Source organism: Schistocerca serialis, chromosome 2, assembly GCF_023864345.2.
Source record: "Schistocerca serialis cubense isolate TAMUIC-IGC-003099 chromosome 2, iqSchSeri2.2, whole genome shotgun sequence".
In the NCBI taxonomy this organism is placed as follows: Eukaryota; Metazoa; Arthropoda; class Insecta; order Orthoptera; family Acrididae; genus Schistocerca; species Schistocerca serialis.
In genome coordinates, this window is record NC_064639.1 from 24126450 (window position 1) to 24270628 (window position 144179).

Consider the following 144179-nt stretch of genomic DNA (forward strand, 5'->3'; position numbering starts at 1 on the left):
ACAAAAGGCACAATGCCGACTTAAGTACAAGAAAACTGACTCATCTTACTGTCTATGACTTGAACCATTCCTGTGACACTAGTTATAGATTCCAATGCTTCACTTCAGGTTTACTGTATGCCTCTGACCTTCTTATTGACGATGAAACACAGAAGTTGCATCGGAATGAAATACAAAAGGTACAATGCCGACTTAGGTACAAGAAAACTGACTCTTCTTACAGTCTATCTTTTGAACCATTCATATGACACTCGTTATAGATTCCGATGCTTTACTTCAGGTTTACTGTATCCCTCTGACATTCTTATTGATGATGAAACACAGAAATTGCATCGGAATTAAATACAAAAGGCACAATGCCGACTTAAGTTCAAGATAACTGACTCTTCATACTGTCTGTGTTTTGAACCATTCGTGTGACACAAGTTATAGATTCCGTTGCTTCACTTCAGGTTTATTGTATCCCTCTGACCGTCTTATTGACTATGAAACACAGAAACTGCATCGGAATTAAATATAAAAGGCACAACGCCGACTTAAGTACAAGAAAACTGACTCTTCTTACTGTCTATGATTTGAACAATTCCTGTGACACTAGTTATAGATTCGGATGCTTCACTTCAGGTTTACTGTATTCCTCTGACCTTCTTATTGACGATGAAACACAGAAATTGAATCGGAATTAAATACAAAAGGCACAATGCCGACTTAAGTACAAGAAAACTGACTCTTCTTAATGTATATGTATTGAACCATTCCTGTGACACTAGTTATAGATTCCGATGCTTCACTTCCAGTTTACTGTATCCCTCTGACCTTCTTATTGACGATGAAACACAGAAATTGCATCGGAATTGAATACAAAAAGCACAATGCCGACTTAAGTACAAGAAAACTGACTGTTCTTACTGTCTATGTTATGAACTATTCCTGTGACACTAGTTATAGATTCCGATGCTTCACTTCAGGTTTACTGTAACCCTCATACTTTCTTATTGATGATGTAACACAGAAATTGCATCGGAATTAAATACATAGGCACAATGCCGACTCAAGTACAAGAAGACTGGCTCTTCTTACTGTCTATGTTTTGAACCATTCCTGTGACACTAGTTATAGATTCCGATGCTTCACTTCAGGTTTACTGTATCCCTTGGATCTTCTTATTGACGATGGAACACAGAAATTGCATCGCAATTAAATAGAGAAGGCACAATGCCGACTTAAGTACAAGAAGACTGTCTCTTATTACTGTCTATGTTTTAAACCATTCCTTTGACACTAGTTATAGATACTGATGCTTCACTTCAGGTTTACTGTATCCCTCTGACCTTCTATTGACGATGAAACACAGAAATTGCATCGGAATTAAATACAAAAGGCACATTGCAGACTCAAGTACAAGAAGACTGGCTCTTCTTACTGACTATGTTTTGAACATTTCCTGTGCGACCAGTTTCAGATTCCGATGCTTCACTATATGTTTACTGTATCCCTTGGACCTTCTTATTGACGATGAAACACAGAAATTGCGTCGGAATTAAATACATAGGTACAATGCCGACTCAAGTACAAGAAGACTGGCTTTTCTTACTGTCTATGTTTTGAACCATTCCTCTGACACTAGTAATAGATTCCGATGCTTCACTTCAGGTTTACTGTATGCCTCTGGCCTTCCTATTGACGATGAAACACAGAATATGCATCGGAATTAAATACAAAAGGCACAATGCCGACTTAAGTACAAGAAAATTGACTCTTCTTACTGTCTATGTTTTGAACCATTCCTGTGACACTAGTTATAGATTCCGATGCTTCACTTCAGGTTTACTGTATCCCTCTGACCTTCTTATTGACGATGAAACACAGAAATTGCATCGGCATTAAATACAAAAGGCACAATGCTGACTTAAGTACAAGAAAACTGACTCTTCTTACTGTCTATGTTTTGAACCATTCATGTGACACAAGTTATATTTTCCGATGCTTCACTGCAGGTTTACTGTATCCCTCTGACCTTCTTATTGACGATGAAACACAGAAATTGCATCGGAATTAAATACAAAAGGTACAATGCCGACTTAAGTACAGGAAAACTGACTCTTCTTACTGTCTATGTTTTGAACCATTCCTGTGCCTCTAGTTATAGATTCCGAAGCTTCACTTCAGGTTCACTATATCCCTCTGACCTTCTTATTGACGATGAAACACTGAAATTGCATCGAAATTAAATAGAAAAATCACAATGCCGACTTAAGTACAAGACAACTGACTCTTCTTACTGTCTATGTTTTGAAACATTCCTGTGACACTAGTTATAGATTCCGATGCTTCACTTCCGGTTTACTGTATCCCTTGGATCTTCTTATTGACGATGTAACACAGAAATTGCATCTGAATTAAATACAAAAGGCACAATGCCGACTTAAGTACAAGAACACTGACTCTTCCTACTGTCTATGTTTTGAACCATTCCTGTGACACTAGTTATAGATTCCGATGCTTCACCTCGGGTTTACTGTATCCGTTGGACGTTCTTATTGACGATGAAAAATAGAAATTGCATCGGTGTGAAATATAAAAGTCACATTGCCGACTTAAGTACAAGAAGACTGATTCTTCTTGCTGTCTATGTTTTGAACCATTCCTGTGACACTAGTTACAGATTGCGATGCTTCACCTCAGGTTTAATGTATCCCTCTGACCTTCTTATTGACGATGAAACACAGAAATTGCATCGGAATTAAATACAAAAAGCACAATGCCGACTTAAGTACAAGAAAACTGACTCTTCTTTCTGTCTATGTTTTGAACTATTCCTGTGACACAAGTTATAGATTCCGATGCTTCCCTTCAGGTTTACTGTGTCCCTCTGACCTTCTTATTGTCGATGAAACACAGAAATTGCATCGGAATTAAACACAAAAGCCACAATGCCGATTTAAATACAAGAAAACCGACTCTTCTTACTTTCTATGTTTTGAACCATTCCTGTGACACTAGTAATAGATTACGATCCTTCACATCAGGTTTACCGTATCCCTCTGATTTTCTCATTGACGATGAAACACATTAATTGCATCGGATTAAATACAAAAGACACAATGCCGACTTAAGTACTAGAAAACTTACTCTACTTACTGTCTATGTTTTGAACCGTTCCTGTGACCCTAGTTATAGATTCCGATGCTTCACTTCAGGTTCGCTATTTCCCTCTGACCTTCTTATTGACGATGAAACACAGAAATTGCATCGGAATTAAATACAAAAGGTACAATGCCGACTTAAGTACAAGGAAACTGACTCTTCTTACTGTCTATGATTTGAACCATTCCTGTGCCTCTAGTTATAGATTCCGAAGCTTCACTTCAGGTTCACTATATCCCTCTGACCTTCTTATTGACGATGAAACACAGAAATTGCATCGGAATTAAATACAAAAGGCACAATGCCGACTTAAGTACAAGAAAACTGACTCATCTTACTGTCTATGACTTGAACCATTCCTGTGACACTAGTTATAGATTCCAATGCTTCTCTTCAGGTTTACTGTATGCCTCTGATCTTCTTATTGACGATGAAACACAGAAGTTGCATCGGAATGAAATACAAAAGGTACAATGCCGACTTAGGTACAAGAAAACTGACTCTTCTTACTGTCTATCTTTTGAACCATTCATATGACACTCGTTATAGATTCCGATGCTTTACTTCAGGTTTACTGTATCCCTCTGACATTCTTATTGATGATGAAACACAGAAATTGCATCGGAATTAAATACAAAAGGCACAATGCCGACTTAAGTTCAAGATAACTGACTCTTCATACTGTCTGTGTTTTGAACCATTCGTGTGACACAAGTTATAGATTCCGATGCTTCACTTCAGGTTTATTGTATCCCTCTGACCGTCTTATTGACTATGAAACACAGAAACTGCATCGGAATTATATATAAAAGGCACAACGCCGACTTAAGTACAAGAAAACTGACTCTTCTTACTGTCTATGATTTGAACAATTCCTGTGACACTAGTTATAGATTCGGATGCTTCACTTCAGGTTTACTGTATTCCTCTGACCTTCTTATTGACGATGAAACACAGAAATTGAATCGGAATTAAATACAAAAGGCACAATGCCGACTTAAGTACAAGAAAACTGACTCTTCTTAATGTCTATGTATTGAACCATTCCTGTGACACTAGTTATAGATTCCGATGCTTCACTTCCAGTTTACTGTATCCCTCTGACCTTCTTATTGACGATGAAACACAGAAATTGCATCGGAATTGAATACAAAAAGCACAATGCCGACTTAAGTACAAGAAAACTGACTGTTCTTACTGTCTATGTTATGAACTATTCCTGTGACACTAGTTATAGATTCCGATGCTTCACTTCAGGTTTACTGGAACCCTCATACTTTCTTATTGATGATGTAACACAGAAATTGCATCGGAATTAAATACACAGGCACAATGCCGACTCAAGTACAAGAAGACTGGCTCTTCTTACTGTCTATGCTTTGAACCATTCCTGTGACACTAGTTATAGATTCCGATGCTTCACTTCAGGTTTACTGTATCCCTTGGATCTTCTTATTGACGATGGAACACAGAAATTGCATCGCAATTAAATAGAGAAGGCACAATGCCGACTTAAGTACAAGAAGACTGTCTCTTATTACTGTCTATGTTTTAAACCATTCCTTTGACACTAGTTATAGATACTGATGCTTCACTTCAGGTTTACTGTATCCCTCTGACCTTCTATTGACGATGAAACACAGAAATTGCATCGGAATTAAATACAAAAGGCACATTGCAGACTCAAGTACAAGAAGACTGGCTCTTCTTACTGACTATGTTTTGAACATTTCCTGTGCGACCAGTTTCAGATTCCGATGCTTCACTATATGTTTACTGTATCCCTTGGACCTTCTTATTGACGATGAAACACAGAAATTGCGTCGGAATTAAATACATAGGTACAATGCCGACTCAAGTACAAGAAGACAGGCTCTTCTTACTGTCTATGTTTTGAACCATTCCTCTGACACTAGTTATAGATTCCGATGCTTCACTTCAGGTTTACTGTATGCCTCTGGCCTTCCTATTGACGATGAAACACAGAATATGCATCGGAATTAAATACAAAAGGCACAAGGCCGACTTAAGTACAAGAAAACTGACTCTTCTTACTGTCTATGTTTTGAACCATTCCTGTGACACTAGTTATAGATTCCGATGCTTCACTTCAGGTTTACTGTATCCCTCTGACCTTCTTATTGACGATGAAACACAGAAATTGCATCGGAATTAAATACAAAAAGCACAATGCCGACTTAAGTACAAGAAAACGGACTCCTCTCACTGTCTATGATTTGAACCATTCATGTGACACTAGTTATAGATTCCGATGCTTCAATTCAGGATTACTGTATCCCTCTGACCTTCTTATTCACGATGAAACACAGAAATTGCATCGGAATTAAATACAAGAGGCACAATGCCGACTTAAGTTTAAGAAAACTGACTCTTCTTACTTTCTATGATTTGAACCATTCCTGTGACACTAGTTATAGATTCCGATGCTTCACTTCAGGTTCACTGTATCCCTCTGATTTTCTTATTGACGATGAAACACATTAATTGCATCGGTTTAAATACAAAAGACACAATGCCGACTTAAGTACTAGAAAACTTACTCTACTTACTGTCTATGTTTTGAACGGTTCCTGTGACCCTAGTTATAGATTCCGATGCTTCACTTCAGGTTCGCTATTTCCCTCTGACCTTCTTATTGACGATGAAACACAGAAATTGCATCGGAATTAAATACAAAAGGTACAATGCCGACTTAAGTACAAGGAAACTGACTCTTCTTACTGTCTATGATTTGAACTATTCCTGTGCCACTAGTTATAGATTCCGAAGCTTCACTTCAGGTTCACTATATCCCTCTGACCTTCTTATTGACGATGAAACACTGAAATTGCATCGGAATTAAATAGAAAAATCACAATGCCAACTTAAGTACAAGAAAACTGACTCTTCTTACTGTCTATGATTTGAAACAATCCTGTGACACTAGTTTTATATTCCGATGCTTCACTTCAGGTTTACTGTATCCCTCTGACCTTCTTATTGAAGATGAAACACAGAAATTGCATCGGAATTAAATACAAAAGGCACAATGCCGACTTAAGTTCAAGATAACTGACTCTTCATACTGTCTGTGTTTTGAACCATTCGTGTGACACAAGTTATAGATTCCGATGCTTCACTTCAGGTTTATTGTATCCCTCTGACCGTCTTATTGACTATGAAACACAGAAACTGCATCGGAATTAAGTATAAAAGGCACAACGCCGACTTAAGTACAAGAGAACTGACTCTTCTTACTGTCTATGATTTGAACAATTCCTGTGACACTAGTTATAGATTCGGATGCTTCACTTCAGGTTTACTGTATTCCTCTGACCTTCTTATTGACGATGAAACACAGAAATTGAATCGGAATTAAATACAAAAGGCACAATGCCGACTTAAGTACAAGAAAACTGACTCTTCTTAATGTCTATGTATTGAACCATTCCTGTGACACTAGTTATAGATTCCGATGCTTCACTTCCAGTTTACTGTATCCCTCTGACCTTCTTATTGACGATGAAACACAGAAATTGCATCGGAATTAAATACAAAAGGTACAATGCCGACTTAAGTACAGGAAAACTGACTCTTCTTACTGTCTATGTTTTGAACCATTCCTGTGCCTCTAGTTATAGATTCCGAAGCTTCACTTCAGGTTCACTATATCCCTCTGACCTTCTTATTGACGATGAAACACTGAAATTGCATCGAAATTAAATAGAAAAATCACAATGCCGACTTAAGTACAAGACAACTGACTCTTCTTACTGTCTATGTTTTGAAACATTCCTGTGACACTAGTTATAGATTCCGATGCTTCACTTCCGGTTTACTGTATCCCTTGGATCTTCTTATTGACGATGTAACACAGAAATTGCATCTGAATTAAATACAAAAGGCACAATGCCGACTTAAGTACAAGAACACTGACTCTTCCTACTGTCTATGTTTTGAACCATTCCTGTGACACTAGTTATAGATTCCGATGCTTCACCTCGGGTTTACTGTATCCGTTGGACGTTCTTATTGACGATGAAAAATAGAAATTGCATCGGTGTGAAATATAAAAGTCACATTGCCGACTTAAGTACAAGAAGACTGATTCTTCTTGCTGTCTATGTTTTGAACCATTCCTGTGACACTAGTTACAGATTGCGATGCTTCACCTCAGGTTTAATGTATCCCTCTGACCTTCTTATTGACGATGAAACACAGAAATTGCATCGGAATTAAATACAAAAAGCACAATGCCGACTTAAGTACAAGAAAACTGACTCTTCTTTCTGTCTATGTTTTGAACTATTCCTGTGACACAAGTTATAGATTCCGATGCTTCCCTTCAGGTTTACTGTGTCCCTCTGACCTTCTTATTGTCGATGAAACACAGAAATTGCATCGGAATTAAACACAAAAGCCACAATGCCGATTTAAATACAAGAAAACCGACTCTTCTTACTTTCTATGTTTTGAACCATTCCTGTGACACTAGTAATAGATTACGATCCTTCACATCAGGTTTACCGTATCCCTCTGATTTTCTCATTGACGATGAAACACATTAATTGCATCGGATTAAATACAAAAGACACAATGCCGACTTAAGTACTAGAAAACTTACTCTACTTACTGTCTATGTTTTGAACCGTTCCTGTGACCCTAGTTATAGATTCCGATGCTTCACTTCAGGTTCGCTATTTCCCTCTGACCTTCTTATTGACGATGAAACACAGAAATTGCATCGGAATTAAATACAAAAGGTACAATGCCGACTTAAGTACAAGGAAACTGACTCTTCTTACTGTCTATGATTTGAACCATTCCTGTGCCTCTAGTTATAGATTCCGAAGCTTCACTTCAGGTTCACTATATCCCTCTGACCTTCTTATTGACGATGAAACACAGAAATTGCATCGGAATTAAATACAAAAGGCACAATGCCGACTTAAGTACAAGAAAACTGACTCATCTTACTGTCTATGACTTGAACCATTCCTGTGACACTAGTTATAGATTCCAATGCTTCTCTTCAGGTTTACTGTATGCCTCTGATCTTCTTATTGACGATGAAACACAGAAGTTGCATCGGAATGAAATACAAAAGGTACAATGCCGACTTAGGTACAAGAAAACTGACTCTTCTTACTGTCTATCTTTTGAACCATTCATATGACACTCGTTATAGATTCCGATGCTTTACTTCAGGTTTACTGTATCCCTCTGACATTCTTATTGATGATGAAACACAGAAATTGCATCGGAATTAAATACAAAAGGCACAATGCCGACTTAAGTTCAAGATAACTGACTCTTCATACTGTCTGTGTTTTGAACCATTCGTGTGACACAAGTTATAGATTCCGATGCTTCACTTCAGGTTTATTGTATCCCTCTGACCGTCTTATTGACTATGAAACACAGAAACTGCATCGGAATTAAGTATAAAAGGCACAACGCCGACTTAAGTACAAGAGAACTGACTCTTCTTACTGTCTATGATTTGAACAATTCCTGTGACACTAGTTATAGATTCGGATGCTTCACTTCAGGTTTACTGTATTCCTCTGACCTTCTTATTGACGATAAACACAGAAATTGAATCGGAATTAAATACAAAAGGCACAATGCCGACTTAAGTACAAGAAAACTGACACTTCTTAATGACTATGTATTGAACCATTCCTGTGACACTAGTTATAGATTCCGATGCTTCACTTCCAGTTTACTGTATCCCTCTGACCTTCTTATTGACGATGAAACACAGAAATTGCATCGGAATTGAATACAAAAAGCACAATGCCGACTTAAGTACAAGAAAACTGACTCTTCTTACTGTCTATGTTATGAACTATTCCTGTGACACTAGTTATAGATTCCGATGCTTCCCTTCAGGTTTACTGTGTCCCTCTGACCTTTTTATTGTCGATGAAACACAGAAATTGCATCGGAATTAAATACAAAAGGCACAATGCTGACTTAAGTACAAGAAAACGGACTCCTCTCACTGTCTATGATTTGAACCATTCATGTGACACTAGTTATAGATTCCGATGCTTCACTTCAGGTTTACTGTATCCCTCTGACCTTCTTATTCACGATGAAACACAGAAATTGCATCGGAATTAAATACAAGAGGCACAATGCCGACTTAAGTTTAAGAAAACTGACTCTTCTTACTTTCTATGATTTGAACCATTCCTGTGACACTAGTTATAGATTCCGATGCTTCACTTCAGGTTCACTGTATCCCTCTGACCTTCTTATTGACGATGAAACACAGAAATTGCATCGGTATGGTATACAAAAGGAACAATAACGACTTAAGTAGTAGAAAACTGACTCTTCTTACTGTCTATGTTTTGAACCATACCTGTGACACTAGTTATAGATTCCGATGCTTCACTTCAGGTTCGCTATTTCCCTCTGACCTTCTTATTGACGATGAAACACAGAAATTGCATCGGAATTAAATACAAAAGGTACAATGCCGACTTAAGTACAAGGAAACTGACTCTTCTTACTGTCTATGATTTGAACCATTCATGTGACACTAGTTAGAGATTCCGATGCTTCACTTCAGGTTTACTGTATCCCTCTGACCTTCTTATTGACGATGAAACACAGAAATTGCATCGGAATTAAATACAAAAGGCACAATGGCGACTTATGTACAAAAAAACTGACGCTTCTTACTGTCTATGTTTGAACCATTCCTGTGACACTAGATATAGATTCCGATGCTTCACTTCAGATTTACTGTATCCCTCTGACCTTCTTATTGACGATGAAACACAGAAATTGCATCGGAATTAAATATGAAAGGCACAATGCCGACCTAAGTACAAGAAAACTGACTCTTCTTACTGTCTATGCTTTGTACTATTCCTGTGACACTAGTTAAAGATTCCGATGCTTCGCTTCTGGTTTACTGTGTCCCTCTGACCTTCTTATTGTCCATGAAACACAGAAATTGCATCGGAATTAAATACAAAAGGCACAATGCTGACTTAAGTATAAGAAAACGGACTCCTCTCACTGTCTATGATTTGAACCATTCATGTGACACTAGTTATAGATTCCGATGCTTCACTTCAGGTTTACTGTATCCCTCTGACCTTCTTATTCACGATGAAACACAGAAATTGCATCGGAATTAAATACAAGAGGCACAATGCCGACTTAAGTTTAAGAAAACTGACTCTTCTTACTTTCTATGTTTTGAACCATTCCTGTGACACTAGTTATAGATTCCGATGCTTCACTTCAGGTTCACTGTATCCCTCTGACCTTCTTATTGACGATGAAACACAGAAATTGCATCGGTATGATATACAAAAGGCACAATGACGACTTAAGTAGTAGAAAACTGACTCTTCTTACTGTCTATGTTTTGAACCATTCCTGTGACACTAGTTATATATTCCGATGCTTCACTTCAGGTTTACTGTATCCCTCTGACCTTCTTATTGACGATGAAACACAGGAATTGCATCGGAATTAAATACAAAAGGCACAATGCCGACTTAAGTATAAGAAAACTACTCTTCTTACTGTCTATGTTTTGAACCATTCCTGTGACACTATTTATAGATTCCGATGATTCACTTAAGGTTTACTGTATCCCTCTGACCTTCTTATTGACAATGACACACAGAAATTGCATCAGAATAAAATACAAAAGGCACAATGCTGAGTTAAATACAAGAAAATTGACTCTTCTTACTGTCTATGTTTTGAACCATACCTGTGACACTAGTTATAGATTCCGATGCTTCACTTCAGGTTTACTGTATACCTCTGACCTTCTTATTGACTATGAAACTCAGATATGGTATCGGAATTAAATACAAAAGGCTCAATGCCGACATAAGTACAATAATACTGACTCTTCTTAATGTCTATGTTTTGAACCATTCATGTGACACTAGTTATAGATTCCGATGCTTCACTGCAGGTTTTCTGTATCCCTCTGACCTTCTTATTGACGATGAAACACAGAAATTGCATCGGAATTAAATACAACAGGCACAATGCCGACTTAAGTACAAGAAAACTGACTCTTCTTACTGTCTATATTTTGAACGATTCCTGTGACACTAGTTATAGATTCCGATGCTTCACTTCATGTTTACCGTATCCCTCTGACCTTCTTATTGCCGATGAAACACAGAAATTGCATCGGAATTAAATACAAAAGGCACAATGCCGAATTAAGTACAAGAAAACTGACTCTTCTTACTTTCTATGTTTTGAACCATTCCTGTGACACTAGTTATAGATTCCGATGCTTCACTTCAGGTTTACTGCATGCCTCTGACCTTCTTATTGACGATGAAACACAGAAATTGCATCGGAATTAAATGCAAAAGGCACAATGCCGACTTAAGTAAAAGAAAACTGACTCTTCTTACTGTCTATGTTTTGAACCATTCGTGTGACTCTAGTTATAGATTCCGATGCTTCACTTAAGGTTTACTGTATCCCTCTGACCTTCTTATTTACAATGAAACACAGAAGTTGCATCGGCATTAAATACAAAAGGCACAATGCTGACTTAAGTACAAGAAAACTGACTCTTCTTACTGTCTATGCTTTGAACCATTCATGTGACACTAGTTATAGATTCCGATGCTTTACTCCAGGTTTACTGTATCCCTCTGACCTTCTTATTGACGATGAAACACAGAAATTGCTTCGGAATTAAATACAAAACGCACAATGCCGACTTAAGTACAAGAAAACTGACTCTTTTTACTGTCTATGCTTTGATCCATTCCTGTGACTCTTAATATAGATTCCGATCATTCACTTCAGGTTTACTGTATCCCTCTGACCTTCTTATTGACGATGAAACACAGAAATTGTATCGGAATTGAATACAAAAAGCACAATGCCGACTTAAGTACAAGAAAACTGACTCTTCTTACTGTCTATGTTATGAACTATTCCTGTGACACTAGTTATAGATTCCGATGCTTCCCTTCAGGTTTACTGTGTCCCTCTGACCTTCTTACTGTCGATGAAACACAGAAATTGCATCGGAATTAAACACAAAAGGCACAATGCCGATTTAAGTACAAGAAAACTGACACTTCTTACTTTCTATGTTTTGAACCATTCCTGTGACACTAGTTATAGATTACGATCCTTCACATCAGGTTTACCGTATCCCTCTGATCTTCTTATTGACGATGAAACACATTAATTGCATCGGATTAAATACAAAAGGCACAATGCCGACTTAAGTACAAGAAAACTTACTCTTCTTACTGTCTATGTTTTGAACCATTCCTGTGACACTAGTTATAGATTCCGATGCTTCACTGGAGGTATACTGTATCCCTCTGACCTTCTTATTGACGATGAAACACAGAAATTGAATCGGAATTAAATACAAAAGGCACAATGCCGACTTAAGTACAAGAAAACTGACTCTTCTTAGTGTCTATGTTTTGAACCATTCCTGTGACACTAGTTATAGATTCCGATGCTTCACTTCACGTTTACTGTATCGCTCTGGCCTTCTTATTGACGATTAAATACAGAAATTGCATCGGAATTAAATACAAAAGCCACAATGCCCACTTAGGTACAAGAAAACTGACTCTCCTTACTGTCTATGTTTTAAACAATTCCTGTGACACTAGTTATAGATTCCGATGCTTCACATCAGGTTTACCGTATCCCTCTGACCTTCTTATTGAAGATGAAACACAGAAATTGCATCGGAATTAAATACAAAAGGCACAATGCCGACTTAAATACAAGAAAACTGACTCTTCTTACAGTCTATGATTTGAACCATTCATGTGACACTAGTTATAGTTTACGATGCTATACTCCAGGTTTACTGTATCCCTCTGACCTTCTTATTGACGATGAAACGTAGAAATTGCTTCGGAATTAAATACAAAACGCACAATGCCGACTTAAGTACAAGAAAACAGACTCTTCTTACTGACTATGCTTTGACCCATTCCTGTGACACCAGATATAGAATCCGATGCTTCACTTCAGATTTACTGTATCCCTCTGACCTTCTTATTGTTGATGAAACACACAAATTGCATCGGCTTTAAATACAGAAGGCACAATGCCGACTTAAGTACAAGAAAAGTGACTCTTCTTACTGTCTATGTGTTGAACAATTCCTGTGACACTAGTTATAGATTCCGATGCTTCACTTCAGGTTTACTGTATCCCTTTGACCTTCTTATTGACGATGAAACACAGAAATTGCATCGGAATTAAATAAAAAAGGCACAATGCCGACTTAAGTACATGAAAACTGACTCTTCTTCCTGTCTATGTTTTGAACCATTCATGTGACACTAGTTAGAGATTCCGATGCTTCACTTCAGGTTTACTGTATCCCTCTGACCTTCTTATTGACGATGAAACACAGAAATTGCATCGGAATTAAATACAAATGGCACAATGGCGACTTATGTACAAAAAAGCTGACGCTTCTTACTGTCTATGTTTGAACCATTCCTGTGACACTAGATATAGATTCCGATGCTTCAATTCAGATTTACTGTATCCCTCTGACCTTCTTATTGACGATGAAACACAGAAATTGCATCGGAATTAAATACAAAAGGCACAATGCCGACCTAAGTACAAGAAAACTGACTCTTCTTACTGGCTATGCTTTGAACTATTCCTGTGACACTAGTTAAAGATTCCGATGCTTCACTTCTGGTTTACTGTGTCCCTCTGACCTTCTTATTGTCGATGAAACACAGAAATTGCATCGGAATTAAATACAAAAGGCACAATGCTGACTTAAGTACAAGAAAACGGACTCCTCTCACTGTCTATGATTTGAACCTTTCATGTGTCACTAGTTATAGATTCCGATGCTTCACTTCAGGTTTACTGTATCCCTCTGACCTTCTTATTCACGATGAAACACAGAAATTGCATCGGAATTAAATACAAGAGGCACAATGCCGACTTAAGTTTAAGAAAACTGACTCTTCTTACTTTCTATGATTTGAACCATTCCTGTGACACTAGTTATAGATTCCGATGCTTCACTTCAGGTTCACTGTATCCCTCTGATTTTCTTATTGACGATGAAACACATTAATTGCATCGGATTAAATATAAAAGACACAATGCCGACTTAAGTACTAGAAAACTTACTCTACTTACTGTCTATGTTTTGAACGGTTCCTGTGACCCTAGTTATAGATTCCGATGCTTCACTTCAGGTTCGCTATTTCCCTCTGACCTTCTTATTGACGATGAAACACAGAAATTGCATCGGAATTAAATACAAAAGGTACAATGCCGACTTAAGTACAAGGAAACTGACTCTTCTTACTGTCTATGATTTGAACCATTCCTGTGCCACTAGTTATAGATTCCGAAGCTTCACTTCAGGTTCACTATATCCCTCTGACCTTCTTATTGACGATGAAACACTGAAATTGCATCGGAATTAAATAGAAAAATCACAATGCCGACTTAAGTACAAGAAAACTGACTCTTCTTACTGTCTATGATTTGAAACATTCCTGTGACACTAGTTTTATATTCCGATGCTTCACTTCAGGTTTACTGTATCCCTCTGACCTTCTTATTGAAGATGAAACACAGAAATTGCATCGGAATTAAATACAAAAGGCACAATGCCGACTTAAGTACAAGAAAACTGACCCTTCTTACTGTTTAAGATTTGAACCATTCCTGTGACACTAGTTATAGATTCCGAATCTACACTTCAGGTTTTCTGTATCCCTCTGACCTTCTTATTGACGATGAAACACAGAAATTGCATCGGAATTAAATACAAAAGGCACAATGGCGACTTAAGTACAAGAAAACTGACTCATCTTACTGTCTATGACTTGAACCATTCCTGTGACACTAGTTATAGATTCCAATGCTTCACTTCAGGTTTACTGTATGCCTCTGACCTTCTTATTGACGATGAAACACAGAAGTTGCATCGGAATGAAATACAAAAGGTACAATGCCGACTTAGGTACAAGAAAACTGACTCTTCTTACTGTCTATCTTTTGAACCATTCATATGACACTCGTTATAGATTCCGATGCTTTACTTCAGGTTTACTGTATCCCTCTGACATTCTTATTGATGATGAAACACAGAAATTGCATCGGAATTAAATACAAAAGGCACAATGCCGACTTAAGTTCAAGATAACTGACTCTTCATACTGTCTGTGTTTTGAACCATTCGTGTGACACAAGTTATAGATTCCGATGCTTCACTTCAGGTTTATTGTATCCCTCTGACCGTCTTATTGACTATGAAACACAGAAACTGCATCGGAATTAAATATAAAAGGCACAACGCCGACTTAAGTACAAGAAAACTGACTCTTCTTACTGTCTATGATTTGAACAATTCCTGTGACACTAGTTATAGATTCGGATGCTTCACTTCAGGTTTACTGTATTCCTCTGACCTTCTTATTGACGATAAACACAGAAATTGAATCGGAATTAAATACAAAAGGCACAATGCCGACTTAAGTACAAGAAAACTGACTCTTCTTAATGACTATGTATTGAACCATTCCTGTGACACTAGTTATAGATTCCGATGCTTCACTTCCAGTTTACTGTATCCCTCTGACCTTCTTATTGACGATGAAACACAGAAATTGCATCGGAATTGAATACAAAAAGCACAATGCCGACTTAAGTACAAGAAAACTGACTCTTCTTACTGTTTATGTTATGAACTATTCCTGTGACACTAGTTATAGATTCCGATGCTTCCCTTCAGGTTTACTGTGTCCCTCTGACCTTCTTATTGTCGATGAAACACAGAAATTGCATCGGAATTAAACACAAAAGGCACAATGCCGATTTAAGTACAAGAAAACTGACACTTCTTACTGTCTATGTTTTGAACCATTCCTGTGACACTAGTCATAGATTCCGATGCTTCACTTCACGTTTACTGTATCGCTCTGACCTTCTTATTGACGATTAAATACAGAAATTCCATCGGAATTAAATACAAAAGGCACAATGCCCACTTAGGTACAAGAAAACTGACTCTCCTTACTGTCTATGTTTTAAACAATTCCTGTGACACTAGTTATAGATTCCGATGCTTCACATCAGGTTTACCGTATCCCTCTGACCTTCTTATTGAAGATGAAACACAGAAATTGCATCGGAATTAAATACAAAAGGCACAATGCCGACTTAAATACAAGAAAACTGACACTTCTTACTGTCTATGATTTGAACCATTCATGTGACACTAGTTATAGTTTCCGATGCTATACTCCAGGTTTACTGTATCCCTCTGACCTTCTTATTGACGATGAAACGTAGAAATTGCTTCGGAATTAAATACAAAACGCACAATGCCGACTTAAGTACAAGAAAACAGACTCTTCTTACTGTCTATGCTTTGACCCATTCCTGTGACACCAGATATAGATTCCGATGCTTCACTTCAGATTTACTGTATCCCTCTGACCTTCTTATTGTTGATGAAACACACAAATTGCATCGGATTTAAATACAAAAGGCACAATGCCGACTTAAGTACAAGAAAAGTGACTCTTCTTACTGTCTATGTGTTGAACAATTCCTGTGACACTAGTTATAGATTCCGATGCTTCACTTCAGGTTTACATTATCCCTTTGACCTTCTTATTGACGATGAAACACAGAAATTGCATCGGAATTAAATAAAAAAGGCACAATGCCGACTTAAGTACAAGAAAACTGACTCTTCTTCCTGTCTATGTTTTGAACCATTCATGTGACACTAGTTAGAGATTCCGATGCTTCACTTCAGGTTTACTGTATCCCTCTGACCTTCTTATTGACGATGAAACACAGAAATTGCATCGGAATTAAATACAAAAGGCACAATGGCGACTTATGTACAAAAAAACTGACGCTTCTTACTGTCTATGTTTGAACCATTCCTGTGACACTAGATATAGATTCCGATGCTTCACTTCAGATTTACTGTATCCCTCTGACCTTCTTATTGACGATGAAACACAGAAATTGCATCGGAATTAAATACAAAAGGCACAATGCCGACCTAAGTACAAGAAAACTGACTCTTCTTACTGTCTATGCTTTGAACTATTCCTGTGACACTAGTTAAAGATTCCGATGCTTCGCTTCTGGTTTACTGTGTCCCTCTGACCTTCTTATTGTCCATGAAACACAGAAATTGCATCGGAATTAAATACAAAAGGCACAATGCTGACTTAAGTATAAGAAAACGGACTCCTCTCACTGTCTATGATTTGAACCATTCATGTGACACTAGTTATAGATTCCGATGCTTCACTTCAGGTTTACTGTATCCCTCTGACCTTCTTATTCACGATGAAACACAGAAATTGCATCGGAATTAAATACAAGAGGCACAATGCCGACTTAAGTTTAAGAAAACTGACTCTTCTTACTTTCTATGTTTTGAACCATTCCTGTGACACTAGTTATAGATTCCGATGCTTCACTTCAGGTTCACTGTAACCCTCTGACCTTCTTATTGACGATGAAACACAGAAATTGCATCGGTATGATATACAAAAGGCACAATGACGACTTAAGTACTAGAAAACTGACTCTTCTTACTGTCTATGTTTTGAACCATTCCTGTGACACTAGTTATATATTCCGATGCTTCACTTCAGGTTTACTGTATCCCTCTGACCTTCTTATTGACGATGAAACACAGGAATTGCATCGGAATTAATACAAAAGGCACAATGCCGACTTAAGTATAAGAAAACTACTCTTCTTACTGTCTATGTTTTGAACCATTCCTGTGACACTATTTATAGATTCCGATGATTCACTTAAGGTTTACTGTATCCCTCTGACCTTCTTATTGACGATGAAACACAGAAATTGCATCGGAATAAAATACAAAAGGCACAATGCTGAGTTAAATACAAGAAAATTGACTCTTCTTACTGTCTATGTTTTGAACCATACCTGTGACACTAGTTATAGATTCCGATGCTTCACTTCAGGTTTACTGTATACCTCTGACCTTCTTATTGACGATGAAACTCAGATATGGTATCGGAATTAAATACAAAAGGCTCAATGCCGACATAAGTACAATAATACTGACTCTTCTTAATGTCTATGTTTTGAACCATTCATGTGACACTAGTTATAGATTCCGATGCTTCACTGCAGGTTTTCTGTATCCCTCTGACCTTCTTATTGACGATGAAACACAGAAATTGCATCGGAATTAAATACAACAGGCACAATGCCGACTTAAGTACAAGAAAACTGACCCTTCTTACTGTCTATATTTTGAACGATTCCTGTGACACTAGTTATAGATTCCGATGCTTCACTTCATGTTTACCGTATCCCTCTGACCTTCTTATTGCCGATGAAACACAGAAATTGCATCGGAATTAAATACAAAAGGCACAATGCCGACTTAAGTACAAGAAAACTGACTCTTCTTACTTTCTATGTTTTGAACCATTCCTGTGACACTAGTTATAGATTCCGATGCTTCACTTCAGGTTTACTGCATGCCTCTGACCTTCTTATTGACGATGAAACACAGAAATTGCATCGGAATTAAATGCAAAAGGCACAATGCCGACTTAAGTACAAGAAGACTGACTCTTCTTACTGTCTATGTTTTGAACCATTCGTGTGACTGTAGTTATAGATTCCGATGCTTCACTTAAGGTTTACTGTATCCCTCTGACCTTCTTATTTACGATGAAACACAGAAATTGCATCGGCATTAAATACAAAAGGCACAATGCTGACTTAAGTACAAGAAAACTGACTCTTCTTACTGTCTATGCTTTGAACCATTCATGTGACACTAGTTATAGATTCCGATGCTTCACTGCAGGTTTACTGTATCCCTTTGACCTTCTTATTGACGATGAAACACAGAAATTGCATCGGAATTAAATGCAAAAATCACAATGCCGACTTAAGTACAAGAAAACTGACTCTTCTTACTGTCTATAATTTGAACAATTCCTGTGACACTAGTTATAGATTCCGATGCTTCACATCATGTTTACCGTATCCCTCTGACCTTCTTATTGACGATGAAACACACAAATTGCATCGGAATTAAATACAAAAGGCACAATGCCGACTTAAGTACAAAAAAACTGACTCTTCTTACTGTCTATGCTTTGAACCATTCATGTGACACTAGTTATAGATTCCGATGCTTTACTCCAGGTTTACTGTATCCCTCTGACCTTCTTATTGACGATGAAACACAGAAATTGCTTCGGAATTAAATACAAAACGCACAATGCCGACTTAAGTACAAGAAAACTGACTCTTTTTACTGTCTATGCTTTGATCCATTCCTGTGACACTTAATATAGATTCCGATCAATCACTTCAGGTTTACTGTATCCCTCTGACCTTCTTATTGACGATGAAACACAGAAATTATATCGGAATTGAATACAAAAAGCACAATGCCGACTTAAGTACAAGAAAACTGACTCTTCTTACTGTCTATGTTATGAACTATTCCTGTGACACTAGTTATAGATTCCGATGCTTCCCTTCAGGTTTACTGTGTCCCTCTGACCTTCTTATTGTCGATGAAACACAGAAATTGCATCGGAATTAAACACAAAAGGCACAATGCCGATTTAAGTACAAGAAAACTGACACATCTTACTTTCTATGTTTTGAACCATTCCTGTGACACTAGTTATAGATTACGATCCTTCACATCAGGTTTACCGTATCCCTCTGATCTTCTTATTGACGATGAAACATATTAATTGCATCGGATTAAATACAAAAGGCACAATGCCGACTTAAGTACAAGAAAACTTACTCTTCTTACTGTCTATGTTTTGAACCATTCCTGTGACACTAGTTATAGATTCCGATGCTTCACTGGAGGTATACTGTATCCCTCTGACCTTCTTATTGACGATGAAACACAGAAATTGCATCGGAATTAAATACAAAAGGCACAATGCCGACTTAAGTACAAGAAAACTGACTCTTCTTACTGTCTATGTTTTGAACCATTCCTGTGACACTAGTTATAGATTCCGATGCTTCACTTCACGTTTACTGTATCGCTCTGGCCGTCTTATTGACGATTAAACACAGAAATTGCATCGGAATTAAATACAAAAGCCACAATGCCCACTTAGGTACAAGAAAACTGACTCTCCTTACTGTCTATGTTTTAAACAATTCCTGTGACACTAGTTATAGATTCCGATGCTTCACATCAGGTTTACCGTATCCCTCTGACCTTCTTATTGAAGATGAAACACAGAAATTGCATCGGAATTAAATACAAAAGGCACAATGCCGACTTAAGTACAAGAAAACTGACTCCTCTTCCTGTCTATGTTTTGAACCATTCATGTGACACTAGTTAGAGATTCCGATGCTTCACTTCAGGTTTACTGTATCCCTCTGACCTTCTTATTGACGATGAAACACAGAAATTGCATAGGAATTAAATACAAATGGCACAATGGCGACTTATGTACAAAAAAGCTGACGCTTCTTACTGTCTATGTTTGAACCATTCCTGTGACACTAGTTAAAGATTCCGATGCTTCACTTCTGGTTTACTGTGTCCCTCTGACCTTCTTATTGTCGATGAAACACAGAAATTGCATCGGAATTAAATACAAAAGGCACAATGCTGACTTAAGTACAAGAAAACGGACTCCTCTCACTGTCTATGATTTGAACCATTCATGTGACACTAGTTATAGATTCCGATGCTTCACTTCAGGTTTACTGTATCCCTCTGACCTTCTTATTCACGATGAAACACAGAAATTTCATCGGAATTAAATACAAGAGGCACAATGCCGACTTAAGTTTAAGAAAACTGACTCTTCCTACTTTCTATGATTTGAACCATTCCTGTGACACTAGTTATAGATTCCGATGCTTCACTTCAGGTTCACTGTATCCCTCTGACCTTCTTATTGACGATGAAACACAGAAATTGCATCGGTGTGGTATACAAAAGGCACAATAACGACTTAAGTAGTAGAAAACTGACTCTTCTTACTGTCTATGTTTTGAACCATTCCTGTGACACTAGTTATAGATTCCGATGCTTCACTTCAGGTTTACAGTATCCCTCTGACCTTCTTATTGACGATGAAACACAGGAATTGCATCGGAATTAAATACAAAAGGCACAATGCCGACTTAAGTACAAGAAAACTACTCTTCTTACTGTCTATGTTTGAACCATTCCTGTGACACTATTTATAGATTCCGATGATTCACTTAAGGTTTACTGTATCCCTCTGACCTTCTTATTGACGATGAAACACAGAAATTGCATCGGAATAAAATACAAAAGGCACAATGCTGAGTTAAATACAAGAAAATTGACTCTTCTTACTGTCTATGTTTTGAACCATACCTGTGACACTAGTTATAGATTCCGATGCTTCACTTCAGGTTTACTGTATACCTCTGACCTTCTTATTGACGATGAAACTCAGATATTGTATCGGAATTAAATACAAAAGTCTCAATGCCGACTTAAGTACAATAATACTAACTCTTCTTAATGTCTATGTTTGAACCATTCATGTGACACTAGTTATAGATTCCGATGCTTCACTGCAGGTTTCTTGTATCCCTCTGACGTTCTTATTGACGATGAAACACAGAAATTGCATCGGAATTAAATACAACAGGCACAATGCCGACTTAGGTACAAGAAAACTGACTCTTCTTACTGTCCATATTTTGAACGATTCCTGTGACACTAGTTATAGATTCCGATGCTTCACTTCATGTTTACCGTATCCCTCTGACCTTCGTATTGCCGATGAAACTCAGAAATTGCATCGGAATCAAATACAAAAGGCACAATGCCGACTTAAGTACAAGAAAACTGACTCTTCTTACTGTCTATGTTTTGAACCATTCCTGTGACACTAGTTATAGATTACGATGCTTCACTTCAGGTTTACTGCATGCCTCTGACCTTTTTATTGACGATGAAACACAGAAATTGCATCGGAATTAAATGCAAAAGGCACAATGCCGAATTAAGTAAAAGAAAACTGACTCTTCTTACTGTCTATGTTTTGAACCATTCGTGTGACTCTAGTTATAGATTCCGATGCATCACTTAAGGTTTACTGTATCCCTCTGACCTTCTTATTTACGATGAAACACAGAAATTGCATCGGCATTAAATACAAAAGGCACAATGCTGACTTAAGTACAAGAAAACTGACTCTTCTTACTGTCTATGTTTTGAACCATTCATGTGAAACTAGTTATAGATTCCGATGCTTCACTGCAGGTTTACTGTATCCCTCTGACCTTCTTATTGACGATGAAACACAGAAATTGCATCGGAATTAAATACAAAAGGCACAATGCCGACTTAAGTACAAGAAAACTGACTCTTCTTACTTTCTATGCTTTGAACCATTCCTGTGACACTACTTATAGATTCCGATGCTTCACTTCAGGTTTACTGTATCCCTCTGACCTTCTTATTGACGATGAAACACAGAAATTGCATCGGAATTAAATACAAAAGGCACAATGCCGACTTAAGTACAAGAAAATTGACTCTTCCTACTGTCTATGTTTTGAACCATACCTGTGACACTAGTTATCGATTCCGATGCTTAACTTCAGGTTTACTGTATACCTCTGACCTTCTTATTGACGATGAAACTCAGAAATTGTATCGGAATTAAATACAAAAGGCACAATGCCGACTTAAGTACAAGAAAACTGTTTCTTCTTACTGTCTATGTTTTGAACCATTCATGTGACACTAGTTATAGATTCCGATGCTTCACTTCAGGTTTACTGTTTCCCTCTGACCGTCTTATTGACGATGAAACACAGAAATTGCATCGGAATTAAATACAAAAGGCACAATGGCGACTTATGTACAAGAAAGCTGACTCTTCTTACTGTCTATGTTTGAACCATTCCTGTGACACTAGATATAGATTCCGATGCTTCACTTCAGATTTACTGTATCCCTCTGACCTTCTTATTGACGATGAAACACAGAAATTGCATCGGAATTAAATACAAAAGGCACAATGCTGACTTAAGTACAAGAAAACGGACTCCTCTCACTATCTATGATTTGAACCATTCATGTGACACTAGTTATAGATTCCGATGCTTCACTTCAGGTTTACTGTATCCCTCTGACCTTCTTATTCACGATGAAACACAGAAATTGCATCGGAATTAAATACAAGAGGCACAATGCCGACTTATGTTTAAGAAAACTGACTCTTCCTACTTTCTATGATTTGAACCATTCCTGTGACACTAGTTATAGATTCCGATGCTTCACTTCAGGTTCACTGTATCCCTCTGACCTTCTTATTGACGATGAAACACAGAAATTGCATCGGTGTGGTATACAAAAGGCACAATAACGACTTAAGTTGTAGAAAACTGACTCTTCTTACTGTCTATGTTTTGAACCAGTCCTGTGACACTAGTTATAGATTCCGATGCTTCACTTCAGGTTTACAGTATCCCTCTGACCTTCTTATTGACGATGAAACACAGGAATTGCATCGGAATTAAATACAAAAGGCACAATGCCAACTTAAGTACAAGAAAACTACTCTTCTTACTGTCTATGTTTGAACCATTCCTGTGACACTATTTATAGATTCCGATGATTCACTTAAGGTTTACTGCATCCCTCTGACCTTCTTATTGACGATGAAACACAGAAATTGCATCGGAATAAAATACAAAAGGCACAATGCTGAGTTAAATACAAGAAAATTGACTCTTCTTACTGTCTATGTTTTGAACCATACCTGTGACACTAGTTATAGATTCCGATGCTTCACTTCAGGTTTACTGTATACCTCTGACCTTCTTATTGACGATGAAACTCAGATATTGTATCGGAATTAAATACAAAAGGCTCAATGCCGACTTAAGTACAATAATACTAACTCTTCTTAATGTCTATGTTTGAACCATTCATGTGACACTAGTTATAGATTCCGATGCTTCACTGCAGGTTTCTTGTATCCCTCTGACGTTCTTATTGACGATGAAACACAGAAATTGCATCGGAATTAAATACAACAGGCACAATGCCGACTTAGGTACAAGAAAACTGACTCTTCTTACTGTCCATATTTTGAACGATTCCTGTGACACTAGTTATAGATTCCGATGCTTCACTTCATGTTTACCGTATCCCTCTGACCTTCGTATTGCCGATGAAACACAGAAATTGCATCGGAATTAAATACAAAAGGCACAATGCCGACTTAAGTACAAGAAAACTGACTCTTCTTACTGTCTATGTTTTGAACCATTCCTGTGACACTAGTTATAGATTCCGATGCTTCACTTCAGGTTTACTGCATGCCTCTGACCTTCTTATTGACGATGAAACACAGAAATTGCATCGGAATTAAATGCAAAAGGCACAATGCCGACTTAAGTAAAAGAAAACTGACTCTTCTTACTGTCTATGTTTTGAACCATTCGTGTGACTCTAGTTATAGATTCCGATGCTTCACTTAAGGCTTACTGTATCCCTCTGACCTTCTTATTTACGATGAAACACAGAAATTGCATCGGCATTAAATACAAAAGGCACAATGCTGACTTAAGTACAAGAAAACTGACTCTTCTTACTGTCTATGTTTTGAACCATTCATGTGACACTAGTTATAGATTCCGATGCTTCACTGCAGGTTTACTGTATCCCTCTGACCTTCTTATTGACGATGAAACACAGAAATTGCATCGGAATTAAATACAAAAGGCACAATGCCGACTTAAGTACAAGAAAACTGACTCTTCTTACTTTCTATGCTTTGAACCATTCCTGTGACACTACTTATAGATTCCGATGCTTCACTTCAGGTTTACTGTATCCCTCTGACCTTCTTATTGACGATGAAACACAGAAATTGCATCGGAATAAAATACAAAAGGCACAATGCCGACTTAAGTACAAGAAAATTGACTCTTCCTACTGTCTATGTTTTGAACCATACCTGTGACACTAGTTATCGATTCCGATGCTTAACTTCAGGTTTACTGTATACCTCTGACCTTCTTATTGACGATGAAACTCAGAAATTGTATCGGAATTAAATACAAAAGGCACAATGCCGACTTTAGTACAAGAATACTGACTCTTCTTAATGTCTATGTTTTGAACCATTCATGTGACACTAGTTATAGATTCCGATGCTTCACTGCAGGTTTACTGTATCCCTCTGACCTTCTTATTGACGATGAAACACAGAAATTGCATCGGAATTAAATACAAAAATCACAATGCCGACTTAAGTACAAGAAAACTGACTCTTCTTACTGTCTATAATTTGAACAATTCCTGTGACACTAGTTATAGATTCCGATGCTTCACATCATGTTTACCGTATCCCTCTGACCTTCTTATTGACGATGAAACACAGAAATTGCATCGGAATTAAATACAAAAGGCACAATGCCGACTTAAGTACAAAAAAACTGACTCTTCTTACTGTCTATGCTTTGAACCATTCATGTGACACTAGTTATAGATTCCGATGCTTTACTCCAGGTTTACTGTATCCCTCTGACCTTCTTATTGACGATGAAACACAGAAATTGCTTCGGAATTAAATACAAAACGCACAATGCCGACTTAAGTACAAGAAAACTGACTCTTTTTACTGTCTATGCTTTGATCCATTCCTGTGACACTTAATATAGATTCCGATCAATCACTTCAGGTTTACTGTATCCCTCTGACCTTCTTATTGACGATGAAAGATAGAGATTGCATCGGAATTAAATAGAAAAGGAGCAATGCCGACTTAAGTACAAGACAACTGACTCTTCTTACTGTCTATGCTTTGAAACATTACTGTGACACTAGTTATAGATTCCGATGCTTCACATCAGGTTTACTGTATCCCTCTGACCTTCTTATTGAAGATGAAACACAGATATTGCATCGGAATTAAATACTAAAGGCACAATGCCGACTTAAGTATAAGAAAACTGACTCTTCTTACTGTCTATGTTTTGAACCATTCCTGTGACACTAGTTATAGATTCCGATGCTTCACTTAAAGTTTACTATATCCTTCTGACCTTCTCATTGACGATGAAACACAGAAATTGCATCGGAATTAAATACAAAAGGCACAATGCCGACTTAAGTACAACAAAACTGACTCTTCTTATTGTCTATGCTTTGATCTATTCCTGTGACACTAGTTATAGATTCCGATGCTTCACTTCAGGTTTACTGTATCCCTCTGACCTTCTTATTGACGATGAAACACAGAAATTGCATCGGAATTAAATACAAAAGGCACAATGCCGACTCAAGTACAAGAAAATTTACTCTTCTTACTGTCTATGTTTTGAACCATTCCTGTGACACTAGTTATAGATTCCGATGCTTCACTTCATGTTTACTGTATCCCTCTGACCTTCTTATTGACGATGAAACACAGAAATTGCATCGGAATTAAATACAAAAAGCACAATGCCGACTTAAACACAAGAAAACCGACTCTTCTTAATGTCAAAGATTTGAACCATTCCTGTGACACAAGTTATAGATTCCGATGCTTCACTTCATGTTGACTGTATCCCTCTCACCTTCTTATTGTTAATGAAATACAGAAATTGCATCGGAATTGAATACAAAAGGCACAATGCCGACTTAAGTACAAGAAAACTGACTCTTCTTACTGTCTATGCTTTGAACTATTCCTGTGACACTAGTTATAGATTCCGATGCTTCACTTCAGGTTTACTGTATCCCTCTGACCTTCTTATTGACCATGAAACAAAGAAATTGCATCGGAATTAAATACAAAATGCACAATGCCGACTTAAGTACAAGAAAACTGACTCTTCTTACTGTCTATGTTCTGAACCATTCATGTGACACTAGTTATACATTCCGATGCTTCACTTCAGGTTTACTGTATCCCTCTGACCTTCTTATTGACGATGGAACACAGGAATTGCATCGGAATTAAATTCAAAAGGCACAATGGCGACTTATGTACAAGAAAACTGACTCTTCTTACTGTCTATGTTTGAACCATTCATGTGACACTAGTTACAGATTCCGATGCTTCACTTCAGGTTTACTGTATCCCTCTGACCTTCTTATTGTTGATGAAATACAGAAATTGCATCGGAATTAAATACAAAAGGCACAATGCCGACTTAAGTACAAGAAAACTGACTCTTCTTACTGTCTATGCTGTGAACTATTCCTGTGACACTAGTTATAGATTCCGATGCTTCACTTTAGGTTTACTGTATCCCTCTGACCTTCTTATTGACGATGAAACACATAAATTGCATCGGAATTAAATACAAAAGGCACAATGCCGACTTAAGTACAAGAAAACTGTTTCTTCTTACTGTCTATGTTTTGAACCAATCATGTGACACTAGTTATAGATTCCGATGCTTCACTTCAGGTTTACTGTATCCCTCTTACCTTCTTATTGACGAAGAAACACAGAAATTGCATCGGAATTAAATACAAAAGCCACAATGCTAACTTAAGTACAAGAAAACTGACTCTTCTTACTGTCTATGTTTGAACCATTCCTGTGACTCTAGTTATAGATTCCGATGCTTCACTTCATGTTTACCGTATCCCTCTGAACTTCTTATTGCCGATGAAACACAGAAATTGCATCGGAATTAAATACAAAAGGCACAATGCCGACTTAAGTACAAGAAAACTGACTCTTCTTACTGTCTATGTTTTGAACCATTCCTGTAACACTAGTTATAGTTTCCGATGCTTCACTTCAGGTTTACTGCATGCCTCTGACCTTCTTATTGACGATGAAACACAGAAATTGCATCGGAATTAAATGCAAAAGGCACAATGCCGACTTAAGTAAAAGAAAACTGACTCTTCTTACTGTCTATGTTTTGAACCATTCGTGTGACTCTAGTTATAGATTCCGATGCTTCACTTAAGGTTTACTGTATCCCTCTGACCTTCTTATTTACGATGAAACACAGAAATTGCATCGGCATTAAATACAAAAGGCACAATGGTGACTTAAGTACAAGAAAACTGACTCTTCTTACTGTCTATGTTTTGAACCAATCATGTGACACTAGTTATAGATTCCGATTCTTCACTGCAGGTTTACTGTATCCCTCTGACCTTCTTATTGACGATGAAACACAGAAATTGCATCGGAATTAAATACAAAAATCACAATGCCGACTTAAGTACAAGAAAACTGACTCTTCTTACTGTCTATAATTTGAACAATTCCTGTGACACTAGTTATAGATTCCGATGCTTCACATCATGTTTACCGTATCCCTCTGACCTTCTTATTGACGATGAAACACAGAAATTGCATCGGAATTAAATACAAAAGCCACAATGCCGACTTAAGTACAAAAAAACTGACTCTTCTTACTGTCTATGCTTTGAACCATTCATGTGACACTAGTTATAGATTCCGATGCTTTACTCCAGGTTTACTGTATCCCTCTGACCTTCTTATTGACGATGAAACACAGAAATTGCTTCGGAATTAAATACAAAACGCACAATGCCGACTTAAGTACAAGAAAACTGACTCTTTTTACTGTCTATGCTTTGATCCATTCCTGTGACACTTAATATAGATTCCGATCAATCACTTCAGGTTTACTGTATCCCTCTGACCTTCTTATTGACGATGAAAGATAGAGATTGCATCGGAATTAAATAGAAAAGGAGCAATGCCGACTTAAGTACAAGAAAACTGACTCTTCTTACTGTCTATGTTTTGAACCATTACTGTGACACTAGTTATAGATTCCGATGCTTCACATCAGGTTTACTGTATCCCTCTGACCTTCTTATTGAAGATGAAACACAGATATTGCATCGGAATTAAATACTAAAGGCACAATGCCGACTTAAGTACAAGAAAACTGACTCTTCTTACTGTCAATGTTTAGAACCATTCCTGTGACACTAGTTATAGATTCCGATGCTTCACTTAAGGTTTACTATATCCTTCTGACCTTCTCATTGACGATGAAACACAGAAATTGCATCGGAATTAAATACAAAAGGCACAATGCCGACTTAAGTACAACAAAACTGACTCTTCTTACTGTCTATGTTTTGAACCATTCCTGTGACACTAGTAATGGATTCCGATGCTTCACTTCAGGTTTACTGTATCCTTCTTACCTTCTTATGGCGACGAAACACAGAAATTGCATCGGAATTAAATACAAAAGGCACAATGCCAACTTAAGTACAAGAAAACTGACTCATCTTACTGTCTATGTTTGAACCATTCCTATGACCCTAGTTATAGATTCCGATGCTTCACTTCAGGTTTACTGTATCACTCTGACCTTCTTATTGACGATGAAACACAGAAATTGCATCGGAATTAAATACAAAAAGCACAATGCCTACTTAAACACAAGAAAACTGACTCTTCTTACTGTCTCAGTTTTGAACCATTCCTGTGACACTAGTTATAGATTCCGATGCTTCACTTCATGTTTACTGTATCCCTCTGACCTTCTTATTGTTAATGAAATACAGAAATTGCATCGGAATTGAATACAAAAGGCACAATGCCGACTTAAGTACAAGAAAACTGACTCTTCTTATTGTCTATGCTTTGATCTATTCCTGTGACACTAGTTATAGATTCCGATGCTTCACTTCAGGTTTACTGTATCCCTCTGACCTTCTTATTGACGATGAAACACAGAAATTGCATCGGAATTAAATACAAAAGGCACAATGCCGACTCAAGTACAAGAAAATTTACTCTTCTTACTGTCTATGTTTTGAACCATTCCTGTGACACTAGTTATAGATTCCGATGCTTCACTTCATCTTTACTGTATCCCTCTGAACTTCTTATTGACGATGAAACACAGAAATTGCATCGGAATTAAATACAAAAAGCACAATGCCGACTTAAACACAAGAAAACTGACTCTTCTTAATGTCAAAGATTTGAACCATTCCTGTGACACTAGTTATAGATTCCGATGCTTCACTTCATGTTTACTGTATCCCTCTCACCTTCTTATTGTTAATGAAATACAGAAATTGCATCGGAATTGAATACAAAAGGCACAATGCCGACTTAAGTACAAGAAAACTGACTCTTCTTACTGTCTATGCTTTGAACTATTCCTGTGACACTAGTTATAGATTCCGATGCTTCACTTCAGGTTTACTGTATCCCTCTGACCTTCTTATTGACCATGAAACACAGAAATTGCATCGGAATTAAATACAAAATGCACAATGCCGACTTAAGTACAAGAAAACTGACTCTTCTTACTGTCTATGTTCTGAACCATTCATGTGACACTAGTTATAGATTCCGATGCTTCACTTCAGGTTTACTGTATCCCTCTGACCTTCTTATTGACGATGAAACACAGAAATTGCATCGGAATTAAATTCAAAAGGCACAATGGCGACGTATGTACAAGAAAACTGACTCTTCTTACTGTCTATGTTTGAACCATTCATGTGACACTAGTTACAGATTCCGATGCTTCACTTCAGGTTTACTGGATCCCTCTGACCATCTTATTGTTGATGAAATACAGAAATTGCATCGGAATTAAATACAAAAGGCACAATGCCGACTTAAGTACAAGAAAACTGACTCTTCTTACTGTCTATGCTTTGAACTATTCCTGTGACACTAGTTATAGATTCCGATGCTTCACTTCAGATTTACTGTATCCCTCTGACCTTCTTATTGACGATGAAACACATAAATTGCATCGGAATTACATACAAAAGGCACAATGCCGACTTAAGTACAAGTAAACTGTTTCTTCTTACTGTCTATGTTTTGAACCATTCATGTGACACTAGTTATAGATTTAGATGCTTCACTTCAGGTTTACTGTTTCCCTCTGACCGTCTTATTGACGATGAAACACAGAAATTGCATCGGAATTAAATACAAAAGGCACAATGGCGACTTATGTACAAGAAAACTGACTCTTCTTACTGTCTATGTTTGAACCATTCATGTGACACTAGTTATAGATTCCGATGCTTCACTTCAGGTTTACTGTATCCCTCTTACCTTCTTATTGACGACGAAACACAGTAATTGCATCGGAATTAAATACAAAAGCCACAATGCTAACTTAAGTACAAGAAAACTGACGCTTCTTACTGTCTATGTTTGAACCATTCCTGTGACTCTAGTTATAGATTCCGATGCTTCACTTCAGGTTTACTGTATCCCTCTGACCTTCGTATTGACGATTAAACACAGATATTGCATCGGAATTAAATACAACAGGCACAATGCCGACTTAGGTACAAGAAAACTGACTCTTCTTACTGTCTATGATTTGAACCATTCCTGTGACACTAGTTATAGATTCCGATGCTTCACTTCAGGTTTACTGTATCCCTCTGACCTTCTTATTGACGATGAAACACAGAAATTGCATCGGAATTAAATACAAAAGGCACAATGCCGACTTAAGTACAAGAAAACTGACTCTTCTTACTGTCTATGCTTTGAACCATTCCTGTGACACTAGTTATAGATTCTGATGCTCCACTTCAGGTATACTGTATTCCTCTGACTTTCTTATTGTTGATGAAACACAGAAATTGCATCGGTATTAAATACAAAAGGCACAATGCTGACTTCAGTACAAGAAAACTGACTCTTCTTACTGTCTATGTTTTGAACCTTTCATGTGACACTAGTTATAGATTCCGATGCTTCACTGCAGGTTTACTGTATCCCTCTGACCTTCTTCCTGACGATGAAACACAGAAATTGCATCGGAATTAAATACAAAAGGCACAATGCCGACTTAAGTACAAGAAAACTGACTCTTCTTAATGTCTATGATTTGAACCATACCTGTGACAATAGTTATAGATTCCGATGCATCACTTCAGGTTTACTGTATACCTCAGACCTTCTTATTGACGATGAAACTCAGAAATTTCATTGGAATTAAATACAAAAGGCACAATGCCGACTTAAGTACGAGAATGCTGACACTTCTTAATGTCTATGTATTGAACCATTCATGTGACACTAGTTATAGATTCCGATGCTTCACTGCAGGTTTACTGGATCCCTCTGATCTTCTTATTGACGATGAAACACAGAGATTGCATCGGAATTAAATACAAAAGGCACAATGCCGACTTAAGTACAAGAAAACTGACTCTTCTTACTGTCTATGTTTTGAACAATTCCTGTGACACTAGTTATAGATTCCGGTGCTTCACATCAGGTTTACCGTATCCCTCTGACCTTCTTATTGACGATGAAACACAGAAATTGCTTCGGAATTAAATACAAAAAGCACAATGTCGACTTAAACACAAGAAAACTGACTCTTCTTACTGTCTAAGTTTTGAACCATTCCTGTGACACTAGTTATAGATTCCGATGCTTCACTTCAGGTTTACAGTATCCCTCTGACTTTCTTATTGTTGATGAAACACAGATATTGCATCGGAATTAAATACAAAAAGCACAATGCCTACTTAAACACAAGAAAACTGACTCTCCTTACTGTCTCAGTTTTGAACCATTCCTGTGACACTAGTTATAGATTCCGATGCTTCACTTCATGTTTACTGTATCCTTCTGACCTTCTTATTGTTAATGAAATACAGATATTGCATCGGAATTGAATACAAAAGGCACAATGCCGACTTAAGTACAAGAAAACTGACTCTTCTTACTGTCTATGCTTTGAACTATTCCTGTGACACTAGTTATAGATTCCGATGCTTCACTTTAGGTTTACTGTATCCCTCTGACCTTCTTATTGACGATGAAACACATAAATTGCATCGGAATTAAATACAAAAGGCACAATGCCGACTTAAGTACAAGAAAACTGTTTCTTCTTACTGTCTATGTTTTGAACCATTCATGTGACACTAGTTATAGATTCCGATGCTTCACTTCAGGTTTACTGTATCCCTCTTACCTTCTTATTGACGACGAAACACAGAAATTGCATCGGAATTAAATACAAAAGCCACAATGCTAACTTAAGTACAAGAAAACTGACTCTTCTTACTGTCTATGTTTGAACCATTCCTGTGACTCTAGTTATAGATTCCGATGCTTCACTTCATGTTTACCGTATCCCTCTGAACTTTTTATTGCCGATGAAACACAGAAATTGCATCGGAATTAAATACAAAAGGCACAATGCCGACTTAAGTACAAGAAAACTGACTCTTCTTACTGTCTATGTTTTGAACCATTCCTGTAACACTAGTTATAGTTTCCGATGCTTCACTTCAGGTTTACTGCATGCCTCTGACCTTCTTATTGACGATGAAACACAGAAATTGCATCGGAATTAAATGGAAAAGGCACAATGCCGACTTAAGTAAAAGAAAACTGACTCTTCTTACTGTCTATGTTTTGAACCATTCGTGTGACTCTAGTTATAGATTCCGATGCTTCACTTAAGGTTTACTGTATCCCTCTGACCTTCTTATTTACGATGAAACACAGAAATTGCATCGGCATTAAATACAAAAGGCACAATGGTGACTTAAGTACAAGAAAACTGACTCTTCTTACTGTCTATGTTTTGAACCAATCATGTGACACTAGTTATAGATTCCGATGCTTCACTGCAGGTTTACTGTATCCCTCTGACCTTCTTATTGACGATGAAACACAGAAATTGCATCGGAATTAAATACAAAAATCACAATGCCGACTTAAGTACAAGAAAACTGACTCTTCTTACTGTCTATGCTTTGATCCATTCCTGTGACACTTAATATAGATTCCGATCAATCACTTCAGGTTTACTGTATCCCTCTGACCTTCTTATTGACGATGAAAGATAGAGATTGCATCGGAATTAAATAGAAAAGGAGCAATGCCGACTTAAGTACAAGAAAACTGACTCTTCTTACTGTCTATGTTTTGAACCATTACTGTGACACTAGTTATAGATTCCGATGCTTCACATCAGGTTTACTGTATCCCTCTGACCTTCTTATTGAAGATGAAACACAGATATTGCATCGGAATTAAATACTAAAGGCACAATGCCGACTTAAGTACAAGAAAACTGACTCTTCTTACTGTCAATGTTTAGAACCATTCCTGTGACACTAGTTATAGATTCCGATGCTTCACTTAAGGTTTACTATATCCTTCTGACCTTCTCATTGACGATGAAACACAGAAATTGCATCGGAATTAAATACAAAAGGCACAATGCCGACTTAAGTACAACAAAACTGACTCTTCTTACTGTCTATGTTTTGAACCATTCCTGTGACACTAGTAATGGATTCCGATGCTTCACTTCAGGTTTACTGTATCCTTCTTACCTTCTTATTGACGACGAAACACAGAAATTGCATCGGAATTAAATACAAAAGGCATAATGCCAACTTAAGTACAAGAAAACTGACTCATCTTACTGTCTATGTTTGAACCATTCCTATGACCCTAGTTATAGATTCCGATGCTTCACTTCAGGTTTACTGTATCACTCTGACCTTCTTATTGACGATGAAACACAGAAATTGCATCGGAATTAAATACAAAAAGCACAATGCCTACTTAAACACAAGAAAACTGACTCTTCTTACTGTCTCAGTTTTGAACCATTCCTGTGACACTAGTTATAGATTCCGATGCTTCACTTCATGTTTACTGTATCCCTCTGACCTTCTTATTGTTAATGAAATACAGAAATTGCATCGGAATTGAATACAAAAGGCACAATGCCGAATTAAGTACAAGAAAACTGACTCTTCTTATTGTCTATGCTTTGATCTATTCCTGTGACACTAGTTATAGATTCCGATGCTTCACTTCAGGTTTACTGTATCCCTCTGACCTTCTTATTGACGATGAAACACAGAAATTGCATCGGAATTAAATACAAAAGGCACAATGCCGACTCAAGTACAAGAAAATTTACTCTTCTTACTGTCTATGTTTTGAACCATTCCTGTGACACTAGTTATAGATTCCGATGCTTCACTTCATCTTTACTGTATCCCTCTGAACTTCTTATTGACGATGAAACACAGAAATTGCATCGGAATTAAATACAAAAAGCACAATGCCGACTTAAACACAAGAAAACTGACTCTTCTTAATGTCAAAGATTTGAACTATTCCTGTGACACTAGTTATAGATTCCGATGCTTCACTTCATGTTTACTGTATCCCTCTCACCTTCTTATTGTTAATGAAATACAGAAATTGCATCGGAATTGAATACAAAAGGCACAATGCCGACTTAAGTACAAGAAAACTGACTCTTCTTACTGTCTATGCTTTGAACTATTCCTGTGACACTAGTTATAGATTCCGATGCTTCACTTCAGGTTTACTGTATCCCTCTGACCTTCTTATTGACCATGAAACACAGAAATTGCATCGGAATTAAATACAAAATGCACAATGCCGACTTAAGTACAAGAAAACTGACCCTTCTTACTGTCTATGTTCTGAACCATTCATGTGACACTAGTTATAGATTCCGATGCTTCACTTCAGGTTTACTGTATCCCTCTGACCTTCTTATTGACGATGAAACACAGAAATTGCATCGGAATTAAATTCAAAAGGCACAATGGCGACTTATGTACAAGAAAACTGACTCTTCTTACTGTCTATGTTTGAACCATTCCTCTGACTCTAGTTATAGATTCTGATGCTCCACTTCAGGTATACTGTATTCCACTGACTTTCTTATTGTTGATGAAACACAGAAATTGCATCGGTATTAAATACAAAAGGCACAATGCTGACTTCAGTACAAGAAAACTGACTCTTCTTACTGTCTATGTTTTGAACCTTTCATGTGACACTAGTTATAGATTCCGATGCTTCACTGCAGGTTTACTGTATCCCTCTGACCTTCTTCCTGACGATGAAACACAGAAATTGCATCGGAATTAAATACAAAAGGCACAATGCCGACTTAAGTACAAGAAAACTGACTCTTCTTAATGTCTATGATTTGAACCATACCTGTGACAATAGTTATTGATTCCGATGCATCACTTCAGGTTTACTGTATACCTCAGACCTTCTTATTGACGATGAAACTCAGAAATTTCATCGGAATTAAATACAAAAGGCACAATGCCAACTTAAGTACGAGAATGCTGACTCTTCTTAATGTCTATGTATTGAACCATTCATGTGACACTAGTTATAGATTCCGATGCTTCACTGCAGGTTTACTGTATCCCTCTGACCTTCTTATTGACGATGAAACACAGAGATTGCATCGGAATTAAATACAAAAGGCACAATGCCGACTTAAGTACAAGAAAACTGACTCTTCTTACTGTCTATGTTTTGAACAATTCCTGTGACACTAGTTATAGATTCCGGTGCTTCACATCAGGTTTACCGTATCCCTCTGACCTTCTTATTGACGATGAAACACAGAAATTGCTTCGGAATTAAATACAAAAAGCACAATGTCGACTTAAACACAAGAAAACTGACTCTTCTTACTGTCTAAGTTTTGAACCATTCCTGTGACACTAGTTATAGATTCCGATGCTTCACTTCAGGTTTACAGTATCCCTCTGACTTTCTTATTGTTGATCAAACACAGATATTGCATCGGAATTAAATACAAAAAGCACAATGCCTACTTAAACAGAAGAAAACTGACTCTTCTTACTGTCTCAGTTTTGAACCATTCCTGTGACACTAGTTATAGATTCCGATGCTTCACTTCATGTTTACTGTATCCCTCTGACCTTCTTATTGTTAATGAAATACAGATATTGCATCGGAATTGAATACAAAAGGCACAATGCCGACTTAAGTACAAGAAAACTAACTCTTCTTATTGTCTATGCTTTGATCTATTCCTGTGACACTAGTTATAGATTCCGATGCTTCACTTCAGGTTTACTGTATCCCTCTGACCTTCTTATTGACGATGAAACACAGAAATTGCATCGAAATTAAATACAAAAGGCACAATGCCGACTCAAGTACAAGAAAATTTACTCTTCTTACTGTCTATGTTTTGAACCATTCCTGTGACACTAGTTATAGATTCCGATGCTTCACTTCATGTTTACTGTATCCCTCTGACCTTCTTATTGACGATGAAACACAGAAATTGCATCGGAATTAAATACAAAAAGCACAATGCCGACTTAAACACAAGAAAACTGACTCTTCTTAATGTCAAAGATTTGAACCATTCCTGTGACACTAGTTATAGATTCAGATGCTTCACTTCATGTTTACTTTATCCCTCTCACCTTCTTATTGTTAATGAAATACAGAAATTGCATCGGAATTGAATACAAAAGGCACAATGCCGACTTAAGTACAAGAAAACTGACTCTTCTTACTCTCTATGCTTTGAACTATTCCTGTGACACTAGTTATAGATTCCGATGCTTCACTTCAGGTTTACTGTATCCCTCTGACCTTCTTATTGACCATGAAACACAGAAATTGCATCGGAATTAAATACAAAATGCATAATGCCGACTTAAGTACAAGAAAACTGACTCTTCTTACTGTCTATGTTCTGAACCATTCATGTGACACTAGTTATAGATTCCGATGCTTCACTTCAGGTTTACTGTATCCCTCTGACCTTCTTATTGACGATGAAACACAGAAATTGCATCGGAATTAAATTCAAAAGGCACAATGGCGACTTATGTACAAGAAAACTGACTCTTCTTACTGTCTATGTTTGAACCATTCATGTGACACTAGTTACAGATTCCGATGCTTCACTTCAGGTTTACTGCATCCCTCTGACCTTCTTATTGTTAATGAAATACAGAAATTGCATCGGAATTAAATACAAAAGGCACAATGCCGACTTAAGTACAAGAAAACTGACTCTTCTTACTGTCTATGCTTTGAACTATTCCTGTGACACTAGTTATAGATTCCGATGCTTCACTTCAGGTTTACTGGATCCCTCTGACCTTCTTATTGACGATGAAACACATAAATTGCATCGGAATTAAATACAAAACGCACAATGCCGACTTAAGTACAAGAAAACTGACTCTTCTTACTGTCTATGTTTTGAACCATTCATGTGACACTAGTTATAGATTCCGATGCATCACTTCAGGTTTACTGTTTCCCTCTGACCGTCTTATTGACGATGAAACACAGAAATTGCATCGGAATTAAATACAAAAGGCACAATGGCGACTTATGTACAAGAAAACTGACTCTTCTTACTGTCTATGTTTGAACCATTCATGTGACACTAGTTATAGATTCCGATGCTTCACTTCAGGTTTACTGTATCCCTCTTACCTTCTTATTGACGACGAAACACAGAAATTGCATCGGAATTAAATACAAAAGCCACAATGCTAACTTAAGTACAAGAAAACTGACTCTTCTTACTGTCTATGTTTGAACCATTCCTGTGACTCTAGTTATAGATTCCGATGCTTCACTTCAGGTTTACTGTATCCCTCTGACCTTCTTATTGACGATTAAACACAGATATTGCATCGGAATTAAATACAACAGGCACAATGCCGACTTGAGTACAAGAAAACTGACTCTTCTTACTGTCTATGATTTGAACCATTCCTGTGACACTAGTTATGGATTCCGATGCTTCACTTCAGGTTTACTGTATCCCTCTGACCTTCTTATTGACGATGAAACACAGAAATTGCATCGGAATTAAATACAAAAGGCACAATGCCGACTTAAGTACAAGAAAACTGACTCTTCTTACTGTCTATGCTTTGAACCATTCCTGTGACACTAGTTATAGATTCTGATGCTCCACTTCAGGTATACTGTATTCCTCTGACTTTCTTATTGTTGATGAAACACAGAAATTGCATCGGTATTAAATACAAAAGGCACAATGCTGACTTAAGTACAAGAAAACTGACTCTTCTTACTGTCTATGTTTTGAACCTTTCATGTGACACTAGTTATAGATTCCGATGCTTCACTGCAGGTTTACTGTATCCATCTGACCTTCTTCCTGACGATGAAACACAGAAATTGCATCGGAATTAAATACAAAAGGCACAATGCCGACTTAAGTACAAGAAAACTGACTCTTCTTAATGTTTATGATTTGAACCATACCTGTGACAATAGTTATAGATTCCGATGCTTCACTTCAGGTTTACTGTATACCTCAGACCTTCTTATTGACGATGAAACTCAGAAATTTCATCGGAATTAAATACAAAAGGCACAATGCCGACTTAAGTACGAGAATGCTGACTCTTCTTAATGTCTATGTATTGAACCATTCATGTGACACTAGTTATAGATTCCGATGCTTCACTGCAGGTTTACTGTATCCCTCTGACCTTCTTATTGACGATGAAACACAGAGATTGCATCGGAATTAAATACAAAAGGCACAATGCCGACTTAAGTACAAGAAAACTGACTCTTCTTACTGTCTATGTTTTGAACAATTCCTGTGACACTAGTTATAGATTACGGTGCTTCACATCAGGTTTACCGTATCCCTCTGACCTTCTTATTGACGATGAAACACAGAAATTGCTTCGGAATTAAATACAAAAAGCACAATGCCGACTTAAACACAAGAAAACTGATTCTTCTTACTGTCTAAGTTTTGAACCATTCCTGTGACACTAGTTATAGATTCCGATGCTTCACTTCAGGTTTACAGTATCCCTCTGACTTTCTTATTGTTGATCAAACACAGAAATTGCATCGGAATTAAATACAAAAGGCACAATGCCGACTTAAGTACAAGAAAACTGACTCTTCTTACTGTCTATGTCTTGAACAATTCCTGTGACACTAGTTGTAGATTCCGATGCTTCACTTCAGGTTTACTGTATCCCTCTGACCTTCTTATTGACGATGAAACACAAAAATTGCATCGGAATTATATACAAAAGGCACAATGGCGACATATGTACAAGAAAACATACACTTCTTGCTGTCTATGTTTGGAACCATTCCTGTGACACTAGATACAGTTTCCGATGCTTCACTTCAGGTTTACTGTATCCCTCTGACCTTCTTATTGACGATGAAACACAGAAATTGCATCGGAATTAAATACAAAAGGCACAATGCCGACATAAGTACAAGAAAACTGACTCTTCTTACTGTCTATGTTTTAAACCATTCCTGTGACACTAGTTATAGATTCCGATGCTTCACTTCAGGTTTACTGTATCCCTCTGACCTTCTTATTGACGATAAAACACAGAAGTTGCATCGGAATTAAATACAAAAGGCACAATGCCGACTTAAGTACAAGAAAACTGACTCTTCTTACTGTCTATGATTTGAACCATTCCTGTGACACTAGTTATAGATTCCGATGCTTCACGTCAGGTTTACTGTATGCCTCTGACGTTCTTATTGACGATGAAACACCGAATTTGCATCGGAATTAAATGAAAAAGGCACAATGCCGACTTAAGTAAAAGAAAACTGACTCTTCTTACTGTTTATGTTTTGAACCATTCCTGTGCCACTAGATAAAGATTCCGATGCTTCACTTCAGGTTTACTGTATCCCTCTGACCTTCTTATTGACGACGAAACACAGAAATTGCATCGGCATTAAATACAAAAGGCACAATGCTGACTTAAGTACAAGAAAACTGACTCTTCTTACTGTCTATGCTTTAAACCATTCATGTGACACTAGTTATAGATTCCGATGCTTCACTGCAGGTTTACTGTATCCATCTGACCTTCTTATTGACGATGAAACACAGAGATTGCATCGGAATTAAATAGAAAAGGAACAATGCTGACTTAAGTACAAGAAAACTGACTCTTCTTACTGTCTATGTTTTGAACCATTACTGTGACACTAGTTATAGATTCCGATGCATCACATCAGGTTTACTGTATCACTCTGACCTTCTTATTGACGATGAAACACAGAAATTGCATCGGAATTAAATACAAAAAGCACAATGCCTACTTAAACACAAGAAAACTGACTCTTCTTACTGTCTCAGTTTTGAACCATTCCTGTGACACTAGTTATAGATTCCGATGCTTCACTTCATGTTTACTGTATCCCTCTGACCTTCTTATTGACGATGAAACACAGAAATTGCATCGGAATTAAATACAAAAGGCACAATGCCGACTTAAGTACAAGAAAACTGACACTTCTTACTGTCTATGTTTTGAACCATTCATGTGACACTAGTTATAGATTCCGATGCTTCACTGCAGGTTTACTGTATCCCTCTGACCTTCTTATTGACGATGAAACACAGAAATTGCATCGGAATTAAATACAAAAGGCTCAATGCCGACTTAAGTACAAAAAAACAGACTCTTCTTACTGTCTATGCTTTGAACCATTCCTGTGACACTAGTTATAGATTCCGATGCTTCACTTCAGGTTTACTGTGTCCCTCTGACCTTCTTATTGACGATGAAACACAGCAATTGCATCGGAATTAAATACAAAATGCACAATGCCGACTTAAACACAAGAAAACCGACTCTTCTTACTGTCTAAGTTTTGAACCAGTCCCGTGACACTAGTTATAGATTCCGATGCTTCACTGCAGGTTTACTGCATCCCTCTGACCTTCTTATTGTTGATGAAACACAGAAATTGCATCGGAATTAAATACAAAAGGCACAATGCCGACTTAAGTACAAGAAAACTGACTCTTCTTACTGATTATTTTTTGAACCATTCATGTGTCACTAGTTATAGATTCCGATGCTTCACTACAGGTTTACTGTATCCCTCTGTTCTTCTTATTGTTGATGAAACACAGAAATTGCATCGGAATTAATTACAAAAGGCACAATGCCGACTCAAGTACTAGAAGACTGGCTCTTCTTACTGACTATGTTCGAACCTTTCCTGTGAGACCGGTTTTACATTCCAGATTTTCACTTCAGGTTTACTGTATCCCTCTGACTTTCTTAATGACTATGAAACATAGAAATTGCATCGGGATTAAATACAAAAGGCACAATGCCGACTTAAGTACAAGAAAACTGACTCTTCTTACTGTCTATGTTTTGAACCATTCATGTGTCACTAGTTATGGATTCCGATGCTTCACTTCAGGTTTACTGTATCCCTCTGACCTTCTTATTGACGATGAAACATACAAATTGCATCGGAATTACATACAAAAGGCACAATGCCGTCTTAAGTTTAGGAAAACTGACTCTTCTTAAAGTTTATGTTTTGAACCATTCTTGTGACACTAGTTATAGATTCCGATGCTTCACTTAAGATTTACTGTAGCCCTCTGACCTTCTTATTGACGATGAAACACAGAAATTGCATCAAAATTAGATACAAAAGGCACAATGACGACTTAAGGACAAGAAAACTTACTTTTTTACTGTCTTTGTTAGAATCATTCCTGTGACACTAGTTATAGATTCCAATTCTTCACTTCAGGTTTACTGAATCTCGCTGACCTTCTTATTGACGATGAAACACAGAAATTGCACCGGAATTAAATACAAAAGGCACAATGCCGACTCAAGTACATGAAGACTGGCTCTTCTTACTGTCTATGTTTTGAACCTTTCCTGTGAGACAGGTTTTAGATTCCTTTGCTTCACTTCAGGTTTACTGTATCCCTTGGACCTTCTTATTGACGACGAAACACAGAAATTGCTTCGGAATTAAATACAAAAGGCACAATAACGACTTAAGTTCAAGAAAACTGACTCTTCTTACTGTCTATGTTTTGAACCATTCCTGCGACACTAGTTATAGATTCCGATGCTTCACTTCAGGTTTACTGTATCCCTCTTACCTTCTTATTGACGACGAAACACAGAAATTGCATCGGAATTAAACACAAAAGCCACAATGCTAAATTAAGTACAAGAAAACTGACTCTTCTTACTGTCTATGTTTGAACCATTCCTGTGACTGTAGTTATAGATTCCGATGCTTCACTTCAGGTTTACTGTATCCCTCTGACCTTCTTATTGACGATTAAACACAGATATTGCATCGGAATTAAATACAACAGGCACAATGCCGACTTAAGTACAAGAAAACTGACTCTTCTTACTGTCTATGATTTGAACCATTCCTGTGACACTAGTTATAGATTCCGATGCTTCACTTCAGGTTTACTGTATCCCTCTGACCTTCTTATTGACGATGAAACACAGAAATTGCATCGGAATTAAATACAAAAGGCACAATGCCGACTTAAGTACAAGAAAACTGACTCTTCTTACTGTCTATGCTTTGAACCATTCCAGTGACACTAGTTATAGATTCTGATGCTCCACTTCAGGTATACTGTATTCCTCTGTCTTCCTTATTGTTGATGAAACACAGAAATTGCATCGGTATAAAATACAAAAGGCACAATGCTGATATAAGTACAAGAAAACTGACTCTTCTTACTGTCTGTGTTTTGAACCTTTCATGTGACACTAGTTATAGATTCCGATGCTTCACTGCAGGTTTACTGTATCCCTCTGACGTTCTTCCTGACGATGAAACACAGAAATTGCATCGGAATTAAATACAAAAGGCACAATGCCGACTTAAGTACAAGAAAACTGACTCTTCTTAATGTCTATGAATTGAACCATACCTGTGACAATAGTTATAGATTCCGATGCTTCACTTCAGGTTCACTGTATACCTCAGACCTTCTTATTGACGATGAAACTCAGAAATTTCATCGGAATTAAATACAAAAGGCACAATGCCGACTTAAGTACGAGAATGCTGACTCTTCTTAATGTCTATGTATTGAACCATTCATGTGACACTAGTTATAGATTCCGATGCTTCACTGCAGGTTTACTGTATCCCTCTGACCTTCTTATTGACGATGAAACACAGAGATTGCATCGGAATTAAATACAAAAGGCACAATGCCGACTTAAGTACAAGAAAACGGACTATTCTTACTGTCTATGTTTCGAACAATTCCTGTGACACTAGTTATAGATTCCGGTGCTTCACATCAGGTTTACCGTATCCCTCTGACCTTCTTATTGACGATGAAACACAGAAATTGCTTCGGAATTAAATACAAAAAGCACAATGCCGACTTAAACACAAGAAAACTGACTCTTCTTACTGTCTAAGTTTTTAACCTTTCCTGTGACACTTGTTATAGATTCCGATGCTTCACTTCAGGTTTACAGTATCCCTCTGACTTTCTTATTGTTGATCAAACACAGAAATTGCATCGTAATTAAATACAAAAGACACAATGCCTACTTAAGTACAAGAAAACTGACTCTTCTTACTGTCTATGTTTTGAACAATTCCTGTGACACTAGTTGTAGATTCCGATGCTTCACTTCAGGTTTACTGTATCCCTCTGACCTTCTTATTGACGATGAAACACAAAAATTGCATCGGAATTAAATACAAAAGGCACAATGGCGACATATGTACAAGAAAACTGACTCTTCTTACTGTCTATGATTTGAACCATTCCTGTGACACTAGTTATAGATTCCGATGCTTCACTTCAGGTTTACTGTATGCCTCTGACCTTCTTATTGACGATGAAACACAGAATTTGCATCGGAATTAAATGAAAAAGGCACAATGCCGACTTAAGTACAAGAAAACTGACTCTTCTTACTGTCTATGTTTTGAACCATTCCTGTGACACTAGATATAGATTCCGATGCTTCACTTCAGGTTTACTGTATCCCTCTGCCCTTCTTATTGACGACGAAACACAGAAATTGCATCGGCATTAAATACAAAAGGCACAATGCTGACTTAAGTTCAAGAAAACTGACTCTTCTTACTGTCTATGCTTTAAACCATTCATGTGACACGAGTTATAGATTCCGATGCTTCACTGCAGGTTTACTGTATCCCTCTGACCTTCTTATTGACGATGAAACACAGAGATTGCATCGGAATTAAATAGAAAAGGAACAATGCTGACTTAAGTACAGGAAAACTGACTCTTCTTACTGTCTATGGTTTGAACCATTACTGTGACACTAGTTATAGATTCCGATGCATCACATCAGGTTTACTGTATCCCTCTGACCTTCTTAATGAAGATGAAACTCTGATATTGCATCGGAATTAAAAACTAAAGGCACAATGCCGACTTAAGTACAAGAAAACTGACTCTTCTTACTGTCTATGCTTTGAACCATTCCTGTGACACTATTTATAGATTCCGATGCTTCACTTCAGGTTTACTGTGTAACTCTGAGCTACTTATTGACGATGAAACACAGAAATTGCATCGGAATTTAATACAAAAGGCACAATGCCGACTTAAGTACAAGAAAACTGACACTTCTTACTGTCTATGTTTTGAACCATTCATGTGACACTAGTTATAGATTCCGATGCTTCACTTCAGGTTTACTGTATCCCTCTGACCTTCTTATTGACGATGAAACACAGCAATTGCATCGGAATTAAATACAAAAGGCACAATGCCGACTTTAACACAAGAAAACCGACTCTTCTTACTGTCTAAGTTTTGAACCAGTCCTGTGACACTAGTTATAGATTCCGATGCTTCACTGCAGGTTTACTGTATCCCTCTGACCTTCTTATTGTTGATGAAACACAGAAATTGCATCGGAATTAAATACAAAAGGCACAATGCCGACTTAAGTACAAGAAAACTGACTCTTCTTACTGATTATTTTTTGAACCATTCATGTGTCACTAGTTATAGATTCCGATGCTTCACTACAGGTTTACTGTATCCCTCTGACCTTCTTATTGTTGATGAAACACAGAAATTGCATCGGAATTAATTACAAAAGGCACAATGCCGACTCAAGTACAAGAAGACTGGCTCTTCTCACTGACTATGTTTGAACCTTTCCTGTGAGACCGGTTTTACATTCCAGATCTTCACTTCAGGTTTACTGTATCCCTCTGACTTTCTTAATGACTATGAAACATAGAAATTGCATCGGGATTAAATAGAAAAGGCACAATGCCGACTTAAGTACAAGAAAACTGACTCTTCTTACTGTCTATGTTTTGAACCATTCATGTGTCACTAGTTATAGATTCCGATGCTTCACTTCAGGTTTACTGTATCCCTCTGACCTTCTTATTGACGATGAAACATACAAATTGCATCGGAATTACATACAAAAGGCACAATGCCGTCTTAAGTACAGGAAAACTGACTCTTCTTAAAGTTTATGTTTTGAACAATTCTTGTGACACTAGTTATAGATTCTGATGCTTCACTTAAGATTTACTGTAGCCCTCTGACCTTCTTATTGACGATGAAAAACAGAAATTGCATCAAAATTAGATACAAAAGGCACAATGACGACTTAAGGACAAGAAAACTTACTTTTCTTACTGTCTTTGTTTGAACCATTCCTGTGACACTAGTTATAGATTCCAATTCTTCACTTCAGGTTTACTGAATCTCGCTGACCTTCTTATTGACGAAGTAACACAGAAATTGCACCGGAATTAAATACAAAAGGCACAATGCCGACTCAAGTACATGGAGACTGGCTCTTCTTACTGTCTATGTTTTGAACCATTCCTGCGACACTAGTTATAGATTCCGATGCTTCACTTCAGGTTTACTGTATCCCTCTGACCTTCTTATTGACGATGAAACACAGCAATTGCATCGGAATTAAATACAAAAGGCACAATGCCGACTTAAACACAAGAAAACTGACTCTTCTTACTGTCTAAGTTTTGAACCAGTCCTGTGACACTAGTTATAGATTCCGATGCTTCACTTTAGGTTCACTGTATCCCTCTGACCTTCTTATTGACGATGAAACACAGCAATTGCATCGGAATTAAATACAAAAGGCACAATGCCGACTTAAGTACAAGAAATCTGACTCTTCTTACTGTCTATGTTTTGAACTATTTCTGTGACACTAGTTATAGATTCCGATGCTTCACTTCAGGTTTGGTGTATCCCTCTGACCTTCTTATTGACGATGAAACACAGAAATTGCATCGGAATTAAATACAAAAGGCACAATGCCGACTTAAGTACAAGAAAACTACCTTTTCTTACTGTCTATGTTTGAACCATTCATGTGACACTAGTTATAGATTCCGATGCTTCACTTCAGGTTTACTGTATCCCTCTGACCTTCTTATTGACGATGAAACACAGAAATTGCATCGGAATTAAATACAAAAGGCACAATGCCGACTTAAGTACAAGGAAACTGACTCTTCTTACTGTCTATGTTTTGAACCATTCATGTGACACTAGTTATAGATTCCGATGCTTCACTGCAGGTTTACTGTATCCCTCTGACCTTCTTATTGACGATGAAACACAGAAATTGCTTCGGAATTAAATACAAAAGGCTCAATGCCGACCTAAGTACAAAAAAACAGACTCTTCTTACTTTCTATGCTTTGAACCATTCCTGTGACACTAGTTATAGATTCCGATGCTTCACTTCAGGTTTACTGTATCCCTCTGACCTTCTTATTGACGATAAAACACAGAAATTTCATCGGAATTAGATACAAAAGGCACAATGCCGACTTAAGGACAAGAAAACTTATTTTTCTTACTGTCTTTGCTTTGAACCATTCCTGTGACACTAGTTTTACATACCGATGCTTCCCTTCAAGCATACTGTATCCCTCTGACCTTCTTATTGACGATGAAACACAGAAATTGCATCGGAATTAAATACAAAAGGCACAATGCCGACTTAAGTACAAGAAGACTGACTTTTCTTACTGTCTATGTTTTGAACCATTCCTGTGACGCTAGTTATAGATTCCAATTCTTCACTTCAGGTTTACTGAATCTCGCTGACCTTCTTATTGACGATGAAACACAGAAATTGCATTGGAATTAAATACAAAAGGCACAATGCCGACTCAAGTACAAGAAGACTGGCTCTTCTTACTGTCTATGTTTTGAACATTTCCTGTGAGACAGGTTTTAGATTCCGATGATTCACTTCAGGTTTACTGTATCCCTTGGACCTTCTTATTGACGACGAAACACAGAAATTGCTTCGGAATTTAATACAAAAGGCACAAAAACGACTTAAGTTCAAGAAAACTGACTCTTCTTACTGTCTATGATTTGAACCATTCCTGTGACACTAGTTATAGATTCCGATGCTTCACTTCAGGTTTACTGTATCATTCTGACCTTCTTATTGACGATGAAACACAGAAATGCATCGGAATTAAATACAAAAGGCACAATGCCGACTTAAGTACAAGAAATCTGACTCTTCATACTGTCTATGTTTTTAACCATTCCTGTGACACTTGTTATAGATTCCGATGCTTCACTTCAGGCTTACTGTATCCCTCTGACCTTCTAATTGACGATGAAACACGGAAATTGCATCGGAATTATATACAAAAGGCGCAATGCCGACTCAAGTACAAGTAGACTGGCTCTTCTTACTGTCTATGTTTTGAACCTTTCCTGTGAGCCCGTTTTTAGATTCGGATGGTTCACCCCAGATTTACTGTATCCCTTGTACATTCTTATTGACGAATAAACACAGAATTTGCATCGGAATTAAATACAAAAGAAACAATGCCGACTTAAGTACAATAAAACTAACTCTTCTTACTGTCTATGTTTGAACCATTCCTGTGACACTAGTTATAGATTCCGATGCTTCACTTCAGGTTTACTGTATCCCTCTGACCTCCTTATTGACGATGAAACACAGAAATTGCATCGGAATTAAATACAAAAGGCACAATGCCGAATTAAGTACAAGAAAACTGACTCTTCTTACTGTCTATGTTTTGAACCATTCATGTGTCACTAGTTATAGATTCCGATGCTTCACTTCAGGTTTACTGTATCCCTCCGACCTTCTTATTGACGATGAAACATACAAATGGCATCGGAATTACATACAAAAGGCACAATGTCGACTCAAGTACATTAAGACTGGCTCTTCTTACTGTCTATGTTTTGAACCTTTCCTGTGAGACAGGTTTTATATTCCTTTGCTTCACTTCAGGTTTACTGTATCCCTTGGACCTTCTTATTGACGACGAAACACAGAAATTGCATTGGAATTAAATACAAAAGAAACAATGCCGACTTAAGTACAAGAAATCTGACTCTTCATACTGTCTATGTTTTTAACCATTCCTGTGACACTTGTTATAGATTCCGATGCTTCACTTCAGGTTTACTGTATCCCTCTGACCTTCTAATTGACGATGAAACACGGAAATTGCATCGGAATTATATACAAAAGGCGCAATGCCGACTCAAGTACAAGTAGACTGGCTCTTCTTACTGTCTATGTTTTGAACCTTTCCTGTGAGCCCGTTTTTAGATTCGGATGGTTCACCCCAGATTTACTGTATCCCTTGTACATTCTTATTGACGAATAAACACAGAAATTGCATCGGAATTAAATACAAAAGAAACAATGCCGACTTAAGTACAATAAAACTAACTCTTCTTACTGTCTATGTTTGAACCATTCCTGTGACACTAGTTATAGATTCCGATGCTTCACTTCAGGTTTACTGTATCCCTCTGACCTCCTTATTGACGATGAAACACAGAAATTGCATCGGAATTAAATACAAAAGGCACAATGCCGAATTAAGTACAAGAAAACTGACTCTTCTTACTGTCTATGTTTTGAACCATTCATGTGTCACTAGTTATAGATTCCGATGCTTCACTTCAGGTTTACTGTATCCCTCCGACCTTCTTATTGACGATGAAACATACAAATGGCATCGGAATTACATACAAAAGGCACAATGTCGACTCAAGTACATTAAGACTGGCTCTTCTTACTGTCTATGTTTTGAACCTTTCCTGTGAGACAGGTTTTATATTCCTTTCCTTCACTTCAGGTTTACTGTATCCCTTGGACCTTCTTATTGACGACGAAACACAGAAATTGCATTGGAATTAAATACAAAAGGCACAATGCCGACTCAAGTACAAGAAGATTGGCTCTTCTTACTGTCTATGTTTTGAACCTCTCCTGTGAGACCGGTTTTACATTCCGATGCTTCACTTCAGGTTTACTGTATCCGGTGGACCTTCTTATTGACGACGAAACGCAGAAATTGCATCGGAATGCAATACGAAAGGCACAATGCCGACTTAAGTACAAGAAATCTGACATTTCTTACTGTCTATGTTTAGAACCATTCCTGTCACACTAGTTATACATTCCGATGCTTCACTTCCGGTTTACTGTATCCCTCTGACCTTCTTATTGACGATGAAACACAGACATTGCATCGGAATTAAATACAAAAGGCTCAATGCTGGCTTTAGTACAAGAAAACTGACTCTTCTTACCGTTTATGTTTTGAACCATTTCTGTGACACTAGTCATAGATTCCGATGCTTTACTTCAGGTTTACTGTATCCCTCTGATCTTCTTATTGACGATGAAACATACAAATTGCATCGGAGTTACATACAAAAGGCACAATGCCGACTCAAGTACATGAAGACTGGCTCTTCTTACTGTCTATGTTTTGAACCTTTCCTTTGTGACAGGTTTTAGATTCCTTTGCTTCACTTCAGGTTTACTGTATCCCTTGGACCTTCTTATTGACGACAAAACACAGAAATTGCTTCGGAATTAAATACAAAAGGCACAATAACGACTTAAGTTCAAGAAAACTGACTCTTCTTACTGTCTATGTTTTGAACCATTCCTGTGACACTAGTTATAGATTCCGATGCTTCACTTCAGGTTTACTGTATCCCTCTGACCTTCTTATTGACGATGAAACACAGAAATTGCATCGGAATTAAATACAAAAGGCTCAATGCCGACTTAAGTACAAGAAAACTGACTCTTCTTACTGTCTATGTTTTGAACCATTCCTGTGACACTAGTTATAGATTCCGATGCTTCACTTCGGTTTACTGTATCCCTCTGACCTTCTTATTGACGATGAAACACAGCAATTGCATCGGAATTACATACAAAATGCACAATGCCGACTTAAACACAGGAAAACTGACTCTTCTTACTGTCTAAGTTTTGAACCAGTCTTGTGACACTAGTTATAGATTCCGATGCTTCACTGCAGGTTTACTGTGTCCCTCTGACATTCTTATTGTTGATGAAACACAGAAATTGCATCGGAATTAAATACAAAAGGCACAATGCCGACTTAAGTACAAGAAAATTGACTCTTCTTACTGTCTATGTTTTGAACTATTTCTGTGACACTAGTTATAGATTCCGATGCTTCACTTCAGGTTTACTGTATCCCTCTGACCTTCTTATTGACGATGAAACACAGAAATTGCATCGGAATTAAATACAAAAGGCACAATGCCGACTTAAGTACAAGAAAACTACCTTTTCTTACTGTCTATGTTTGTCCCATTCATGTGACACTAGTTATAGATTCCGATGCTTCACTTCAGCTTTACTGTATCCCTCTGACCTTCTTGTTGACGATGAAACACAGGAATTGCATCGGAATTAAATACAAAAGGCTCAATGCCGACTTAAGTACAAAAAAACAGACTCTTCTTACTGTCTATGCTTTGAACCATTCCTGTGACACTAGTTATAGATTCCGATGCTTCACTTCAGGTTTACTGTATCCCTCTGACCTTCTTATTGACGATGAAACACAGCAATTGCATCGGAATTAAATAAAAAATGCACAATGCCGACTTAAACACAGGATAACTGACTCTTCTTACTGTCTAAGTTTTGAACCAGTTCTGTGACACTAGTTATAGATTCCGATGCTTCACTGCAGGTTTACTGTGTCCCTCTGACATTCTTATTGTTGATGAAACACAGAAATTGCATCGGAATTAAATACAAAAGGCACAATGCCGACTTAAGTACAAGAAAACTGACTCTTCTTACTGTCTATGTCTTGAACTATTTCTGTGACACTAGTTATAGATTCCGATGCTTCACTTCAGGTTTACTGTATCCCTCTGACCTTCTTATTGACGATGAAACACAGAAATTGCATCGGAATTAAATACAAAAGGCACAATGCCGACTTAAGTACAAGAAGACTGACTTTTCTTACTGTCTATGTTTTGAACCATTCCTGTGACACTAGTTATAGATTCCAATTCTTCACTTCAGGTTTACCGTATCCCTCTGACCTTCTTATTGACGATAAAACACAGAAATTGCATCGGAATTAAATACAAAAGGCACAATGCCAACTCAAGTACAAGAAGACTGGCTCTTCTTACTGTCAATGTTTGAACCTTTCCTGTGAGACCGGTTTTACATTCCAGATCTTCACTTCAGGTTTACTGTATGCCTCTGACTTTCTTAATGACTATGAAACATAGAAATTGCATCGGGATTAAATACAAAAACTCACAATGCCGACTTAAGTACAAGAAAACTGACTCTTCTTACTGTCTATGTTTTGAACCATTCATGTGTCACTAGTTATAGATTCCGATGCTTCACTTCAGGTTTACTGTATCCCTCTGACCTTCTTATTGACGATGAAACATACAATTTGCATCGGAATTACATACAAATGGCACAATGCCGTCTTAAGTACAGGAAAACTGATTCTTCTTAAAGTTTATGTTTTGAACCATTCTTGTGACACTAGTTATAGAGTCTGATGCTTCACTTAAGATTTACTGTAGCCCTCTGACCTTCTTATTGTCGATGAAACACAGAAATTGCATCGAAATTAGATACAAAAGGCACAATGACGACTTAAGGACAAGAAAACTTACTTTTCTTACTATCTTTGTTTGAACCATTCCTGCGACACTAGTTATAGATTCCAATTCTTCACTTCAGGTTTACTGAATCTCTCTGACCTTCGTATTGACGATGAAACACAGAAATTGCATCGGAATTAAATACAAAAGGCACAATGCCGACTCAAGTACATGAAGACTGGCTCTTCTTACTGTCTATGTTTTGAACCTTTCCTGTGAGACAGGTTTTAGATTCCTTTGCTTCACTTCAGGTTTACTGTATCCCTTGGACCTTCTTATTGACGACGAAACACAGAAATTGCATCGGAATTAAATACAAAAGGCACAATGCCGACTCAAGTACAAGAAGATTGGCTCTTCTTACTGTCTATGTTTTGAACCTCTCCTGTGAGACCGGTTTTACATTCCGATGCTTCACTTCAGGTTTACTGTATCCGGTGGACCTTCTTATTGACGACGAAACGCAGAAATTGCATCGGAATGCAATACAAAAGGCACAATGCCGACTTAAGTACAAGAAATCTGACACTTCTTACTGCCTATGTTTTGAACCATTCCTGTGACACTAGTTATACATTCCGATGCTTCACTTCATGTTTACTGTATCCCTCTGACCTTCTTATTGACGATGAAACACAGACATTGCATCGGAATTAGATACAAAAGGCTCAATGCTGGCTTAAGTACAAGAAAACTGACTCTTCTTACCGTTTATGTTTTGAACCATTCCTGTGACACTAGTCATAGGTTCCGATGCTTTACTTCAGGTTTACTGTATCCCTCTGACCTTCTTATTGACGATGAAACACAGAAATTGCATCGGAATTAAATACAAAAGTCACTATGCCGACTTAAGTACAAGAAAACTGACTCATCTTACAGTCTATGTTTTGAACCATTCCTGTGACACTTGTTATAGATTCCGATGCTTCACTTCAGGTTAACTGTATGCCTCTGACCTTCTTATTGACGATGAAACACAGAAATTGCATCGGAATTATATACAAAAGGCACGATGGTGACTCAAGTACAAGAAGACTGGCTCTTCTTACTGTCTATTTTTTGAACCTTTCCTGTGAGCCCGTTTTTAGATTCCGATGCTTCACTTCATGTTTACTGTATCCCTTGGACATTCTTATTGACGAATAAACACAGAAATTGCATCGGAATTAAATACAAAAGGAACAATGCCGACTTAAGTACAATAAAACTAACTCTTCTTACTGTCTATATTTGAACCATTCCTGTGACACTAGTTATAGATTCCGATGCTTCACTTCAGGTTTACTGTATCCCTCTGACCTCCTTATTGACGATGAAACACAGAAATTGCATCGGAATGAAATACAAATGGCACAATGCCGACTCAAGTACATGAAGACTGGCTCTTCTTACTGTCTATGTTTTGAACCTTTCCTGTGAGACAGGTTTTGGAATCCTTTGCTTCACTTCAGGTTTACTGTACCCCTTGGACCTTCTTATTGACGACGTAACACAGAAATTGCATCGGAATTAAATACAAAAGCACGATGCCGACTCAAGTACAAGAAGACTGGCTCTTCTTACTGTCTATGATTTGAACCTTTCCTGTGAGCCCGTTTTTAGATTCCGATAATTCACTTCATGTTTACTGTAACCCTTGGACATTCTTATTGACGAATAAAAACAGAAATTGCATCGGAATTAAATACAAAAGGCACAATGCCGACTTAAGTACAAGAAAACTGACTCTTCTTACTGTCTATGTTTGAACCAATCCTGTGACACTAGTTATAGATTCCGATGCTTCACTTCCGGTTTACTGTATCCCTCTGACCTCCTTATAGACGATGAAACACAGAAATTGCATCGGAATTAAATACAAAAGGCACAATGCCGAATTAAGTAAAAGAAAACTGACTCTTCTTACAGTCTATGTTTTGAACCATTCCTGTTACACTAGTTATAGATTCCGATGCTTCACTTCAGGTTTACTGTATCCCTCTGACCTTCTTATTGACGATAAAACACAGAAATTGCATCGGAATTACATACAAAAGGCACAATGCCGACTCAAGTACAAGAAGACTGGCTCTTCTTACTGTCTATGTTTGAACGTTTCCTGTGAGACCAATTTTAGATTCCGATGCTTCACTTCTGGTTTACTGTATCCCTCTGACTTTCTTAATGACTATGAAACATAGAAATTGCATCGGGATTTAATACAAAAGGCACAATGCCGACTTAAGTACAAGAAAACGGACTCTTCTAACTGTCTCTGTTTTGAACCATTCCTGTGACACTAGTTATAGATTCTGATGCTTCACTTCAGGTTTACTGTATCCCTCTGACCTTCTTATAGACGATGAATCACAGAAAGTGCATCGGAATTAAACTCAAAAGGCACAATGCCGACTTAAGTACAAGAAAAAGGACTCTTCTTACTGTCTATGATTTGAACCATTTGTGTGACACTAGTTATAGGTTCCGATGCTTCACTTCAGGTTTACTGTATCCCTCTGACCTTCATATTGACGATGAAACACAGAAATTGCATCGGAATTATATACAAAAGGCACAATGCCAACTCAAGTACAAGAAGACTGGCTCTTCTTACTGTCTATGTTTTGAACCGTTCCTGTGAGCCCGTTTTTAGTTTCCGATGCTTCACTTCAGGTTTACTGTATCCCTTGTTCATTCCTATTGACGACGAAACACAGAAATTGCATCGGAATTAAAAAGAAAAGGCACAATGCCGATTTAAGTAGAAGAAAACCGACTCTTATGACTGTCTATGTTTGAACCATTCCTGTGACACTAGTTATAGATTCCGATGCTTCACTTCAGGTTTACTGTATCCCTCTGACCTTCTTATTGACGATGAAACACAGAAATTGCATCGGATTTAAATACAAAAGGCACAATGCCGACTTAAGTACAAGAAAACTGACTCTTCTTACCGTCTATGTTTTGAACCATTCATGTGACACTAGTTATAGATTCCGGTGCTTCACTTCAGGTTTACTGTATCCCTCTGGCCTTCTTATTGACGATAAAACATACAAATTGCATCGGAATTACATACAAAAAGGCACAATGCCGTCATAAGTACGGGAAAACTGACTCCTCTTTAAGTCCATGTTTTGAACCATTCTTGTGACACTAGTTATAGATTCCGATGCTTCACTTCAGGTGTACTGTATCCCTCTGACCTTCTTATTGACGATGAAGCACAGAAATTGCTTCGGAATTAGATACAAAAGACACAATACCGACTTAAGTACAAGAACACTGATTCTTCCTACTGTCTATGTTTCAACCATTCATGTGACACTAGTTATAGATTCCGATGCTTCACTTCAGGTTTACTGTATCCCTCTGACCTTCTTATTGACGATGAAACACAGAAATTGCATCGGAATTAATATCCAAAAGCACAATGGCGACATTTGTACAAGAAAACTGACACTTCTTGCTTTCTATGTTTGGAACCATTCCTGTGACACTAGATATAGTTTCCGATGCTTCACTTCAGGTTTACTGTATCAATCTGACCTTCTTATTGACGATGAAACACAGAAATTGCATCGGAATTAAATACAAAATGCACAATGCCGACATAAGTAAAAGAAAACTGACTTTTCTTACTGTCTATGTTTTGAACCATTCCTGTGACACTAGTTATAGATTCCGATGCTTCACTTCAGGTTTACTGTATCCCTCTGACCTTCTTATTGACGATAAAAAACTGAAGTTGCATCGGAATTAAATACAAAAGGCACAATGAAGACTTAAGTACAAGAAAACTGACTCTTCTTACTGTCTATGATTTGAACCATTCCTGTGACACTAGTTACAGATTCCGATGCTTCACTTCAGGTTTACTGTATGCCTCTGACCTTCTTATAGACGATGAAACACAGAATTTGCATCGCAATTAAATAAAAAAGGCACAATGCCGACTTAAGTAAAAGAAAACTGACTTTTCTTACTGTCTATGTTTTGAACCATTCCTGTGACACTAGTTATAGATTCCGATGCTTCACTTCAGGTTTACTCTATCCCTCTGACCTTTTTATTGACGACGAAACACAGAAATTGCATCGGCATTAAATACAAAAGGCACAATGCTGACTTAAGTACAAGAAAACTGACACTTCTTACTGTCTATGCTTTAAACCATTCATGTGACACTAGTTATCGATTCCGATGCTTCACTGCAGGTTTACTGTATCCCTCTGACCTTCTTATTGACGATGAAACACAGAAATTGCATCGGAATTAAATACAAAAGGAACAATGCCGACATAAGTACAAGAAAACTGACTCTTCTTACTGCCTATATTTTGAACCATTCCTGTGACACTAGTTATAGATTCCGATGCTTCACTTCAGGTTTACAGTATCCCTCTGACCTTCTTATTGACGATGAAACACAGAAATTGCATCGGAGTTAACACACAAGGCACAATGCCTACTTAAGTACAAGAAAACTGACTCTTCTTACTGTCTATGTTTTGAACCATTCCTGTGACACTTGTTATAGATTCCGATGCTTCACTTCAGGTATACTGTGTCGCTCTGACCTTCTTATTGACGATGAAATACAGAAATTGCATCGGAATTAAATACAAAAGGCACAAAGCCGACTTAAATACAAGAAAATTGACTCTTCTTACTGTCTATGTTTTGAACCATACCTGTGACACTAGTTATAGATTCCGATGCTTCACTTCAGGTTTACTGTATACCTTAGACCTTCTTATTGACGATGAAACTCAGAAATTGCATCGGAATTAAATACAAAAGGCACAATGCCGACTTAAGTACAAGAATGCTGACTCTTCTTAATGTCAATGTTTTGAACCATTCATGTGACACTAGTTATAGATTCCGATGCTTCACTGCTGGTTTACTGTATCCCTCTGACCTTCTTATTGACGATGAAACACAGAAATTGCATCGGAATTAAATACAAAAGGCACAATGCCGACTTAAGTACAAGAAAACTGAGTCCCTTATTGTCTATGTTTTGAACAATTACTGTTACACTAGTTATAGATTCCGGTGCTTCACATCAGGTTTACCGTATCCCTCTGACCTTCTTATTGACGATGAAACACAGAAATTGCATCGGAATTAAATACAAAAGGCACAATGCCGACTTAAGTACAAGAAAACTGACTCTTCTTACTGCCTATATTTTGAACCATTCATGTGTCACTAGTTATAGATTCGGATACTTTACTCCAGGTTTACTGTATCCCTCTGACCTTCTCATTGACGATGAAACACAGAAATTGCTTCGGAATTAAATACAAAACGCACAATGCCGACTTAAGTACAAGTAAACTGACTCTTCTTACTGTCTATGTTTTGATCCATTCCTGTCACACTAGTTATAGATTCCGATCCATCACTTCAGGTTTACTGTATACCTCTGACCTTCTAATTGACGATGAAACATAGAAATTGCATCGGAATGAAATAGAAAAGGAACAATGCTGACTTAATTACAAGAAAACTGACTCTTCTTACTGTCTATGTTTTCAACCATTTCTGTGATACTAGTTATAGAGTCCGATGCATCACATCAGGTTTACTGTATCCCTCTGACCTTCTTACTGAAGATGAAACACTGATATTGCATCGGAATTAAAAACTAAAGGCACAATGCCGACTTAAGTACAAGAAAACTGACTCTTCTAACTGTGTATGCTTTGAACCATTCCTGTGACACTAGTTATAGATTCCGATGCTTCACTTCAGGTTTACTGTATCCCTCTGACCTTCTTATTGACGATGAAACACAGAAATTGCATCGGAATTAAATACAAAAGGCACAATGCCGACTTAAGTACAAGAAAACTGACTCTTCTTACTGTCTATGTTTTGAACCATTCATGTGACACTAGTTATAGATTCCGATGCTTCACTGCAGGTTTACTGTATCCCTCTGACCTTCTTATTGACGATGAAACACAGAAATTGCATCGGAATTAAATACAAAAGGCTCAAATCCGACTTAAGTACAAAAAAACTGACTCTTCTTACTGTCTGTGCTTTGAACCATTCCTGTGACACTAGTTATAGATTCCGATGCTTCACTTCAGGTTTACTGTATCCCTCTGACCTTCTTATTGACGATGAAACACAGCAATTGCATCGGAAATAAATACAAAAGGCACAATGCCGACTTAAGTACAAGAAAACTGACTCTTCTTACTGTCTATGTTTTGAACTATTTCTGTGACACTAGTTATAGATTCCGATGCTTCACTTTAGGTTTACTGTATCCCTCTGACCTTCTTATCGACGATGAAACACAGAAACTGCATCGGAATTAAATACAAAAGGCACAATGCCGACTTAAGTACAAGAAAACTACCTTTTCTTACTGTCTAGGTTTGAACCATTCATGTGACACTAGTTATAGATTCCGATGCTTCACTTCAGGTTTACTGTATCCCTCTGACCTTCTTATTGACGATGAAACATACAAATTGCATCGGAATTACATACAAAAAGGCACAATGCCGTCATAAGTACGGGAAAACCGACTCTTCTTAAAGTGTATGTTTTGAACCATTCTTGTGACACTAGTTACAGATTCCGATGCTTCACTTTAGGTTTACTGTATCCCTCTGACCTTCTTATTGACAATGAAACACAGAAATTGCATCGGAATTAGATTCAAAAGGCACAATGCCGACTTAAGGACAAGAAAACTTACTTTTCTTACTGTCTTTGTTTTGAACCATTCCTGTGACACTACTTATAGATACCGATGCTTCCCTTCAAGATTACTGTATCCCTCTGACCTTCTTATTGACGATGAAACACAGAAATTGCATCGGATTTAAATACAAAAGGCACAATGCCGACTTAAGTACAAGAAAACTGACTCTTCTTACTGTCTATGTTTTGAACCATTCATGTGACACTAGTTATAGATTCCGATGCTTCACTTCAGGTTTACTGTATCCCTCTGACCTTCTTATTGACGATGAAACATACAAATTGCATCGGAATTACATACAAAAAGGCACAATGCCGTCATAAGTACGGGAAAACTGACTCCTCTTTAAGTCCATGTTTTGAACCATTCTTGTGACACCAGTTATAGATTCCGATGCTTCACTTCAGGTTTACTGTATCCCTGTGACCTTCTAATTGACGATGAAACACAGAAATTGCATCGGAATTAGATACAAAAGACACAATACCGACTTAAGGACAAGAAAACTTACTTTTCTTACTGTCTTTGTTTTGAACCATTCCTGTGACACTAGTTATAGATACCAATGCTTCCCTTCGAGCTTACTGTATCCCTCTGACCTTCTTATTGACGATGAAACACAGCAATTGCATCGGAATTAAATACAAAAGGCACAATGCCGACTTAAGTACAAGAAGACTGACTTTTCTTACTGTCTATGTTTTGAACCATTCCTGTGACACTAGTTATAGATTCCAATTCTTCACTTCAGATATACTGAATCTCGCTGAACTTCTTATTGACGATGAAACACAGAAATTGCATTGGAATTAAATACAAAAGGCACAATGCCGACTCAAGTACAAGAAGACTGGCTCTTCTTACTGTCTATGTTTTGAACCTTTCCTGTGAGACAGGTTTTAGATTCCGATGCTTCACTTCAGGTTTACTGTATCCCTTGGACCTTCTTATTGACGACGAAACACAGAAATTGCTTCGGAATTAAATACAAAAGGCACAAAAACGACTTAGGTTCAAGAAAACTGACTCTTCTTACTGTCTATGATTAGAACCATTCCCGTGACACTAGTAATAGATTGCGATGCTTCACTTCAGGTTTACTGTATCCCTCTGACCTTCTTATTGACGATGAAACACAGAAAATGCATCGGAATTAAATACAAAAGGCACAATGCCGACTTATGTACAAGAAATCTGACTCTTCTTACTGTCTATGTTTTGAACCATTCCTGTGACACTTGTTATAGATTCCGATGCTTCACTTCAGGTTTACTGTATCCCTCTGACCTTCTTATTGACGATGAAACACGGAAATTGCATCGGAATTATATACAAAAGGCACAATGCCGACTCAAGTACAAGTAGACTGGCTCTTCTTACTGTCTATGTTTTGAACCTTTCCTGTGAGCCCGTTTTTAGATTCCGATGGTTCACTTCAGATTTACTGTATCCCTTGGACATTCTTATCGACGAATAAACACAGAAATTGCATCGGAATTAAATTCAAAAGGCACAATGCCGACTTAAGTACAATAAAACTAACTCTTCTTACTGTCTATGTTTAAACCAATCCTGTGACACTAGTTATAGATTCAGATGCTTCACTTCAGGTTTACTGTATCCCTCTGACCTCCTTATTGACGATGAAACACAGAAATTGCATCGGAATTAAATACAAAAGGCACAATGCCGACTTAAGTACAAGAAAACTGATTCTTCTTACTGTCTATGTTTGAACCATTCATGTGACACTAGTTATAGATTCCGATGCTTCACTTCAGGTTTACTGTATCCCTCTGACCTTCTTATTGACGATGAAACACAGAAATTGCATCGGAATTAAATACAAAAGGCACAATGGCGACATATGTACAAGAATACTGACACTTCTTGCTGTCTATGTTTGGAACCATTCCTGTGACACTAGATATAGTTTCCGATGCTTCACTTCAGGTTTACTGTATCCCTCTGACCTTCTTATTGACGATGAAAGACAGAAATTGCATCGGAATTAAATACAAAAGGCACAATGCCGACATAAGTACAAGAAAACTGACTCTTCTTACTGTCTATGTTTTGAACCATTCCTGTGCCACTAGTTATAGATTCCGATGCTTCACTTCAGGTTTACTGTATCCCTCTGACCTTCTTATTGACGATAAAAAACAGAAGTTGCATCGGAATTAAATACAAAAGGCACAATGCCGACTTAAGTACAAGAAAACTGACTCTTCTTACTGTCTATGATTTGAACCATTCCTGTGACACTAGTTATAGATTCCGATGGTTCACTTCAGATTTACTGTATCCCTTGGACATTCTTATTGACGAATAAACACAGAAATTGCATCGGAATTAAATACAAAAGGCACAATGCCGACTTAAGTACAATAAAACTAACTCTTCTTACTGTCTATATTTTGAACCATTCCTGTGACACTAGTTATAGATTCCGAAGCTTCACTTCAGGTTTACTGTATCCCTCTGACCATCTTATTGTCGATGAAACACAGAAATTGCATCGGAATTAAATACAAAAGGCACAATGCCGACTCAAGTACAAGAAGGTTGGCTCTCCTTCCTGTCTATGTTTTGAATCTCTCCTGTGAGACCGGTTTTACATTCCGATGCTTCACTTCAGGTTTACTGTATCCGGTGGACCTTCTTATTGACGACGAAACGCAGAAATTGCATCGGAATTCAATACAAAAGGCACAATGCCGACTTTAGTACAAGAAATCTGACACTTCTTACTGCCTATGTTTTGAACCATTCCTGTGACACTAGTTATACATTCCGATGCTTCACTTCAGGTTTACTGTATCCCTCTGACCTTCTTATTGACGATGAAACACAGACATTGCATCGGAATTAAATACAAAAGGCTCAATGGTGGCTTAAGTACAAGAAAACTGACTCTTCTTACCCTTTATGTTTTGAACCATTCCTGTGACACTAGTCATAGATTCCGATGCTTTACTTCAGGTTTACTGTATCCCTCTGACGTTCTTATTGACGATGAAACACAGAAATTGCATCGGAATTAAATACAAAAGGCACAATGCCGACTTAAGTACAAGAAAACTGACTCTTCTTACTGTCTATGTTTTGACCCATTCCTGTGACACTTGTTATAGATTCCGATGCTTCACTTCAGGGTAACTGTATGCCTCTGACCTTCTTATTGACGATGAAACACAGAAATTGCATCGAAATTATATACAAAAGGCACGATGCCGACTCAAGTACAAGAAGACTGGCTCTTCTTACTGTCTATGTTGTTAACCTTTCCTGTGAGCCCGTTTTTAGATTCCGATGCTTCACTTCATGTTTACTGTATCCCTTGGACATTCTTATTGACGACTAAACACAGAAATTGCATCGGAATTAAATACAAAAGGCACAATGCCGACTTAAGTACAAGACAACTGACTATTCTTACTGTCTATGTTTGAACCATTCCTGTGACACTAGTTATAGATTCCGATGCTTCACTTCGGGTTTACTGTATCCCTCTGACCTCCTTATAGACGATGAAACACAGAAATTGCATCGGAATTAAATACAAAAGGCACAATGCCGAATTAAGTAAAAGAAAACTGACTCTTCTTACAGTCTATGTTTTGAACCATTCCTGTTCCACTAGTTATAGATTCCGATGCTTCACTTCAGGTTTACTGTATCCCTCTGACCTTCTTATTGACGATAAAACACAGATATTGCATCGGAATTAAATACAAAAGGCACAATGCCGACTCAAGTACTAGAAGACTGGCTCTTCTTACTGTCTATGTTTGAACGGTTCCTGTGAGACCAATTTAGATTCCGATGCTTCTCTTCTGGTTTACTGTATCCCTCTGACTTTCTTAATGACTATGAAACATAGAAATTGCATCGGGATTAAATACAAAAGGCACAATGCCGACTTAAGTACAAGAAAACGGAATCTTCTTACTGTCTATGATTTGAACCATTCCTGTGACACTAGTTATAGATTCCGATGCTTCACTTCAGGTTTACTGTATCCCTCTGACCTTCTTATAGACGATGAAACACAGAAAGTGCATCGGAATTAAACTCAAAAGGCACAATGCCGACTTAAGTACAAGAAAACGGACTCTTCTTACTGTCTATGTTTTGAACCATTAGTGTGACACTAGTTATAGATTCCGATGCTTCACTTCAGGTTTACTGTATCCCTCTGACCTTCTTATTGACGATGAAACACAGAAATAGCATCGGAATTATATACAAAAGGCACAATGCCAACTCAGGTACAAGGAGACTGGCTCTTCTTACTGTCTATGTTTTGAACCTTTCCTGTGAGCCCGTTTTTAGTTTCCGATGCTTCACTGCAGGTTTACTGTATCCCTTGGACATTCCTATTGACGACGAAACACCGAAATTGCATCGGAATTAAAAACAAAAGGCACAATGCTGATTTAAGTAGAAGAAAACCGACTCTTATGACTGTCTTTGTTTGAACCATTCCTGTGACACTAGTTATAGATTCCGATGCTTCACTTCAGGTTTACTGTATCTCTCTGACCTTCCTATTGACGATGAAACACAGAAATTGCATCGGAATTAAATACAAAAGGCACAATGCCGACTTAAGTACAAGAAAACAGACTCTTCTTACTGCCTCTGATTTGAACCATTCATGTGACGCTAGTTATTAATTCCGATGCTTCACTTCAGGTTTACTGTATCCCTCTGACCTTCATATTGACCATGAAACATACAAATTGCATCGTAATTACATACAAAAAGGCACAATGCCGTCATAAGTACGGGAAAACTGACTCTTCTTAAAGTCTATGTTTTGAACCATTCTTGTGACACTAGTTATAGATTCCGATGCTTCACTTCAGGTTTACTGTATCCCTCTGACCTTCTTATTGACGATGAAACACAGAAATTGCATCGGAATTAGATACAAAAGTCACAATGCCGACTTAAGGACAAGAAAACTTACTTTTCTTACTGTCTTTGTTTTGAACCATTCCTGTGACACTAGTTATAGATACCGATGCTTCCCTTCAAGCTTACTGTATCCCTCTGACCTTCTTATTGACGATGAAAGACAGAAATTGCATCGGAATTAAATACAAAAGGCACAATGCCGACATAAGTACAAGAAAACTGACTCTTCTTACTGTCTATGTTTTGAACCATTCCTGTGACACTAGTTATAGATTCCGATGCTTCACTTCAGGTTTACTGTATCCCTCTGACCTTCTTATTGACGATAAAAAACAGAAGTTGCATCGGAATTAAATACAAAAGGCACAATGCCGACTTAAGTACAAGAAAACTGACTCTTCTTACTGTCTATGATTTGAACCATTCCTGTGACACTAGTTATAGATTCTGATGGTTCACTTCAGATTTACTGTATCCCTTGGACATTCTTATTGACGAATAAACACAGAAATTGCATCGGAATTAAATACAAAAGGCACAATGCCGACTTAAGTACAATAAAACTAACTCTTCTTACTGTCTATATTTTGAACCATTCCTGTGACACTAGTTATAGATTCCGATGCTTCACTTCAGGTTTACTGTATCCCTCTGACCGTCTTATTGTCGATGAAACACAGAAATTGCATCGGAATTAAATACAAAAGGCACAATGCCGACTCAAGTACAAGAAGGTTGGCTCTCCTTCCTGTCTATGTTTTGAATCTCTCCTGTGAGACCGGTTTTACATTCCGATGCTTCACTTCAGGTTTACTGTATCCGGTGGACCTTCTTATTGACGACGAAACGCAGAAATTGCATCGGAATTCAATACAAAAGGCACAATGCCGACTTTAGTACAAGAAATCTGACACTTCTTACTGTCTATGTTTTGAACCATTCCTGTGACACTAGTTATACATTCCGATGCTTCACTTCAGGTTTACTGTATCCCTCTGACCTTCTTATTGACGATGAAACACAGACATTGCATCGGAATTAAATATAAAAGGCTCAATGGTGGCTTAAGTACAAGAAAACTGACTCTTCTTACCGTTTATGTTTTGAACCATTCCTGTGACACTAGTCATAGATTCCGATGCTTTACTTCAGGTTTACTGTATCCCTCTGACCTTCTTATTGACGATGAAACACAGAAATTGCATCGGAATTAAATACAAAAGGCACAATGCCGACTTAAGTACAAGAAAACTGACTCTTCTTACTGTCTATGTTTTGACCCATTCCTGTGACACTTGTTATAGATTCCGATGCTTCACTTCAGGGTAACTGTATGCCTCTGACCTTCTTATTGACGATGAAACACAGAAATTGCATCGAAATTATATACAAAAGGCACGATGCCGACTCAAGTACAAGAAGACTGGCTCTTCTTACTGTCTATGTTGTGAACCTTTCCTGTGAGCCCGTTTTTAGATTCCGATGCTTCACTTCATGTTTACTGTATCCCTTGGACATTCTTATTGACGACTAAACACAGAAATTGCATCGGAATTAAATACAAAAGGCACAATGCCGACTTAAGTACAAGACAACTGACTCTTCTTACTGTCTATGTTTGAACCATTCCTGTGACACTAGTTATAGATTCCGATGCTTCACTTCGGGTTTACTGTATCCCTCTGACCTCCTTATAGACGATGAAACACAGAAATTGCATCGGAATTAAATACAAAAGGCACAATGCCGAATTAAGTAAAAGAAAACTGACTCTTCTTACAGTCTATGTTTTGAACCATTCCTGTTACACTAGTTATAGATTCCGATGCTTCACTTCAGGTTTACTGTATCCCTCTGACCTTCTTATTGACGATAAAACACAGATATTGCATCGGAATTAAATACAAAAGGCACAATGCCGACTCAAGTACAAGAAGACTGGCTCTTCTTACTGTCTATGTTTGAACGTTTCCTGTGAGACCAATTTAGATTCCGATGCTTCTCTTCTGGTTTACTGTATCCCTCTGACTTTCTTAATGACTATGAAACATAGAAATTGCATCGGGATTAAATACAAAAGGCACAATGCCGACTTAAGTACAAGAAAACGGAATCTTCTTACTGTCTATGATTTGAACCATTCCTGTGACACTAGTTATAGATTCCGATGCTTCACTTCAGATTTACTGTATCCCTCTGACCTTCTTATAGACGATGAAACACAGAAGGTGCATCGGAATTAAACTCAAAAGGCACAATGCCGACTTAAGTACAAGAAAACGGACTCTTCTTACTGTCTATGTTTTGAACCATTCGTGTGACACTAGTTATAGATTCCGATGCTTCACTTCAGGTTTACTGTATCCCTCTGACCTTCTTATTGACGATGAAACACAGAAATAGCATCGGAATTATATACAAAAGGCACAATGCCAACTCAGGTACAAGGAGACTGGCTCTTCTTACTGTCTATGTTTTGAACCTTTCCTGTGAGCCCGTTTTTAGTTTCCGATGCTTCACTGCAGGTTTACTGTATCCCTTGGACATTCCTATTGACGACGAAACACCGAAATTGCATCGGAATTAAAAACAAAAGGCACAATGCTGATTTAAGTAGACGAAAACCGACTCTTATGACTGTCTTTGTTTGAACCATTCCTGTGACACTAGTTATAGATTCCGATGCTTCACTTCAGGTTTACTGTATCTCTCTGACCTTCTTATTGACGATGAAACACAGAAATTGCATCGGAATTAAATACAAAAGGCACAATGCCGACTTAAGTACAAGAAAACAGACTCTTCTTACTGCCTATGATTTGAACCATTCATGTGACGCTAGTTATTAATTCCGATGCTTCACTTCAGGTTTACTGTATCCCTCTGACCTTCATATTGACGATGAAACATACAAATTGCATCGTAATTACATACAAAAAGGCACAATGCCGTCATAAGTACGGGAAAACTGACTCTTCTTAAAGTCTATGTTTTGAACCATTCTTGTGACACTAGTTATAGATTCCGATGCTTCACTTCAGGTTTACTGTATCCCTCTGACCTTCTTATTGACGATGAAACACAGAAATTGCATCGGAATTAGATACAAAAGTCACAATGCCGACTTAAGGACAAGAAAACTTACTTTTCTTACTGTCTTTGTTTTGAACCATTCCTGTGACACTAGTTATAGATACCGATGCTTCCCTTCAAGCTTACTGTATCCCTCTGACCTTCTTATTGACGATGAAAGACAGAAATTGCATCGGAATTAAATACAAAAGGCACAATGCCGACATAAGTACAAGAAAACTGACTCTTCTTACTGTCTATGTTTTGAACCATTCCCGTGACACTAGTTATAGATTCCGATGCTTCACTTCAGGTTTACTGTATCCCTCTGACCTTCTTATTGACGATAAAAAACAGAAGTTGCATCGGAATTAAATACAAAAGGCACAATGCCGACTTAAGTACAAGAAAACTGACTCTTCTTACTGTCTATGATTTGAACCATTCCTGTGACACTAGTTATAGATTCCGATGGTTCACTTCAGATTTACTGTATCCCTTGGACATTCTTATTGACGAATAAACACAGAAATTGCATCGGAATTAAATACAAAAGGCACAATGCCGACTTAAGTACAATAAAACTAACTCTTCTTACTGTCTATATTTTGAACCATTCCTGTGACACTAGTTATAGATTCCGATGCTTCACTTCAGGTTTACTGTATCCCTCTGACCGTCTTATTGTCGATGAAACACAGAAATTGCATCGGAATTAAATACAAAAGGCACAATGCCGACTCAAGTACAAGAAGGTTGGCTCTCCTTCCTGTCTATGTTTTGAATCTCTCCTGTGAGACCGGTTTTACATTCCGATGCTTCACTTCAGGTTTACTGTATCCGGTGGACCTTCTTATTGACGACGAAACGCAGAAATTGCATCGGAATTCAATACAAAAGGCACAATGCCGACTTTAGTACAAGAAATCTGACACTTCTTACTGTCTATGTTTTGAACCATTCCTGTGACACTAGTTATACATTCCGATGCTTCACTTCAGGTTTACTGTATCCCTCTGACCTTCTTATTGACGATGAAACACAGCAATTGCATCGGAATTAAATACAAAAGGCACAATGCCGACTTAAGTACAAGAAGACTGACTTTTCTTACTGTCTATGTTTTGAACCATTCCTGTTACACTAGTTATAGATTCCAATTCTTCACTTCAGGTTTACTGAATCTCGCTGACCTTCTTATTGACGATGAAACACAGAAATTGCATTGGAATTAAATACAAAAGGCACAATGCCGACTCAAGTACAAGAAGACTGGCTCTTCTTACTGTCTATGTTTTGAACCTTTCCTGTGAGACAGGTTTTAGATTCCGATGCTTCACTTCAGATTTACTGTATCCCTTGGACATTCTTATTGACGAATAAACATAGAAATTGCATCGGAATTAAATACAAAAGGCACAATGCCGACTTAAGTACAATAAAACTAACTCTTCTTACTGTCTATGTTTGAACCATTCCTGTGACACTAGTTATAGATTCCGATGCTTCACTTCAGGTTTACTGTATCCCTCTGACCTCCTTATTGACGATGAAACACAGAAATTGCATCGGAATTAAATACAAAAGGCACAATGCCGAATTAAGTACAAGAAAACTGACTCTTCTTACAGCCTATGTTTTGAACCATTCCTGTGACACTAGTTATATATTCCGATGCTTCACTTCAGGTTTACTGTATCCCTCTGACCTTCTTATTGACGATAAAACACAGAAATTGCATCGGAATTAAATACAAAAGGCACAATGCCGTCTCAAGTACAAGAAGACTGGCTCTTCTTAGTGTCTATGTTTGAACCATTCCTGTGAGACCGGTTTTACATTCCGGATCTTCACTTCAGGTTTTCTGTATCCCTCTGACTTTCTTAATGACTATGAAACATAGAAATTGCATCGGGATTAAATACAAAAGGCACAATGCCGACTCAAGTACAAGAAAACTGACACTTCTTAGTGTCTATGTTTTGAACCATTCATGTGACACTAGTTATAGATTCCGATGCTTCACTTCAGGTTTACTGCATCCCTCTGACCTTCTTATTGACGATGAAACATACAAATTGCATCGGAATTACATACAAAAGGCACAATGCCGTCTTAAGTACAGGAAAACTGATTCTTCTTGAAGTTTATGTTTTGAACCATTCTTGTGACACTAGTTATAGGTTCCGATACTTCACTTAAGATTTACTGTAGCCCTCTGACCTTCTTATTGACGATGAAACACAGAAATTGCATCGAAATTAGATACAAAAGGCACAATGACGACTTAAGGACAGGAAAACTTACTTTTCTTACTGTCTTTGTTTGAACCATTCTTGTTACACTAGTTATAGATTCCGATGCTTCACTTCAGGTTTACTGTATCCCTCTGACCTCCTTATTGACGATGAAACACAGAAATTGCATCGGAATGAAATACAAATGGCACAATGCCGACTCAAGTACATGAAGACTGGCTCTTCTTACTGTCTATGTTTTGAACCTTTCCTGTGAGACAGGTTTTAGAATCCTTTGCTTCACTTCAGGTTTACTGTACCCCTTGGACCTTCTTATTGACGACGATACACAGAAATTGCATCGGAATTAAATACAAAAGGCACAATGCCGACTCAAGTACAAGAAGATGGCTCTTCTTACAGTCTATGTTTTGAACCTCTCGTGTGAGACCGGTTTTACATTCCGATGCTTCACTTCAGGTTTACTGTATCCGGTGGACCTTCTTATTGACGACGAAACGCAGAAATTGCATCGGAATGCAAAACTAAAGGCACAATGCCGACTTAAGTGCAAGAAATCTGACACTTCTTACTGTCTATGTTTTGAACCATTCCTGTGACACTAGTTATACATTCCGATGCTTCACTTCATTTTTACTGTATCCCTCTGACCTTCTTATTGACGATGAAACACAGACATTGCATCGGAATTAAATACAAAAGGCTCAATGCTGGCTTAAGTACAAGAAAACTGACTCTTCTTACCGTTTATGTTTTGAACCATTCCTGTGACACTAGTCATAGATTCCGATGCTTTACTTCAGGTTTACTGTATCCCTCTGACATTCTTATTGACGATGAAACACAGAAATTGCATCGGAATTAAATACAAAAGGCACAATGCCGACTGAAGTACAAGAAAACTGACTCTTCTTACTGTCTATGTTTTGAACCATTCCTGTGACACTTGTTATAGATTCCGATGCTTCACTTCAGGTTAACTGTATGCCTCTGACCTTCTTATTGACGATGAAACACAGAAATTGCATCGGAATTATATACAAAAGGCACGATGCCGACTCAAGTACAAGAAGACTGGCTCTTCTTACTGTCTATGTTTTGAACCTTTCCTGTGAGCCCGTTTTTAGATTCCGATGCTTCACTTCATGTTTACTGTAACCCTTGGACAATCTTATTGACGAATAAAAACAGAAATTGCATCGGAATTAAATACAAAAGGCACAATGCCGACTTAAGTACAAGAAAACTGACTCTTCTTACTGTCTATGTTTGAACCAATCCTGTGACACTAGTTATAGATTCCGATGCTTCACTTCAGGTTTACTGTATCCCTCTGACCTCCTTATAGACGATGAAACACAGAAATTGCATCGGAATTAAATACAAAAGGCACAATGCCGAATTAAGTAAAAGAAAACTGACTCTTCTTACAGTCTATGTTTTGAACCATTCCTGTAACACTAGTTATAGATTCCGATGCTTCACTTCAGGTTTACTGTATCCCTCTGGCCTTCTTATTGACGATGAAACACAGAAATTGCATCGGAATTATATACAAAAGGCACAATGCCAACTCAAGTACAAGAAGACTGGCTCTTCTTACTGTCTATGTTTTGAACCTTTCCTGTGAGCCCGTTTTTAGTTTCCGATGCTTCACTTCAGGTTTACTGTATCCCTTGTTCATTCCTATTGACGACGAAACACAGAAATTGCATCGGAATTAAAAAGAAAAGGTACAATGCCGATTTAAGTAGAAGAAAACCGACTCGTATGACTGTCTATGTTTGAACCATTCCTGTGACACTAGTTATAGATTCCGATGCTTCACTTCAGGTTTACTGTATCCCTCTGACCTTCTTATTGACGATGAAACACAGAAATTGCATCGGATTTAAATACAAAAGGCACAATGCCGACTTAAGTACAAGAAAACTGACTCTTCTTACTGTCTATGTTTTGAACCATTCATGTGACACTAGTTATAGATTCCGATGCTTCACTTCAGGTTTACTGTATCCCTCTGACCTTCTTATTGACGATAAAACATACAAATTGCATCGGAATTACATACAAAAAGGCACAATGCCGTCATAAGTACGGGAAAACTGACTCCTCTTTAAGTCCATGTTTTGAACCATTTTTGTGACACTAGTTATAGATTCCGATGCTTCACTTCAGGTTTACTGTATCCCTCTGACCTTCTTATTGACGATGAAGCACAGAAATTGCATCGGAATTAGATACAAAAGACACAATACAGACTTAAGGACAAGAAAACTTACTTTTATTACTGTCTTTGTTTTGAACCATTCCTGTGACACTAGTTATAGATACCAATGCTTCCCTTCGAGCTTACTGTATCCTTCTGACCTTCTTATTGACGATGAAACACAGCAATTGCATCGGAATTATATACAAAAGGCACAATGCCGACTTAAGTACAAGAAGACTGACTTTTCTTACTGTCGATATTTTGAACCATTCCTGTGACACTAGTTATAGATTCCAATTCTTCACTTCAGGTTTACTGAATCTCGCTGACCTTCTTATTGACGATGAAACACAGAAATTGCATTGGAATCAAATACAAAAGGCACAATGCCGACTCAAGTACAAGAAGACTGGCTCTTCTTACTGTCTATGTTTTGAACCCTTCCTGTGAGACAGGTTTTAGATTCCGATGCTTCACTTCAGGTTTACTGTATCCCTTGGACCTTCTTATTGACGACGAAACACAGAAATTGCTTCGGAATTAAATACAAAAGGCACAAAAACGACTTAAGTTCAAGAAAACTGACTCTTCTTACTGTCTATGATTTGAACCATTCCCGTGACACTAGTTATAGATTCCGATGCTTCACTTCAGGTTTACTGTATCCCTCTGACCTTCTTATTGACGATGAAACACAGAAAATGCATCGGAATTAAATACAAAAGGCACAATGCCGACTTAAGTACAAGAAATCTGACTCTTCTTACTGTCTATGTTTTGAACCATTCCTGTGAAACTAGTTATAGATTCCGATGTTTCACTTCAGGTTTACTGTATCCCTCTGACCTTCTTATTGACGATGAAACACGGAAATTGCATCGGAATTATATACAAAAGGCACAATGCCGCCTCAAGTACAAGTAGACTGGCTCTACTTACTGTCTATGATATGAACCTTTCCTGTGAGCCCGTTTTTAGATTCCGATGCTTCACTTCAGGTTTACTGTATCCCTCTGACCTCCTTATTGACGATGAAACACAGAAATTGCATCGGAATTAAATACAAAAGGCACAATGCCGACTTAAGTACAAGAAAACTGATTCTTCTTACTGTCTATGTTTCAACCATTCATGTGACACTAGTTATACATTCCGATGCTTCACTTCAGGTTTACTGTATCCCTCTGACCTTCTTATTGACGATGAAAAACAGAAATTGCATCGGAATTAATATACAAAAGGCACAATGGCGACATATGTACAAGAAAACTGACACTTCTTGCTTTCTATGTTTGGAACCATTCCTGTGACACTAGATATAGTTTCCGATGCTTCACTTCAGGTTTACAGTATCCCACTGACCTTCTTATTGACGATGAAACACAGAAATTGCATCGGAATTAAATACAAAAGGCACAATGCCGACATAAGTAAAAGAAAACTGACTCTTCTTACTGTCTATGTTTTGAACCATTCCTGTGACACTAGTTATAGATTCCGATGCTTCACTTCAGGTTTACTGTATCCCTCTGACCTTCTTATTGACGATATAAAACAGAAGTTGCATCGGAATTAAATACAAAAGGCACAATGCCGACTTAAGTACAAGAAAACTGACTCTTCTTACTGTCTATGATTTGAACCATTCCTGTGACACTAGTTATAGATTCCGATGCTTCACTTCAGGTTTACTGTATGCCTCTGACCTTCTTATAGACGATGAAACATAGAATTTGCATCGCAATTAAATAAAAAAGGCACAATGCCGACTTAAGTAAAAGAAAACTGACTCTTCTTACTTTCTATGTTTTGAACCATTCCTGTGACACTAGTTATAGATTCCGATGCTTCACTTTAGGTTTACTCTATCCCTCTGACCTTTTTATTGACGACGAAACACAGAAATTGCATCGGCAATAAATACAAAAGGCACAATGCTGACTTAAGTACAAGAAAACTGACTCTTCTTACTGTCTATGCTTTAAACCATTCATGTGACACTAGTTATCGATTCCGATGCTTCACTGCAGGGTTACTGTATCCCTCTGACCTTCTTATTGACGATGAAACACAGAAATTGCATCGGAATTAAATACAAAAGGAACAATGCCGACATAAGTACAACAAAACTGACTCTTCTTACTGCCTATATTTTGAACCATTCCTGTGACACTAGTTATAGATTCCGATGCTTCACTTCAGGTTTACAGTATCCCTCTGACCTTCTTATTGACGATGAAACACAGAAATTGCATCGGAGTTAAACACAAAAGGCACAATGCCTACTTAAGTACAAGAAAACTGACTCTTCTTACTGTCTATGTTTTGAACCATTCCTGTGACACTAGTTATAGATTCCGATGCTTCACTTCAGGTATACTGTGTCGCTCTGACCTTCTTATTGACGATGAAATACAGAAATTGCATCGGAATTAAATACAAAAGCACAAAGCCGACTTAAATACAAGAAAATTGACTCTTCTTACTGTCTATGTTTTGAACCATACCTGTGACACTAGTTATAGATTCCGATGCTTCACTTCAGGTTAACTGTATACCTTAGACCTTCTTATTGACGATGAAACTCAGAAATTGCATCGGAATTAAATACAAAAGGCACAATGCCGACTTAAGTACAAGAATGCTGACTCTTCTTAATGTCAATGTTTTGAACCATTCATGTGACACTAGTTATAGATTCCGATGCTTCACTGCTGGTTTACTGTATCCCTCTGACCTTCTTATTGACGATGAAACACAGAAATTGCATCGGAATTAAATACAAAAGGCACAATGCCGACTTAAGTACAAGAAAACTGACTCTCCTTATTGTCTATGTTTTGAACAATTACTGTTACACTAGTTACAGATTCCGGTGCTTCACATCAGGTTTACCGTATCCCTCTGACCTTCTTATTGACGATGAAACACAGAAATTGCATCGGAACTAAATACAAAAGGCACAATGCCGACTTAAGTACAAGAAAACTGACTCTTCTTACTGCCTATATTTTGAACCATTCATGTGTCACTAGTTATAGATTCGGATACTTTACTCCAGGTTTACTGTATCCCTCTGACCTTCTTATTGACGATGAAACACAGAAATTGCTTCGGAATTAAATACAAGACGCACAATGCCGACTTAAGTACAAGAAAACTGACTCTCCTTACTGTCTATGTTTTGATCCATTCCTGTCACACTAGTTATAGATTCCGATCCATCACTTCAGGTTTACTGTATACCTCTGACCTTCTTATTGACGATGAAACATAGAAATTGCATCGGAATTGAATAGAAAAGGAACAATGCTGACTTCATTACAAGAAAACTGACTCTTCTTACTGTCTATGTTTTCAACCATTTCTGTGATACTAGTTATAGAGTCCGATGCATCACATCAGGTTTACTGTATCCCTCTGACCTTCTTAATGAAGATGAAACACTGATATTGCATCGGAATTAAAAACTAAAGGCACAATGCCGACTTAAGTACAAGAAAACTGACTCTTCTTACTGTGTATGCTTTGAACCATTCCTGTGACACTAGTTATTGATTCCGATGCTTCACTTCAGGTTTACTGTATCCCTCTGACCTTCTTATTGACGATGAAACACAGAAATTGCATCGGAATTAAATACAAAAGGCACAATGCCGACTTAAGTACAAGAAAACTGACTCTTCTTACTGTCTATGTTTTGAACCATTCATGTGACACTAGTTATAGATTCCGATGCTTCACTGCAGGTTTACTGTATCCCTCTGACCTTCTTATTGACGATGAAACACAGAAATTGCATCGGAATTAAATACAAAAGGCTCAATGCCGACTTAAGTACAAAAAAACTGACTCTTCTTACTGTCTATGCTTTGAACCATTCCTGTGACACTAGTTATAGATTCCGATGCTTCACTTCAGGTTTACTGTATCCCTCTGACCTTCTTATTGACGATGAAACACAGCAATTGCATCGGAATTAAATACAAAAGGCACAATGCCGACTTAAGTACAAGAAAACTACCTTTTCTTACTGTCTAGGTTTGAACCAATCATGTGACACTAGTTATAGATTCCGACGCTTCACTTCAGGTTTACTGTATCCCTCTGACCTTCTTATTGACGATGAAACATACAAATTGCATCGGAATTACATACAAAAAGGCACAATGCCGTCATAAGTACGGGAAAACCGACTCTTCTTAAAGTCTATGTTTTGAACCATTCTTGTGACACAAGTTATAGATTCCGATGCTTCACTTCAGGTTTACTGTATCCCTCTGACCTTCTTATTGACAATGAAACACAGAAATTGCATCGGAATTAGATTCAAAAGGCACAATGCCGACTTAAGGACAAGAAAACTTACTTTTCTTACTGTCTTTGTTTTGAACCATTCCTGTGACACTACTTACAGATACCGATGCTTCCCTTCAAGATTACTGTATCCCTCTGACCTTCTTATTGACGATGAAACACAGAAATTGCATCGGATTTAAATACAAAAGGCACAATGCCGACTTAAGTACAAGAAAACTGACTCTTCTTACTGTCTATGTTTTGAACCATTCATGTGACACTAGTTATAGATTCCGATGCTTCACTTCAGGTTTACTGTATCCCTCTGACCTTCTTAATGACGATGAAACATACAAATTGCATCGGAATTACATACAAAAAGGCACAATGCCGTCATAAGTACGGGAAAACTGACTCCTCTTTAAGTCCATGTTTTGAACCATTCTTGTGACACTAGTTATAGATTCCGATGCTTCACTTCAGGTTTACTGTATCCCTCTGACCTTCTTATTGACGATGAAACACAGAAATTGCATCGGAATTAGATACAAAAGACACAATACCGACTTAAGGACAAGAAAACTTACTTTTCTTACTGTCTTTGTTTTGAACCATTCCTGTGACACTAGTTATAGATACCAATGCTTCCCTTCGAGCTTACTGTATCCCTCTGACCTTCTTATTGACGATGAAACACAGCAATTGCATCGGAATTAAATACAAAAGGCACAATGCCGACTTAAGTACAAGAAGACTGACTTTTCTTACTGTCTATGTTTTGAACCATTCCTGTGACACTAGTTATAGATTCCAATTCTTCACTTCAGGTTTACTGAATCTCGCTGAACTTCTTATAGACGATGAAACACAGAAATTGCATTGGAATTAAATACAAAAGGCACAATGCCGACTCAAGTACAAGAAGACTGGCTCTTCTTACTGTCTATGTTTTGAACCTTTCCTGTGAGACAGGTTTTAGATTCCGATGCTTCACTTCAGGTTTACTGTATCCCTTGGACCTTCTTATTGACGACGAAACACAGAAATTGCTTCGGAATTAAATACAAAAGGCACAAAAACGACTTAAGTTCAAGAAAACTGACTCTTCTTACTGTCTATGATTTGACCCATTCCCGTGACACTAGTTATAGATTGCGATGCTTCACTTCAGGTTTACTGTATCCCTCTGACCTTCTTATTGACGATGAAACACAGAAAATGCATCGGAATTAAATACAAAAGGCACAATGCCGACTTAAGTACAAGAAATCTGACTCTTCTTACTGTCTATGTTTTGAACCATTCCTGTGACACTTGTTATAGATTCCGATGCTTCACTTCAGGTTTACTGTATCCCTCTGACCTTCTTATTGACGATGAAACACGGAAATTGCATCGGAATTATATACAAAAGGCACAATGCCGACTCAAGTACAAGTAGACTGGCTCTTCTTACTGTCTATGTTTTGAACCTCTCCTGTGAGCCCGTTTTTAGATTCCGATGGTTCACTTCAGATTTACTGTATCCCTTGGACATTCTTATCGACGAATAAACACAGAAATTGCATCGGAATTAAATTCAAAAGGCACAATGCCGACTTAAGTACAATAAAACTAACTCTTCTTACTGTCTATGTTTAAACCATTCCTGTGACACTAGTTATAGATTCCGATGCTTCACTTCAGGTTTACTGTATCCCTCTGACCTCCTTATTGACGATGATACACAGAAATTGCATCGGAATTAAATACAAAAGGCACAATGCCGACTTAAGTACAAGAAAACTGATTCTTCTTACTGTCTATGTTTGAACCATTCATGTGACACTAGTTATAGATTCCGATGCTTCACTTCAGGTTTACTGTATCCCTCTGACCTTCTTATTGACGATGAAACACAGAAATTGCTTCGGAATTAAATACAAAAGGCACAATGGTGACATATGTACAAGAAAACTGACACTTCTTGCTGTCTATGTTTGGAACCATTCCTGTGACACTAGATATAGTTTCCGATGCTTCACTTCAGGTTTACTGTATCCCTCTGACCTTCTTATTGACGATGAAACACAGAAATTGCATCGGAATTAAATACAAAAGGCACAATGCCGACATAAGTACAAGAAAACTGACTCTTCTTACTGTCTATGTTTTGAACCATTCCTGTGACACTAGTTATAGATTCCGATGCTTCACTTCAGGTTTACTGTATCCCTCTGACCTTCTTATTGACGATAAAAAACAGAAGTTGCATCGGAATTAAATACAAAAGGCACAATGCCGACTTAAGTACAAGAAAACTGACTCTTCTTACTGTCTATGATTTGAACCATTCCTGTGACACTAGTTATAGATTCCGATGGTTCACTTCAGATTTACTGTATCCCTTGGACATTCTTATTGACGAATAAACACAGAAATTGCATCGGAATTAAATACAAAAGGCACAATGCCGACTTAAGTACAATAAAACTAACTCTTCTTACTGTCTATATTTTGAACCATTCCTGTGACACTAGTTATAGATTCCGATGCTTCACTTCAGGTTTACTGTATCCCTCTGACCGTCTTATTGACGATGAAACACAGAAATTGCATCGGAATTAAATACAAAAGGCACAATGCCGACTCAAGTACAAGAAGGTTGGCTCTCCTTCCTGTCTATGTTTTGAATCTCTCCTGTGAGACCGGTTTTACATTCCGATGCTTCACTTCAGGTTTACTGTATCCGGTGGACCTTCTTATTGACGACGAAACGCAGAAATTGCATCGGAATTCAATACAAAAGGCACAATGCCGACTTAAGTACAAGAAATCTGACACTTCTTACTGTCTATGTTTTGAACCATTCCTGTGACACTAGTTATACATTCCGATGCTTCACTTCAGGTTTACTGTATCCCTCTGACCTTCTTATTGACGATGAATTACAGACATTGCATCGGAATTAAATACAAAAGGCTCAATGGTGGCTTAAATACAAGAAAACTGACTCTTCTTACCGTTTATGTTTTGAACCATTCCTGTGACACTAGTCATAGATTCCGATGCTTTACTTCAGGTTTACTGTATCCCTCTGACCTTCTTTTTGACGATGAAACACAGAAATTGCATCGGAATTAAATACAAAAGGCACAATGCCGACTTAAGTACAAGAAAACTGACTCTTCTTACTGTCTATGTTTTTACCCATTCCTGTGACACTTGTTGTAGATTCCGATGCTTCACTTCAGGGTAACTGTATGCCTCTGTCATTCTTATTGACGATGAAACACAGAAATTGCATCGAAATTATATACAAAAGGCACGATGCCGACTCAAGTACATGAAGACTGGCTCTTCTTACTGTCTATGTTGTGAACCTTTCCTGTGAGCCCGTTTTTAGATTCCGATGCTTCACTTCATGTTTACTGTATCCCTTGGACATTCTTATTGACGACTAAACACAGAAATTGCATCGGAATTAAATACAAAAGGCACAATGCCGACTTAAGTACAAGACAACTGACTCTTCTTACTGTCTATGTTTGAACCATTCCTGTGACACTAGTTATACATTCCGATGCTTCACTTCGGGTTACTGTATCCCTCTGACCTCCTTATAGACGATGAAACACAGAAATTGCATCGGAATTAAATACAAAAGGCACAATGCCAAATTAAGTAAAAGAAAACTGACTCTTCTTACAGTCTATGTTTTGAACCATTCCTGTTACACTAGTTATAGATTCCGATGCTTCACTTCAGGTTTACTGTATCCCTCTGACCTTCTTATTGACGATAAAACACAGATATAGCATCGGAATTAAATACAAAAGGCACAATGCCGACTCAAGTACAAGAAGACTGGCTCTTCTTACTGTCTATGTTTGAACGTTTCCTGTGAGACCAATTTAGATTCCGATGCTTCTCTTCTGGTTTACTGTATCCCTCTGACTTTCTTAATGACTATGAAACATAGAAATTGCATCGGGATTAAATACAAAAGGCACAATGCCGACTTAAGTACAAGAAAACGGACTCTTCTTACTGTCTATGATTTGAACCAATCCTGTGACACTAGTTATAGATTCCGATGCTTCACTTCAGGTTTACTGTATCCCTCTGACCTTCTTATAGACGATGAAACACAGAAAGTGCATCGGAATTAAACTCAAAAGGCACAATGCCGACTTAAGTACAAGAAAACGGACTCTTCTTACTGTCTATGTTTTGAACCTTTCGTGTGACACTAGTTATAGATTCCGATGCTTCACTTCAGGTTTACTGTATCCCTCTGACCTTCTTATTGACGATGAAACACAGAAATAGCATCGGAATTATATACAAAAGGCACAATGCCAACTCAGGTACAAGGAGACTGGCTCTTCTTACTGTCTATGTTTTGAACCTTTCCTGTGAGCCCGTTTTTAGTTTCCGATGCTTCACTGCAGGTTTACTGTATCCCTTGGACATTCCTATTGACGACGAAACACCGAAATTGCATCGGAATTAAAAACAAAAGGCACAATACTGATTTAAGTAGAAGAAAACCGACTCTTATGACTGTCTTTGTTTGAACCATTCCTGTGACACTAGTTATAGATTCCGATGCTTCACTTCAGGTTTACTGTATCCCTCTGACCTTCTTATTGACGATGAAACACAGAAATTGCATCGGAATTAAATACAAAAGGCACAATGCCGACTTAAGTACAAGAAAACAGACTCTTCTTACTGTCTATGATTTGAACCATTCATGTGACGCTAGTTATTAATTCCGATGCTTCACTTCAGGTTTACTGTATCCCTCTGACCTTCTTAATGACGATGAAACATACAAATTGCATCGTAATTACATACAAAAAGGCACAATGCCGTCATAAGTACGGGAAAACTGACTCTTCTTAAAGTCTATGTTTTGAACCATTCTTGTGACACTAGTTATAGATTCCGATGCTTCACTTCAGGTTTACTGTATCCCTCTGACCTTCTTATTGACGATGAAACACAGAAATTGCATCGGAATTAGATACAAAAGTCACAATGCCGACTTAAGGACAAGAAAACTTAGTTTTCTTACTGTCTTTGTTTTGAACCATTCCTGTGACACTAGTTATAGATACCGATGCTTCCCTTCAAGCTTACTGTATCCCTCTGACCTTCTTATTGACGATGAAACACAGCAATTGCATCGGAATTAAATACAAAAGGCACAATGCCGACTTAAGTACAAGAAGACTGACTTTTCTTACTGTCTATGTTTTGAACCATTCCTGTTACACTAGTTATAGATTCCAATTCTTCACTTCAGGTTTACTGAATCTCGCTGACCTTCTTATTGACGATGAAACACAGAAATTGCATTGGAATTAAATACAAAAGGCACAATGCCGACTCAAGTACAAGAAGACTGGCTCTTCTTACTGTCTATGTTATGAACCTTTCCTGTGAGACAGGTTTTAGATTCCGATGCTTCACTTCAGATTTACTGTATCCCTCTGACTTTCTTAATGACTATGAAACATAGAAATTGCATCGGGATTAAATACAAAAGGCACAATGCCGACTCAAGTACAAGAAAACTGACACTTCTTAGTGTCTATGTTTTGAACCATTCATGTGACACTAGTTATAGATTCCGATGCTTCACTTCAGGTTTACTGCATCCCTCTGACCTTCTTATTGACGATGAAACATACAAATTGCATCGGAGTTACATACAAAAGGCACAATGCCGTCTTAAGTACAGGAAAACTGATTCTTCTTGAAGTTTATGTTTTGAACCATTCTTGTGACACTAGTTATAGGTTCCGATACTTCACTTAAGATTTACTGTAGCCCTCTGACCTTCTTATTGACGATGAAAAACAGAAATTGCATCGAAATTAGATACAAAAGGCACAATGACGACTTAAGGACAGGAAAACTTACTTTTCTTACTGTCTTTGTTTGAACCATTCCTGTGACACTAGTTATAGATTCCAATTCTTCACTTCAGGTTTACTGAATCTCGCTGACCTTCTTATTGACGATGAAACACAGAAATTGCATCGGAATTAAATACAAAAGGCACAATGCCGACTCAAGTACATGAAGACTGGCTCTTCTTACTGTCTATGTTTTCAACCTTTCCTGTGAGGCAGGTTTTAGATTCCTTTGCTTCACTTCAGGTTTACTGTATCCCTTGGACCTTCTTATTGACGACGAAACACAGAAATTGCTTCGGAATTAAATACAAAAGGCACAATAACGACTTAAGTTCAAGAAAACTGACTCTTCTTACTGTCTATGTTTTGAACCTTTCCTGTGAGCCCGTTTTTAGATTCCGATGCTTCACTTCATGTTTACTGTATGCCTTGGATATTCTTATTGGCGAATAAGCACAGAAATTGCATCGGAATTAAATACAAAAGGCACAATGCCGACTTAAGTACAAGAAAATTGACTCTTCTTACTGTCTATGTTTGAACCATTCCTGTGACACTAGTTATAGATTCCGATGCTTCACTTCAGGTTTACTGTATCCCTCTGACCTCCTTATGGACAATGACACACAGAAATTGCATCGGAATTAAATAACAAAGGCACAATGCCGAATTAAGTAAAAGAAAACTGACTCTTCATACAGTCTATGTTTTGAACCATTCCTGTTACACTAGTTATAGATTCTGATGCTTCACTTCAGGTTTAGTGTATCCCTCTGACCTTATTGACGATGAAACACAGAAATTGCATCGGAATTAAATACAAAAGGCACAATGCCGACTTAAGTACAAGAAAACTTACTCTTCTTACTGTCTATGTTTTGAACCATTCCTGTGACACTATTTATAGATTCCGATGCTTCACTACAGGTTTACTGTATCCCTCTGACCTTCTTATTGACGATGAAACACAGAAATTGCATCGGAATTATATACAAAAGGCACAATGCCGACTCAAGTACTAGAAGACTGGCACTTCTTACTGTCTATGTTTTGAACCATTCCTGTGAGACCGTTTTTAGATTTCGATGCTTCACTTCAGGTTTACTGTATCCGTTAGACATTCTTATTGACGGATAAACACAGAAATTGCATCGGAATTAAATACAAAAGCCACAATGCCGACTTCAGTACAAGAAAACTGACTCTTCTTACTGTCTATGTTTTGAACCTTTCCTGTGAGCCCGGTTTTAGATTCCGATGCTTCACTTCAGGTTTACTGTATCCTTCTGACCTTCTTATTGACAATGAAACACAGAAATTGCATCGGAATTAAATACAAAAGGCACAATGCCAACTCAAGTTCAAGAAGGCTGGCTCTTCTTACTGACTATGCTTTGAACCTTTCCAGTGAGCCCGTTTTTAGTTTCCGATGCTTCACTTCAGGTTTACTGTATCCCTTGGACATTCCTATTGACGACGAAACACATAAATTGCATTAGAATTAAAAATAAAAGGCACAATGCCGACTTAAGTACAAGAAAACCGACTCTTCTTACTGTATATGTTTGAACCATTCCTGTGACACTAGTTATAGATTCCGATGCTTCGCTTGAGGTTTACTGTATCCCTATGGCCTCCTTATTGACGATGACACACAGAGATTGCATCGGAATTAAATACAAAAGGCACAATGCCGACGTAAGTACAAGAAAACTGACTCTTCTTACTGTATATGTTTTGAACCATTCCTGTGACACTAGTTAAAGATTCCGATGCTTCACTTCAGGTTTACTGTATCCCTCTGACTTTCTTATTGACGGTGAAACACAGAAATAGCATCGGAATTAAATACAAAAGGCACAATGCCGACTCAAGTACAAGAAGACTGGCTCTTCTTACTGTCTATGTTTTGAACCATTCCTGTGAGACTAGTTATAGATTCCGAAGCTTCACTTCAGGTTTACTGTATCCCTCCGACCTTCTTATTGACGATAAAACACTGAAATTGCATCGGAATTAAATACAAAAGGCACAATGCCGACTGAAGTACTAGAAGACTGGCTCTTCTTATTGTCTATGTTATGAACCTCTCCTGTGACCCCGTTTTTCGATTTCGATGCTTCACTTCAGGTTTACTGTATCCCTTGGACATTCTCATTGACGAATAAACACAGAAATTGCATCGGAATTAAATATGAAAGGCACAATGCCGACTGAAGAACTAGAAGACTGGCTCTTCTTACTGTCTATGTTTTGAACCTTTCCTGTGACACTAGTTATAGATTCCGATGCTTCACTTCAGGTTTACTGTATCCCTCTGACTTTCTTATTGTTGATCAAACACAGAAATTGCATCGGAATTAAATACAAAAGGCACAATGCCGACTGAAGTACTAGATGACTGGCTCTTCTAACTGTCTATGTTTTGAACCTTTCCTGTGACCCCGTTTTTCGATTTCGATGCGTCACTTCAGGTTTACTGTATCCCTTGGACATTCTCATTGACGAATAAACACAGAAATTGCATCGGAATTAAATACAAAAGGCACAATGCCGACTTAAGTACAAGAAAACTGACTCTTCTTACTGTCTATGATTGAACCATTCCTGTGACACATTGTTATAGATTCCGATGCTTCACTTCAGATTTACTGTATCCCTCTGACCTCCTTATTGACGATGAAACACAGATATTGCATCGGAATTAAATACAAAAGGCACAATGCCGAATTAAGTAGAAGAAAACTGACTCTCCTTACAATCTATGTTTTGAACCATTCCTGTGACACTAGTTATAGATTCCGATGCATCACTTCAGGTTTACTGTATCCCTCTGACCTTCTTATTGACGATTAAACACAGAAATTGCATCGGAATTAAACACAAAAGGCACAATGCCGACTCATGTACAAGAAGACTGGCTCTTCTTACTGTCTATGTTTTGAACCTTTCCTGTGAGACCGGTTTTAGATTCCGATGCTTCACTTCAGGTTTACTGTATCCCTCTGGCCATCTTAATGACTATGAAACATAGAAATTGCATCGGGATTAAATACAAAAGGCACAATGCCGACTTAAGTACAAGAAAACGGACTCTTCTTACTGTCTATGTTTTGAACCATTCCTGTGACACTAGTTCTAGATTCCGATGCTTCACTACAGGTTTACTGTATCCCTCTGACCTTCTTATTAACGATGAAACACAGAAAGTGCATCGGAATTAAACTCAAAAGGCACAATGCCAACTTAAGTACAAGAAAACGGACTCTTCTTACTGTCTATGTTTTGAACCATTCATGTGATACTAGTTATAGATTCCGATGCTTCACTTCATTTTTACTGTATCCCTCTGACCTTATTGACGATGAAACACAGAAAGTACATCGGAATTAAACTAAAAATGCACAATGCCGACTTAAGTACAAGAAAACGGACTCTTCTTACTGTCTTTGTTTTGAACCATTCCTGTAACACTAGTTGTAGATTCCGATGCTTCACTTCAGGTTTACTGTATCCCTATGACCATATTGACGATGAAACACAGAAATTGCATCGGAATTAAATACAAAAGGTTCAATGCCGACTCAAGTACAAGAAGACTGGCTCTTCTTACTGTCTATGTTTTGAACCTTTCCTGTGAGACAGGTTTTAGATTCCGTTTCTTCACTTCAGGTTTGCTGCATCTCATGGACCTTCTTATTGACGACGAAACACAGAAATTGCATCGGAATTAAATACAAAAGGCACAATGCCGACTTAAGTACAAAAAAACTGACTCTTCCTACAGTCTATGATTTGAACCATTCCTGTGACACTAGTTATAGATTCCGATGCTTCACTTCAGTTTTACTGTATTCCTCTGACCTTCTTATTGACGATGAAACACAGAAATTGCATCGGAATTAAATACAAAAGGCACAGTGCCGACTCAAGTACAAAAAGGCAGGCTCTTTTTACTGTCTATGTTTCGAACCTTTCCTGTGAGCCCGGTTTCAGATTCCGATGCTTCACTTCAGGTTTACTGTATCCCTTGGACATTCCTATTGACGACGAAACACAGAAATTGCATCGGAATTAAATACAAAAGGCACAATGCCGACTTACGTACACAAAACTGACTCTTCTTACTGTCTATGTTTGAACCATTCCTGTGACACTAGTTATAGATTCCGATGCTTCACTTCAGGTTTACTGTATCCCTCTGGCCTCCTTATTAACGATGAAACACAGAAATTGCATCGGAATTGAATACAAAAGGCACAATGCCGACTTAAGTACAAGAAAAGTGACTCTTCTTACTGTCTATGTTTTGTACCGTTCCTGTTACACTAGTTATAGATCCGATTTTTCACTTCAGGTTTACTGTATCCCTCTAACCTTTTTATTGACGATGAAACACAGAAATTGCATCGGAATTAAATACAAAAGGCACAATGCCGACACAAGTACAAGAAGACTGTTTCTTCTTGCTGTCTATGTTTTGAACGTTTCATCAGACCGGTTTTGGATTCTGATGCTTCACGTCAGGTTTACAGTATCCCTTGGACATTCCTATTGACGACGAAACACAGAAATTGCATCGGAAATAAACACAAAAGGCACAATGCCGACTTACGTACACAAAACTGACTCTTCTTACTGTCTATGTTTGAACCATTCCTGTGACACTAGTTATAGATTCCGATGCTTCACTTCAGGTTTACTGTATCCCTCTGACCTCCTTATGGACAATGACACACAGAAATTGCATCGGAATTAAATAACAAAGGCACAATGCCGAATTAAGTAAAAGAAAACTGACTCTTCATACAGTCTATGTTTTGAACCATTCCTGTTACACTAGTTATAGATTCTGATGCTTCACTTCAGGTTTAGTGTATCCCTCTGACCTTATTGACGATGAAACACAGAAATTGCATCGGAATTAAATACAAAAGGCACAATGCCGACTTAAGTACAAGAAAACTTACTCTTCTTACTGTCTATGTTTTGAACCATTCCTGTGACACTATTTATAGATTCCGATGCTTCACTTCAGGTTTACTGTATCCCTCTGACCTTCTTATTGACGATGAAACACAGAAATTGCATCGGAATTATATACAAAAGGCACAATGCCGACTCAAGTACTAGAAGACTGGCACTTCTTACTGTCTATGTTTTGAACCTTTCCTGTGAGACCGTTTTTAGATTTCGATGCTTCACTTCAGGTTTACTGTATCCGTTAGACATTCTTATTGACGGATAAACACAGAAATTGCATCGGAATTAAATACAAAAGCCACAATGCCGACTTCAGTACAAGAAAACTGACTCTTCTTACTGTCTATGTTTTGAACCTTTCCTGTGAGCCCGGTTTTAGATTCCGATGCTTCACTTCAGGTTTACTGTATCCTTCTGACCTTCTTATTGACAATGAAACACAGAAATTGCATCGGAATTAAATACAAAAGGCACAATGCCAACTCAAGTTCAAGAAGGCTGGCTCTTCTTACTGACTATGCTTTGAACCTTTCCAGTGAGCCCGTTTTTAGTTTCCGATGCTTCACTTCAGGTTTACTGTATCCCTTGGACATTCCTATTGACGACGAAACACATAAATTGCATTAGAATTAAAAATAAAAGGCACAATGCCGACTTAAGTACAAGAAAACCGACTCTTCTTACTGTATATGTTTGAACCATTCCTGTGACACTAGTTATAGATTCCGATGCTTCGCTTGAGGTTTACTGTATCCCTATGGCCTCCTTATTGACGATGACACACAGAGATTGCATCGGAATTAAATACAAAAGGCACAATGCCGACGTAAGTACAAGAAAACTGACTCTTCTTACTGTATATGTTTTGAACCATTCCTGTGACACTAGTTAAAGATTCCGATGCTTCACTTCAGGTTTACTGTATCCCTCCGACCTTCTTATTGACGATAAAACACTGAAATTGCATCGGAATTAAATACAAAAGGCACAATGCCGACTGAAGTACTAGAAGACTGGCTCTTCTTACTGTCTATGTTATGAACCTCTCCTGTGACCCCGTTTTTCGATTTCGATGCTTCACTTCAGGTTTACTGTATCCCTTGGACATTCTCATTGACGAATAAACACAGAAATTGCATCGGAATTAAATATGAAAGGCACAATGCCGACTGAAGTACTAGAAGACTGGCTCTTCTTACTGTCTATGCTTTGAACCTTTCCTGTGACACTAGTTATAGATTCCGATGCTTCACTTCAGGTTTACTGTATCCCTCTGACTTTCTTATTGTTGATCAAACACAGAAATTGCATCGGAATTAAATAAAAAAGGCACAATGCCGACTGAAGTACTAGAAGACTGGCTCTTCTAACTGTCTATGTTTTGAACCTTTCCTGTGACCCCGTTTTTCGATTTCGATGCGTCACTTCAGGTTTACTGTATCCCTTGGACATTCTCATTGACGAATAAACACAGAAATTGCATCGGAATTAAATACAAAAGGCACAATGCCGACTTAAGTACAAGAAAACTGACTCTTCTTACTGTCTATGATTGAACCATTCCTGTGACACATTGTTATAGATTCCGATGCTTCACTTCAGGTTTACTGTATCCCTTTGACCTCCTTATTGACGATGAAACACAGATATTGCATCGGAATTAAATACAAAAGGCACAATGCCGAATTAAGTAGAAGAAAACTGACTCTCCTTACAAACTATGTTTTGAACCATTCCTGTGACACTAGTTATAGATTCCGATGCATCACTTCAGGTTTACTGTATCCCTCTGACCTTCTTATTGACGATTAAACACAGAAATTGCATCGGAATTAAACACAAAAGGCACAATGCCGACTCATGTACAAGAAGACTGGCTCTTCTTACTGTCTATGTTTTGAACCTTTCCTGTGAGACCGGTTTTAGATTCCGATGCTTCACTTCAGGTTTACTGTATCCCTCTGGCCATCTTAATGACTATGAAACATAGAAATTGCATCGGGATTAAATACAAAAGGCACAATGCCGACTTAAGTACAAGAAAACGGACTCTTCTTACTGTCTATGTTTTGAACCATTCCTGTGACACTAGTTCTAGATTCCGATGCTTCACTACAGGTTTACTGTATCCCTCTGACCTTCTTATTGACGATGAAACACAGAAAGTGCATCGGAATTAAACTCAAAAGGCACAATGCCAACTTAAGTACAAGAAAACGGACTCTTCTTACTGTCTATGTTTTGAACCATTCATGTGATACTAGTTATAGATTCCGATGCTTCACTTCATTTTTACTGTATCCCTCTGACCTTATTGACGATGAAACACAGAAAGTACATCGGAATTAAACTAAAAATGCACAATGCCGACTTAAGTACAAGAAAACGGACTCTTCTTACTGTCTTTGTTTTGAACCATTCCTGTAACACTAGTTGTAGATTCCGATGCTTCACTTCAGGTTTACTGTATCCCTATGACCATATTGACGATGAAACACAGAAATTGCATCGGAATTAAATACAAAAGGTTCAATGCCGACTCAAGTACAAGAAGACTGGCTCTTCTTACTGTCTATGTTTTGAACCTTTCCTGTGAGACAGGTTTTAGATTCCGTTTCTTCACTTCAGGTTTGCTGCATCTCATGGACCTTCTTATTGACGACGAAACACAGAAATTGCATCGGAATTAAATACAAAAGGCACAATGCCGACTTAAGTACACAAAAACTGACTCTTCCTACAGTCTATGATTTGAACCATTCCTGTGACACTAGTTATAGATTCCGATGCTTCACTTCAGTTTTACTGTATTCCTCTGACCTTCTTATTGACGATGAAACACAGAAATTGCATCGGAATTAAATACAAAAGGCACAGTGCCGACTCAAGTACAAAAAGGCAGGCTCTTTTTACTGTCTATGTTTCGAACCTTTCCTGTGAGCCCGGTTTCAGATTCCGATGCTTCACTTCAGGTTTACTGTATCCCTTGGACATTCCTATTGACGACGAAACACAGAAATTGCATCGGAATTGAATACAAAAGGCACAATGCCGACTTACGTACACAAAACTGACTCTTCTTACTGTCTATGTTTGAACCATTCCTGTGACACTAGTTATAGATTCCGATGCTTCACTTCAGGTTTACTGTATCCCTCTGGCCTCCTTATTAACGATGAAACACAGAAATTGCATCGGAATTGAATACAAAAGGCACAATGCCGACTTAAGTACAAGAAAAGTGACTCTTCTTACTGTCTATGTTTTGTACCGTTCCTGTTACACTAGTTATAGATCCGATTTTTCACTTCAGGTTTACTGTATCCCTCTAACCTTTTTATTGACGATGAAACACAGAAATTGCATCGGAATTAAATACAAAAGGCACAATGCCGACACAAGTACAAGAAGACTGTTTCTTCTTGCTGTCTATGTTTTGAACGTTTCATCAGACCGGTTTTGGATTCTGATGCTTCACGTCAGGTTTACAGTATCCCTTGGACATTCCTATTGACGACGAAACACAGAAATTGCATCGGAAATAAACACAAAAGGCACAATGCCGACTTACGTACACAAAACTGACTCTTCTTACTGTCTATGTTTGAACCATTCCTGTGACACTAGTTATAGATTCCGATGCTTCACTTCACTTTCACTGTATCCCTCTGGCCTCCTTATTAACGATGAAACACAGAAATTGCATCGGAATTAAATACAAAAGGCACAATGCCGACTTAAGTACAAGAAAACTGACTCATCTTACTGTCTATGTTATGAACCGTTCCTGTGCCACTAGTTATAGATTCCGATGTTTCACTTCAGGTTTACTGTACCCTTCCAACCATTTTTATTGACGATGAAACACAGAAATTGCATCGGAATTAAAAATAAAAGGCACAATGCCGACTTAAGTACAAGAAAACTGACTCTTCTTACTGTCTATGTTTGAACCATTCCTGTGACACTAGTTATAGTTTCCGATGCTTCACTTCAGGTTTACTGTATCCCTTTCAAATTCCTATTGACGACGAAACACAGAAATTGCATCGGAATTAAAAACAAAAGGCACAATGCCGACTTAAGTACAAGAAGACTGGCTCTTCTTACTGTCTATGTTTTGAACCTTTCCTGTGAGATGGGTTTTAGATTCCGATGCTTCACTTCAGGTTTACTGTATCTGGTGGTGCTTCTTGCTGACGACGAAACGCAGAAATTGCATCGGAATTAAATACAAAATGCACAATGCCGACTTAAGTACAAGAAAACTGACTCTTCTTACTGTCTATGTTTGAACAATTCCTGTGACACTTGTTATAGATTCCGATACTTCACTTCAGGTATACTGTATCCCTCTGACCTTATTGAAGATGAAACACAGAAATTGCATCGGAATTAAATAAAAAAGGCACAATGCCGTCTTAAGTACAAGAAAACTGACTCTTCTTGCTGTCTATGTTTTGAACCTTTCCTGTGAGCCCGTTTTTAAATTCCGATGCTTCACATCAGGTTTACTGTATCCCTTGGAAATTCTAATTGTCGAATAAACACAGAAATTGCAACGGAATTAAATACAAAAGGCACAATGCCGACTTAGGTACAAGAAAACTGACCCTTCTTACTGTCTATGTTTTGAAATATTCCTGTGATACTAGTTATAGATTCCGAGGCTTCACTTCAGGGTTACTGTATCCCTCTGACCTTCTTATTGACGATGAAACACAGAAAATGCATCGGAATTAAATACAAAAGGCACAATGCCAACTCAAGTACAAGAAGGCTGGCTCTTCTTACTGTCTATGATTTGAACCTTTCCTGTGAGCGCGTTTTTAGATTCCGATGCTTCACTTCAGGTTTACTGTATCCCTTGGACATTCCTAATGACGACGAAACACAGAAATTGCATTAGAAGTAAAAACAAAAGGCACAATGCCGACTTAAGTACAAGAAAACCGACTCTTCTTACTGTCTATGTTTGAACCATTCCTGTGACACTAGTTATATATTCCGATGCTTCGCTTGAGGTTTACTGTATCCCTCTGGCCTCCTTTTGACGATCACACACAGAGATTGCATCGGAATTAAATACGAAAGGCACAATGCCGACGTAAGTACAAGAAAACTGACTCTTCTTACTGTCTATGTTTTGAACGTTTCCTGTGAGACCGGTTCTAGATTCCGATGCTTCACTTCAGGTTTACTGTATCCCTTGGACCTTCTTATTGACGCCGAAACACAGAAATTGCATCGGAATTAAATAGAATAGGCACAATGCCGACTTAAGTACAAGGAAACTGACTCTTCTTACTGTCTGTGTTTTGTACCTTTCCTGTGACACTAGGTATAGATTCCGATGCTTCATTTCAGTTTTACTGTATCCCTCTGACCTTCTTACTAACGATGAAACACAGAAATTACATCGGAATTAAATACAAAAGGCACAATGCCAACTCAATTACAAGAAGACTGGCTCTTCTTACTGTCTATGCTTTGAACCATTCCCGTGACACTAGTTATAGATACCGATGCTTCACTTCAGGTTTACTGTATCCCTCTGACCTTCTTATTGACGATGAAACACAGAAATTGCATCGGAATTATATACAAAAGGCACAATGCCGACTTAAGTACAAGAAGACTGACTCTTCTTACTGTCTATGTTTTGAACCATTCCTGTGACACTAGTTATAGATTCCGATGCTTCACTTCAGGTTTACTGTATCCCTCTGACCTTCTTATTGACGATGAAACACAGAAATTGCATCTTAATTAAATACAAAAGGCACAATACCGACTTTAGTACAAGAAGACTGACTCATCTTACTGTCTATGGTTTGAACCATTCCTGGGACACTAGCTATAGATTCAGATGCTGCACTTCAGGTATACTGTATCCAGCTGAACTTCTTATTGATGATGAAGCACAGAAATTGCATCGGAGTTAAATACAAAAGGCACAATGCCGACATTAGTACAAGAAAACAGACTCTTCTTACTTTCTATGTTTTGAACCATTCCTGTGACACTAGTTATAGAATCCGATGCTTCACTTCAGGTTTACTGTATCCCTCTGACTTCCTTATTGACGATGAAACACAGAAATATTATCGGAATTAAATACAAAAGGCACAATGCCGACTCAAGTACAAGAAGACTGGCTCGTCTTACTGTCTATGTTTTAAACCATTCCTGTAACACTAGTTATAGATTCCGATGCCTCACTTCAGGTTTACTGTATCCCTCTGACCTTGTTATTGACGATGAAACACAGAAATTGCATCGGAATTAAATACAAAAGGCACAATGCCGAATTAAGTACAAGAAAACTGACTCTTCTTACAGTCTATGTTTTGAACCATTCCTGTGACACTAGTTATAGCATCCGATGCTTCACTTCAGGTTTACTGTATCCATCTGACCTTCTTATTGACGATAAAACACAGAAATTGCATCGGAATTAAACACAAAAGGCACAATGCTGACTCAAGTACAAGAAGACTGGCTCTTCTTACTGTCTATGTTTTGAACCTTTCCTGTGAGACCGGTTTTAGATTCCGATGCTTCACTTCAGGTTTACTGTATCCCTCTGACCTTCTTAATGACTATGAAACATAGAAATTGCATCGGGATTAAATACAAAAGGCACAATGCCGACTAAAGTACAAGAAAACGGGTTCTTCTTACTGTCTATGTTTTGAACCATTCCTGTGACACTAGTTGTAGATTCCGATGCTTCACTTCAGGTTTACTGTATCCCTCTGACCTTCTTATTGACGATGAAACTCAGAAAGAGCATCGGAATTAAACTCAAAAGGCACAATGCCGACTTAAGTACAAGAAAACGGACTCTTCTTACAGTCTATGTTTTGAACCATTCGTGTGACACTAGTTATTGATTCCAATGCTTCACTTCAGGTTTACTGTATCCCTCTGACCTTCTTATTGACGATGAAACACAGAAATTGCATCGGAATTAAATACAAAAGGCACAATGCTGACTCAAGTACAAGAAGACTGGCTCTTCTTACTGGCTGTGTTTTGAACCTTTCCTGTGAGACAAGTTTTAGATTCTGTTGCCTCACTTCAGGTTTACTGTATCCCATGGACCTTCTTATTGACGATGAAACACAGAAATTGCATCGGAATTAAATACAAAAGGCACAATACCGACTTAAGTACAAGAAAACTGACACTTCTTACTGTCTATGTTTTGAACCATTCCTGTGACACTAGTTATAGATTCCGATGCTTCACTTCAGGTTTACTGTATTCCTCTGACCTTCTTGTTGACGATGAAACACAGAAATTGCATCGGCATTAAATACAAAAGGCACAATGCCAACTCAAGTACAAGAAAGCTGGCTCTTCTTACTGTCTATGATTTGAACCTCTCCTGTGATCACGTTTCTTAATTCCGAAGCTTCACTTCAGGTTTACTGTATCCCTTGGACATTACTATCGACGACGAAACACAGAAATTGCATTAGAATTAATAACAAAAGGCACAATGCCGACTTAAGTACAAGAAAACCTACTCTTCTTACTGTCTATGTTTGAACCATTCCTGTGACACTAGTTATAGATTCCGATGCTTCGCTTCAGGTTTACGGTATCCCTCTGGCCTCCTTATTGACGATGACACACAGAGATTGCATCGCAATTAAATACGAAAGGCACAATGCCGACGTAAGTAAAGGAAAACTGACTCTTCTTACTGTCTATGTTTTGAACCGTTCCTGTGACACTAGTTATAGATTCCGATGTTTCACTTCAGGTTAACTGTATCCCTGTAAACTTTTTATTGACGATGAAACACAGAAATTGCATCGGAATTAAATACAATTGGCACAATGCCGACTCGAGTAAAAGAAGACTGGCTCTTCTTACTGTCTGTGTTTTGAACCTTTCCTGTGAGACCGGTTTTAGATTCCGATGCTTCACTTCAGGTTTACTGTATCCCTTGGACCTTCTTATTGACGCCGAAACACAGTAATTCCATCGGAATTAAATAGAATAGGCACAATGCCGACTTAAGTGCAAGAAAACTGACTCTTCTTACTGTCTATGTTTTGAACCATTCCTGTGACACTAGTTATAGATTCCGAGGCTCCACTTCAGGTTTACTGTATCCCTCTGACCTCTTTGTTGACGATGAAACACAGAAATTGCATCGGAATTAAATACAAAAGGCACAATGCCAACTCAAGTACAAGAAGACTGACTCTTCTTACTGTCTATGTTTGAACCTTTCCTGTGAGACCGGTTTTAGATTCCGATGCTTCACTTCAGGTTTACTGTATCCCTCTGACCTTCTTAATGACTATGAAACATAGAAATTGCATCGGGATTAAATACAAAAGGCACAATGCCGACTTAAGTACAAGAAAACCGACTCTTCTTACTGTCTATGTTTTGAACCATTCCTGTGACACTAGTTGTAGATTCCGATGCTTCACTTCAGGTTTACTGTATTCCTCTGACCTTCTTATTGACGATGAAACACAGAAATTGCATTAGAATTAAAAACAAAAGGCACAATGCCGACTTAAGTACAAGAAAACCTACTCTTCTTACTGTCTATGTTTGAACCATTCCTGTGCCACTAGTTATAGATTCCGATGCTTCGCTTCAGGTTTACTGTATCCCTTTGGCCTCCTTATTGACGATGACACACAGAGATTCCATCGGAATGAAATACGAAAGGCACAATGCCGACGTAAGTACAAGAAAGCTGAGTCTTCTTACTGTATATGTTTTGAACCGTTCGTGTGACACTAGTAATAGATTCCGATGTTTCACTTCAGGTTTACCGAATCGCTCTAACCTTTTTGTTGACGATGAAACACAGAAATTGCATCGGAATTAATTACAAAAGGCACAATGCCGACTCAAGTACAAGAAGACTGGCTCTTCTTACTGTCTATGTTTTGAACGTTTCCTGTTAGACCGGTTTTAGATTCCGATGCTTCACTTCAGGTTTACTGTATCCCTTGGACCTTCTTATTGACGCCGAAACACAGTAATTCCATCGGAATTAAATAGAATAGGCACAATGCCGACTTAAGTACAAGAAAACTGACTCTTCTTACTGTCTATGTTTTGATCCATTCCTGTGACACTAGTTATAGATTCCGAGGCTCCACTTCAGGTTTACTGTATCCCTCTGACCTTCTTATTGACGATGAAACACAGAAAATGCATCGGAATTAAATACAAAAGGCAGAATGCCAACTCTAGTACAAGAAGGCTGGCTCTTCTTACTGTCTATGATTTGAACCTTTCCTGTGAGCCCGTTTTTAGTTTCCGATGCTTCACTTCAGGTTTACTGTATCCCTTGGACATTCCTATTGACGACGAATCACAGAAATTGCATTAGAATTAAAAACAAAAGGCACAATGCCGACTTAAGTACAAGAAAACCGACTCTTCTTACTGTCTATGTTTGAACCATTCCTGTGACACTAGTTATAGATTCCGATGCTTCGCTTCAGGTTTACTGTATCCCTCTGGCCTTCTTATTGACGATGACAGACAGAGATTGCATCGGAATTAAATACGAAAGGCACAATGCCGACGTAAGTACAAGAAAACTGACCCTTCTTGCTGTCTATGTTTTGAACCGTTCCTGTGACACTAGTTATAGATTCCGATGCTTCACTTCAGGTTTACTGTATCCCTCCGATCTTCTTATTGACGATGAAACACAGAAATTGTATCTTAATTAAATACAAAAGGCACAATACCGACTTTAGTACAAGAAGACTTTCTCATCTTACTGTCTATGGTTTGAACCATTCCTGTGACACTAGCTATAGATTCAGATGCTGCACTTCAGGTATACTGTATCCAGCTGAACTTCTTATTGATGATGAAGCACAGAAATTGCATCGGAGTTAAATACAAAAGGCACAATGCCGACATTAGTACAAGAAAACAAACTCTTCTTACTTTCTATGTATTGAACCATTCCTGTGACACTAGTTATAGAATCCGATGCTTCACTTCAGGTTTACTGTATCACAATGACCTCCTTATTGACGATGAAACACAGAAATAGCATCGGAATTAAATACAAAAGGCACAATGCCGACTCAAGTACAAGAAGACTGGCTCGTCTTACTGTCTATGTTCTAAACCATTCCTGTGACACTAGTTATAGATTCCGATGCTTCACTTCAGGTTTACTGTATCCCTCTGACCTTGTTCTTGACGATGAAACACTGAAATTGCATCGGAATTAAATACAAAAGACACAATGCCGAATTAAGTACAAGAAAACTGACTCTTCTTACAGTCCATGTTTTGAACCATTCCTGTGACACTAGTTATAGCTTCCGATGCTTCACTTCAGGTTTACTGTATCCATCTGACCTTCTTATTGACGATAAAACACAGATATTGCATCGGAATTAAACACAAAAGGCACAATGCCGACCTAAGTATAAGAAGACTGGCTCTTCTTACTGTCTATGTTTTGAACCTTTCCTGTGAGACCGGTTTTAGATTCCGATGCTTCACTTCAGGTTTACTGTATCCCTCTGACCTTCTTAATGACGATGAAACACAGAAATTGCATTAGAATTAAAAACAAAAGGCACAATGCCGACTTAAGTACAAGAAAACCTACTCTTCTTACTGTCTTTGTTTGAACCATTCCTGTGACACTAGTTATAGATTCCGATGCTTCGCTTCAGGTTTACTGTATCCCTTTGGCCTCCTTATTGACGATGACACACAGAGATTCCATCGGAATTAAATACGAAAGGCACAATGCCGACGTAAGTACAAGAAAGCTGACTCTTCTTACTGTCTATGTTTTGAACCGTTCGTGTGACACTAGTTATAGATTCCGATGTTTCACTTCAGGTTTACCGAATCCCTCTAACCTTTTTATTGACGATGAAACACAGAAATTGCATCGGAATTAATTACAAAAGGCACAATGCCGACTCAAGTACAAGAAGACTGGCTCTTCTTACTGTCTATGTTTTGAACGTTTCCTTTTAGACCGGTTTTAGATTCCGATGCTTCACTTCAGGTTTACTGTATCCCCTGGACCTTCTTATTGACGCCGAAACACAGTAATTCCATCGGAATTAAATAGAATAGGCACAATGCCGACTTAAGTACAAGAAAACTGACTCTTCTTACTGTCTATGTTTTGAACCATTCCTGTGACACTAGTTATAGATTCCGATGCTTCATTTCAGTTTTACTGTATCCCTCTGACCTTCTTATTGACGATGAAACACAGAAATTACATCGGAATTAAATACAAAAGGCACAATGCCAACTCAAGTACAAGAAGACTGGATCATCTTACTGTCTATGTTTTGAACCTTTCCTGTGACACAAGTTATAGATACCGATGCTTCACTTCAGGTTTACTGTATCCCTCTGACCTTCTTATTGACGATGAAACACAGAAATTGCATCGGAATTATATACAAACGGCACAGTGCCGACTCACGTACAAGAAGACTGGCTCGTCTTACTGTCTATGTTTTAAACCATTCCTGTGACACTAGTTATAGATTCCGATGCTTCACTTCAGGTTTACTGTATCCCTCTGACCTTGTTATTGACGATGAAACACAGAAATTGCATCGGAATTAAATACAAATGTCACAATGCCGACTTAAGTACAAGAAGACTGACTCTTCTTACTATCTATGTTTTGAACCAATCCTGTGACACTAGTTATACATTTCGTTTCTTCACTTCAGGTCTACTGAATCCTGCTGACCTTCTTATTGACGATGAAACACAGAAATTGCATCGGAATTAAATACAAAAGGCACAACGCCGACTCAAATACAAGAAGACTGGCTCTTCTTATTGTCTTCGTTATCAACCTTTCCTGTGAGACCGGTTTTAGATTCCGATGCTTCACTTCAGGTTTACTGTATCCCGTGGACCTTCGTATTGACGACGAAACACAGAAATTGCATCGGAATTAAATTCAAAAGGCACAATGCCGACTTAAGTACAAGAAAACTTACTCTTCTTACTGTTTATGTTTTGAACCTTTTCTGTGAGACAGGTTTTAGATTCCGATGCTTCACTTCAGGTTTGCTGTATCCATGGACCTTCGTATTGACGGCGAAACACAGAAATTGCATCGGAATTAAATACAAAAGGCACAACACCGACTTAAGTTCAAGAAAACTGACTCTTCTTACTGTCTATGTTTTGAACCTGTCCTGTGACACTAGTTACAGAATCCGATGCTTCACTTCAGGTTTACTGTATCCCTCCGACCTTCTTAATGACGATGAAACACAGAAATTGCAAAGGAATTAAAAACAAAAGGCACAATGCCGACTCAAGTACAAAAGACTGGCTCTTCTTACTCTCTATGTTTTGAACCTTTCCTGTGAGACCGGTTTTAGATACCGATACTTCACTTCAGGTTTACTGTATCCGGTGGAATTTCTCATTGACGACGAAACGCAGAAATTGCATCGAAATTGAATACAAAAGGCACAATGCCGATTTAAGTACAAGAAATCTGACACTTCTTACTGTCTATGTTTTGAACCATTCCTGTGACACTAGTTATACATTCCGATGCTTCACTTCAGGTTTACTGTATCCCTCTGACTTTCTTATTGACAATGAAACACAGAAATTGCATCGGAATTAAATACAAAAGGCTAAATGCCGACTTAAGTACAAGAAAACAGATTCATCTTACTGTCTTTGTTTGAACCATTCCTGTGACACTAGTTATAGATTCCGATGCTTCACTTCAGGTTTACTGTATCCCTCTGACCTTCTTATTGACGATAAAACACAGATATTGCATCGGAATTAAATACAAAAGGCACAATGCCGACTCAAGTACAAGTAGAATGACTCTTCTTACTGTCTATGTTTTGAACCTTTCCTGTGAGACCGGTTTTAGATTCCGATGCTTCACTTAAGGCTTACTGTATCCCTCTGACCTTCTTATTGACGATGAAACATAGAAATTGCATCGGGATTAAATACATAATGCACAATGCCGACTTAAGTACAAGAAAACGGACTCTTCTTACTGTCTATGTTTTGAACCATTCCTGTGACACTAGTTATAGATTCTGATGCTTCACTTCAGGTTTACTGTATCCCTCTGACCTTCTTATTGACTATGAAACACAGAAAGTGCCTCGGAATTAAACTCAAAAGGCACAATGCCGACTTCAGTACAAGAAAACGGACTCTTCTTGCTGTCTATGTTTTGAACCATTACTGTGACACTAGTTACAGATTCCGATGCTTCACTTTGGGTTTACTGTATCACTCTGACATTCTTATTGACGATCAAACACAGAAAATGCAACGGAATTAAATACAAAAGGCACAATGCCGACTCAAGTACAAGAAGACTGGCTCTTCTTACTGTCTATGTTTTGAACCTTTCCTGTGAGACCGGTTTTAGGTTCCGATGCTTCACTTCAGGTTTACTGTATGCGGTGGACCTTCTTATTGACGACCAAACGCAGAAATTGCATCGGAATTAAATACAAAATGCACAATGCCGACTTAAGTACAAGAAAACTTACTCTTCTTACTGTCTATGTTGGAACCATTCCTGTGACACTAGTTATAGATCCCGATGCTTCACTTCAGGTTTACTGTATCCCTCTGACCTCATGATTGACGATGAAACACAGAAATAGCATCGGAATTAAATACAAAAGGCACAATGCCGACTCAAGTACAAGAAGACTGGCTCGTCTTACCGTCTATGTTTTAAACCATTCCTGTGACACTAGTTATAGATTCCGATTCTTCAATTCAAGTTTACTGTAACTCTCTGGCCTTCTTATTGACGATGAAACACAAAAATTGCATCGGAATTAAATACAAAAGGCAAAAAGCCGACTTAAGTACAAGAAAACTGACTCTTCTTACTGTTTTTTTTTTTTTAACCATTCCTGTGTCACAAGATATAGATTCCGATGCTTCACTTCAGTTTTACTGTATCCCTTTGACCTTCTTATTGACGGTGAAATATAGAAAATGCATCCGAATTAAATACAAAAGGCACAATGCCGTCTTAAGTACAGGAAAACTGACTCTTGTTACTGTCTATGGTTTGAACCATTCTTGTGACACGAGTTACAGATTCCGATGCTTCACTTCAGGTTTACTGTATCCCTCTGACTTTCTTATTGACGATGAAACACAGAAATTGCATCGGAATTAAATACAAAAAGCACAATGCCAACTTAAGTACAAAAAACTTTTTTCTTACTGTCTTTGTTTTGAACCATTCCTGTGACACTAGTTATAGATTCCGATGCTTCCCTTCAATCTTACTGTATCCCTCTGACCTTGTTATTGACAATGAAACACAGAAATTGCATCGGAATTAAATTCAAAAGGCACAATGCCGACTTAAGTACAAGAAGACTGACTCTTCTTACTGTCTATGTTTTGAACCATTCCTGTGACACTAGTTAAACATTTCGTTTCTTCACTTCAGGTTTACTGAATCCCGCTGACCTTCTTATTGACGATGAAACACAGAAATTGCATCGGAATTAAATACAAAAGGCACAACGCCGACTCAAATACAAGAAGACTGGCTCTTCTTACTGTCTTTGTAATGAACCTTTCCTATGAGACCGGTTTTAGATTCCGGTGCTTCACTTCATGTTTACTGTATCCCGTGGACCTTCTTATTGACGACGAAACACAGAAATTGAATCGGAATTAAATGCAAAAAGCACAATGCCGACTTAAGTACAAGAAATCTAAAACTTCTTACTGTCTATGTTTTGAACCATTCCTGTGACACAAGTTATACATTTCGATGCTTCACTTCAGGTTTACTGTATCCCTCTGACCTTCTTATTGACGATGAAACACAGAAATTGCATCGGAATTAAATACAAAAGGCTCAATGCCGACTTAAGTACAAGAAAACTGACTCTTCTTAATTTATCCCTCTGACCTCATGTTGACGATGAAACACAGAAATTGCATCGGAATTAATCACAAAAGGCACAATGCCGAATTAAGTACAAGAAAACTGACTCTTCTTACTGTCTATGTTTTGAACCATTCCTGTGACACTAGTTATAGATTCCGATGCTTCACTTCAGGTTTAATGTATCCCTCTGACCTTCTTATTGACGATAAAACACAGAAATTGCATCGGAATTAAATACAAAAGGCACAATGCCGACTCAAGTCCAAGAAGACTCGCTCTTCTTACTGTCTATGTTTTGAACCTTCCCTGTGGGACCGGTTTTAGATTCCGATGCTTCACTTCAGGTTTACTGTATTCCGTGGACCTTCTTATTGACGACGAACACAGAAATTCCATCGGAATTAAATAGAAAATGCACAACGCCGACATAAGTACAAGAAAACTGACTCTCTTTCCTGTCTATTTTTTGAACCATTCCTGTGACACTAGTTAAAGCTTCCGATGCTTCACTTCAGGTTTACTGTATACAGCTGACATTCTTATTGACGATGAAAAACAGAAATTGCATCGGAATTAAATACAAAAGGCACAATGCCGACTTAAGTACAAGAAGACTGACTCTTCCTGTTTTCTATGATTTCAACCATTCCTGTGACACTAGTTATAGCTTCCGATGCTGCACTTCAGATTTACTGTATCCCTCTGACCGTCTTATTAACGATGAAACACAGAAATTGCATCGGAATTAAATACAAAACGCACAATGATGACTCAGGTACAAGGGGTCTGGCACTTCTTACTGTCTACGTTTTGAACCTTTCCTGTGAGACCAGTTTTTGATTCTGATGCTTCACTTCAGGTTTACTGTATCCCTTGGACCTTCTTATTGACGACGAAACGCAGAAATTGCATCGGAATTGAATACAAAAGGCACAATGCCGACTTAAGTACAAGAAATCTGACACTTCTTACTGTCTATGTTTTGAACCATTCCTGTGACACTAGTTATACATTCCGATGCTTCACTTCAGGTTTACTGTATCCCTCTGACCTTCTTATTGACGATGAAACACAGAAATTGCATCGGAATTAAATACAAAAGGCTCAATGCCGACTTAAGTACAAGAAAACTGACTCATCTTACTGTCTATGTTTGAACAATTCCTGAGACACTAGTTATAGATTCCGATGCTTCACTTCAGGTATACTGTATCCGTCTGACCTTCTTATTGACGATGAAACACAGAAATTGCATCGGAATTATATAACAAAGGCACAATGCCGACTCAAGTACAGGAAGACCTGCTCTTCTTACTGTCTATGTTTTGAACCTCTCCTGTGATCCCGGTTTTAGATTCCGGTGCTTCACTTCAGGTTTACTGTATCCCTTTGACATCTGTATTGACGTCAAAACACAGAAATTGCATCGGAATTAAATACAAAAGGCACAATGCCGACTTAAGTACAAGAAAACTGACTCTTCTTAGTGTCTATGTTTGAACCATTCCTGCGACACTAGTTTTAGATTTTGATGCTTCACTTCAGGTTTACTGTATCCCTCTGACCTCCTTATTGACGAAGAAACACAGAAATTGCTTCGGAATGAAATAGAAAAGGCACAATGCCGAATGAAGTACAAGAAAACTGTCTCTTCTTACTGTCTATGTTTTGAGCCATTCCTGTGACACTATTTATAGATTCCGATGCTTCACTTCAGTTTTACTGTATCCCTCTGACCTTATTATTGCCAATGAAACATAGAAATTGCATCGGGATTAAATACATAAGGCACAATGCCGACTTAAGTACAAGAAAACGGACTCTTCTTACTGTCTATGTTTTGAACCATTCTTGTGACACTAGTTACAGATTCTGATGCTTCACTTCAGGTTTACTGTATCCCTCTGACCTTCTTATTGACGATGAAACACAGAAAGTGCTTCGGAAATAAAACTCAAAAGGCACAATGCCGACTTCAGTACAAGAAAACGGACTCTTCATACTGATTATGTTTTGAACCATTCCTGTGACACTAGTTATAGATTCCGATGCTTCACTTTGGGTTTACTGTATCCCTCTGACATTCTTATTGACGATCAAAAATAGAAAATGTAACGGAATTAAATACAAAAGGCACAATACCGACTCAAGTACAAGAAGACTGGCTCTTCTTACTGTCTATGTTTTGAACCTTTCCTGTGAGACAGGTTTTAGATTCCGTTGCTTCACTTCAGGTTTACTGTATCCCATGGACCTTCTTATTGACGACGAAACACAGAAATTGCATCGGAATTAAATACAAAAAGCACAATGCCGACTTAAGTACAAGAAAACTGACTCTTCGTACTGTCTATGTTGGAACCATTCCTGTGACCCTAGTTATAGATCCCGATGCTTCACTTCAGGTTTACTGTATCCCTCTGACCTCATGATTGACGATGAAACACAGAAATAGCATCGGAATTAAATACAAAAGGCACAATGCCGACTCAAGTACAAGAAGACTTGCTCGTCTTACTGTCTATGTTTTAAACCATTCCTGTGACACCAGTTATAGATTAAGATTCCTCACTTTAAGTTTAGTGTATCCCTCTGACCTTCCTATTGACGATGAAACACAGAAATTGCATCGGAATTAAACACAAAAGGCACAATGCCGACTTAAGTGAAAGAAAACTGACTCTTCTTACTGCCTATGATTTGATCAATTCCTGTGTCACTAGTTATAGATTCCGATGCTTCACTTCAGTTTCACTGTATCCCTCTGACCTTCTTATTGATGGTGAAATATAGAAATTGCATCGGAATTAAATACAAAAGGCACAATGCCGTCATAAGTACAGGAAAACTGACTCTTCTTACTGTCTATGTTTTGAACAATTCTTGTGACACGAGTTACAGATTCCGATGCTTCACTTCAGGTTTACTGTATCCCTCTGACTTTCTTATTGACGATGAAACACAGAAATTGCATCGGAATTAAATACAAAAGGCACAATGCCAAATTAAGTACAAGAAAACTTACTTTTCTTACTGTCTTTGTTTTGAACCATTCCTGTGACACTAGTTATAGATTCCGATGCTTCCCTTCAAGCTTACTGTATCCCTCTGACCTTGTTATTGACGATGAAACACAGAAATTGCATTGGAATTAAATACGAAAAGCGCAATGCCGACGTAAGTACAAGAAGACTGACTCTTCTTACTGTCTATGTTTTGAACCATTCCTGTGTCACTAGTTATACATTTCGTTTCTTCACTTCAGGTTTACTGAATCCCGCTGACCTTCTTATTGACGATGAAACACAGAAATTGCACCGGAATTAAATACAAAAGGCACAACACCGACTCAAATACAAGAAGACTGGCTCTTCTAACTGTCTTTGTTATGAACCTTTCCTGTGAGACCGGTTTTAGATTCCGATGCTTCACTTCATGTTTACTGTATCCCGTGGACCTTCTTATTGACGACGAAACACAGAAATTGCATCGGAATTAAATAGAAAAGGCACAATGCCGACTTAAGTACAAGAAGACTTACTCTTCTTACTGTTTATGTTTTGAACCATTCCTGTGAGACAGGTTTTAGATTCCGATGCTTCACTTGAGGTTTACTGTATCCCATGGACCTTCGTATTGTCGACGAAACACAGAAATTGCATCGGATTTAAATACAAAAGGCACAATACCGACTTAAGTTCAAGAAAACTGACTCTTCTTACTGTCTATGATTTAAACCATTCCTGTGACACTAGTTATAGAATCCGATGCTTCACTTCAGGTTTACTGTATCCCTCCGACCTTCTTATTGACGATGAAACTCAGAAATTGCATCGGAATTAAATACAAAAGGCACAATGCCGACTCAAGTAAAAGAAGACTGGCTCTTCTTACTGTCTATGTTTTGAACCTTTCTGTGAGACCGGTTTTAGATTCCGATACATCACTTCAGGTTTACTGTATCCGATGGACCTTCTCATTGACGACGAAACGCAGAAATTGCATCGGAATTGAATACAAAAGGCACAATGCCGACATAAGTACAAGAAATCTGACACTTCTTACTGTCCATGTTTTGAACCATTCTTGTGACACTAGTTATACATTCCGATGCTTCACTTCAGGTTTACTGTATCCCTCTGACCTTCTTATTGACGATGAAACATAGAAATTGCATCGGGATTAAATACATAAGGCACAATGCCGACTTAAGTACAAGAAAACGAACTCTTCTTACTGTCTATGTTTTGAACCATTCCAGAGACACTAGTTATAGATTCCGATGCTTCACTTCGGGTTTACTGTATCCCTCTGACATTCTTATTGACGATCAAACACAGAAAATGCAACGGAATTAAATACAAAAGGCACAATGCCGACTCAAGTACAAGAAGACTGGCTCTTCTTACTGTCTGTGTTTTGAACCTTTCCTGTGAGACAGGTTTTAGGTTCCGTTGCTTCACTTCAGGTTTACTGTATCACATGGACCTTCTTATTGAAGTCGAAACACAGAAATTGCATCCGAATTAAATACAAAATGCACAATACTGACTTAAGTACAACAAAACTGAATTTTCTTACTGTCTATGTTTGAACCATTCCTGTCACACTAGATATAGATTCCGATGCTTCCCTTAAGGTTTACTGTATCCCTCTGGCCTCCTTATTGACGATGAAACACAGAAATTGAATCGGAATTAAATACAAAAGGCACAATGCCGACTTAAGTACAAGAAAACTGACTCTTCTTACTGTCAATGTTTTGAACCGTTCCAGTGACACTAGATATAGATTCCGATGCTTCACTTCAGGATTACTGTATCCCTCTGACCTTCTTATTGACGATAAAACACAGAAATTGCATCGGAAATAAATACAAACGGCATAATGCCGACTCAAGTACAAGAAAACAGGCTCTTCTTACTGTCTATGTTTTGAACCTTCCCTGTGGGAACGGTTTTAGATTCCGATGCTTCACTTCAGGTTTACAGTATTCCTTGGACCTTCTTATTGACGACGAACACAGATATTGCATCGGAATTAAATAGAAAATGCACAACGCCGACATAAGTACAAGAAAACTGACCCTTTTTCCTGTCTATGTTTTGAACCATTCCTGTGACACTAGTTAAAGCTTCCGATGCTTCACTTCAGGTTTACTGTATTCAGCTGACCTTCTTATTGACGATGAGAAACAGAAATTGCATCGGAATTAAATACAAAAGGCACAATGCCGACTTAAGTACAAGAAGACTGACTCTTCCTACTGTCTATGATTTGGAGCATTCCTGTGACACTAGTTATAGATTCCGATGCTGCACTTCAGGTTTACTGTATCCCTCTGACCGTCTTATAAACGATGAAACACAGAAATTGCATCGGAATTAAATAAAAAAGGCACAATGCCGACTCAGGTACAAGAGGTCTGGCTCTTCTTACTGTCTATGATTTGAACCTTTCCTGTGAGACCAGTTTTAGATTCTGATGCTTCACTTCAGGTTTACAGTATCCCTTGGACCTTCTTATTGACGACGAAACACAGAAATTGCATCGGAATTAAATAGAAAAGGCAAAATGCCGACTTAAGTACGAGAAGATTGACTCTTCTTACTGTCTGTGTTTTCAACCATTCCTGTGACACTAGTTATAGATTCCGATGCATCACTTCAGTTTTACTGTATCCCGCTGACCTTCTTATTGACGATGAAACACAGAAATTGCATCGGAATTAAATACAAAAGGCACAATGCCGACTCAAGTACAAGAAGACTGGCTCTTCTTCCTGTCTATGATTTGAACCTATTCTGTGACACTAGTTATGGATTCCGATGCTTCTCTTCAGATTTACTGTATCCAGCTGACCTTCTTATTGACGATGAAACACAGAAATTGCATCGGAATTAAATACAAAAGTCACAATTCCGACTTAAGTACAAGAAAACTGACTCTTCTTACAGTCTATGTTTTGACCCATTCCTGTGACACTAATTATAGATTCCGATGCTTCACTTCAGGTTTACTGTGTCCCTCTGACTTTCTTATTGACGATCAAACACCGAAAATTGATCGGAATTAAATACAAAAGGCACAATGCCGACTCAAGTACAAGAAGACTAGCTCTTCTTACTGTCTATGCTTTGAACCATTCCTATGACTCTAGTTATAGATTCCGATGCTTCACTTCAGGTTTACTGTATCCAGCTGACCTTCTTATTCACGATGAAACACAGAAATTACATCGGAATTATATACAAAAGGCACAATGCCGACCTAAGTACAAGAAGACTGACTCTTCTTACTGTCTATGTTTTGAACCATTCCTGTGACACAAGTTATAGATTCCGATGCTTCACTTCAGTTTTACTGTATCCCTCTGACCTTCTTATTGACGATGAAACACAGAAATTGTATCTGAATTATATACAAAAGGCACAATGCCGACTTAAGTACAAGAAGACTGACTCTTCTTACTGTCTATGTTTTGAACCATTCCTGTGACAATAGTTATAGATTCCGATGCTACACTTCAGTTTTTCTGTATCCCTCTGACATGGATATTGACGATGAAACACAGATATTGCATCGGAATTAAATAAAAAAGGCACAATGCCGACTTAAGTTCAAGATGACAGACTCTTCCTACTGTCTATGCTTTGAACCATTCCTGTGACACTAGTTATAGATTCCAATGCTTCACTTCAGGTTTACTGTATCCAGCTGACCTTATTATTGACGATGAAACACAGAAATTGCGTCTGAATTAAATACAAAAGGCTCAATGCCGACTCAAGTACAAGAAGACTGGCTCTTCTTAGTGCCTATGTTTTGAACCATTCCTGTGACACTAGTTATAGATTCCAATGCTTCACTTCAGGTTTACTGTATCCAGCTGACCCTATTATTGACGATGAAACACAGACATTGCATCTTAATTAAATACGAAAGGCTCAATGCCGACTTAAGTACAAGAAAACTGACTCTTCCTACTGTCTGTTTTGAACCATTCCTGTGACACTAGTTATAGATTCCGATGCTTCACTTCAGGTTTACTGCAACCCTCTGACCAACTTATTGACGATGAAACACAGAAATTGCATCGGAATTAAATACAAAAGGCACAATGCCGACTCAAGTACAAGAAGTCTGGCTCTTCTTACTGTCTATGCTTTGAACCTTTCCTGTGAGACCGGTTTTAAATTCCGATGCTTCACTTCAGGTTTACTGTATCCCTTGGACCTTCTTATTGACGGCGAAACACAGAAATTGCATCGGAATTAAATAGAAAAGGCACAATGCCAATTTATGTACAAGAAAACTGACTCTTCTTATTATCTATGTTTTGAACAATTCCTGTGACACTAGTTATAGGTTGCGATGCATCACTTCAGGTTTCCTGTATCCCTCTGACCTTCTTATTGACGATGAAACACAGAAAATGCATCGGAATTAAATACAAAAGGCACAATGCCGACTTAAGAACAAGAAAACTGACTCTTCTTACTGTCTATTTTTTGATCCATTCCTGTGACACTAGCCATAGATTGCGAGGCTTCACTTCAGGTTTACTGTATCCCTCTGACCTTCTTATTAACGATGAAACATAGAAATTGCATCGGAATTAAATACAAAAGGCACAATGCCGACTCAAGTACAAGAAGACTTGCTCTTCTTACTGTCTATGTTTTGAACCTTTCCTGTGTGACGGGCTCTAGATTCTGATGCTTCACTTCAGGTTTACTGTATCCCTTGGACCTTCTTATTGACGCCGAACCACAGAAATTGCATCGGAATTAAATAGAAAAAGCAGAATGCCGACCTAAGTACAAGAAGACTTACTCTTCTTACTGTCTATGTTTTGAAACACTCCTGTGACACAAGTTATAGATTCCGATGCTTCACTCCAGGTTTACTGTATCCCTCTGACCTTCTTATTGACGATGAAACACAGAAATTGCATCGGAATTTAATACATCAGACACAATGCCGACTTAAGTACAAGGAAACTGACTCTTCTTACTGTCTATGATTTGAACCATTCCTGTGACACTAATTATAGATTCCGATGCTTCACTTCAGGTTTACTGTATCCCTCTGACCTTTTTATTGACGATGAAACACAGAAATTGCATCGGAATTATATACAAAAGGCACAATGTCGACCTAAGTACAAGAAGACTAACTCTTCTTACTGTCTATGTTTTGAACCACCCCTGTGACACAACTTGTAGATTCCGATGCTTCATTTCAGGTTTACTGTATCCCTCTGACCGGCTTATTAACGATGAAACACAGAAATTGCATCGGAATTAAATACAAAAGGCACAATGTCGACTCAGGTACAAGAAGTTTGGCTCTTCTTACTGTCAATGTTATGAACCTTTCCTGTGAGACCAGTTTTTGATTCCCATGCTTCACTTCAGGTTTACTGTATCCGTTGGACCTTCTAATTGACGACGATACACAGAAATTGCATCGGAATTAAATGCAAAAGGCACAATGCCGACTTAAGTACAAGAAAAAAGACTCTTCTTATTATCTATGATTTGAACCATTCCTGTGACACTAGTTATAGATTCTGATGATTCACTTCAGGTTTACTGTATCCCTCTGACCTTCGTACTGTCGATGAAACTCAGAAATTGCATCGGAATTAAATACAAAAGGCACAATGCGGACTCAAGTACAAGAAGACTGGCTCTTCTTCCTGTCTATGCTTTGAACCAATTCTGTGACACTAGTTATGGATTCCGATGCTTCTCTTCAGGTTTACTGTATCCAGCTGACCTTCTTATTGACGTTTAAACACAGAAATTGCATCGGAGTTAAATACAAAAGGCACAATGCCGACTTAAGACCAAGAAGATTGACTCTTCTTACTGTCTATGGTTTGAACCATTCCTGTGACACTAGTTATAGATTCCGATGCATCACTTCAGTTTACTGTATCCCTCTGACCTTCCTATAGACGGTGAAACACAGAAATTACATCGGAATTAAATACAAAAGGCACAATTCCGACTTAAGTACAAGAAAACTGTCTCTTCTTACTGTCTATTTTTGAACCATTCCTGTGACACTAGTTATAGTTTCCGATGCTTCACTTCAGGTTTACTGTATCCCTCTGGCCTTCTTATTGACGATGAGACACAGAAATTGCATCGGAATTAAATACAAAAGGCACAATTCCGACTTAAGTACAAGAAAACTGACTCTTCTTACTATTTATGTTTTGAACCATTCCTGTGACACTAGTTATAGATTCCGATGCTTCACTACAGGTTTACTTTATCCCTCTGACCGTCTTATTGACGATGAAACACAGAAATTGCATCGGAATTAAATACAAAAGGTCCAATTACGACTCAAGTACAAGTAGTCTGGCTCTTCTTACTGTCTATGTTTTGAACCTTTCCTGTGAGACCGGTTTTAGATTCCGATACTTCACTTCAGGTTTACTGTATCCCTCTGAACTCCTTATTGACGATGAAACACAGAAATTGCTTCGGAATTAAATAGAAAAGGCACAATGCCGAATTAAGTACAAGAAAACTGACTCTTCTTACTTTCTATATTTTGGACCATTCCTGTGACACTATTAATAGATTCCGATGCTTCACTTCAGGTTTACTGTATACCTCTGACCTTCTTATTGACGATAAAACACAGAAATTGCATCGGAATTAAATACAAAAGGCACAATGCCGACTCAAGTACAAGAAGACTGACTCTTCTTACTGTCTATGCTTTGAACCTTTCTTGTGAGACCGGTTTTAGATTCCGATGCTTCACTTCAGGTTTACTGTATCCCTCTGACTCCCTTATTGACGATGAAACACAGAAATTGCTTCGGAATTAAATACAAAAGGCACAATGCCGAATTAAGTACAAGAAAACTGCCTCTTCTTACTGTCTATGTTTTGAACCATTCCTGTGACACTAGTTATAGATTCCGATGCTTCACTTCAGGTTTACTGTATCCGGTGGACCTTCTTATTGACGACGAAACGCAGAAATTGCATCGGAATTAAATACAAAAGGCACAATGCCGACTTAAGTACAAGAAAACTGACTCTTCTTACTGTCTATGTTTGAACCATTCCTGTGACACTAGTTATAGATTCCGATGCTTCACTTCAGGTTTACTGTATCCCTCTTGCTTACTTATTGACGATGAAACACAGAAATTGCATCGGAATTAAATACAAGAGGCACAATGCCGACTTACGTACTAGAAAACTGACTCTTCTTACTGTCAATGTTTTGAACAGTTCCTGTGACACTAGTTATAGATTCCGATGCTTCACTTCAGGTATACTGTATCCCTCTAACCTTTTTATTGACGATAAAACACAGAAATTGCATCGGAAATAAATACAAAAGGCACAATGCCGACTTAAGTACAAGAAGACTGGCTCTTCTTACTGTCTATATTTTGAACCTTTCCTGTGAGACCGGTTTTAGATTCCAATGCTTCACTTCAGGTTTGCTTTATCCTTTGGACCTTCTTATTGACGCCGAAACACAGAAATTGCATCGGAATTAAATAGAATAGGAACAATGCCGACTTAAGTACAAGAAAACTGACTCTTCTTACTGTCTATGTTTTGAACCATACCTGTGACATTAGTTGTAGATTCCGATTCTTCACTTCAGGTTTACTGAATCCCTTTGACCTTCTTATTGACGATGAAACACAGACATTGCTTCGGAATTAAATAGAAAAGGCACAATGCCGAATTAAGTACAAGAAAACTGCCTCTTCTTACTGTCTATGTTTTGACCATTCCTGTGACACAAGTTATAGATTCCGATGCTTCACCTCAGGTTTACTGTATCCCTCTGACCTCCTTATTGACGATGAAACACAGAAATTGCATCTTAATTAAATACAAAAGGCACAATGCCGACTTAAGTACAGGAAGACTGACTCTTCTTACTGTCTGTGTTTTGAACAATTCCTGTGCTACTAGTTATAGATTCCGATGCTTCACTTCAGGTTTACTGTATCACTCTGACCTTCTTATTGACGATCAAGCACAGAAATTTCATCGGAATGAAATACAAAAGGCACAATGCCGTCTCAAGTACAAGAAGACTGGCTCTTCTTACTGCCTATGTTTTGAACCATTCCTGTGACACTAGTTATAGATTCCGATGCTTTTCTTCAGGTTAACTGTATCAAGCTGACCTTCTTATTGACGATGAAACACAGAAATTGCATCGGAATTATATACAAAAGGCACAATGCCGACTTACGTACAAGAAGACTGACTCTTCTTACTGTCTATGTTTTGAACCATTCCTGTGACACTAGTTATAGATTCCGATGCTTCACTTCAGTTTTACTGTATCCCTCTGACCTTCTTATTGACGATGAATCACAGAAATTGCATCGGAATTAAATACAAAAGGCACAATGCCGACTTCAGGTCAAGAAGACTGACTCTTCCTACTGTCTATGTTTTGAACCATTCGTGTGACACTAGTTATAGATTCCGATTCTTCACTTCAGGTTTACTGTACCCCTTGGACCTTCTTATTGACGACTAAACACAGAAATTGCATCGGAATTAAATACAAAAGCCACAATGCCAACTTAAGTACAAGACAACTAACTTTTCTTCCTGTCTATGATTTGAACCATTCCTGTGACACTAGTTATAGATTCCGATGCTTCACTTCAGGTTTACTGTATCCATCTAACCTTATCGGCGATGAAACACAGAAATTGCATCGGAATTAAATACAAATAGCCCAATGCCGACTCTAGTACAAGAAGGCCGGCTCTTCTTATTGTCTATGTTTTGAACCTTTCATGTGAGACCGGTTTTAGATTCCGATGCTTCACTTCAGGTTTACTGTATCCTTCGGACTTTCTTATTGATGACGAAACACAGAAATTGCATCGGAATTAAATACAAAAGCCACAATGCCGACTTAAGTATAAGAAAACAGACACTTCTTACTGTCTATGTTTTGATCTATTCCTGTGACACTAGCTATAGATTGCGATGCTTCACTTCAGGTTTACTGTATCCCTCTGACCTTCTTATTGACGATGAAACACAGAAATTGCATCGGAATTAAATACAAAAGCCACAATGCCGACTCAAGTACAAGAAGACTGCCTCTTCTTTATGTCTATGTTTGAACCTTTCCTGTGTGACGGGCTTTAGATTCAGATGCTTCACTTCAGGTTTAATGTATCCCTCTGACCTTCTTATTGACGATGAAACACAGAAATTGCATCGGAAATAAATACAAAAGGCACAATTCCGACTTAAGTACAAGAAAACTGACTCTTCTTACTATTTATGTTTTGAACCATTCCTGTGACACTAGTTATAGATTCCGATGCTTCACTACAGGTTTACTGTATCCCTCTGACCGTCTAATTGACGATGAAACACAGAAATTGCATCGGAATTAAATACAAAAGGTCCAATTACGACTCAAGTACAAGTAGTCTGGCTCTTCTTACTGTCTATGTTTTGAACCTTTCCTGTGAGACCGGTTTTAGATTCCGATACTTCACTTCAGGTTTACTGTATCCCTCTGACCTTCTTATTGACGATCAAACACAGAAAATTGATCGGAATTAAATACAAAAGGCACAATACCGACTTAAGTTCAAGAAAACTGACTCTTCTTACTGTCTATGGTTTGAACCATTCCTGTGACACTAGTAATAGAATCCGATGCTTCACTTCAGGTTTACTGTATCCCTCCGACCTTCTTATTTACGATGAAACACAGAAGTTGCATCGGAATTAAATACAAAAGGCACAATACCGACTCAAGTACAAGAAGACTGGCTCTTCTTACTGTCCATGTTTTGAACCTTTCCTGTGAGCCCGGTTTTAGATTCCGTTGCTTCACTTCAGGTTTACTGCATCCCTCTGAACTCCTTATTGACGATGAAACACAGAAATTGCTTCGGAATTAAATAGAAAAGGCACAATGCGAATTAAGTACAAGAAAACTGACTCTTCTTACTTTCTATGTTTTGGACCATTCCTGTGACACTAGTTATAGATTCCGATGCTTCACTTCAGGTTTACTGTATACCTCTGACCTTCTTATTGACGATAAAACACAGAAATTGCATCGGAATTAAATACAAAAGGCACAATGCCGACTCAAGTACAAGAAGACTGACTCTTCTTACTGTCTATGCTTTGAACCTTTCCTGTGAGACCGGTTTTAGATTCCGATGCTTCACTTCAGGTTTACTGTATCCCTCTGACCCCCTTATTGACGATGAAACACAGAAATTGCTTCGGAATTAAATACAAAAGGCACAATGCCGAATTAAGTACAAGAAAACTGCCTCTTCTTACTGTCTATGTTTTGAACCATTCCTGTGACACTAGTTATAGATTCCGATGCTTCACTTCAGGTTTACTGTATCCGGTGGACCTTCTTATTGACGACGAAACGCAGAAATTGCATCGGAATTAAATACAAAAGGCACAATGCCGACTTAAGTACAAGAAAACTGACTCTTCTTACTGTCTATGTTTGAACCATTCCTGTGACACTAGTTATAGATTCCGATGCTTCACTTCAGGTTTACTGTATTCCTCTTGCTTACTTATTGACGATGAAACACAGATATTGCATCGGAATTAAATACAAGAGGCACAATGCCGACTTAAGTACTAGAAAACTGACTCTTCTTACAGTCAATGTTTTGAACAGTTCCTGTGACACTAGTTATAGATTCCGATGCTTCACTTCAGGTATACTGTATCCCTCTAACCTTTTTATTGACGATAAAACACAGAAATTGCATCGGAAATAAATACAAAAGGCACAATGCCGTCTTAAGTACAAGAAGACTGGCTCTTCTTACTGTCTATATTTTGAACCTTTCCTGTGAGACCGGTTTTAGATTCCAATGCTTCACTTCAGGTTTGCTTTATCCCTTGGACCTTCTTATTGACGCCGAAACACAGAAATTGCATCGGAATTAAATAGAATAGGAACAATGCCGACTTAAGTACAAGAAAACTGACTCTTCTTACTGTCTATGTTTTGAACCATTCCTGTGACATTAGTTGTAGATTCCGATTCTTCACTTCGGGTTTACTGAATCCCTTTGACCTTCTTATTGACGATGAAACACAGAAAATGCTTCGGAATTAAATAGAAAATGCACAATGCCGAATTAAGTACAAGAAAACTGCCTCTTCTTACTGTCTATGTTTTGACCATTCCTGTGACACAAGTTATAGATTCCGATGCTTCACCTCAGGTTTACTGTATCCCTCTGACCTCCTTATTGACGATGAAACACAGAAATTGCATCTTAATTAAATACAAAAGGCACAATGCCGACTTAAGTACAGGAAGACTGACTCTTCTTACTGTCTGTGTTTTGAACAATTCCTGTGCTACTAGTTATAGATTCCGATGCTTCACTTCAGGTTTACTGTATCACTCTGACCTTCTTATTGACGATCAAGCACAGAAATTTCATCGGAATGAAATACAAAAGGCACAATGCCGTCTCAAGTACAAGAAGACTGGCTCTTCTTACTGCCTATGTTTTGAACCATTCCTGTGACACTAGTTATAGATTCCGATGCTTTTCTTCAGGTTAACTGTATCAAGCTGACCTTCTTATTGACGATGAAACACAGAAATTGCATCGGAATTATATACAAAAGGCACAATGCCGACTTACGTACAAGAAGACTGACTCTTCTTACTGTCTATGTTTTGAACCATTCCTGTGACACTAGTTATAGATTCCGATGCTTCACTTCAGTTTTACTGTATCCCTCTGACCTTCTTATTGACGATGAAACACAGAAATTGCATCGGAATTAAATACAAAAGGCACAATGCCGACTTCAGGTCAAGAAGACTGACTCTTCCTACTGTCTATGTTTTGAACCATTCCTGTGACACTAGTTATAGATTCCGATGCTTCACTTCAGGTTTACTGTACCCCTTGGACCTTCTTATTGACGACTAAACACAGAAATTGCATCGGAATTAAATACAAAAGCCACAATGCCAACTTAAGTACAAGACAACTAACTTTTCTTCCTGTCTATGATTTGAACCATTCCTGTGACACTAGTTATAGATTCCGATGCTTCACTTCAGGTTTACTGTATCCACCTAACCTTATCGGCGATGAAAGACAGAAATTGCATCGGAATTAAATACAAATAGCCCAATGCCGACTCTAGTACAAGAAGGCCGGCTCTTCTTATTGTCTATGTTTTGAACCTTTCATGTGAGACCGGTTTTAGATTCGATGCTTAACTTCAGGTTTACTGTATCCTTCGGACTTTCTTATTGACGACGAAACACAGAAATTGCATCGGAATTAAATACAAAAGGCACAATGCCGACTTAAGTATAAGAAAACAGACACTTCTTACTGTCTATGTTTTGATCTATTCCTGTGACACTAGCTATAGATTGCGATGCTTCACTTCAGGTTTACTGTATCCCTCTGACCTTCTTATTGACGATGAAACACAGAAATTGCATCGGAATTAAATACAAAAGCCACAATGCCGACTCAAGTACAAGAAGACTGGCTCTTCTTTATGTCTATGTTTGAACCTTTCCTGTGTGACGGGCTTTAGATTCAGATGCTTCACTTCAGGTTTAATGTATCCCTCTGACCTTCTTATTGACGAAGAAACACAGAAATTGCATCGGAATTAAATACAAAAGGCAAAATGCCGACTTAAGTACAAGAAAACTGACTCTTCTTACTGTCTATGATTTGAACCATTCCTGTGACACTAGTTATAGATTCCGATGCTGCACATCAGGGTTACTTAATCCCTCTGACCGTCTTATTAACGATGAAACACAGAAATTGCATCGGAATTAAATACAAAAGGCACAATGGCGGCTCAGGTACAAGAAGTCTGGCTCTTCTTACTGTCTATGTTTTGAACCTTTCCTGGGAGACCGGTTTTAGATTCTGATGCTTCACTTCAGGTTTACTGTATCCCTTGGACATTCTTATTGACGACGAAACAGAAATTGCATCGGAATTAAATAGAAAAGGCACAAAGCCGACTTAAGTACATGAAAAACGACTCTTCTTAATATCTATGATTTGAACCACTCCTGTGACACTAGTTATAGATTCCGATGCTTCACTTCAGGTTTACTGTATCCCTCTGACCTTCTTATTGACGATAAAACACAGAAATTGCATCGGAATTAAATACAAAAGGCACAATGCCGACTCAAGTACAAGAAGACTGACTCTTCTCACTGTCTATGCTTTGAACCTTTCCTGTGAGACCGGTTTTAGATTCCGATGCTTCACTTCAGGTTTACTGTATCCCTCTGACCTCCTTATTGACGATGAAACACTGAAATTGCTTCGGAATTAAATAGAAAAGGCGCAATGCCGACTCAAGTACAAGAAGACTGGCTCTTCTTACTGTCTATGATTTGAACCATTCCTGTGACACTAGTTACAGATTCCGATGCTTCACTTCAGGTTTACTATATCCCTCTGACCTTCTTATTGACGATGAAAAACAGAAATTGCTGCGGAATTAAATACAAAAGTCACAATGCCGACTTAAGTACAAGAAAACTGACTCTTCTTACTGTCTATGTTTGAACCATTCCTGTGACACTAGTTATAGATTCCGATGCTTCACTTCAGGTTTACTGTATCCCTCTTGCTTCCTTATTGACGATGAAACACAGAAATTGCATCGGAATAAAATACAAGAGGCACAATGACGACTTAAGTACAAGAAGACTGGCTCTTCTTACTGTCTATATTTTGAACCTTTCCTGTGAGACCGGTTTTAGATTCCAATGCTTCACTTCAGGTTTACTTTATCCCTTGGACCTTTTATTGACGCCGAAACACAGAAATTGCATAGGAATTAAATAGAATAGGAACAATGCCGACTTAAGTACAAGAAAACTGACTCTTCTTACTGTCTATGTTTTGAACCATTCCTGTGACATTAGTTGTAGATTCCGATGCTTCACTTCAGGTTTACTGAATCCCTCTGACCTTCTTATTGACGATGAAACACTGAAGTAGCATCTTAATTAAATACAAAAGGCAAAATGCCGACTTCGGTACAAGAAGACTGACTCTTCTTACTGTCTATCGTTTGAACCATTCCTGTGGCACTAGTTATAGATTCAGATGCTGTACTTCCGGTATACTGTATCCCACTGACCTTCTTATTGATGATGAAGCACAGAAATAGCATCGGAGTTAAATACAAAAGGCACAATGCCGACTTTAGTACAAGAAGACTTACTCTTCTTACTGTCTATGTTTTGACCATTCCTGTGACACAAGTTATAGATTCCGATGCTTCACTTCAGGTTTACTGTATCCCTCTGACCTCCTTATTGAAGATGAAACACAGAAATTGCATCTTAATTAAATACAAAAGGCACAATGCCGACTTAAGTACAGGAAGACTGACTCTTCTTACTGTCTATGTTTTGAACAATTCCTGTGCTACTAGTTATAGATTCCGATGCTTCACTTCAGGTTTACTGTATCACTCTGACCTTCTTATTGACGATCAAGCACAGAAATTTCATCGGAATGAAATACAAAAGGCACAATGCCGTCTCAAGTACAAGAAGACTGGCTCTTCTTACTGCCTATGTTTTGAACCATTCCTGTGAGACTAGTTATAGATTCCGATGCTATACTTCAGGTTTACTGTATCAAGCTGACATTCTTATTGACGATGAAATACAGAAATTGCATCGGAATTATATACAAAAGGCACAATGCCGACTTACGTACAAGAAGACTGACTCTTCTTACTGTCTATGTTTTGAACCATTCCTGTGACACTAGTTATAGATTCCGATGCATCACTTCAGTTTTACTGTATCCCTCTGACCTTCTTATTGACGATGAAACACAGAAATTGCATCGGAATTAAATACAAAAAGCACAATGCCGACTTCAGGTCAAGAAGACTGACTCTTCCTACTGTCTATGCTTTGAACCATTCCTGTGACACTAGTTTTAGATTCCGATGCTTCACTTCAGGTTTACTGTATCTCTCTGTCCTAATTATTGACGATGAAACACAGAAATTGCATCTTAACTAAATACAAAAGGAACAATGCAGACTTAAGTACAAGAAGACTGACTCTTCTTACTGTCTATGTTTTGAACCATTCCTGTGACACTAGTTATAGATTCCGATGCTTCACTTTAGGTTTACTGTATCCCTCTGACCTTTTTATTGACTATCAAACACAGAAATTTCATCGGAATAAAATACAAAAGTCATAATGCAGACTTAAGTACAAGAAGACTGACTCTTCTTACAGTCTATGTCTTAACCATTCCTGTGACACTAGTTATAGATTCCGATGCTTCAATTCAGTTTTACTGTATCCCTTGACCTTCATATTGCCGATGAAACACAGAAATTGCATTGGAATTAAATACAAAAGACACAATACCGACTTAAATACAAGAAAACTGTCACTTCTTACATTCTATGTTTTGAACCATTACTGTGACACTAGTTATAGATTCCGATGCTTCACTTTAGTTTTACTGTATCCCTCAGACCTTCTTATTGACGATGAAACACAGAAATTGCATCGGAAGTAAATACAAAAAGCACAATGCCGACTCAAGGACAAGAAAACTGACTCTTCTTACTGTCTATGTTTTTAACCATTCCTGTGACACTAGTTAAAGATTCCGATGCTTCACTTCAGGTTTACTGTACCCCTTGGACCTTCTTATTGACGACGAAACACAGAAATTGCATCGGAATTAAATACAAAAGCCACAATGCCAACTTAAGTACAAGACAACTAACTTTTCTTCCTGTCTATGATTTGAACCATTCCTGTGACACTAGTTATAGATTCCGATGCTTTTCTTCAGGTTAACTGTATCAAGCTGACCTTCTTATTGACGATGAAACACAGAAATTGCATCGGAATTATATACAAAAGGCACAATGCCGACTTACGTACAAGAAGACTGACTCTTCTTACTGTCTATGTTTTGAACCATTCCTGTGACACTAGTTATAGATTCCGATGCTTCACTTCAGTTTTACTGTATCCCTCTGACCTTCTTATTGACGATGAAACACAGAAATTGCATCGGAATTAAATACAAAAGGCACAATGCTGACTTCAGGTCAAGAAGACTGACTCTTCCTACTGTCTATGTTTTGAACCATTCCTGTGACACTAGTTATAGATTCCGATGCTTCACTTCAGGTTTACTGTACCCCTTGGACCTTCTTATTGACGACTAAACACAGAAATTGCATCGGAATTAAATACAAAAGCCACAATGCCAACTTAAGTACAAGACAACTAACTTCTCTTCCTGTCTATGATTTGAACCATTCCTGTGACACTAGTTATAGATTCCGATGCTTCACTTCAGGTTTACTGTATCCATCTAACGTTATCGGCGATGAAACACAGAAATTGCATCGGAATTAAATACAAATAGCCCAATGCCGACTCTAGTACAAGAAGGCCGGCTCTTCTTATTGTCTATGTTTTGAACCTTTCATGTGAGACCGGTTTTAGATTCCGATGCTTCACTTCAGGTTTACTGTATCCTTCGGACTTTCTTATTGACGACGAAACACAGAAATTGCATCGGAATTAAATACAAAAGGCACAATGCCGACTTAAGTATAAGAAAACAGACACTTCTTACTGTCTATGTTTTGATCTATTCCTGTGACACTAGCTATAGATTGCGATGCTTCACTTCAGGTTTACTGTATCCCTCTGACCTTCTTATTGACGATGAAACACAGAAATTGCATCGGAATTAAATACAAAAGCCACAATGCCGACTCAAGTACAAGAAGACTGGCTCTTCTTTATGTCTATGTTTGAACCTTTCCTGTGTGACGGGCTTTAGATTCAGATGCTTCACTTCAGGTTTAATGTATCCCTCTGACCTTCTTATTGACGATGAAACACAGAAATTGCATCGGAATTAAATACAAAAGGCACAATTCCGACTTAAGTACAAGAAAACTGACTCTTCTTACTATTTATGTTTTGAACCATTCCTGTGACACTAGTTATAGATTCCGATGCTTCACTACAGGTTTACTGTATCCCTCTGACCGTCTTATTGACGATGAAACACAGAAATTGCATCGGAATTAAATACAAAAGGTCCAATTACGACTCAAGTACAAGTAGTCTGGCTCTTCTTACTGTCTATGTTTTGAACCTTTCCTGTGAGACCGGTTTTAGATTCCGATACTTCACTTCAGGTTTACTGTATCCCTCTGACCTTCTTATTGACGATCAATCACAGAAAATTGATCGGAATTAAATACAAAAGGCACAATACCGACTTAAGTTCAAGAAAACTGACTCTTCTTACTGTCTATGGTTTGAACCATTCCTGTGACACTAGTAATAGAATCCGATGCTTCACTTCAGGTTTACTGTATCCCTCCGACCTTCTTATTTACGATGAAACACAGAAGTTGCATCGGAATTAAATACAAAAGGCACAATACCGACTCAAGTACAAGAAGACTGGCTCTTCTTACTGTCCATGTTTTGAACCTTTCCTGTGAGCCCGGTTTTAGATTCCGTTGCTTCACTTCAGGTTTACTGTATCCCTCTGAACTCCTTATTGACGATGAAACACAGAAATTGCTTCGGAATTAAATAGAAAAGGCACAGTGCCGAATTAAGTACAAGAAAACTGACTCTTCTTACTTTCTATGTTTTGGACCATTCCTGTGACACTAGTTATAGATTCCGATGCTTCACTTCAGGTTTACTGTATACCTCTGACCTTCTTATTGACGATAAAACACAGAAATTGCATCGGAATTAAATACAAAAGGCACAATGCCGACTCAAGTACAAGAAGACTGACTCTTCTTACTGTCTATGCTTTGAACCTTTCCTGTGAGACCGGTTTTAGATTCCGATGCTTCACTTCAGGTTTACTGTATCCCTCTGACCCCCTTATTGACGATGAAACACAGAAATTGCTTCGGAATTAAATACAAAAGGCACAATGCCGAATTAAGTACAAGAAAACTGCCTCTTCTTACTGTCTATGTTTTGAACCATTCCTGTGACACTAGTTATAGATTCCGATGCTTCACTTCAGGTTTACTGTATCCGGTGGACCTTCTTATTGACGACGAAACGCAGAAATTGCATCGGAATTAAATACAAAAGGCACAATGCCGACTTAAGTACAAGAAAACTGACTCTTCTTACTGTCTATGTTTGAACCATTCCTGTGACACTAGTTATGGATTCCGATGCTTCACTTCAGGTTTACTGTATCCCTCTTGCTTACTTATTGACGATGAAACACAGAAATTGCATCGGAATTAAATACAAGAGGCACAATGCCGACTTAAGTACTAGAAAACTGACTCTTCTTACTGTCAATGTTTTGAACAGTTCCTGTGACACTAGTTACAGATTCCGATGCTTCACTTCAGGTATACTGTATCCCTCTAACCTTTTTATTGACGATAAAACACAGAAATTGCATCGGAAATAAATACAAAAGGCACAATGCCGACTTAAGTACAAGAAGACTGGCTCTTCTTACTGTCTATATTTTGAACCTTTCCTGTGAGACCGGTTTTAGATTCCAATGCTTCACCTCAGGTTTGCTTTATCCCTTGGACCTTCTTATTGACGCCGAAACACAGAAATTGCATCGGAATTAAATAGAATAGGAACAATGCCGACTTAAGTACAAGAAAACTGACTCTTCTTACTGTCTATGTTTTGAACCATTCCTGTGACATTAGTTGTAGATTCCGATTCTTCACTTCGGGTTTACTGAATCCCTTTGACCTTCTTATTGACGATGAAACACAGAAATTGCTTCGGAATTAAATAGAAAAGGCACAATGCCGAATTAAGTACAAGAAAACTGCCTCTTCTTACTGTCTATGTTTTGACCATTCCTGTGACACAAGTTATAGATTCCGATGCTTCACCTCAGGTTTACTGTATCCCTCTGACCTCCTTATTGACGATGAAACACAGAAATTGCATCTTAATTAAATACAAAAGGCACAATGCCGACTTAAGTACAGGAAGACTGACTCTTCTTACTGTCTGTGTTTTGAACAATTCCTGTGCTACTAGTTATAGATTCCGATGCTTCACTTCAGGTTTACTGTATCACTCTGACCTTCGTATTGACGATCAAGCACAGAAATTTCATCGGAATGAAATACAAAAGGCACAATGCCGTCTCAAGTACAAGAAGACTGGCTCTTCTTACTGCCTATGTTTTGAACCATTCCTGTGACACTAGTTATAGATTCCGATGCTTTTCTTCAGGTTAACTGTATCAAGCTGACCTTCTTATTGACGATGAAACACAGAAATTGCATCGGAATTATATACAAAAGGCACAATGCCGACTTACGTACAAGAAGACTGACTCTTCTTACTGTCTATGTTTTGAACCATTCCTGTGACACTAGTTATAGATTCCGATGCTTCACTTCAGTTTTACTGTATCCCTCTGACCTTCTTATTGACGATGAAACACAGAAATTGCATCGGAATTAAATACAAAAGGCACAATGCCGACTTCAGGTCAAGAAGACTGACTCTTCCTACTGTCTATGTTTTGAACCATTCCTGTGACACTAGTTATAGATTCCGATGCTTCACTTCAGGTTTACTGTACCCCTTGGACCTTCTTATTGACGACTAAACACAGAAATTGCATCGGAATTAAATACAAAAGCCACTATGCCAACTTAAGTACAAGACAACTAACTTTTCTTCCTGTCTATGATTTGAACCATTCCTGTGACACTAGTTATAGATTCCGATGCTTCACTTCAGGTTTACTGTATCCATCTAACCTTATCGGCGATGAAACACAGAAATTGCATCGGAATTAAATACAAATAGCCCAATGCCGACTCTAGTACAAGAAGGCCGGCTCTTCTTATTGTCTAAGTTTTGAACCTTTCATGTGAGACCGGTTTTAGATTCCGATGCTTCACTTCAGGTTTACTGTATCCTTCGAACTTTCTTATTGACGACGAAACACAGAAATTGCATCGGAATTAAATACAAAAGGCACAATGCCGACTTAAGTATAAGAAAACAGACACTTCTTACTGTCTATGTTTTGATCTATTCCTGTGACACTAGCTATAGATTGCGATGCTTCACTTCAGGTTTACTGTATCCCTCTGACCTTCTTATTGACGATGAAACACAGAAATTGCATCGGAATTAAATACAAAAGCCACAATGCCGACTCAAGTACAAGAAGACTGGCTCTTCTTTATGTCTATGTTTGAACCTTTCCTGTGTGACGGGCTTTAGATTCAGATGCTTCACTTCAGGTTTAATGTATCCCTCTGACCTTCTTATTGACGATGAAACACAGAAATTGCATCGGAATTAAATACAAAAGGCAAAATGCCGACTTAAGTACAAGAAAACTGACTCTTCTTACTGTCTATGATTTGAACCATTCCTGTGACACTAGTTATAGATTCCGATGCATCACTTCAGGTTTACTGTATCTCTCTGACCTTCTTATTGACGATCAAACACAGAAAATTGATCGGAATTAAATACAAAAGGCACAATGCCGACTCAGGTACACGAAGACTGGCTCTTCTTACGGTCTGTGTTTTGAACCTTTCCTGTGATACCGGTTTTGATTCCGGTGTTTCACTTCAGGTTTACTGTATTCCTTGGACCTTCTTAATGACGACGAACACAGAAATTGCATCGGAATTAAATAGAAAATGCACAACGCCGACATAAGTACAAGAAAACTGACTCTTTTTCCTGTCTATGTTTTGAACCATTCCTGTGACACTAGTTATAGATTCCGATGCTGCACATCAGGGTTACTTTATCCCTCTGACCGTCTTATTAACGATGAAACACAGAAATTGCATCGGAATTAAATACAAAAGGCACAATGCCGGCTCAGGTACAAGAAGTCTGCCTCTTCTTACTGTCTATGTTTTGAACCTTTCCTGGGAGACCGGTTTTAGATTCTGATGCTTCACTTCAGGTTTACTGTATCCCTTGGACATTCTTATTGACGACGAAACAGAAATTGCATCGGAATTAAATAGAAAAGGCACAAAGCCGACTTAAGTACATGAAAAACGACTCTTCTTAATATCTATGATTTGAACCACTCCTGTGACACTAGTTATAGATTCCGATGCTTCACTTCAGGTTTACTGTATCCCTCTGACCTTCTTATTGACGATAAAACACAGAAATTGCATCGGAATTAAATACAAAAGGCACAATGCCGACTCAAGTACAAGAAGACTGACTCTTCTCACTGTCTATGCTTTGAACCTTTCCTGTGAGACCGGTTTTAGATTCCGATGCTTCACTTCAGGTTTACTGTATCCCTCTGACCACCTTATTGACGATGAAACACTGAAATTGCTTCGGAATTAAATAGAAAAGGCGCAATGCCGACTCAAGTACAAGAAGACTGGCTCTTCTTACTGTCTATGATTTGAACCATTCCTGTGACACTAGTTACAGATTCCGATGCTTCACTTCAGGTTTACTATATCCCTCTGACCTTCTTATTGACGATGAAAAACAGAAATTGCTGCGGAATTAAATACAAAAGTCACAATGCCGACTTAAGTACAAGAAAACTGACTCTTCTTACTGTCTATGTTTGAACCATTCCTGTGACACTAGTTATAGATTCCGATGCTTCACTTCAGGTTTACTGTATCCCTCTTGCTTCCTTATTGACGATGAAACACAGAAATTGCTTCGGAATAAAATACAAGAGGCACAATGACGACTTAAGTACAAGAAGACTGGCTCTTCTTACTGTCTATATTTTGAACCTTTCCTGTGAGACCGGTTTTAGATTCCAATGCTTCACTTCAGGTTTACTTTATCCCTTGGACCTTTTATTGACGCCGAAACACAGAAATTGCATAGGAATTAAATAGAATAGGAACAATGCCGACTTAAGTACAAGAAAACTGACTCTTCTTACTGTCTATGTTTTGAACCATTCCTGTGACATTAGTTGTAGATTCCGATGCTTCACTTCAGGTTTACTGAATCCCTCTGACCTTCTTATTGACGATGAAACACTGAAGTAGCATCTTAATTAAATACAAAAGGCAAAATGCCGACTTAAGTACAAGAAGACTGACTCTTCTTACTGTCTATCGTTTGAACCATTCCTGTGGCACTAGTTATAGATTCAGATGCTGTACTTCCGGTATACTGTATCCCACTGACCTTCTTATTGATGATGCAGCACAGAAATAGCATCGGAGTTAAATACAAAAGGCACAATGCCGACTTTAGTACAAGAAGACTTACTCTTCTTACTGTCTATGTTTTGACCATTCCTGTGACACAAGTTATAGATTCCGATGCTTCACTTCAGGTTTACTGTACCCCTTGGACCTTCTTATTGACGACGAAACACAGAAATTGCATCGGAATTAAATACAAAAGCCACAATGCCAACTTAAGTACAAGACAACTAACTTTTCTTCCTGTCTATGATTTGAACCATTCCTGTGACACTAGTTATAGATTCCGATGCTTTTCTTCAGGTTAACTGTATCAAGCTGACCTTCTTATTGACGATGAAACACGGAAATTGCATCGGAATTATATACAAAAGGCACAATGCCGACTTACGTACAAGAAGACTGACTCTTCTTACTGTCTATGTTTTGAACCATTCCTGTGACACTAGTTATAGATTCCGATGCTTCACTTCAGTTTTACTGTATCCCTCTGACCTTCTTATTGACGATGAAACACAGAAATTGCATCGGAATTAAATACAAAAGGCACAATGCCGACTTCAGGTCAAGAAGACTGACTCTTCCTACTGTCTATGTTTTGAACCATTCCTGTGACACTAGTTATAGATTCCGATGCTTCACTTCAGGTTTACTGTACCCCTTGGACCTTCTTATTGACGACTAAACACAGAAATTGCATCGGAATTAAATACAAAAGCCACAATGCCAACTTAAGTACAAGACAACTAACTTCTCTTCCTGTCTATGATTTGAACCATTCCTGTGACACTAGTTATAGATTCCGATGCTTCACTTCAGGTTTACTGTATCCATCTAACGTTATCGGCGATGAAACACAGAAATTGCATCGGAATTAAATACAAATAGCCCAATGCCGACTCTAGTACAAGAAGGCCGGCTCTTCTTATTGTCTATGTTTTGAACCTTTCATGTGAGACCGGTTTTAGATTCCGATGCTTCACTTCAGGTTTACTGTATCCTTCGGACTTTCTTATTGACGACGAAACACAGAAATTGCATCGGAATTATATACAAAAGGCACAATGCCGACTTACGTACAAGAAGACTGACTCTTCTTACTGTCTATGTTTTGATCTATTCCTGTGACACTAGCTATAGATTGCGATGCTTCACTTCAGGTTTACTGTATCCCTCTGACCTTCTTATTGACGATGAAACACAGAAATTGCATCGGAATTAAATACAAAAGCCACAATGCCGACTCAAGTACAAGAAGACTGGCTCTTCTTTATGTCTATGTTTGAACCTTTCCTGTGTGACGGGCTTTAGATTCAGATGCTTCACTTCAGGTTTAATGTATCCCTCTGACCTTCTTATTGACGATGAAACACAGAAATTGCATCGGAATTAAATACAAAAGGCACAATTCCGACTTAAGTACAAGAAAACTGACTCTTCTTACTATTTATGTTTTGAACCATTCCTGTGACACTAGTTATAGATTCCGATGCTTCACTACAGGTTTACTGTATCCCTCTGACCGTCTTATTGACGATGAAACACAGAAATTGCATCGGAATTAAATACAAAAGGTCCAATTACGACTCAAGTACAAGTAGTCTGGCTCTTCTTACTGTCTATGTTTTGAACCTTTCCTGTGAGACCGGTTTTAGATTCCGATACTTCACTTCAGGTTTACTGTATCCCTCTGACCTTCTTATTGACGATCAATCACAGAAAATTGATCGGAATTAAATACAAAAGGCACAATACCGACTTAAGTTCAAGAAAACTGACTCTTCTTACTGTCTATGGTTTGAACCATTCCTGTGACACTAGTAATAGAATCCGATGCTTCACTTCAGGTTTACTGTATCCCTCCGACCTTCTTATTTACGATGAAACACAGAAGTTGCATCGGAATTAAATACAAAAGGCACAATACCGACTCAAGTACAAGAAGACTGGCTCTTCTTACTGTCCATGTTTTGAACCTTTCCTGTGAGCCCGGTTTTAGATTCCGTTGCTTCACTTCAGGTTTACTGTATCCCTCTGAACTCCTTATTGACGATGAAACACAGAAATTGCTTCGGAATTAAATAGAAAAGGCACAATGCCGAATTAAGTACAAGAAAACTGACTCTTCTTACTTTCTATGTTTTGGACCATTCCTGTGACACTAGTTATAGATTCCGATGCTTCACTTCAGGTTTACTGTATACCTCTGACCTTCTTATTGACGATAAAACACAGAAATTGCATCGGAATTAAATACAAAAGGCACAATGCCGACTCAAGTACAAGAAGACTGACTCTTCTTACTGTCTATGCTTTGAACCTTTCCTGTGAGACCGGTTTTAGATTCCGATGCTTCACTTCAGGTTTACTGTATCCCTCTGACCCCCTTATTGACGATGAAACACAGAAATTGCTTCGGAATTAAATACAAAAGGCACAATGCCGAATTAAGTACAAGAAAACTGCCTCTTCTTACTGTCTATGTTTTGAACCATTCCTGTGACACTAGTTATAGATTCCGATGCTTCACTTCAGGTTTACTGTATCCGGTGGACCTTCTTATTGACGACGAAACGCAGAAATTGCATCGGAATTAAATACAAAAGGCACAATGCCGACTTAAGTACAAGAAAACTGACTCTTCTTACTGTCTATGTTTGAACCATTCCTGTGACACTAGTTATGGATTCCGATGCTTCACTTCAGGTTTACTGTATCCCTCTTGCTTACTTATTGACGATGAAACACAGAAATTGCATCGGAATTAAATACAAGAGGCACAATGCCGACTTAAGTACTAGAAAACTGACTCTTCTTACTGTCAATGTTTTGAACAGTTCCTGTGACACTAGTTATAGATTCCGATGCTTCACTTCAGGTATACTGTATCCCTCTAACCTTTTTATTGACGATAAAACACAGAAATTGCATCGGAAATAAATACAAAAGGCACAATGCCGACTTAAGTACAAGAAGACTGGCTCTTCTTACTGTCTATATTTTGAACCTTTCCTGTGAGACCGGTTTTAGATTCCAATGCTTCACTTCAGGTTTGCTTTATCCCTTGGACCTTCTTATTGACGCCGAAACACAGAAATTGCATCGGAATTAAATAGAATAGGAACAATGCCGACTTAAGTACAAGAAAACTGACTCTTCTTACTGTCTATGTTTTGAACCATTCCTGTGACATTAGTTGTAGATTCCGATTCTTCACTTCGGGTTTACTGAATCCCTTTGACCTTCTTATTGACGATGAAACACAGAAATTGCTTCGGAATTAAATAGAAAAGGCACAATGCCGAATTAAGTACAAGAAAACTGCCTCTTCTTACTGTCTATGTTTTGACCATTCCTGTGACACAAGTTATAGATTCCGATGCTTCACCTCAGGTTTACTGTATCCCTCTGACCTCCTTATTGACGATGAAACACAGAAATTGCATCTTAATTAAATACAAAAGGCACAATGCCGACTTAAGTACAGGAAGACTGACTCTTCTTACTGTCTGTGTTTTGAACAATTCCTGTGCTACTAGTTATAGATTCCGATGCTTCACTTCAGGTTTACTGTATCACTCTGACCTTCGTATTGACGATCAAGCACAGAAATTTCATCGGAATGAAATACAAAAGGCACAATGCCGTCTCAAGTACAAGAAGACTGGCTCTTCTTACTGCCTATGTTTTGAACCATTCCTGTGACACTAGTTATAGATTCCGATGCTTTTCTTCAGGTTAACTGTATCAAGCTGACCTTCTTATTGACGATGAAACACAGAAATTGCATCGGAATTATATACAAAAGGCACAATGCCGACTTACGTACAAGAAGACTGACTCTTCTTACTGTCTATGTTTTGAACCATTCCTGTGACACTAGTTATAGATTCCGATGCTTCACTTCAGTTTTACTGTATCCCTCTGACCTTCTTATTGACGATGAAACACAGAAATTGCATCGGAATTAAATACAAAAGGCACAATGCCGACTTCAGGTCAAGAAGACTGACTCTTCCTACTGTCTATGTTTTGAACCATTCCTGTGACACTAGTTATAGATTCCGATGCTTCACTTCAGGTTTACTGTACCCCTTGGACCTTCTTATTGACGACTAAACACAGAAATTGCATCGGAATTAAATACAAAAGCCACTATGCCAACTTAAGTACAAGACAACTAACTTTTCTTCCTGTCTATGATTTGAACCATTCCTGTGACACTAGTTATAGATTCCGATGCTTCACTTCAGGTTTACTGTATCCATCTAACCTTATCGGCGATGAAACACAGAAATTGCATCGGAATTAAATACAAATAGCCCAATGCCGACTCTAGTACAAGAAGGCCGGCTCTTCTTATTGTCTAAGTTTTGAACCTTTCATGTGAGACCGGTTTTAGATTCCGATGCTTCACTTCAGGTTTACTGTATCCTTCGAACTTTCTTATTGACGACGAAACACAGAAATTGCATCGGAATTAAATACAAAAGGCACAATGCCGACTTAAGTATAAGAAAACAGACACTTCTTACTGTCTATGTTTTGATCTATTCCTGTGACACTAGCTATAGATTGCGATGCTTCACTTCAGGTTTACTGTATCCCTCTGACCTTCTTATTGACGATGAAACACAGAAATTGCATCGGAATTAAATACAAAAGCCACAATGCCGACTCAAGTACAAGAAGACTGGCTCTTCTTTATGTCTATGTTTGAACCTTTCCTGTGTGACGGGCTTTAGATTCAGATGCTTCACTTCAGGTTTAATGTATCCCTCTGACCTTCTTATTGACGATGAAACACAGAAATTGCATCGGAATTAAATACAAAAGGCAAAATGCCGACTTAAGTACAAGAAAACTGACTCTTCTTACTGTCTATGATTTGAACCATTCCTGTGACACTAGTTATAGATTCCGATGCATCACTTCAGGTTTACTGTATCTCTCTGACCTTCTTATTGACGATCAAACACAGAAAATTGATCGGAATTAAATACAAAAGGCACAATGCCGACTCAGGTACACGAAGACTGGCTCTTCTTACGGTCTGTGTTTTGAACCTTTCCTGTGATACCGGTTTTGATTCCGGTGCTTCACTTCAGGTTTACTGTATTCCTTGGACCTTCTTAATGACGACGAACACAGAAATTGCATCGGAATTAAATAGAAAATGCACAACGCCGACATAAGTACAAGAAAACTGACTCTTTTTCCTGTCTATGTTTTGAACCATTCCTGTGACACTAGTTATAGATTCCGATGCTGCACATCAGGGTTACTTTATCCCTCTGACCGTCTTATTAACGATGAAACACAGAAATTGCATCGGAATTAAATACAAAAGGCACAATGCCGGCTCAGGTACAAGAAGTCTGCCTCTTCTTACTGTCTATGTTTTGAACCTTTCCTGGGAGACCGGTTTTAGATTCTGATGCTTCACTTCAGGTTTACTGTATCCCTTGGACATTCTTATTGACGACGAAACAGAAATTGCATCGGAATTAAATAGAAAAGGCACAAAGCCGACTTAAGTACATGAAAAACGACTCTTCTTAATATCTATGATTTGAACCACTCCTGTGACACTAGTTATAGATTCCGATGCTTCACTTCAGGTTTACTGTATCCCTCTGACCTTCTTATTGACGATAAAACACAGAAATTGCATCGGAATTAAATACAAAAGGCACAATGCCGACTCAAGTACAAGAAGACTGACTCTTCTCACTGTCTATGCTTTGAACCTTTCCTGTGAGACCGGTTTTAGATTCCGATGCTTCACTTCAGGTTTACTGTATCCCTCTGACCACCTTATTGACGATGAAACACTGAAATTGCTTCGGAATTAAATAGAAAAGGCGCAATGCCGACTCAAGTACAAGAAGACTGGCTCTTCTTACTGTCTATGATTTGAACCATTCCTGTGACACTAGTTACAGATTCCGATGCTTCACTTCAGGTTTACTATATCCCTCTGACCTTCTTATTGACGATGAAAAACAGAAATTGCTGCGGAATTAAATACAAAAGTCACAATGCCGACTTAAGTACAAGAAAACTGACTCTTCTTACTGTCTATGTTTGAACCATTCCTGTGACACTAGTTATAGATTCCGATGCTTCACTTCAGGTTTACTGTATCCCTCTTGCTTCCTTATTGACGATGAAACACAGAAATTGCTTCGGAATAAAATACAAGAGGCACAATGACGACTTAAGTACAAGAAGACTGGCTCTTCTTACTGTCTATATTTTGAACCTTTCCTGTGAGACCGGTTTTAGATTCCAATGCTTCACTTCAGGTTTACTTTATCCCTTGGACCTTTTATTGACGCCGAAACACAGAAATTGCATAGGAATTAAATAGAATAGGAACAATGCCGACTTAAGTACAAGAAAACTGACTCTTCTTACTGTCTATGTTTTGAACCATTCCTGTGACATTAGTTGTAGATTCCGATGCTTCACTTCAGGTTTACTGAATCCCTCTGACCTTCTTATTGACGATGAAACACTGAAGTAGCATCTTAATTAAATACAAAAGGCAAAATGCCGACTTAAGTACAAGAAGACTGACTCTTCTTACTGTCTATCGTTTGAACCATTCCTGTGGCACTAGTTATAGATTCAGATGCTGTACTTCCGGTATACTGTATCCCACTGACCTTCTTATTGATGATGCAGCACAGAAATAGCATCGGAGTTAAATACAAAAGGCACAATGCCGACTTTAGTACAAGAAGACTTACTCTTCTTACTGTCTATGTTTTGACCATTCCTGTGACACAAGTTATAGATTCCGATGCTTCACTTCAGGTTTACTGTATCCCTCTGACCTCCTTATTGAAGATGAAACACAGAAATTGCATCTTAATTAAATACAAAAGGCACAATGCCGACTTAAGTACAGGAAGACTGACTCTTCTTACTGTCTATGTTTTGAACAATTCCTGTGCTACTAGTTATAGATTCCGATGCTTCACTTCAGGTTTACTGTATCACTCTGACCTTCTTATTGACGATCAAGCACAGAAATTTCATCGGAATGAAATACAAAAGGCACAATGCCGTCTCAAGTACAAGAAGACTGGCTCTTCTTACTGCCTATGTTTTGAACCATTCCTGTGACACTAGTTATAGATTCCGATGCTATACTTCAGGTTTACTGTATCAAGCTGACCTTCTTATTGACGATGAAATACAGAAATTGCATCGGAATTATATACAAAAGGCACAATGCCGACTTACGTACAAGAAGACTGACTCTTCTTACTGTCTATGTTTTGAACCATTCCAGTGACACTAGTTATAGATTCCGATGCATGACTTCAGTTTTACTGTATCCCTCTGACCTTCTTATTGACGATGAAACACAGAAATTGCATCGGAATTAAATACAAAAGGCACAATGCCGACTTCAGGTCAAGAAGACTGACTCTTCCTACTGTCTATGCTTTGAACCATTCCTGTGACACTAGTTTTAGATTCCGATGCTTCACTTCAGGTTTACTGTATCTCTCTGTCCTAATTATTGACGATGAAACACAGAAATTGCATCTTAACTAAATACAAAAGGAACAATGCAGACTTAAGTACAAGAAGACTGACTCTTCTTACTGTCTATGTTTTGAACCATTCCTGTGACACTAGTTATAGATTCCGATGCTTCACTTTAGGTTTACTGTATCCCTCTGACCTTTTTATTGACTATCAAACACAGAAATTTCATCGGAATAAAATACAAAAGTCATAATGCAGACTTAAGTACAAGAAGACTGACTCTTCTTACAGTCTATGTCTTAACCATTCCTGTGACACTAGTTATAGATTCCGATGCTTCACTTCAGTTTTACTGTATCCCTTGACCTTCATATTGCCGATGAAACACAGAAATTGCATTGGAATTAAATACAAAAGACACAATACCGACTTAAATACAAGAAAACTGTCACTTCTTACATTCTATGTTTTGAACCATTACTGTGACACTAGTTATAGATTCCGATGCTTCACTTTAGTTTTACTGTATCCCTCTGACCTTCTTATTGACGATGAAACACAGAAATTGCATCGGAAGTAAATACAAAAGGCACAATGCCGACTCAAGTACAAGAAAACTGACTCTTCTTACTGTCTATGTTTTGAACTATTCCTGTGACACTAGTTAAAGATTCCGATGCTTCACTTCAGGTTTACTGTACCCCTTGGACCTTCTTATTGACGACGAAACACAAAAATTGCATCGGAATTAAATACAAAAGCCACAATGCCAACTTAAGTACAATACAACTAACTTTTCTTCCTGTCTATGATTTGAACCATTCCTGTGACACTAGTTATAGATTCCGATGCTTCACTTCAGGTTTACTGTATCCATCTGACCTTATTGGCGATGAAACACAGAAATTGCATCGGAATTAAATACAAAAGGCCCAATGCCGACTCAAGTACAAGAAGACCGGCTCTTCTTATTCTCTATGTTTTGAACCTTTCATGTGAGACCGGTTTTAGATTCCGATGCTTCACTTCAGGTTTACTGTATCCTTCGGACTTTCTTATTGACGACGAAACACAGAAATTGCATCGGAATTAATTACAAAAGGCAGAATGCCGACTTAAGTATAAGAAAACAGACTCTTCTTAATGTCTATGCTTTGATCCATTCCTGTGACACTAGCGATAGATTGCGATGCTTCACTTCAGGTTTACTGTATCCCTCAGACATTCTTATTGACGATGAAACACAGAAATTGCATCGGTATTAAATACAAAATCCACAATGCCGACTCAAGTACAAGAAGACTGGCTCTTCTTACTGTCTATGTTTGAACCTTTCCTGTGTGACGGGCTTTAGATTCAGATGCTTCACTTCAGGTTTAATGTATCCCTCTGACCTTCTTATTGACGATGAAACACAGAAATTGCATCGGAATTAAATACAAAAGACACAATGCCGACTTAAGTACAAGAAAACTGACTCTTCTTACTGTCTATGTTTTGAACCATTCCTGTGACACTAGTTATAGATTCCGATGCATCACTTCAGCTTTACTGTATGTCTCTGACCTTCTTATTGACGATCAAACACAGAAAATTGATCGGAATTAAATACAAAAGGCACAATGCCGACTCAAGTACAAGAAGACTGGCTCTTCTTTATGTCTATGTTTGAACCTTTCCTGTGTGACGGGCTTTAGATTCAGATGCTTCACTTCAGGTTTAATGTATCCCTCTGACCTTCTTATTGATGATGAAACACAGAAATTGCATCGGAACTAAATACAAAAGGCAAAATGCCGACTTAAGTACAAGAAAACTGACTCTTCTTACTGTCTATGATTTGAACCATTCCTGTGACACTAGTTATAGATTCCGATGCATCACTTCAGGTTTACTGTATCTCTCTGACCTTCTTATTGACGATCAAACACAGAAAATTGATCGGAATGAAATACAAAAGGCACAATGCCGACTCAGGTACACGAAGACTGGCTCTTCTTACGGTCTGTGTTTTGAACCTTTCCTGTGATACCGGTTTTGATTCCGGTGCTTCACTTCAGGTTTACTGTATTCCTTGAACCTTCTTAATGACGACGAACACAGAAATTGCATCGGAATTAAATAGAAAATGCACAACGCCGACATAAGTACAAGAAAACTGACTCTTTTTCCTGTCTATGTTTTGAACCATTCCTGTGACACTAGCTATAGATTCCGATGCTGCACATCAGGGTTACTTTATCCCTCTGACCGTCTTATTAACGATGAAACACAGAAATTGCTTCGGAATTAAATACAAAAGGCACAATGCCGGCTCAGGTACAAGAAGTCTGGCTCTTCTTACTGTCTATGTTTTGAACCTTTCCTGGGAGACCGGTTTTAGATTCTGATGCTTCACTTCAGGTTTACTGTATCCCTTGGACATTCTTATTGACGACGAAACAGAAATAGCATCGGAATTAAATAGAAAAGGCACAAAGCCGACTTAAGTACATGAAAAACGACTCTTCTTAATATCTATGATTTGAACCACTCCTGTGACACTAGTTATAGATTCCGATGCTTCACTTCAGGTTTACTGTATCCCTCTGACCTCCTTATTGACGATGAAACACTGAAATTGCTTCGGAATTAAATAGAAAAGGCGCAATGCCGACTCAAGTACAAGAAGACTGGCTCTTCTTACTGTCTATGATTTGAACCATTCCTGTGACACTAGTTACAGATTCCGATGCTTCACTTCAGGTTTACTATATCCCTCTGACCTTCTTATTGACGATGAAAAACAGAAATTGCAGCGGAATTAAATACAAAAGTCACAATGCCGACTTAAGTACAAGAAAACTGACTCTTCTTACTGTCTATGTTTGAACCATTCCTGTGACACTAGTTATAGATTCCGATGCTTCACTTCAGGTTTACTGTATCCCTCTTGCTTCCTTATTGACGATGAAACACAGAAATTGCATCGGAATAAAATACAAGAGGCACAATGCCGACTTAAGTACAAGAAGACTGGCTCTTCTTACTGTCTATATTTTGAACCTTTCCTGTGAGACCGGTTTTAGATTCCAATGCTTCACTTCAGGTTTACTTTATCCCTTGGACCTTTTATTGACGCCGAAACACAGAAATTGCATTGGAATTATATAGAATAGGAACAATGCCGATTTAAGTACAAGAAAACTGACTCTTCTTACTGTCTATGTTTTGAACCATTCCTGTGACATTAGTTGTAGATTCCGATGCTTCACTTCAGGTTTACTGAATCCCTCTGACCTTCTTATTGACGATGAAACACTGAAGTAGCATCTTAATTAAATACAAAAGGCAAAATGCCGACTTAAGTACAAGAAGACTGACTCTTCTTACTGTCTATCGTTTGAACCATTCCTGTGGCACTAGTTATAGATTCAGATGCTGTATTTCCGGTATACTGTATCCCACTGACCTTCTTATTGATGATGGAGCACAGAAATAGCATCGGAGTTAAATACAAAAGGCACAATGCCGACTTTAGTACAAGAAGACTGACTCTTCTTACTGTCTATGTTTTGAACAATTCCTGTGCTACTAGTTATAGATTCCGATGCTTCACTTCAGGTTTACTGTATCACTCTGACCTTCTTATTGACGATCAAGCACAGAAATTTCATCGGAATGAAATACAAAAGGCACAATGCCGTCTCAAGTACAAGAAGACTGGCTCTTCTTACTGCCTATGTTTTGAACCATTCCTGTGACACTAGTTATAGATTCCGATGCTTTACTTCAGGTTTACTGTATCAAGCTGACCTTCTTATTGACGATGAAATACAGAAATTGCATCGGAATTATATACAAAGGGCACAATGCCGACTTACGTACAAGAAGACTGACTCTTCTTACTGTCTATGTTTTGAACCATTCCTGTGACACTAGTTATAGATTCCGATGCATCACTTCAGTTTTACTGTATCCCTCTGACCTTCTTATTGACGATGAAACACAGAAATTGCATCGGAATTAAATACAAAAGGCACAATGCCGACTTCAGGTCAAGAAGACTGACTCTTCCTACTGTCTATGCTTTGAACCATTCCTGTGACACTAGTTTTAGATTCCGATGCTTCACTTCAGGTTTACTGTATCTCTCTGTCCTCCTTATTGACGATGAAACACAGAAATTGCATCTTAACTAAATACAAAAGGAACAATGCAGACTTAAGTACAAGAAGACTGACTCTTCTTACTGTCTATGTTTTGAACCATTCCTGTGACACTAGTTATAGATTCCGATGCTTCACTTTAGGTTTACTGTATCCCTCTGACCTTTTTATTGACTATCAAACACAGAAATTTCATCGGAATAAAATACAAAAGTCATAATGCAGACTTAAGTACAAGAAGACTGACTCTTCTTACAGTCTATGTCTTAACCATTCCTGTGACACTAGTTATAGATTCCGATGCTTCACTTCAGTTTTACTGTATCCCTTGACCTTCATATTGCCGATGAAACACAGAAATTGCATTGGAATTAAATACAAAAGACACAATACCGACTTAAATACAAGAAAACTGACACTTCTTACATTCTATGTTTTGAACCATTACTGTGACACTAGTTATAGATTCCGATGCTTCACTTTAGTTTTACTGTATCCCTCTGACCTTCTTATTGACGATGAAACACAGAAATTGCATCGGAAGTAAATACAAAAGGCACAATGCCGACTCAAGTACAAGAAAACTGACTCTTCTTACTGTCTATGTTTTGAACCATTCCTGTGACACTAGTTATAGATTCCGATGCTTCACTTCAGGTTTACTGTACCCCTTGGACCTTCTTATTGACGACGAAACACAGAAATTGCATCGGAATTAAATACAAAAGCCACAATGCCAACTTAAGTACAAGACAACTAACTTTTCTTCCTGTCTATGATTTGAACCATTCCTGTGACACTAGTTATAGATTCCGATGCTTCACATCAGGTTTACTGTATCCATCTGACCTTATTGGCGATAAAACACAGAAATTGCATCGGAATTAAATACAAAAGGCCCAATGCCGACTCAAGTACAAGAAGACCGGCTCTTCTTATTTTCTATGTTTTGAACCTTTCATGTGAGACCGGTTTTAGATTCCGATGCTTCACTTCAGGTTTACTGTATCCTTCGGACTTTCTTATTGACGACGAAACACAGAAATTGCATCGGAATTAATTACAAAAGGCAGAATGCCGACTTAAGTATAAGAAAACAGACTCTTCTTACTGTCTATGCTTTGATCCATTCCTGTGACACTAGCGATAGATTGCGATGCTTCACTTCAGGTTTACTGTATCCCTCAGACATTCTTATTGACGATGAAACACAGATATTGCATCGGAATTAAATACAAAAGCCACAATGCCGACTCAAGTACAAGAAGACTGGCTCTTCTTACTGTCTATGTTTGAATCTTTCCTGTGTGACGGGCTTTAGATTCAGATGCTTCACTTCAGGTTTAATGTATCCCTCTGACCTTCTTATTGACGATGAAACACAGAAATTGCATCGGAATTAAATACAAAAGACACAATGCCGACTTAAGTACAAGAAAACTGACTCTTCTTACTGTCTATGTTTTGAACCATTCCTGTGACACTAGTTATAGATTCCGATGCCTCACTTCAGCTTTACTGTATGTCTCTGACCTTCTTATTGACGATCAAACACAGAAAATTGATCGGAATTAAATACAAAAGGCACAATGCCGACTCAAGTACAAGAAGACTGGCTCTTCTTTATGTCTATGTTTGAACCTTTCCTGTGTGACGGGCTTTAGATTCAGATGCTTCACTTCAGGTTTAATGTATCCCTCTGACCTTCTTATTGACGATGAAACACAGAAATTGCATCGGAATTAAATACAAAAGGCAAAATGCCGACTTAAGTACAAGAAAACTGACTCTTCTTACTGTCTATGATTTGAACCATTCCTGTGACACTAGTTATAGATTCCGATGCATCACTTCAGGTTTACTGTATCTCTCTGACCTTCTTATTGACGATCAAACACAGAAAATTGATCGGAATTAAATACAAAAGGCACAATGCCGACTCAGGTACACGAAGACTGGCTCTTCTTACGGTCTGTGTTTTGAACGTTTCCTGTGATACCGGTTTTGATTCCGGTGCTTCACTTCAGGTTTACTGTATTCCTTGGACCTTCTTAATGACGACGAACACAGAAATTGCGTCGGAATTAAATAGAAAATGCACAACGCCGACATAAGTACAAGAAAACTGACTCTTTTTCCTGTCTATGTTTTGAACCATTCCTGTGACACTAGTTATAGATTCCGATGCTGCACATCAGGGTTACTTTATCCCTCTGACCGTCTTATTAACGATGAAACACAGAAATTGCATCGGAATTAAATACAAAAGGCACAATGCCGGCTCAGGTACAAGAAGTCTGGCTCTTCTTACTGTCTATGTTTTGAACCTTTCCTGGGAGACCGGTTTTAGATTCTGATGCTTCACATCAGGTTTACTGTATCCCTTGGACATTCTTATTGACGACGAAACAGAAATTGCATCGGAATTAAATAGAAAAGGCACAAAGCCGACTTAAGTACATGAAAAACGACTCTTCTTAATATCTATGATTTGAACCACTCCTGTGACACTAGTTATAGATTCCGATGCTTCACTTCAGGTTTACTGTATCCCTCTGACCATCTTATTGACGATAAAACACAGAAATTGCATCGGAATTAAATACAAAAGGCACAATGCCGACTCAAGTACAAGAAGACTGACTCTTCTCACTGTCTATGCTTTGAACCTTTCCTGTGAGACCGGTTTTAGATTCCGATGCTTCACTTCAGGCTTACTGTATCCCTCTGACCTCCTTATTGACGATGAAACACTGAAATTGCTTCGGAATTAAATAGAAAAGGCGCAATGCCGACTCAAGTACAAGAAGACTGGCTCTTTTTACTGTCTATGATTTGAACCATTCCTGTGACACTAGTTACAGATTCCGATGCTTCACTTCAGGTTTACTATATCCCTCTGACCCTCTTATTGACGATGAAAAACAGAAATTGCTTCGGAATTAAATACAAAAGTCACAATGCCGACTTAAGTACAAGAAAACTGACTCTTCTTACTGTCTATGTTTGAACCATTCCTGTGACACTAGTTATAGATTCCGATGCTTCACTTCAGGTTTACTGTATCCCTCTTGCTTCCTTATTGACGATGAATCACAGAAATTGCATCGGAATAAAATACAAGAGGCACAATGCCGACTTAAGTACAAGAAGACTGGCTCTTCTTACTGTCTATATTGTGAACCTTTCCGGTGAGACCGGTTTTAGATTCCAATGCTTCACTTCAGGTTTACTTTATCCCTTGGACCTTTTATTGCCGCCGAAACACAGAAATTGCATCGGAATTAAATAGAATAGGAACAATGCCGACTTAAGTACAAGAAAACTGACTCTTCTTACTGTCTATGTTTTGAACCATTCCTGTGACATTAGTTGTAGATTCCGATGCTTCACTTCAGGTTTACTGAATCCCTCTGACCTTCTTATTGACGATGAAACACAGAAGTTGCATCTTAATTAAATACAAAAGGCAAAATGCCGACTTAAGTACAAGAAGACTGACTCTTCTTACTGTCTATCGTTTGAACCATCCCTGTGGCACTAGTTATAGATTCAGATGCTGTACTTCCGGTATACTGTATCCCACTGACCTTCTTATTGATGATGAAGCACAGAAATAGCATCGGAGTTAAATACAAAAGGCACAATGCCGACTTTAGTACAAGAAGACTTACTCTTCTTACTGTCTATGTTTTGACCATTCCTGTGACACAAGTTATAGATTCCGATGCTTCACTTCAGGTTTACTGTATCCCTCTGACCTCCTTATTGAAGATGAAACACAGAAATTGCATCTTAATTAAATACAAAAGGCACAATGCCGACTTAAGTACAGGAAGACTGACTCTTCTTACTGTCTATGTTTTGAACAATTCCTGTGCTACTAGTTATAGATTCCGATGCTTCACTTCAGGTTTACTGTATCACTCAGACCTTCTTATTGACGATCAAGCACAGAAATTTCATCGGAATGAAATACAAAAGGCACAATGCCGTCTCAAGTACAAGAAGACTGGCTCTTCTTACTGCCTATGTTTTGAACCATTCCTGTGACACTAGTTATAGATTCCGATGCTTTACTTCAGGTTTACTGTATCAAGCTGACCTTCTTATTGACGATGAAATACAGAAATTGCATCGGAATTATATACAAAAGGCACAATGCCGACTTACGTACAAGAAAACTGACTCTTCTTACTGTCTATGTTTTGAACCATTCCTGTGACACTAGTTATAGATTCCGATGCATCACTTCAGTTTTACTGTATCCCTCTGACCTTCTAATTGACGATGAAACACAGAAATTGCATCGGAATTAAATACAAAAGGCCCAATGCCGACTCAAGTACAAGAAGACCGGCTCTTCTTATTTTCTATGTTTTGAACCTTTCATGTGAGGCCGGTTTTAGATTCCGATGCTTCACTTCAGGTTTACTGTATCCTTCGGACTTTCTTATTCACGACGAAACACAGAAATTGCATCGGAATTAATTACAAAAGGCAGAATGCCGACTTAAGTATAAGAAAACAGACTCTTCTTACTGTCTATGCTTTGATCCATTCCTGTGACACTAGCGATAGATTGCGATGCTTCACTTCAGGTTTACTGTATCCCTCAGACATTCTTATTGACGATGAAACACAGAAATTGCATCGGAATTAAATACAAAAGCCACAATGCCGACTCAAGTACAAGAAGACTGGCTCTTCTTACTGTCTATGTTTGAACCTTTCCTGTGTGACGGGCTTTAGATTCAGATGCTTCACTTCAGGTTTAATGCATCCCTCTGACCTTCTTATTGACGATGAAACACAGAAATTGCATCGGAATTAAATACAAAAGACACAATGCCGACTTAAGTACAAGAAAACTGACTCTTCTTACTGTCTATGTTTTGAACCATTCCTGTGACACTAGTTATAGATTCCGATGCATCACTTCAGCTTTACTGTATGTCTCTGACCTTCTTATTGACGATCAAACACAGAAAATTGATCGGAATTAAATACAAAAGGCACAATGCCGACTCAGGTACACGAAGACGGGCTCTTCTTACGGTCTGTGTTTTGAACCTTTCCTGTGATACCGGTTTTGATTCCGGTGCTTCACTTCAGGTTTACTGTATTCCTTGGACCTTCTTAATGACGACGAACACAGAAATTGCATCG